The sequence below is a fragment of the Rattus norvegicus genome, chromosome 18, assembly GCF_036323735.1.
Source record: "Rattus norvegicus strain BN/NHsdMcwi chromosome 18, GRCr8, whole genome shotgun sequence".
Taxonomy (NCBI): Eukaryota; Metazoa; Chordata; class Mammalia; order Rodentia; family Muridae; genus Rattus; species Rattus norvegicus.
This window is the reverse complement of record NC_086036.1, coordinates 70,128,628-70,272,331: the sequence shown is the minus strand read 5'-3', so window position 1 is coordinate 70,272,331 and position 143,704 is coordinate 70,128,628. Positions and strand designations below refer to the sequence as shown.

General features: G+C 44.8%; 3 protein-coding genes and 1 non-coding gene across 17 annotated transcripts; 1 reads left to right on the top strand and 3 right to left on the bottom strand.

The window, feature by feature from the left end:
* Positions 1–11,285: 11,285 nt before the first annotated feature.
* LOC120098365 (small nucleolar RNA SNORA22) lies at positions 11,286–11,412 on the bottom strand. Its single transcript, XR_005496554.1, has one exon. It is a non-coding gene; the product is annotated as a small nucleolar RNA SNORA22 (small nucleolar RNA).
* Positions 11,413–44,788: 33,376 nt separating this feature from the next.
* Cfap53 (cilia and flagella associated protein 53) lies at positions 44,789–112,432 on the bottom strand. Of its 2 annotated transcripts, XM_344700.11 has the most exons (8): positions 112,083–112,432; positions 101,970–102,199; positions 101,215–101,388; positions 97,000–97,303; positions 96,299–96,517; positions 95,082–95,298; positions 68,109–68,211; positions 44,789–45,243 (listed from the first exon to the last, which is right to left on the bottom strand). In XM_344700.11, the coding sequence occupies exons 1-8, from the start codon at positions 112,233–112,235 to the stop codon at positions 45,015–45,017; spliced, it is 1,629 nt and encodes a 542-aa protein (XP_344701.3). In that variant the 5' UTR covers positions 112,236–112,432; the 3' UTR covers positions 44,789–45,014. The 2 variants fall into 2 exon arrangements, with proteins under 2 accessions (XP_344701.3, XP_017456621.1); XM_017601132.3 differs by lacking the exon at positions 68,109–68,211.
* Rpl37al4 (ribosomal protein L37A like 4) lies at positions 60,588–61,493 on the top strand. Its single transcript, XM_063277718.1, has 2 exons — positions 60,588–60,612; positions 61,042–61,493. The coding sequence occupies exons 1-2, from the start codon at positions 60,588–60,590 to the stop codon at positions 61,374–61,376; spliced, it is 360 nt and encodes a 119-aa protein (XP_063133788.1). The 3' UTR covers positions 61,377–61,493.
* Positions 112,433–112,587: 155 nt separating the features above from the next.
* On the bottom strand, positions 112,588–127,239 carry Mbd1 (methyl-CpG binding domain protein 1). Of its 13 annotated transcripts, none has more exons than XR_361462.5 (17): positions 126,948–127,215; positions 125,745–125,869; positions 121,985–122,099; positions 121,675–121,895; positions 121,514–121,596; positions 121,291–121,331; positions 120,810–120,956; positions 120,587–120,715; positions 120,106–120,216; positions 119,956–120,024; positions 119,289–119,456; positions 118,658–118,957; positions 118,434–118,571; positions 117,971–118,102; positions 117,822–117,883; positions 114,747–116,591; positions 112,588–113,417 (listed from the first exon to the last, which is right to left on the bottom strand). XR_361462.5 is itself a non-coding variant. In XM_063277172.1 (17 exons), exons 2-17 carry the CDS (start codon positions 125,852–125,854, stop codon positions 116,552–116,554), a joined length of 1,941 nt encoding a protein of 646 aa, XP_063133242.1. In that variant the 5' UTR covers positions 125,855–125,869; positions 126,948–127,213; the 3' UTR covers positions 112,588–116,551. The 13 variants fall into 13 exon arrangements, 12 of the variants coding, with proteins under 12 accessions (XP_063133242.1, XP_006254973.1, XP_038952568.1 ...); XM_063277172.1 differs by adding an exon at positions 120,327–120,401 and having other exon boundaries at positions 112,588–116,591; positions 126,948–127,213; XM_006254911.5 differs by having other exon boundaries at positions 112,588–116,591; positions 126,948–127,239.
* Between the last annotated feature and the right edge of the window lie 16,465 nt (positions 127,240–143,704).

Genomic DNA, 143,704 nt, shown 5'->3' with positions numbered 1-143,704 from the left:
TTTTTTTAGATGTCTACAATGAACCTTCATGCTTAGTCCAGAGGTGTTTTGCCACATCATCTGTAAAGATGATTAGAAGAAACAATATCTGCTATGCCCAGCAGAATCAAAAAGAGATGCTTCAACAAGTTAAAGGGATTGAAGCCTCAAAGTACATTAAAGATCATTTGTGCGATAATAACCGGGGGGACAATCTGATTGTGCTGGCTGATCTTACGTTGAGTTGGCGCAAGAACTAGAGTTGTCTGAATGGATGGTACCTTAATTGGGAAAATACCCTCCTTATCCAGCTATAGGGCATTTTCTCAGTGATTGATGGAAGAGTATCCAGCACAGCCCATTGTGGGTAGGGCCACCCCTGGGCTGGTGGTCCTGAGTTCTATAAGAAAGTGAGCTGAGTAAGCCATGAGGAAGCAAACCAGAAAGCAGCACCCTCCATGGCCTCTGCATCAGCTCATCCCTCCATGTTTCTACCTTGACTTCTTTCAATAATGATCAGCAATATGGAAGTATAAGCCAAATTAAATCATTTCCTCCTCAACTTGCTTTTTGGTCATGATGTTTTGTTGCAGCAACAGAAACCCTAAGTAAGATACTGAACATATGCCTTTTGTAGATCAAGGCTGTGCCACATCCACACTGTCATAATTGTGGGTCCAAACACTCAGGAGGTGGGCCTTAATTCCCAGTTTTATATTTGCTTTCATTATAAAGACTTATTCTCACACATATGTATTGGTAATCCATGTGGCATATTAAATTCTATCTCTGTAGTAAGGCGTAGTAATTCCATCACCCAGGAATTACTTGTAGCTTTAAAGGAATTAAGACACACAACTATTTTTTGTTGAATGTCTATCTGGTCCTTGAGAGCATAGGCAATGCTTTTCTATGACATCACTGAGAGAGGGGAAATTATGTAAGGTAATTGACAGAGGGGACACTATCTATGCTATAGATTAGGGAGATGATAGCTGTGACCACCAATGTAATTACTGCCACCATTACAGCTATAATAAATCTGACTATAGTAATGCCATCTTGTCCTGACTCTTTCTTGTGTATGCCTAGACATTTCTCAGCCTCCCACCCATTAATAGGCACAGCTGGCACTGCAAAACTTTTGAAGCTGTATGTGACCTTGACCTTGACCACAGTCTAGATGTATTAACCAAAATAATTAATGTTTGCACAAGCTAAAACATAAAACTGAAATAATTAGAGGAAGCATAAATCAGAAATAATTGCCATGTTGTATCTTTAAAACATTGTGAAGCTCTGCAAAAAGACAGATGTTGTAAGCTTACTCCCTCCTCTCTAAAACCCATGTAGCTGTAGTTTTTGTCTTTAAAATCTCTATACCTCTGAGCTTCATCACAAAGGGACATTTTGGAGGTGCTAGTCTGCTCTTGATCTGCCATGATTAATGGACTCATACTCTTAATTGGTCTAACCAGTTGGTAACTATCTCACATGGATCAATAAATTCTTATCACTCTTTCAGGTAAGATTAATAAAGCCTTTATTTCTTCCATTTCTTGGAGGTCTTGATCATTGTACCATGACCCAAAGCGAAAGCTGGTTGAGAAAGCATAAGAATATCCTTCCACATGTTAGCAGAAATAATTCAGGCAGTGTGGTTACACTTTGAACAGGTAATAGAGAAGGTTAGGGATTCGGTAATGTTTAGAAACCAGTTGAGATAGCATAGGTATTGATGCAGGCTTATAATCCTCCTTTACAAGCTCTACTGAGGCCAGCAATTAACTAACTGGTAAGATTTAAAAGGTCAGTGGCAGCTACCAATTTCTATAGGTTCTTCATCCAGCTCAAGGCACAATGCATTCTAAAATCCAATGAAATTACTTTTCATGGAGCCATCAGTGGTCCATTGAACAGAGTTAATGCTGATCAAATCATATGTATGACTGGTGTCAAAACTTGTACCATGGATTCACATATTTTTACCTGCCTTAAAGGTACCTAAGGTGACTGTCCTACACCTTGCAAAATGAAAGCATATCTTTATTTCCACAACAGCACAGGGAGTGGGTAAAACCATTTTCCCATCATTACACCTTTCCACAGCACTTGTTACTCCTCTTTGGTGACTAGCACCCTTCTATGGCAGAGATGTCATCTCCCATACAATTAAAAAGTTTTAATGTAAACAAGGCCTTGTTTAGATAATTGGTAGGAGTAGAGCTTCCCCTGTTGGTGTTTCTAACTATTGTTTGAGATATCTGTGGGCTCGTTCTACAATAGCTTGCCCCTGGGAGCTGTAAGGAATGCTTGGATTGTGAGATATTTTATGTTAAGCACAATGCAGAAGAGATAGAAGGAGCACTGTCCATCTTCAGATGCCATGGATACTCCACAAGGCTATTGAGGGAAGGCAGTGAGTAGTGATATGTTTTGCAGACTCCTTGGTTGAGTAGAGGCATAAACAAAATGAGAACTGGTATCAACAGAAATGTTTTAGTTAGGGTTTTATTACTGTGAAGAGATACCATGACCAAGGCAACTCTTATAAAGGCAAACATTCACTTGGAGCTGGCTTACAGCTGCAGGAGTTCTGTCCATTATCATCGTGGTGGGAAACATGGCATCATGCAGGCAGACTTGATGACAAAGGAGCCATGAGTTCTACATCTTGATCCAAAGGCAGCCAGGAGGAGGATCTGGATCACACCAGCTAGACTTGAGCACATATATGAGACCTCAAAGCTCTGCCTTCATAGTGACACACTTCCCCTAATAAGGCTACACCTCCTTGAATAAGGCCACTCCTAATAGTGCCACTTCCTATGGCCAAGCATATTGAAACCACCACAAGAAACGTGAACAAACTCTTACTCTGCCCAAAAGGAAGAGACATGAGGCACAGCCATCTGTCAAAGAACACTGGGACATAACATTGGGGTTACTGCTGTCACTTGAGCAAAGTAGGTGTACTGCTTAGCTGTTCACTGTAAATGAAAATTTCTTTGCATAAAGAAGAAGTGTTTTGATGGTACAGAATGTGATGGTTAAGGAAACTCTATTTTGTACTAGGTGCCCATTTTAGTAGCCATTTGTCTCTGACCTAAATTCCTGAAATACAAGTTCTTGGCAACCTGTCCCCTACACAGAATGGTGTAACTAGTATGATATAATTACCTGCTTACTATGGCTTCTGTAAACTCATTCATCATTGTGTACACGGATTGGAGTTCATGTTATAGCTATAAGATTCCTTAGAAATGTCATAATTGTGGTTTTTGCTTTAAAAACCTTTCTTTCACTTGTTTCTAGTCTGTGTCTCTCTAATTTGGGTTAGAGACTGCAGCCATACCAGCATTTTTAATAAATTTGGGTAATTATAATCTGAATTGGGTCTAATGGTCTTGTCCCAGTGGTCTCAAACTCTGTTATAAGAACATGGCTATTTCATGTATTAATGTGTACAGCATAGGAAGTGGAGCTGGGACCCAAAGACCAGGCATCAGCTGTGCATTATCTTTGTCTAATAGCCCTGGGAAGACCTGATTGTTACTGAATATATGAAGAACTCAGACAATGACACATGAGTTCTGAGATCCTATGGAAAAGATGGCAGAACTCTTGATTCAGGGTCTAAGCAAAGTTAACATCTCCAAGGCTTATGTTAGCCCCACTACATAGAAGCTGTCACTCTAAATACTGATGGTGAAAAGATAAATTTTCTAAAACTGTGCCAGCTACAAAGACTTCTGCTTCTTGGCCTGGGGTGTAGGATGTGCATTGTACTATAGACTTGAGGTAGATTGCTGTGGTAGGCAGCAATGCTGTTGCCAGATACTGCTGTGAAAACAGTTTTGGCTGAAACAAGGGATTGAGAATGTGTAATCTTGGGGAAAACAAACCTATTAGTGGATGCACAATCTTATATCTTGGATACAAAGGTGAAAATCAAACTGCCTATGGTAATTAGCCAAAGAGCAATGCCAGCCAATGGACTATTGTTGATATACTGGATATGGGATGATGACTGTCTCTGATATTTACCAAACATTTATGTAGTGCCTTGTGTCCCTTTGAGATTAACTTTGACTCATCATAGAATGGCTCAAAACTCTGGAGAGGGAATGTCCCAGATGCATCCATGCTCAAATACCCTGCAGTTGCCAGGTTTTCTCAGTAGGGGTCATGGGCAATCTCAGGATTGCTAGCAAAAGTGGAGTGACAGGGTCCCACTTCTGCGCTGTTGGCCATAGATGCTTCCCTGGCCTCCTAGCCTCAGGAAGGATTGCTGATCCTCCTAAAATCTGGGAAATCTGAACAATTTACTCGCTATTAATCTTATGTGAGAGTGTGAGCTGATTAATCTCTCCTGACACTTTTTGAAAATAGAAACTTTTGAGACAATTCTTTTTTTTATGCTATTTTCTTTAATTTAGAGAATACTTTATTAGTTTTTGTAATCAAACCCACGTATATAAGACCTTACATATTTAATACAGTGTGTTACCCCTGTACAAATGGAAAAAACTTAAGTTCAACATTTCTAGACCAATATGGCTGTTAATTTCTGTACAGTGCCAACTCAACACAGTAAACGGGGATACTTTTTTCGAAAGTTGACAGCACAGGTAAAGTTTCAAAAAATTCAAATTATATATCTGTATATATATATTTATATTTATATAAAAAGACCAATAATAGCAGTGTGTTATGCATCAACAGCAGCAACAGCTTTTCCGGGTTCTGCAGTCATCTGAACAAAACTGTAGAGACATCCAGCACACTCCATTAAAAAAAAAAAAAAAGTAAAAAAACAAAACCCGAGAAAACAGCACAGTTCTGTTACTCTTGTGGTACCTGGCACCATTTTTTTTTAAAATTAGCTTCTCAATCATCATCTGGAAAGAAAACATTCTGAGCAACATCATTAAAAACAGCTCTGATAAAGCACGGTCACTACTACGTATCATAAAGCAGGTACAAGCTATTTTACATCCACAGAGGTATGATACAGTACTGTCCTACATCTATAATACTAGAGGATACAATTTAAAAGGCATTATTTGAGACTTGATTCTACTTTTCCAGCAGAGGGCCCAAAGGATGGTGTGACACAGCTTTGTAAAGAAACATACTCTAGACAGGATTTCCTTTCACTAGTGGCACAGTTCTAAGGATTCATTCTCTCCATGAATGTCAGCTAAAACCGTTATTAAAAAAATGAAATATCCCTAGAACAAAACTGTATAACCACCGGATTCACATGAAGATGACCTAGTGGAGACAAGCTGGACCTCACCTTACCAACAAGCTATCAAATCTGTTATGTTTAAACAGTGAGACCTCCAAGGAAGGAGATGCCAAGTAGTGCTTCAAAGCTTCGGACCACAATCAAGCACAGCATCCTTTTCAACAGAAGCAGAAGCTCATCTGAATATGCTCATGGATGCTGACATCAACATTTAATCATCTCCTCACTCATCCAGGAAGAGGGGGAGATCAGTTACTACTGTACTTTATTGTGTTCAACCAAATCACCATGTTACAAAAATAGCAAGCTGCCATAATAAAAAATAAGGCTCCTCTATCCAGCACCAGATAGCATCATTTTACTTTCAAGCCTAGAAATTGCACACTTGTATATAAACCAACCGAAGATGAGGATTGAGAGTTCATCTTGGTGGATTTTTCCTTTGATGAATATGAAGTGTCCTTCCTTATCTTTTTTGATGACTTTTAATTGAAAATTGATTTTATTTGATATTAGAATGGCTACTCCAGCTTGCTTCTTCTGACCATTTGCTTGGAAAGTTGTTTTCCAGCCTTTCACTCTGAGGTAGTGTCTGTCTTTGTCTCTGAGGTGTGTTTCCTGTAGGCAGCAGAATGCAGGGTCCTCATTGCGTATCCAGTTTGTTAATCTATGTCTTTTTATTGGGGAGTTGAGGCCATTGATGTTGAGAGATATTAAGGAATAGTGATTATTGCTTCCTATTATATTCATATTTGGATGTGAGGTTATGTTTGTGTGCTTTCATTCTCTTTGTTTTGTTGCCAAGACGATTAGTTTCTTGCTTCTTCTAGGGTATAGCTTGCCTCCTTATGTTGGGCTTTACCCTTTATTATCCTTTGTAGTGCTGGATTTGTAGAAAGATATTGTGTAAATTTGGTTTTGTCATGGAATATCTTGGTTTCTCCATCTATGTTAATTGAGAGTTTTGCAGGATACAGTAACCTGGGCTGGCATTTGTGTTCTCTTAGGGTCTGTATGACATCTGTCCAGGATCTTCTGGCCTTCATAGTTTCTGGGGAAAAGTCTGGTGTGATTCTGATAGGTCTGCCTTTATATGTTACTTGACCTTTTTCCCTTACTGCTTTTAATATTCTTTCTTTATTTTGTGCGTTTGGTGTTTTGACAATTATGTGACGGGAGGTGTTTCTTTTCTGGTCCAATCTATTTGGAGTTCTGTAGGCTTCTTGTATGCCTATGGGTATCTCTTTTTTTAGGTTAGGGAAGTTTTCTTCTATGATTTTGTTGAAGATATTTACTTTGAGCTGGGAGTCTTCACTCTCTTCTATACCTATTATCCTTAGGTTTGATCTTCTCATTGAGTCCTGGATTTCCTGTATGTTTTGGACCAGTAGCTTTTTCTGCTTTACATTATCTTTGACAGTTGAGTCAATGATTTCTATGGAATCTTCTGCTCCCGAGATTCTCTCTTCCATCTCTTGTATTCTGTTGGTGAAGCTTGTATCTACTGCTCCTTGTCTTTTCTTCTGATTTTCTATGTCCAGGGTTGTTTCCATGTGTTCTTTCTTGATTGCTTCTATTTCCATTTTTAATTCCTTCAACTGTTTGATTGTGTTTTCCTGGAATTCTTTCAGGGATTTTTGCGATTCCTCTCTGTAGGCTTCTACTTGTTCTCTAAGGGAGTTCTTTATGTCTTTCTTGAAGTCCTCCAGCATCATGATCAAATATGATTTTGAAACTAGATCTTGCTTTTCTGGTGTGTTTGGATATTCCGTGTTTGTTTTGGAGGGAGAATTGGGCTCCGATGATGCCATGTAGTCTTGGTTTTTGTTGCTTGGGTTCCTGCGCTTGCCTCTCGCCATCAGATTATCTCTAGTGTTACTTTGTTCTGCTATTTCTGACCGTGGCTAGACTGTCCTATAAGCCTGTGTGTCAGGAGTGCTGTAGACCTGTTTTCCTGTTTTCTTTCAGCCAGTTATGGGGACAGAGTGTTCTGCTTTCGGGCGTGTAGTTTTTCCTCTCTACAGGTCTTCAGCTGTTCCTGTGGGCCTGTGTCTTGAGTTCACCAGGCAGGTTTCTTGCAGGGGAAAAGTTGGTCCTACCTGTGGTTCCAAGGCTCAAGTTTGCTCGTGGGGTACTGCCTAAGTCCTCTCCGCGGCGGCAGCAACCGGGAAGATCTGCGCCACTCTTTCCGGGAGCCTCCGTGCACCAGGGTTCCAGATGGCGTTTGGTGTTTTCCTCTGGCGTCGGGATGTGCACAGAGTGCAGTCTCTTCTGGTTTCCCAGGCGTGTCTGCCTCTCTGAAGGTTTAGCTCTCCCTCCCACGGGATTTGGGTGCAGAGAACTGTTTATCCGGTCTGTTTCCTTCAGGTTCTGGCGGTGTCTCAGGTGCAGGGGTCCTGCCCTGGGCCCTCCCCTACGGGAACCCAGAGGCCTTATACAGTTGCCTCTTGGGCCAGGGATGTGGGCAGGGGTGGGCAGTGTTGGTGGTCTCCTCCGCTCTGCAGCCTCAGGAGTGCCCACCTGATCAGGCGGTGAGGTCTCTCTCCCACGGGGTTTGGGAGCAGAGAGCTGCTGCGGGCCGGGATCCGCGGGTGTGGGACTTCCGGTAAACACAGGAAGTGCCCGGTCCTAGAGGAATTTTGCCTCTGTGTGTCCTGAGTTCACCAGGCAGGTTTCTTGCAGGGGAAAAGTTGGTCCTACCTGCGGTTCCAAGGCTCAAGTTTGCTCGTGGGGTACTGCCTAAGTCCTCTCCGTGGCGGCAGCAACCGGGAAGATCTGCGCCGCTCTTTCCGGGAGCCTCCGTGCACCAGGGTTCCAGATGGCGTTTTCGAGACAATTCTTGTAAATGTCTAGCATTTGAGGGTGTATGGCACACTGTTCTATAGCTTTGCTATTGGAATAGAGATCACTTTTGAACCTTTTCTAGAGAAGTTTGAAGTCTCTATGCCTGAAGGCAGTTTTTGAGGTCAACAGAGAATTGCTGATTAGAATATCATCCATATAGTGAATGGTAAAAGCCTTAAACTTTTTTGCCACAACATGGTCTTGATAGGCTGAGTAACAAATTCTGGACACAGAAATTGGGCTGTTTTTCATACCGTGAGGAGAACTTTCCATTGGAATTATGGGCTATGGATGGGTGAAAGATGGGTAAAAAGGAAATGTTCCAAGATCACTGGGATGTGGTAGAATTGTGAAAAAAACAATTCTTTAAGCCAACTATAATTAAATAAATATGTGATGGTAGAGTGTTGTGTGATGGCAACTATGGCTGCCGAGGCCCATTGCCTTCATGACTTTATTTATAGCTCTTAAATCCTATAACAGCCTTCAGTCACCAGATTTCTCTTTTTACGATGATAATAAAGGTATTCCAAGGATTATACAGTCATTCTAGGGGTCTAGCCTATGGACTGTAACCTCTACCAGTGCAGTGGCGGCAGCCACTACCCACCCCTAACCCCAGCACTCATGGATCCATCTGTGAAACCCGTGAATTAAAGGAGGAAAAAAACAAAACAAAAAAAGTCCATGATTGTCTGATTAATGGAAGCTGTACCTTCTGGTACACCCAGGAGTGGCCAGTCTAGCTGCCACTCTCTAAGTCTGAATTTGAGAGAGTAGCCCTGTCAGCCTCTTGAAGTCCAACTTATACCAGAGATGAAATGTTTACAGGAATCAGAGAGTTGACTGTTACATTGTTAGGAAGATACAATGAAAGGGAAGGAACAAAGCTAAGGATATACATCATATGACTGGGGTAGAAAGGTTAGTGTAGGTTGAAAAACACATTTTGCTCTTTATGTCAGATCTAAGAAACAAGACTTGTCCTTAATTACAAATAGAACATGTAATGGTGGGGGAGCTGGCTTTATGGAGTCAGGTTGGTGTCAGAGAAGCCAACTCTTGCCTTCCTCATTTGAGGTACCATATCCAAAGTTGAACCTCCTTTGACCCTTCCTCCATAGTCCTGGGCCATTATGGTCCCACAGCTCCTCCTCCTCCTCCATAGTTTTATAAAGGAGCAGGATCATTGTAATTAACATCTATGCTGACAATGGTTTGTATTGAAACAGAATCTGGTTGGCAGTGATTTTTCTGAATACTACTTACATGTTGTTTTAGAAATTGAATGAACCAGGATGCCAGGAGGAGGAGGAAGGTCCCAAGAGCCAGTGAGGACTATGGGAGGGGAGGAGCCAAGCCATCAGGGGATTTGAGTATCATGGGAAAGGGATATTGGGCACATAGCATGCCCAGAGATCTCACAGGAGACCTTTGGGCGTTTGTATGTTTTGTTTCACCAGTTCCAACTCATTGACATAGAAGCAACATTCTTCCCCAAACACAATACAAGTACCTCCATGTTCCGCAGTCAGAAAGTTGTGAGCACTCTGATTCTATAGAACAACCCCTACAAGGGAGGTGATCTGTCGTGGAGGGACTCAAGGCTGTCAGTGGCAGAATGGTCTGATTAAACTTACCCAAGGAGTCTCAGCCAGATGGTTTGTGTGGACCAGGGCTGCTATAGTGGCTTCCACAGCACCCAGTAATATGTTGCAACCCAGCCTCATGAGAAAAGGGATGAAGACCTCCATTTCTTTTGGACCCCTACCAGCTGAGAAGTGAGTTATTTGGGCTCATACAGATACACTTGGGGAACAATCCTTATAGGGGTGTAGAAACCTTGAAAAGGAGTTTAATGCAGGAGCTGGTAAAGGGGTGGGGAGGATTAATATATATTGGCTTGGTGACAGTGATGTTACAGACATATGTAGGAGGAGACCTTGAAGAGGACCCGATGAGGCAAAAGGGAAAGTATAGATTAAAAAGAAGAATGTTTTGTAGCTTTTGTATGGGCAAGGGCCCAGTAGATTTATGAAGCAAGATGTTGATGGAACCAGCTGCCATTAATGGCTGGGAGAGGGAAGTGCAGAGGAAGTATTGAAAGGGTAAGGGTGGGTGTTTAGAGGAAGGAGGTTGGCTGTGTATTGGGTATAATCAGGAGAGGATGGGTTGGCCCTCCACTTGAGTTTGATCCTCCCATTGAAGAATGTTAACATGAATAAAGATGGGGCAAGCTGTCAAGATACCTGTAGGTTGGCTACAGGGTGTTTGGCATAGCCATAAGGGTAGCTTACCTACAACTCCCATTTGCCATCGTTTGTCCCAGGGGTCACCAATGGAGAGCTAAAAGTGAGTGTTAAGGTTGGCGAGTGTGGTGCTACCATGACTGGTGAATTCTATCTGGCATCTCCAATATCTGGACCCTCCATCTGTGGAGGCCTCCTGGAGGCAGTCACCTGTGCTGTGGTGAGGAGCACAGAGGAAGGGCAGTGGAGATGGAATCGGATGTAGGAAAATCTCAGTCCTGGCCCAGCATCCTTCAAGTGGGCAGTCCTGGTTCCTCTGCTTTTGTTGTGTCTGTCTCCCTAGCAAACACTCTCCAAAGGTGGGATTAGGAAGAGGCTGGACTGAGGAGAGTTAGAATGAAGAGTAACAGAATCAGTCATAGTGATGGAGGAAAGGGAAGCCTGTGGAGGGCACATGACCTGGATGGCTGTCACTAGATCATGCTTGTCCTTCCAGGGGGACTTTGCTCAGTCTGTGGTGGTGCCTCCTCTACCTCCTCAGCCCTTAGTTCACCAGCAAAAGGCAGCCATTGTAAAAGTAACTCAAGTGTCTGCTTCAGCAAAACATCCTCTCAAGTGTCTGTTTCAGTAAACCACCACAGGTCCTCTCAAAAGACAGCCTGCAGAAAAACATCACATGACACAACTGAGTTTCCATACTTCATATACCCATTTCTGTTTTTTTAAATCTTTTTCTCGAATAACAATCTACACACAATGGAAATAATTAAAAGAACCATAAAACTAGAAATTTACATCACATTTTAAGTAAGCTACTTATGTACAATATATCAAACAATAGTCAAAACAAACAACCTTAAATTTCTATCAGTATACATTGATCCATGCCAAGATAAAATATTTAAAAATAGTAGATTCTACTTTTCATTACTTTTTAAATTTTTTACTTTTTTGTAATATGGTGTGCTGATTTTCTGAATACATTTAAAAGGACACAGTACTTTCAATGCAGAGGAAAAGAAAAGACTTTAGCACAAAGTCAAGGCCAAGGGAACTACAGAGCACACTTGGGTGTTCACTGTGCAGTTATTTATTGTTATATTATTCCCCTTTTGATCTTTCCCCCCTTCATTAGATAAGAGAAAAGGAAAAACAGAGGAAAGAGATCCCTGATTTAAACTTTATTTTGTGTCTCCACTGATCATACCAATAACAACCTCCTACCCTAGATAAAAACCATAACACATCAAACAACCAAAACCATCCACCCCAATTTAAGGCACTAGGACAACCATCTTCTTATAATTTCTTCCTGCTGAATTGGGGTGAAGAATTCCTATTTGGGGCCCAAGAAAAAAAATGGTCAGTCTTTGAAAAGCTAGCTATAGCATTTGTTGTCCAGTCTCTGTGTGACCAATCATTGTTGCTAGCCCTTCTAAAGATGATTTTCATGCATATTTTGGAGAAATCAGTAACTGAGACAGTTTCTGAAGAGTGGATCACCTGGGCCATTTGCTTTGTGAAGATATTCATGTATCAGCTGATAAGAGGGTTTCCCTGGTCAGATCTAATCTTTGTAAGTTTTGATGGTAACCACATTGTTTTTCAGTACCTGTAGATACATAAACATGACCACACCCCCATCTTAAAATTATTGATAGTTTCCACTGTAATATCAACACATCACCTAGAGTATAATGCTTGGCCCAGTTTCTCAGTTTTTTCGATAACCCAGTGTCTCTCAGCTGTTATTGTTCCTTTTTCACCAACATTTAGAAAATTTAGAGTTAACAAAGCATTATTTATTCTGTCCCTGGGGGTTTTTATTCTTCATTTTTGTTCAATAGGCATCTCTTTTAAGGTACAATTGGCTCTTTCTACAATTGCTTGTCCTGTGGGATGATATGGCATATCAGTAATACGTTTTATATTGTAATATGCAAAAATTACTTCATCTTATTGGATACATAAGCGGGAGCATTAACAGTCTTAATTTATGTAGCTAGTCCCATAATTGCTATCATTTCCAATAATTGTGTAATAACACAATCAGATTTTTCAGAACTGAAAGCAGTTGCTCATTGAAACCCTGTAGGCATACATTTTTTGCAACCTACTTTTTTTTTTTTTTTTTTGGTTCTTTTTTTCGGAGCTGGGGACCGAACCCAGGGCCTTGAGCTTCCTAGGCAAGCGCTCTACCACTGAGCTAAATCCTCAACCCCTGCAACCTACTTTTAATCAGGGTTCAACCTCTCCTCTAGCTCACTACCCAGTGTAGGTAGTGAAAGAGAAAAATTATTAGGATGTGGGGGAAATGGACCTGTTCAGCACTAGTTCTTTGGGGGTGAGCTTCATCTTCTTGAGCAGCAGTTTAGTCCCATAGCAAACGCCAAGTATGAGTCAACAGATGTCATCTAGTTCTTTCAGCAAGCAGACACCAGGCAGCTGTAGTTCAATCCAGAAGAAACTGCTAGGCTTATCAACTGGCCTGAGGCTAGGTCGGAGAAGCAGCCAGCTGCCAGAGGAACCTGAGAAGCAGTTCTTGGACAAGTTTCTCTCAATGACAGCTTTATCAACAAAGTTATGTAAAGCAAGCCGATACATGAGTGTCCTTAGTGAAGACTAGCGAGGCGGAGCAAACCAAACCAAAGTTCAGTGCTCGTCCCCCACTGTCTGTGGGGTCATATGTATACTTCTTCATCAAGTATCCTTTCACACGTCTGCTCTATCCAAACATCCTTTCACCTGTGTTCGCTTCAGGAAAGCAGTCTTTCATGTGCTTGCATTAGCAAGACATTCTTTCACCTGCGTACCTCAGCAAAACATCATTTGACATAACTAACTTCCCAAAGAACTTGGTTTCTACTTCAAAACGCCAAGTATATATCAATGGTAACACACACACACACACACACACACACACACACGCACGCGCGCGCACACACACACACACACACACATTTTTTGCATTCTGCAAAATGAAAAACATCCATCTGTTGGATGTAATTTCTTTTTGTACACTTAGGATTACTACCAGCAGGTAATGGAGTTTGGTTGTACGGACAACATGTAGGACACTTTTTAAATTATTTCTTTGGCTCATTGCTAAGTGACAGATTATTTTTCTTTAAGCCTTTCTCATTAATACGAAGTTTCTCATAAAATTTTGAGGCTTCAAACACATTTCCTATTAGTAATTTGTCAATTTCCTTATTTCCTTGAGCTAACAGACCTGGCAAACATGTATGAGGCCTAATATGAGCAATATATAATGGATAGTTTCTACTTCTGATGGCCTGTTGCAATTGTATAAATAACAAAGTGAATTCTGGGTTATCGGGAACATATTCAGCAACCTCTATATGCAAAACAAATTTTTCTGCATATAAAGAATCAGTAATTATGTTAAGGTATTCAGGATAATCTAATAATACCATAAGAATTGCAAATAATTCTGGTTTTCGAACTGAGGAATATGGACTTTTGATCACCTTGCTTTTTTGTCTGATTTATAACCTGCCATCCCTATCTTGTTTGCATCAGTATAGATAGAATGCTCTGGAATTGATATTCTCTTAACAATATGTGGAAGAATCTAATTAGTTTTTTTTTTAAAACTGTATATATTTGCTTTTCAGATATTTGTTATTAATTTCACCCAAGTAGTTAATACAAGTTCTTTCCAATCTTCATTGATCACCAATAATGGCATAATCTCAACATTAGTCAGAGGTACTACAGTTTCAGCGGTATCTGTTCCTGACAATTGACATAATCTTATTCTACCTTTCATAATTAATTCAGAAATCTTTTCTATATATGCCTTCAATTTTTTACTGTGTTTATGAACTAAGAAATTCATTCCATAATACTATCTTCCTGTTGCATAACGAGCCCAGTAGGAGAATGAATTGAAGGCAAAAATGACCAAAATACAATCACATTTAGGATTAAGTCTATCTACACACGCATCCTGTAGTCTTTTTTTCTACAAGAGTTAATTCTTTCTGCTTCAGCCAGTAGAAATTTTCTCTAAAACATCTTTATCAGAATCAGTCAACTAAATGTCATCTATGTAATGATAAATGATCGATTGAGGAAATTGCCTATGAATTACTTCTAATAGTTGTTGCACAAAATATTGACATTATGTTGACTATTTGAGAATACCTGTGGAAGTACCTTCTAATGGTAACTTTTTAATTGGAAAAACTGTTGTTCAGTGTAGATACTGAGAAAGCAAACCTTTTCCTATCCTGCTCAATCAAGGGTATTGTGAAAAAGCAATCTTTCCAGTCAATTATTATTATAGGCCATGATCTCAGTAACAAAGAAGGTACAGTCCAAGCTGTAAAGGACCCATGGGTTGAATTACTATATTAACTGCTCTTAAATCCATTATCATTCTCTGTTTACCTGATTCCTTCTTTACAACAAACACAGGAGAATTCCAGGGGCTGGTAGACTTCTCTATATGTTGAGACTTCAGTTGCTCTTGTACCAGTTGTTCAAGTGCCTGCAATTTTTCCTTTATTATGGACCAGTGTTCTTGCCACACAGGTCTGTTTGATAACAATTTGTGGGCAAGGGCATTGATATGTCAGCAGTGGCCCCTTTTAGAAATTTGGGAACTCAAGCCCTGTAATGTCCTGTGTTTGGACAATGGAACAATTTGTGATTGTTCTTAATCACGCATGTCAATACCTTCCCTGCGAGCATTTACCATATCACCCCTAATTTCCTTATTTGCTGTCCCCAGAATTGCAGGGATACTAATTTGAGTGCCCCATCATTGTAAAAGGTCCCTTCCTCATAAATTTATGGGTATGTCAGGCACATAAGGTCACAACTTCCCTATTTGCCCTCTGGCCTCACACAGGTTATCTGTCACTTTGTCTTATTTCTGATCATTTAACAATTCCTATAAACTGTGTGTAAACTTTGTGAAGTGACCAATCTAGATTCCAAGACGTTTGGGCAATTATACTAATGTCAGCTCTTGTATCCAACATACCTTCTATTTCAACAGCATTCAACTGTATCATCAATTTGGATCTCTGATCATTAACCTCTGTTTGATAGAACACATGTTTTCCAGTACTCTCAAAAGCCGCTGTTCTTTCTACCAAAGTAGCCTTACCCTTGATATAAGGAAACAACAACAGTTAAACAATTCTATCCCCTGCATTAATTTGAATCTCCTGTTTCACATCTGCCATGATTTTAATTTCTTCCTTGCTATCCCCATCTACTATACCTGGAAGCACAATAAGTCCTTGAGAAGTTAATCCACTTTTTCCCTAGATTATTCCTACTGTTTCTGAAGGTAAAGGGCCATTAACACCAGTGTTTAACTTGTGACATTCAACTTTTGAGGTTAGTGTAAGAGGCATATCTGTGGTCACATCCAAAGGTATACTTCTTTCTATAGCATGTATGAGATCAGAAATACTTAGTTTTGATTTTCTTGCTGCTTGGTACATCCTGGTACCAAGGAAGATGGTTCATTTTGTTTGCTGAGGGCCCATGAGCTGACAGGCCCCTCTGTTTGTTGTCTGATGGCAAGAAATTACCTCATATGTCTCTCTTGGACCTAAAATCCTTATACCTTATACCTTATTCCTTATGCTTTCCCTCTCCACAGTGGCTACACTATCCCGTAAGCCTTTGTGTTTCATTGTAGCCAAAACCTGCTTGTTTTCTTCTATGAATACCATAGTCTCCAGAGTCAATGTATCTGCTATTTTGAGTTCTGAATCATCTAGCCTTACATATCTCTGAAAATGACCACATTTCCAACACAATTAAAGAATCACCATTTTGATTCCTAAGACTTCTAGCTATGATTTGCCCTATGACATTGGCATGATGCTCCCAAGAGCCAATGCCAATTGTTTCTCTTATCCATTCTTCTATAGGGGTTCCTTGTACTTTCAAATAGTCTGATTACTCTCTTACATTCAGTGTTTGCATTTTCAAATGCCAAGATCTCTATCAATAACTGTTTGGTTTCAGGCTATGATATGGCTCTATTTGCAAGTGAATACAATCTCTGAAAAAAATCAGTAAAGCTTCTGCAGGACCGTGTATTATCTTAATATATGAGGTGGATCCCCCCTCCCCTACCTCCTTAATCATATCCTAAACTCTTAAAGATGCAACACAACATTGTTTAATAAAACATCATTAGATTGAAATTTGTTTTTGTAGGTTAACATAACATCTTTTACCAAGTAGTTGGTCTTTGGTAACATTTATCCCCCTTGCTATATTACTTTGTTCTATTTTCATGGATTCATGCCTCCATCATGACAACCATTGTAATTGTTGATCAGCTTCTAGCACAGCTGACACCAATTTCTTCTAATCCCGGGGAATAACTCTTTGCCGTGTAGCCTAACAGTTCTTTAACAAATAGAGAACAGCCTGTTTAAAATGCTCTAGAAGTAGCATACCTATTGGACAACCTACCAACTCATTATAAGCATGAGTATCATCATTAGGAGGTATATGCTGTGCCCTTAAAACCCTCCATTATTGATGTTAATATTATAGTTAGAGTTAAGTATGACTGGGTTAATTAAGAGGTCAGAATGGTGGAAAATCCCCAGCCAGCTGCAGAAGGCTAACACAAATCTGGTGATCAGGTTGCCTAATGATATGACAAACTTGTGACCTTTCTGAGAAACCAACATCTGGTGGTCAGGTTGCCTATTGGTATGACAAATTTGTGACCTTTCTGAGAAATACATCTGGTGGCAGTGAAAGTTCATGGATCAGGGTGGGGCAGCAGTTTGCCTTCCTGCCTAGTTTGCCTCCCTGTTTTATCACGTGGTAAATTCCTGATCTCAGACACCAAGACATCAGAACCCTGCTGTTCTCCTCTTACTACTGGTTCTTTTTGCTTTTCAAGCACTTCAACCTCTATTTATAAACTCTCTAAGCATATAGCCAATTCTTCAATCCTTTGTAAGGCAAGAGAATTGAGTAAACCTTCTGAATTTTCAGCTTTCCCCCTAATCTTTTTTCAAAATGGTATACATGAAGACCATGAAGGAAAGCCAAAATATCTCCATCTGGGAGAAAGGCAGGAGATCATTCAATAACAGTAACTGTTATTTTGTCAACCTCCTTAAATAACATTTCTAACCCATCAAAACTTTTCCTCTACTACACTGAAAGTGAAGTGAATGCCTAAGATATATTGGGTCCACCTGTAGGCTGACTTTTCAAAGCCTACTTAATTTGTTTTTTAATTAATTAATTTATTATAGAGTGTACACACTGTAGCTGTCCTCAGACACACCAAAAGGCATCAGATATCATTACAGATGGTTGTGAGCCACCAAGTGGTTGCTGGGATTTGAACTCAGGACCTCTGGAAGAGCAGTCAGTGTTCTTAACCACTGAGCCATCTCTCCAGCCCAATTTGGTTATTTTTTTTCATACTTTCTTTTCATACTTTTTTCATACAATCTCCCTTCTATCCCACTGACCAAAGGCAGGGGAGAAAAATGACTAATAGGTCAAAGAGCATTGTGGTCCTGTTTAGAAATAGTTCCTTGAGGCAATTCCAATCTTCATTATCAGGATATTAGCAGTCTATCCCAATAGCAAACACCAAACATGAATCAGTACCAGCAGCTCTCCCGTGTTGAAGTGCAAGAAGCACATATATTGTCATATAATCTGACAAGAGATATAGCCAGCCAACAGAGCAGCACAAGTACTGTCTGAAAAGAGATTAAATGGTACCTTAACTTTTTAAAAGACTAAATAAATAGTGTACATTTCTTTGTATTGTAGAGAGTGATGAGATAATTCTCTGAAGTATATGGTTGGAGGGTCATCGATGGAACAATAGATGACTGCAACAGGCCCCCTTTCGCCCCCATCAGTGTAATATATGAGTGATCCAGAAATAGGACTTTTGGTGAAGAGTCAAGGGAGAAGCCAAGGAAGCAGGGACAAGGCAGAGATCCATTTTTGTTAGAGTAATGATTCTCAATCTGCCCTAGGAATCCTGTTAGACTGATAGCAGACTGGGAGTGATTTTGCAACAGCCATTGAATGTGAAAGAGAGGAATAGGTTCTGTAAGGGTATCTAGGTCTTTGCCTGAGGTCTGCATTGCCCTAGTCTGTCTATTTTTATCATGGCGACAAGGGCATAGACCTCTGTCAGAATCCCAGGTGTCCCTCCGCCAGGGTATGAAGCCATTCTAGCACCCCCTGGGGCTGATATAGGGCTCCTATGAGTGCAGGGAAGGAATTGAAGATAAGCTATATGGATTGTAGGGTCATATTTATCAAGTGCCATGTCTTTTATGGCCATGTGACAGAATTTAGAGGTTAGATTGCATCAAGGGAGCATGTTCTTGGGGAGGAGGGTTTTTATTTCCTTTTAGGTGGTCAAAGAGAGGCTGGAGAATGCTTGTGGGAAGGGGAGCAGGGGTTGGAGCCAGTTAAGGTTACTCAGAAGGCTATGGAGGGAGGCAAGAGCTAAGAGGTAAGAGAGACTTCGGTCTCTAGGAATGTAATAGGTGGGATAAGTTGTGTCTTATGAGGGACTATTTTAAATCCCCAGGAGGATAAGGGAGGGATTAATTGATCCATAAGAGGAGCAGGTGGAAGAAACTCCCCACACCAGGATGTCATCCAAGTCACGGTCAATATTGAGGTTTTTTTGTCCAAGTAAGGTGTTAATGTAGTGGAAACAGCCTCTGCGCAGGTAGTAGGACTGTTTGCCATTTCCTGAGGAAATGAGTTGTCCATTCATCCCACAAAGCTGGTCCAGAGTTGTTAATGGAGAGATACTGAAAAGGTAAAGTGTTTACTGTTTCCAGGACTGAGAGGGATAGGATAAAAGCAGTCTTTGATATGTATTGCCAAGAGAAGTATATTGGCAGGGATGGCTGAGACATAGGACAGCCCTCTTTTGGGAGAAGCCCCCATTCACATGACTTTATCAATTGCCCTTAAACCATGTAGCAGTCTCAAGTCCCTTGAGCTCCCTTTTTATAGAGAACACAGGGGTGTTCCATATACTGCAGGAGAGGTGGATATGCTGAAGTTGGAACTGTTCTTTTACTAACTGTGTGAGTGCTTCGAGTTTCTCCCCATTAGGGGAAAATAATTCCCCATGATGAGACCTTTAATATCGAATTCTTTCTGCTATTAAGTGAAAAAAAAAAACCATTTAAACAAAAATCAAGCGAAGAAGCAAGAAAATTCTAAATTCCGGGTCAACCCCATTATTTCAAGATGTAGCTGCATTTAGGATTTAGTCCAAGGGGCATGAATGCTGTCCCCCTTGACTGCCTGTCTGAGCTTTTTAAAATCTGCCGCTTGATAGGTGTACCAACAATGCAGTTTTTAGCCCGTGTGGGGTGAACATTGACTGGGAATGTCTGCAATTCCAAACTCTTGGCAGAGCATGAGGTTCGAGGGCAGTAGGGGGAGAGGTGAAGCTAGCCTGAAGCTTAAACAGCATTTTCTCCACCTCTGTAATGGAATCACGGAGATTACGAAGTTGTTGTGATGGAGGAAGCCAGAGGCATATGCTGCACTTCCTCTGTTGTCTTTGCTGGGTTCTGGAGAGTGAGGTATTGTTGAGTAGAGAATAGAGGGGTGGGGTGGGGCTGCTAGCTAGCTCAGCCTTTCATCTGCCTATGTAGTGGAGTCCAGTGTTATGGTGGTAGGTAGGGATATAAACTAGATTGGGCCAGGCAAGAGCATGTTGCCGAGGAGGCAGAGAAGGAAGCTTTATGCACAACTTTAATTTCTTGTTCAAAGGCTGTGAGATTTGGAACAGGGTGGGCTTTAGGACCCTCAATGTCAGACTCACCTGACCAGGAGGATCCAGCATCCAGGGCGGGGTCCATTTTAAGAGGTCTTACTTCTTGATGAATTGGAGCTATGGATAGGCAGAAAATAGGGGGAGGTACTTTCTTGGGTGTCTCAGTACTGGGCTAGGCTGTAAGGGTCTTCTGTGGCCATACATGGCACTATTTCAGACTTCTCCGAGTGAAGAGGCTTGTTTTTCCGGTAAGTCTTATTCCATGGGATTTTGAAAGGCCCTGTGTTGTGGTTTGCCCTGAAGTTACTGTATTTTGATGCTAATTCCACTGCCCCAAGGACAGCTGCCTAGTCAAGGACTCAGAACTCAGGTGACTTCACCAGAACCACCTCTCCATTGAATTTGTAAAGTACTGGTGAGGGGCAGGTACAGGATAGAAGGAGGCCTGTCATTGAAGGAGCAGGAAAGATGGGGAGAGGAGTTTGAAGGAAGAGGAGGAGACTAGGGGAGAGAGGAAGAGACAGGAGGGAGAGAGGGAGAGAAGCGGTAGCAGGACAAGATGGCAGGTGATGTTAAGATTCCGCTCTGTGTATTTACAGGTTGTTATTAATGTTCTCAAGGGATGGATAGTACCGGGCTTTGTATGTTTAAGTGGGCAGTTATATCTTATCAATTGGATCTAAGATTATTGTGTTGTGTGTTCTTTTATATGAGGGTTTGAGTGTAAGAAAGTGTGCGGCTGGGATGTGTTTCCACCCAGATATCTAGGAGATATCTGTGGCACCGCTCTGCGGACCCAGTGGGGGAAAAAGACAACTACTCTTTTTTATTTTTATATTTTTACAACAACAGCCATGTATTTCCCTCTTTTGAGGTTTCATTTGCTCTGATGAGGTATTTCCCATGACAGAAAAGGTTCCGAAACTCTGAGGTCAGAGAGGAATTTTCTGGTGTCCTGTGCAGCTCTCCAGGGGATTTCCCGAAGTCCCAGATGTAAGCCTGGGGCCCAGCCAGACATTACAAACCCCATTTTATATTCAGGCTCCAACTTATGGTGAGCTTGCCCTCAGGCTGAACTCAGAAACTGGAAAAAGCATGATTTGTTTGAAAGACCCCCGGAGTGGGGAGGCCCTCACTCAAGTCTCAGGATGACGTGACCCCCCAAGAACTCACGTAAGACGTTCCTTGCTGTAATTTACATGAGGTTTATTGATAGAAACCAGTGCACTGGGGTCGAGACTCATATCCCACTCAGGGGCAGAGGAGTTCCGCCCCAAGAGGCTGGGAGAAAGGGTATTTAAAGGAAGAAACCACAACTGGAGGGGGCAGGGACGGTGTCATTGGAAAGTGTGGAGAATACCAGTGAAAAATCACAAGGAGAAACTCTCTGTTTCTCACGATTGTTTAATTTTATGGCCCGTCAGTTCCTGGGAGAAGCTTCCTGCTTCTCAAGATTGTTCTCTAAGATTTTAATCTAACTTTATGGTCAGCTAGTTCCTGGGAGAAAGCTGTTGAACCGGCCAATGTAATTGCAGTTCCAGGGCCTGACCAGTTTCTTCTGCTCTAAACTTTTGTCTAGGGGAGCAACCTTAAAATTTCTACCTTTCATGTTCCAGAAACCAAGACATCTCTAGCAACAGCCACAAATTTCCTAATATAACAACTACTACTCCACCCTTAGTGACAGCCAATCAGCTCTTAGGAGGAAAACACCTAATGTTACAGATATCTCAAAATAGATCGCTGCAGTTAGCCACGATTGTACATAACACACTGAAGTCATTGCTAGCCAGTAGGAATGTGCCAAGTTGTAAATTCACAAATATTAGCCAATCATGTAACTGCCAAGTTGGAAAGCTCCCCACCCCACTGAAAACACGATAAATAGGCAAGATTTTACCAGGTCCAGGCCTTCCACATGGATCCACTGCTTTGGAGAGGTTGGAAGGTCTAAGTTCGAGCTTGAATAAAGACTCTGCTTTTACATGCGGTTGGACTCCTGGTTGTCTCTGGTGGTTTGTGGAGAACCATTGGTCTCAGCATAACAAGCCTGCCTGCAAACTTCAGACAAATCAGCGACTACCCTAAATGGCTTTTAACTGGTCATTGTTTGTTTTTGTTAGCCGGCACCCAAACTGGCTGTTGGGGTCCAGGCAGAAGTTTAAGGGCCGTCTACCAATGCCAAGACGTAGCCTTGGCCAGGTATCAGTTGCCACTTCAACATACATGAACCCAATGCAAAAATGAAAATGAAGGAAAAAATAGATTGCCAGCTCCTGGTGTAGGGAGTCTTAGGGCCTTTGGGATAAGCCAGAAGGCTAAGGGTACTCAGTTATCTCTCTCTCTCCTACTGGAGAACTGTTGTGCGGCAAACAACTGGAGTGAGGGAAGCTTAGCCAGGCATGGGTGACTGACTACAGTACAGAATTTCAGTCGGCAGTGAGTGTGCCAGCAATTAACATACTCGGAAGCGGCTTCAGAGGATTGGTTCAATTTATTCAAGGGAAAAGGAGTATTGATGCCAATGGGGAGGTGTCCAGGGTCTCTGGGGACAAAGCTTGTATGGCTGTGTACTATTAGCCAGGGTGGGGGTGTTGGAATATACTTCATCTACATTCTCAGGGGGCTGTAGGGTCCTGGGGAAGGTTTTCATCCCAAGAAGTGAAGCCTGACGACCAAGTTGTACTATAACATATCTATACTTTGGTCTGCCGTGGGCTCTCTGTCTGGTGTGAATAGATTGTGTGTGTGTTTGTGTGTGTGTGTGTGTGTGTGTGTGTGTGTGTGTGTGTGTGTTTGTGTGTGTGTGTGTTTGTGTGTGTGTGGTGTTTGTGTGTGTGTGTTTGTGTGTGTGCGTGTGTATTGCTATCATGAAGATGTCAAGGTTCCTGGGAACCTAAATTTTCCTCTTTGGTTATCAGTCCTGTAGAACTAGAGTTTCATAAAGGTTACTCATTGTCAGAGCCCGAATGTGCAGAACTAGAGTTTCATAAAGGTTGCTCATTGTCAGAGTCCGATGTGCAGGGCGGGACGTGCCTGAGGGAGAGCCAGAGATAGGACTTGCCAAACCAGCTATCAGCCCCAAGGACACTGACCATCCTTCCTTCCCCAAGGACACCCTCCCCTTCCTTCACCCCCCTGAGTGAGATGAGCTACCCTACCTGCCTGCCAAGCTGCTAGATAACACGTACTCCTTGCTGATGTAATTTCGCGCCGAAAGTAACTGTGCACCATTTGAATTGACCAATCATGTGCACCCGTGCGAATGCCCCTAACCTCCCCTATAAAAACCCCCGAGTTTGGAAGCTCAGGGTCGATTCCTCTGTCTCCTGTGTGAGATACGTGTCGACCCGGGATCCCGCTAAGACCCGGGATCCCGTTAATAAAGCTACCTCTTGCTGTTACATCAAGAATGGCTCCTCGTGATTCCTGGGGGCACCCCACCCTGCGATCGGAGCGAGAGACGCGGCTCCCTGTTTTTTGGTACGCTCTTTCATTTGGGGGCTCGTCCGGGATTGGAGCGTGACCCCCCGGAACCCCGAATGCCACTTGGAGGTACATTAGTGTGAGTGCTGGAAAGCGGCCGCTGTGTGTGAGTGTGTGTGAATTAAGTCCTGTAGTCTGTGTTTTTCGGTACCGGTTTAAGGTCTTAGTGCACTGTCTGGGCAGATGAAGGATTCCTGCCCTGTGCACGAGAGTCTTAGTGCACTGTCTGGGCAGAAGAAGGTTTCCTGCCCTGTGCACGGGTGGAAGAAGGATTCCAGCCCTGTAGAAAGCTAGCTTGAGAGTGCACTGTCTGGGCAGAAGAAGGATTTCTGCCCTGTGCACGGGTGGAAGAAGGTTCCCCACCCCGAATAGGCGCCTGTGAGTAGATGAAGGATTCCTACTCTGAATAGTCTTTTTCTTTCTTTTTTTTCCTTTTTAGAAAGCTCACCGGGGGACACCCCAATCGAGCAGGCTCTGGGACGCGTGAGAGACGTTCCACGAGCCGAATTTTGTCGGGAGGACCCGGCAACGGACAGTCAAAAAGATCTGACTGTGACTTGACTTTGGAGGTTGCGTTCGGCTGCCTATTTAAGTATAGGCACGGACAAGTGTGCTTAGATGTGTTAGTGTCTGTTGTCTGTATTCTGTTTCTGTGTTTGGTATCCCAGAAGCAGCTAAGGTTAAGCTGCAGTTTGGGCCAGGTACTGAAGGTACCAGGCATCTGTGGAAATTGGTTATAGGATGCTTTGTCTTGGTCTTGTTTGTCTGGATTGTTTTCTGTGGTATTGTCCAGTGTCTTTTTTACTTTTTTTCGTGTTTGAATTTGGACTGACGACTGTGTTTAAAATCTTGGACCGACGACTGTGTTTGAAATCATGAAACTGTTTGCTTTGTTCGTTGAAGAGTTTTACTTGGTCCCCTTAATGCTTAGTGAGTAAGAAACTTAATCTTATGGACCCCGCTCTAGTGGCGGTGTGTTGGTTGATAGCCAAAGTTAATTTTTAAAATAGTGTTTTATCTGTGCTTGTGCTCGCAGCACACAGTAGAGGGGAGCGAAATTAGCTGCGGAGCTGCTGCAGCGAGCATGGGGACTTCTCAAGTCTCACCCAATTTTTCTGGCTCTTCAGGAGCTGTTTAAAAGGAAAAGGCTTAAGGTAAAAAGAAACACTATAGAGAGATTTCTTAGTGAATTACTACACCTTGGTTCGAGATCTCTGGGAATCTCACGGTGGACAGCTGAGATAAGCTGGAAAAGGATTTAAATTTTGCTTGGGAGCAAAGAATCTTAAAGGCGGAGTTTCAGCCGGTATGACACTTAGTGCGTAGCTGCCTAAAAGATCAGAAATGCTGTTAACAGGCAAAAAAAAAAAAAAAAAAAAAAAAAAGGGCAGGCTGCGGTAGAAATGCTACAGGAAGAATAATCTAAAAAGGCTGAGAGCTAGGTGGGGCTATAAGGAAAACAAGAACAGTAAAGGAATGTCTGACATTTGCTCCCAGTAGGAGAGCACTCATTTAGAGAAGTTCTTTAAGGAAGCCTGCCTTATCTGCTGTCTTTATTCCAAGGGAGGAGTCAGTCTCCAGCACTAAATTACTTGGCGGTGGCCAAGGTCAGGATTAATGTTTTCTTTTCCATGGGCCTTTTAAACCCAGTGAGACAGTTTGGTAAAGGGCTACTACTGAGGTCCTGATAGCCCCAGGTGAACTGGTTACGATTCTTCTGTCAGCCACCTGGCATCTAGCAACCAGGTTCTAACCATCTCTCCATCCTTTTGTTATTAGTTGTTACTAAAAGCCTAGTGTCATTTGAAGGCTGGTTCTCTTGAGAGGCAAAGTCACGGAGCTGACACTGAAGAGAGATAAATGCTGTTTGCCCTCTTCACAAGATTCTCTTGTTTTCTCACCATCCCATTTGTGATGCTTGTTAGTAACTGTTACAGGTCTTCTTTACCACTGATGAAAGACGGAATCCTACTGGAGACCAGAAAAAAAATGTTCCAGACACGGATAGAAGGCCCTCACTTCTGCCTGCTCTCTTCAGATGCCTGAAGGTAGGGAGTGCCAGGTCTGCCGCCAAGCTCCAAGGGTGGGTCTCTGAGGGGCTGGAAAGTGCCCCACCAATCTGGCTAAGATAAGGAAAAGATATGAAGAGAAAGTTACAGAAACTTGAAGGGTTAAGCTAAGTCACTGAGAGAGTTATTGTAAGTTGCAGAGAAAATAAGTTGATGCGTGGTTCAGGGTCTGTGCAGAAAAGTGGACAGCACCTAATAGCTGTAGAAGAAGATGCAGAGAGACTGAAAAGAAAGAAAGAAAGAAAGAAAGAAAGAAAGAAAGAAAGAAAGAAGGTAAAAAGAGCAGGAAGCTAGGGAAGAAAAGAGACTAAAAGAAGAGGAAGCTAGAGAGCTAAAGAGAGATAAAAGACAAGAGAGGAACATATACTGGCCACAGTAGTTAGGGAACCTAGGAAGACAGTACCTGGCAACAGAAGAGAATTCCTGGCTAAAGATCAGTGTGCCTAATGCAAAGAAAAAAAAGACACTGGGTCAGGGACTGCCCCAGAAAGAACAAGAGGGGACACTGGAGAGCCTCTTGGTCCTAGAGTGCTGGCTATGTACAGAGATAGAAGGGAAGTGTGGATACAGGGACCCAATGCTCTGTGCTCCTATGCCCCCCAGTGGGCCAATATCCAAAGACCTTGAGTGCAAGGGGCTACTGGCAACGAACAATACTTATGGACTGCCCGAAGAACAGTGGACCTTGGCGTGGGCCAGGTAACCCACCCACTAGTTCATAGTCATCCCTGACTGCCCCTATCCCTTGCTCATGAGAAAATTGCTCTCCAAAATGGCTTGCGTGGGCTGAAATGGCTGGGTGAGGCCATGTGTATGCATATCTACAGACTGTGTATGTGGAGCTTAAACCTGTCTCAGTGCACCAGTACCTGATGCTGGGAGATGTGTGACTTAGTCCTGATCTGCCTGGAACACATCACTCCTGCCAGCCGGGCACTAACAATTATCACTCAATCCAGGACTTAAACTGTGATAGAGTGGCTGATGTTCTGCCTTTGAATAGAGTGTCCCAAAAGATGGGACCACTGGTCAGCTGCCATGGACTAGATTCTCCACCGGTTGGGGACAATCTGGTCACCTTGCTGCCCAATCCGGACCTGGAGCCACCACAGCACGAGTGTCAAGTACTGGCAGAAGCCCATGGGTGGAGGAAAGACCTCTGCGACTGGCTGATTGACCCCTGCTGAAAGCCGAGGACCTTGTCCACAGACAGGAACAGTTCTCTTCATGAATGAAGGTCAGAGACAAGTGGGTGCTGCCATGGTGGACAACACAATGTCATCTGGGATGGCTGAACATCTACCCCCCCAGCACATCAGCACTTCAGATGCTTTTGCCATCTCTTGGATGCCCTGGTGAAGCCAACAACTGTGAGTACTATTCATTGCTCAGGATATCAGGAGGGAAGAGATTCAGTGGCATGGGGCAATAACGAAGCAGATCAAGTGGCTCGAAAAATGGCTATGCAGGAGCCTATCCTGGTTGCAGGCCTGCAAGAGACAGCCACTGAGAACTAGGATCGGACTAAGGGATGGCCTCACTTAGAAAAGGCCCAAATTGCTTAAAAGATAAAGGACAATGGCACACTTGAGGGGAAAGCTATACTCCCCAGAGAATAAAGGAAAGACTCACTTTGCCAAATACAGAAATGGACTCATTTAGGAGATAAGAAGTTTGTCCAAGTAGTTAAGGTGTGTGTAATAGACTTTAAGATTTTAGCCAGAGAGACAGTAGAAAGTATAAGGTATGTCAATAAGTGAATGCTTAGCAAGCAAACAGGGCAAAGAGACCTAGAGAGTTTAGTGAAAAGTCGAAGTGAACTTCACTGAGATAAAACCAGAAAAATATAATCACAAGTATCTCCTAGTGCATGTAGATACTTTTTCAGGAAGATAGAAGCTTTCCTCACCAAATGAGAGATGGCCTCTGCAGTCATCAAGAAGATACTGGAAGAAATCTTCCCCCGATTTGGAATGCCCAAGGTAATCTGGTCAGACAAAGGCCCTACTTTCGTTGCCAAGGTAAGCCAGGGTGTGGCCAAGTATTTAGAGGTCAATTGGAAATTACATTGTATCTACAGACCTCAAAGTTCAGGACAGGTAGAGTAAATAAATAAAATTTTAAGAGAGACCCTGACCAGATTAAATTAACCATGGAGACTGGCGCAGACTGGGTGACACTCCTTCCCTCTTGCTCTCTTCAGAGCAAGAAATACCCCTTCCAGATTCAGCCTTAACCCCTTTGAGATCTTATATGGGGCCTCAGCTCCCCTGACTGTATTAGATGATGTTACTGAACCAACATGTCATAGTGCCATAGTAATAATGATTTGTGTGCCAGGCTAAAAGACCTACAGGTGATACAGAAAGAAATCTGCTCACAGCTGACAGCAGCCTATGCCCTGGAGACCCCTGAGACATCCCATCAGTTCCAGGTCGGAGATTGCAGCTACACTGAGCCCAGACATTCGAGCCTCGCTGGAAAGGACTGTACCTGGTGCTGCTGACCACCCTGACAGCTGTCAATTCTCAGCCCTCACCAGCCGTGTACTAGCTGTTGGGGCTGAGAGCTGGGACCTAGAGGGAAATTCAGTCATGTTTGTCCTGGGTTCTATCAAGATAGGTGTGGGATAGGCTTGATTTCCATTACAAATGATGTAACATTGCATATGTTAGTACTCTTAACACTTCTTGGGACTGTGCCTCAGGGATCACAGTCTGTATAAGCTTAGAAGTTCTAAAAGCTAGTCATGACCTTGGTGGATAGGCTTGGATAGTGTCCAGGTTAGAATCCTCATGTTAAGACAACAATACCAAGCTGTTGTGCTAGATGAAGCTGAGTTCTCCATGAAGTTCTAGGATTAGAACTATTAACAAAAAAAAAAGAAGTGGGGAATGTAGAACTAGAGTTTCATAAAGGTTACTCATTGTCAGAGCCTGAATGTGCAGAACTAGAGTTTCATAAAGGTTGCTCATTGTCAGAGTCCGGATGTGCAGGGCGGGACGTGCCTGAGGGAGAGCCAGAGATAGGACTTGCCAAACCAGCTATCAGCCCCAAGGACACTGACCATCCTTCCTTCCCCAAGGACACCCTCCCCTTCCTTCACCCCCCTGAGTGAGATGAGCTACCCTACCTGCCTGCCAAGCTGCTAGATAACACGTACTCCTTGCTGATGTAATTTCGCGCCGAAAGTAACTGTGCACCATTTGAATTGACCAATCATGTGCACCCGTGCGAATGCCCCTAACCTCCCCTATAAAAACCCCCGAGTTTGGAAGCTCAGGGTCGATTCCTCTGTCTCCTGTGTGAGATACGTGTCGACCCGGGATCCCGTTAATAAAGCTACCTCTTGCTGTTACATCAAGAATGGCTCCTCGTGATTCCTGGGGGCACCCCACCCTGCGATCAGAGCGAGAGGCGCGGCTCCCTGTTTTGGGGTACGCTCTTTCAGTCCCAAGGCTGCTGTATGCTCTGTCTGTGGTGTACTTGAAATAACCTGTGTTCCCTGATGAGGGATATTCTTGTGCAGTGTGCTTTTGTTATGCCCAGATTGAGAGACCCCCAAAAGACACCAAAGACCACAACTCCAATGCAAGCACACGAAAGTCTTTATTCAATTTCGAACTTGAGTCACAAACTGAAAGATCCTCACTTGACATCAGTGTAGCCATCTCTTAAGAGTAAAAAATTTTAAGTTGGCCTCTGCTTAGCCCCTAGACGTTAGACAATAGACCAGAAAGTACAGAAAGCACATTCCCACCCACTCTCCAGGAAGCTGCCCGACCACAAGAACAGACGGTATAGACTGTATTGTTCTCAGAACTGCAGGGCAATTGCAAGGCAGGAAACATCTCCGGGAAGCTGCCCGACTACTGTAGATTGTGCTGCAGGACGGAAAACATTTGTCAAGTCAGATGTCCTTGGTACTGGAATAGTGGTGCTGACATAGCTGTGGCCTTGTCCTGGAAACTCCAGGACGGTAAACACCTGCCTAATTAGATATCCTTGGTATGGGAATAGCTGTGTGACTATATAACTGTGTATTTCTGCTGTTTGGGGCTCTTCACATCCCTCCTGCGTGAGGACCGTGTCAAGCCCCAGTACACTGGTGTCTCGAATAAACCTCTTGCTTTTGCATCAGGAGACGTGAGCCTCGTGTGTTTGTGGGGTGTCGTCGTCCTCAGGATTGGAGCGATAGCCTCCTCCCTCTGAGGGTCTTTCAAAACCTTCTTGATGCAACAGGTTAGGAAAGTGTCACCTGAGTCGAGGGGCTAAGGGTTTATATAGGGAAAAAAATTGCAAGCAGGGGCTTCCAAGCCTTAGTGTTCCATGATTGGGTATGTGGGTGAAGGAATGTTGACCTTTTACACTGGTGCATAGCATCTGTTCATACCACAAGAAGAGACCACACATCTAAAAGAGCATCTTGACCTGGGAACAACTCATGTTTTCTTAACACATCCTGCTATTGTGACCAACTTTTCCTGTTATTGAGAGCTGGCCACAACTGATCTATTTTCGATGGCTGGGAACACTTTGTGGTCTTTTCCTCAGAGTCCAAGGGTGGGGGCCCTGTCACTCCTAGGACAAGTAACTCAAAATGGAGTTTGAAAGGCAAAATGGTGTTTATCCTGCTACTTTGATCCTTCCCATTCATATGCTGATTTCTGTACCCAGAGATCTGGTTGCAGTCCAGACCTCTGTATGAATCCGTATTTTGTAAAGCATCATACTCTATCAGCTATTGAATAGGCTATAGCTTGGCAGGAGAAGAAAAGGTGAGACTTCTGTGCCCCGAGAAGGAAGGTCTCAGGTGGAAGGACAGGAGTTGCCATCAACCCACAAAGGAAGGAGGCCAGAACAAGTCTAAGATGGCAGGTAATGGGCCACGTGGCTGGAAAGGAGAATGTTGGGTTAGAATAGCTTAGAATCTGTCCAGGTATAGTGCTGGGAGGTATTAATATATATAAGGGTCTCCATTGATTATTCAGAGTTAAGCCTGGCATAAGAATGTCCTAGACTTTTACAGTTCCTACAAAGGTTAGGCCGATTCCACGACAATCTCTGTTTCCAAGAACTGGGCAATTCCAGGCAAGTCCAAGCCTCAGAAGCTGCGCTTCTCAGAGAGCTAGTATTTTTCCACCAGCCTCGGACAGCCCCTCCCATTCAGGAGGGAGTGCACCAATCTTGTCTGGCAGGGTTCCTGGAATGCCCAGACACCAGGGAGTCTGGTCCTCACAGCAGGACTATCTCAACCTTATCTAAAAGAATGCATTTCAAGGACCATCATGCTGCCCTGGTTTGTAGCAACCTAAAAAAAGGTCGATTGAGCTCACCAATGACCCACCCCACCCCGTATGCCCAATCTCCACCGCTGTAACCCACCCACTACGGTATGTAAAGAGAGATGGCGTCTTAAGGCAGATAAGAAAATTAAAAATTCCAGGGCATCTGGTACTGACTCACTCACCCGCCTTCCGAACGTGAGTAAACGAGTAACGGGCCCTACCCCTGTGATGTTTATCCAAGTCCTTATTGTATACTGCTCTAGTCATTGTGTCCTACAGTTAGAGTTCCGGGGAGCCTGAGCAAAGCCTATCCAGATGTTTATCAGGTGCAGGAGCATCATTAACTCTAACAAACACTTACCCCAAAAGGACAAAGAAGAGGCCTGCTTTGGGAACAATGAGGATGACCCGACCTTCCTCCGGTTTTAGTAATAGCTCTGTTCCAGGAACCAGGGGGCCATAAAACCTTTTGGCATCCCCTTATCTCCTAGAGCCATAAAACAATCCTATAACTTGCGGTGCATTCCCCTTTGACATCCCCCCATCCCCTGGTGCTCACAGCTGCCTTTAAATACTCTTTCTCCCAGCCTCTCGGGGTCGAACTCTACTGCCCCTGTGTGGGATATGAGTCTCGACCCCAGTGCACTGGTTCCTATCAATAAACCTCATGTGATTACAGCAAGGATGGTCTTGTGTGAGTTCTTGGGGGGGGGGGGGTCGCGTCATCCCGAGACTTGAGTGAGGGTCTCCCCGCTCGGGGGATCTTTCAGTATAAAACTGTACTTGTAAGACTCTCAGAGAGAATCTTCCCTCAGGAGGGAGATCCTCAAGCCCAATGACCAGTCCGAGTCCACAGGCTGCAATCTGCAAGAGGATTTTTATTGATCAGGAAGCACAGGTATCTGTGGGCGTCCCAGTCAATTCGGCAGAACCAGGGACGGGTTTTTATAGGGTATTGGGGAGCAGAAGCAGGCTTACAGAAGCAGATGCATGGTTACAGGGACGTGATTGGTGGAGTAAATGAGGCATACGTGTATGTTACCTATTTTGGCTATAATCATAACAGTGAGTTAGCAAAAAGTACATGGTGGTCAGGGCTTCCGGGGGGTCAGGGACTTTTTCTTTTTCCTGCCAGGTGGCTCATGGAGCAATGCCCATAATTTAGTCTGGTTTCTACATTTTGTTTTCTTTTCTGGGTTATTTTGTCTAAATGTTGGGTCAGCTTGTCCCACAAGTCTTGGGACACATTTGAACTTCTTGAACTTTCCCACAAGGCTTATTTTAGTTCTAAGCCTGTGTATTTAAAACTTATTTTTCATTTTTATGTTTGAGGGCCTGGGGCTTGTACAATTCCCTTTCTGGGAGGGGGTCTTTCATTCCCCCACTTTCTTTTTTTGTCCTTGAGTGGAATCTTTTGCTCATTTATTTATCTACTTGGTTAAAGTACCTCAGTCGGTTGTTGTTCTACTAGTTGATACTGCTGTCTTAGCACGAAAGTTTGAATGACTGAAAGCCTATCTTTTATGAATTGTACTAATCTATTTAGGATGCAGGGTCCAAATAGGAGAATCAGGAGAAGGATTATTAAGGGTCCCATCAAAGTTGATAACAGAGTAGCAAACCATGGGGATCGATTAAACCACCCTTCAAACCATCCCTGTTGGGACTCAAACAGCTTTTGTCTATGGGCCAAGCGCTCACGGAGCTTGGCCATGTTGTCTTTTACTATTCCAGTATGGTCTGCATAAAAGCAACATTCTACTTTTAGAGCAGCGCATACCCCCCCCCCCCTCTCGGAGAAACATCATATCAAGCCCCCTTCTGTTTTGGAGGACCACCTCTGATAGAGATGTCAAAGACTTTTCTAAAGCACTTATAGATTCTTCGATTGCTTTCAAATCTGCATTCATAGCTGCTTGTAATTGACGGAAGTGGCCTGTTTCCATGAGGGCGGTAGTTCCTGTCCCTATACCTGCAGATACTCCTCCAAAAGTAATTCCCCCTAACAAAGCTAGAGTCAGAGTGAGGGGCTCTCTCTTGATCCGTGGTTGTCCCTCAAAATAGGAATACACATACTCAGGCTCATGATAGATTACTTTGGGCCAAATCTCTGTCAATACACAGTAATCAGATGTTTGGTTTAAGATAATGGCCGAAATGCACGAGGTTAGACCAGTATTGCAGGCCCAATAAGTGCCTGGTGGGGCAGCTAAATAATATTTTCCAGTGGGAGCTTTTCTTGTGACATTGCAGAGTGCCTGACGAGTGGGTGGCACAGTTCCTATACAGAGCCCCTGTCCTGTGACCTCGGGAAGTGTCAATCTATGGTTAAGACTAGCAGAACAGCTCTCCGGGACTGTAGTTTGGTTGGTGTAATTTCCTAAAACCGCTACTCCTTCATAATAAGGCGGGCTGGAGACTAGACATAGCCAGCATTCTTGAGTTCTAAATGGGTCTGAATAATTGAGAGTTAGATATGCACCCTTCACTAGATTGAGTAGCCGATCTCCTGTGCCTGGTGTGTGAGTGGTCGGAGCGGCGGAATCCCTACTTGTGAAGGAATGGGTCACTAGAGAGGTTTGAGTGAATCTAGGCAAATGGGCTGGAGCAGGGAACAAGGGGGTCTTTGATCCTTTAGGACTAGGTTAGGTCCTACTGCCGGGGCAATCCGATCTCGAACCAATTGGAGAGAAAACAACAGGCCCGGATGGGTCTGCCCAGGGGTATTGAGGTGGAGACCCCACCGTACCCCAGATTTCCAATCATGTTTCTTTCCTGCCTCAGTAAACCTCATTTGGATGTTAGATTCCCCAGCTGAGCCAGTAAAAGTCACGAGATCTCCCCCCTTGGCTTTCCAGGGCCCATTAGTATGAGTCTCGAATCCCCATTTAGCACAGTAAAAGGTTTCTGGCCCCCCACATTGGGCGGTTCTCTTTCCTCCCGGACAGACATACCAGCTAGAATGCCGGCAAGGGGGATAGGAATTGTGGGGAGATTTCTCGGTACGCCCCCATGAATCTTTAGCCAGCTGACATAAATCAAAGGTTAGAGTAGGCCACCAGGTGCCTAGGGAGTGAGCACCGTTGGCTAACACCTGTGTCCACCCTGTCTCCAAGTTGCCTATAACCCAGGAGAGGTTGACAACTTGGTGAGAGCTTGGTTGTCCACCAACCCCCTCCTCCCAGCACATACTCAGAGTGATTAGTGTCAGGAGTGTACGCGTGTGTATCACAGCTTTAGGGGGTTCTGGGTGTGTTGGGCCCTCCATGTCTGCGGTGCGGTGGCTTCCTCTGGTTGGGCTGCCTTGATGTGAGAAGAGTGGATCCACGCAGCGATTCCGTCCACCTTCAGGGCGGTTGGTGTCGTCAGGAGGACAGTGTAGGGTCCTTTCCACCGGGGCTCAAGATTCTTAGTCTGGTGTCTGCGTACCCATACGAGGTCCCCCACCTGGAATGGGTGTGGCACAGTCGGCTGGTCGAGCCTGTCCCGGTAGGCAGCAGCCAGGGGTCTCCAGATGTCTCTCTGCACGAGTTGCAAAGCTTGTAGATGGGTTTCTAGGGAAGGGCTATTAGCAAAATTAGCAATATTGGAATTAAAGAAATCAATAAATGGGGGTGGTGCCCCATATACTATCTCAAAGGGAGTCAACCCATGAGGGCCCGGCGTGTTCTGGGCCCTGTAAAGAACCAAGGGGAGGAGGGAAACCCAATCCTTTGAGCCAGTTGCAAGCGTAAGTTTGGATAAAGTCTCCTTAATTGTTCTATTCATACACTCTACCTGTCCTGAACTCTGGGGTCTGTATGCACAATGTAGTTTCCAATCAATCCCCAGTAATTTGGCCACCAACTGATTTACCCGGGAAATGAAAGCGGGCCCGTTGTCCGACCCCAGCACTTGAGGCATACCATACCTGGGAAAAATTTCTTCAAGGAGTTTCTTGGTGACTATCTTTGCAGTTTCATGTTTGGTGGGAAAGGCCTCGACCCATCCTGAAAATGTATCCACAAACACCAGCAGATACCTGTATCCGTACATACCTGGTCTGATTTCAGTAAAATCAATCTCCCAGTGGATGCCAGGACGATGTCCCCTGGGACGAGTCCCGATACCATTTTTCACTTTTCCTGGGTTAACTTGGGCACAAGCTTTACAGTTTTCAGTCACTTCTCGTAGGGCCTGACCCTGTCCCAGAAGGTGGAGACCTATTTCTTCTCGTTCCAGGAGAGTTCTCATCTTTTTGATTCCCAGGTGGGTTAACTTATGTAAGTGAGATATTAATTCAAAAGTCATTTTTGCAGGCATGACAATCGTTTCATTATAGACCCATCGTTTCAGTTGAGGAGAGTATACGGCCCCCATTTTCTTTAGGAGGTCTATGTCCTCTAAATCATACGGCCATGGGGAGACTTGCTCATGGTTATCTGCGCTGACAAAGTCAGGATCTGTACTTTCTCTGTGGCCTTTCAAGTCGAGATATCTGCCAACCGGTTTCCCCGAGCTTCTGGGCTCTGTCCCTTCTGGTGTCCTGGACAATGTATGATACTCAGTCCTTTTGGTAGAAATAGTGCCCTTAAGAGAGCTAAGACCTCAGCCTTATTTTTGATTTCTTTTCCTTCTGATGTAAGTAATCCCCGTCTTCGATAGATTTCACCATGAACATGTGCAGTAGCAAATGCATAACGGCTGTCAGTATATACATTTAGTCTCTTACCTTCTGCCATCTTGAGAGCCTGTGTCAGGGCGATGAGCTCGGCTCGTTGTGCCTGCAGGTAGGGCACTTGCCCAGATTACCTCATCTTTGGTGGTGATCGCAGCTCCGGCCTTCCGCTCCCCATCTGCCACATAACTGCAGCCATCTGTATACCAAGTGTGGTCAGCATTCGGGAGAGGCTGATCTGTTAGGTCTGGTCTGGTTCCATGTGTTTCTGCTAAAATCTGGAGGCAGTCATGTGGTTCGGCTTCTTCTGGTAAGGGGAGTAGGGTGGCCGGATTCAGAGCCACCACTGGGCCAAACTGGACCTTCTCTGTGTTTAGCAACAAGGCTTGGTAATGAGTCATGCAAGAATTAGAGAGCCAGCGGTCAGGAGGTTGTTTTATCAGGGCCTCTACCGCATGAGGCGCCAAGATAGTCAGAGGCTGTCCTAGGGTCAGCTTATTAGCATCCCTAGTCAGGAGAGCAATTGCTGCTACCATTCTCAGGCAAGGTGGCCATCCTGAGGCAACGGGGTCTAACTTCTTTGATAAATAGGCCACTGGTCGTTTCCAGGGCCCCAGTTTTTGTGTAAGAACCCCCTTTGCATAACCTTGCTTTTCATCTACAAATAGCTCAAAGGGCTTGGTAACATCTGGGAGGCCAAGGGCAGGGGAGGACAACAAGGCATGCTTGATGTTGTCAAAGGCCTCTTGTTGTTTCGATCCCCACTGAAAAAGCGTCCCTTGTTTAGTGAGTGGGTATAGGGGAGCAGCCATTTTGGCGTAACCCGGGATCCAGAGGCAACAAAATCCTGCCGTGCCTAAAAACTCTCTCAATTGACGGGGGCTCTTTGGAACCGGAATGCCAGCCACAGTTTGTTTTCGAGCTGAGGTCAACCACCTTTGCCCATCTTTCAGCTGATACCCCAAATAAGTGACTTGAGTTTGACATATTTGGGCCTTTTTCGCTGAGGCCCGATAGCCTAGGCGCCCCAGAGTCTGTAGGAGAGATTCTGTCCCCAAACGGCAGGCCCTTTCAGTGGCACCTGCCAAAAGCAGGTCATCAATGTATTGCAGGAATATAAGAGAGGGGTACTGGACTCGAAAATCAGCCAAATCCCGATGTAAAGCTTCATCAAACAGAGTGGGACTATTCTTAAATCCCTGTGGCAATCTAGTCCAGGTTAATTGACCCGAAAGTCCCAAGTCCGGATCTTTCCATTCAAAAGCGAATAAAGGTTGACTTTCCGGGCTGAGCCGGAGACAGAAGAAAGCATCTTTCAGGTCCAAAACCGTGTACCAAGTATGTGTGGGGGGCAGAGTACTGAGTAAGTTGTAAGGGTTTGGTACAGTCAGATGGATGTCTTCTACCCTTTTATTGACCTCTCTTAAATCTTGTACTGGCCTGTAATCTCCAGTTCCCGGCTTTTTAACAGGTAGCAGGGGCGTATTCCATGGCAACCGGCAAGGGACTAGAATGCCCTGGTCCAGAAGCCTCCTGAAATGTGGTCTTATGCCCTGGTAGGCTTCCTATGACATGGGATACTGCTTTATAGAAACTGAAACTGCAGTGGCCTTTAGTTGAATAATTAGAGGGGGCTGCTGAAGCACTAGTCCCATTCCACCAGTCTCTGCCCAGGCTAGTGGGAACTTCGTGACCCAAAAGTCTATTTCTGTAGTTTGTGGTTTGTCATGCCCCAGTTCATATAGTCTATATTCGTCCTCTAATTGAAGGGTCAGAATTTGGAGAGGGGTCCCATGAGGGCCAGTTATCCGGGCCCCTCCTTCTTCAAAATGAATTTGTGCTTTTAGTTTGGTAAGCAAGTCATGGCCCAGCAGAGGATATGGACAATCCGGAACATGTAGGAAGGAATGAGTCACCTTACCAGTAGCCAACTGAACCCGGCGATCTGTAGTCCATCAGTATGTCTTGCCACCAGTGGCTCCTTGCACCCAGGCCATCCGGTCACTGAGCTGTCCATGAGCCCGGGTGAGGACTGAATGTTGAGCTCCAGTGTCTACCAGAAAGGTAACAGGCTGCCCCCCAACTTCAAGAGTTATCCTGGGCTCGGGGGGGGGGGGGCTCCTGGCCCTGACCTCCCTAGTCTTCATCTAGGGTCAAAAGGGAGGTCTTTAACTTCTTCCGGGGTCCACGGGAGTTTTTAGGGTTCTTAGGGCAATCCCTGGCCCAATGTCCTTTTTCCTTGCAGTAGGCACACTGATCTTTGTCCAGCTTCAGCCCCTTTCGAATTCCCTTTCTATCTCCCTTCCTTTCCTGACTCTGAACTACGGCGGCCAAAATCCGATTCAGCTCCTTGCTCCTTTTCCTCTCCCTCTCATCTTTCTCTCTACGTACTCTTTCCTCCTTCTCTTCCTGTGTCTCTCTCTTATTAAAAATCCTTTCTGCTTCCTTAAGCAAGTCCTTCAGTGTGTAACCCTGTAGGTTCTCCAATCTCTGTAACTTAGCCCTAATATCTGGCGCAGCCTGCCAGATGAAGGACATAGAGACACTCGTCATCTGCCCTGGGTCATCTGGATCATAGGTGTATACATGTGGTAGGCCTCTTTTAGTCTCTCTAAAAAAGCTGAGGGGGTCTCATCGGCCCCCTGTAATACCTGCTTCACCTGAGCCAAATTGGTAGGGCGCCGGGCAGCCCCTCAGAGACCCGCTAAGAGCAACTGGCGTAGGTGTCCCCTACCGTCAACCGTATTGAAGTCCCAGTTCGGCCTTGTAAGTGGGAACGCATCATCAATTGCATCAGGCAGCTGAGTAGGACGCCCATCATCCCCCAGGATGTGCTTCCTGGCTTCCAGAAACACCCTTTGTTTTTCTTCCGAAGTCAAGAGAGCCTGTAAGAGCTGCTGACAATCATCCCAAGTGGGCTGATGTGTGAGTAAAACAGATTCTATTAGTTCAGTAAGGGCCACTGGGTCCTTGGAAAAAGGGGGGTTGTGCTGCTTCCAGTTATAGATGTCGGCCGCGGAGAAGGGCCAATACTGGGTCTGCCCTCCCGCTCCCTGTCTAAGGGGAAAGGCCTGAGAGGTTGAATCCGGTGCTGCTTCCCGCTTATGGCGCAGTCTCCCTGCTATTGGGGAAAATGCTGCCTCAGACTGTGATTCAGCCTCTGGGGGGGCAGGCGGTCTTGCTTCTGCCTCCTGAGCCGAACTTGTAGAAACAGGATATGGAGGAGGTGCCTCAGATAGGAGATCTATAAGGGGAGAGTTAGAATCTTCCGGAAGCACCAGCTTGGGTTTGGATGTAGTTTTGGGAGATTCCTTCTTGGTAAGGAAAGGATAGAGAGAGGAAGGGGTTGAAAGAGGAACAAGTGGGGTCTTTCATACTAACGAATTGTTCGGGGTCTCCTCTCCTTGAGAAGTAGGCAGACTCCAGCTTGCTGGAATAATAATAATCCTCTTGCTATTGTTTCGATCTCAGGTCTCACGTCTCATTTTCGAGATTGTCCTGGTAATTTCAGGTCAACTGTTACTCTGACACCTGGCCTGAGGCAAGGACAATGAGTCAGCAGCAATTTCCAGACATCCTCAGTAACAGTCTCCAGACCTCCCAAGGAAGTTTCCAGCCCCTACCCCAGTATTGGAATGTCTGTAGAGATGGATCCAACAGATTAACATAGAGGTCACCTACCCGGGAATTCCCTAATGGGCTTTAAATCAGGCCTGCAAGCTCACTTGGTTGTCTATCTTGGTAATGGGAGACCCCAGCATGCAGGACTTCTGCAGAATAAAACACCCTTTATGTTTAGATACTATTTGAGTCTGAGGTATCATTCTTTGGTGAACCATGGACTCTTAACATTCCCTTTGTACATTGCTTGAATAGCTTCCTGCGAATTTTGTCCCTGTGTTGCTTAACAAACTTGTGTAATCCATCAGCTCATGCAGACTTCTTGATCCCAACTTCCAGTCTTCTTTTTTTCAGCCTTCCTAGTCTCCAACCTCTGACAGCTTACTGTTTCCCGATCCCTTTTACTGTGGGTTTTAAGGGTCAAAAGAAGTAGATACAGTGGGTGAGTCAGAAAAACTGGGTACGCCACCAACTGAATCAGTGGTTTTGAAAGGTAGAAGTTTTAAGGTTGCCTCCCTCCCCTAGACAAAGGTTCAGAGTAGAAGAAAAAAAAACGGTTAGGCCCTGGGATTGTATGTTCCAGGAAGCTTCTCCTAGGACCATAGAATGGGTAATTACATCGGCTGGTTCGACAACTCCCAGGAACTAGCTGACCATAAAGTTAGATTAAAATCTTAGAGAACAATCTTGAGAAGCAGGAAGCTTCTCCCAGGAACTAGCGGACCATGAAGTTAAACAATCTTGAGAAGCAGGAAGCTTCTCCTTGTGATTCACTGGTATTCTCGACATTTTCCAATGACGCCCTCGCTACCCCCTTGGGTTGTGGTTTCTTCCTTTAAATTCCCCTTCTCTTAGCTACTGGTCGTCGAACTCCACTGCCCCTTCGTGGGATACGAATCTCAACCCCAGTGCATTGGTACCTATCGATAAACCTCATGTGATTATACCAAGGACTGTCTTGTGTGAATTCTTGGGGGGGTCGCGTCATCCCAAGACTTGAGTGAGGGTCTCCCCACACTGGGGGTCTTTCAGTTTAACCTGTTGATCTGTTGTGCTGGGAAAAAAGGAGACTAAGAACATAGAAAACTTATTTAGGTGAATCTAGGCAGATCTTTGTCAAGCCTAGTCTACAAAGCTAGTTCCAGACACCCAGAGAGAGAGAGAGAGAAAACCTGCCTCAAAACAAAAAACAAAGTATCAGACAAAAATTGTTACAAACCCCTTTTATTTTTTACTTTGGTTTTATTTTGAGACAAGGTCTTATTATGTAGCCCTGGCTGGCCCTAAACTCTCAATGTAGACAAGGCTATCCTAGAACTCACAGAAATCTACTTTCTTTTTCCTTCTGAGTGCTGGGATTGCTCATGAAGCATATCAAAAGGGTTTTTCTGGCTGAAGGGCATCTTGGCGGTCGGGAGGCCAGGAATATCTCGAAGTCATAGCATGCAACAAATCTCACCTCACGCAAAAGATTTTTTGGGAGAAAAACAGAATGGTATCTGCCTCTGACTGGAGACAGCAGAGAGCTAGGTTAAGGGGAAGCCTTTTTATAGGGTTTTTGTAGAACATGTACAGAGAGCTAGTGGAAAAGTACAGAAAAGCCTGAGAATTGCTGGCCATGAACTATCTTTGGTCATGAATCCTGAGTCATGGGGGTGGCGATTTCCAAATCTAGAAGATCAAAGTCAGGCCAGGAGCAGGGTATTCTTGGTCTTTTTGCCTACATACACCCTGCCTGCTTTACTTATTACTAGTGTATGTGGAATTGAAATAAACCGACAAAGAACAGCGCAGACAACCATACTGATTAAGCCAATTGAAAGCATGTGAGTCCTTCATTAGCTGGTGATGATGCTTCCATGTCTCTTGGTGCCAAAACTCAGGGGTTCAGCCTACAAGGCAAAAATTACAAAGGTCATACGGTAAGGCCCAGACCCCCTTGATCAGTGGTATTTATTTTGAGATACCCCCGAGTGAGACACCAAGACTCAGACTGATGCAAAAGCAAGAGGTTTATTTTCCATCACGACAAGATCCACCCTCAAGTAGTCCTTCAAGGTGAGTGACTAGAAGGAGATCCCAAATGACTATAACAAGCAGTTTTTATACTTTTTAGGGGTATAGGTTACATCAGCTGGGTTACAGTTTAAACTTATTGGCTAAGCATATTGATCTTTAAGTCTATTGGCTAGCAAGCATGTGTAGATTATGACATGCATTGGAATTCTACCTGGGACCAGAGGGTCAGGCAACTATCAGTCAATACATTCTGTGGTTTTTTTTTTTTAAAGAATGTTCTTGCTCCTCTGGAGAACTGTGGGTGGAGAACGGAACTTGGCCTAGCCTTGACCAGAGGCAGGTGGGTGTAAGGCTGGCGAAAACCCCTAGGGTCCTTCAATACCTCACAGCAAAGTTAGATGAGAGTCAGAATAGCCTTGAAATGTTTGTTTCTGGAAGAACAAAGTAATTGTTTCAGAAATAACGTGACAGTTACGTTTGACTCATACGTTTTCCAGTTATCTTCATTTATGTTGTTTGTGGAAACATTGATTATTCTGATTAGCACATCTGGACCATGGTCAAGGTCAGGAAAACCTCAAGTGTGTTGCAGCACATGTGACTGTTTGGGGAGAGGGTTGATTCTAGAGCACCGAGGCGTCAATGTAAACAAATGGACTCAGGAAATGATGGCATTCCTCAGTCACACCAGCCAGTGCTGGAGTGTGTTTGGATACATGAAGGCTTTTAAGAATCTGTAACCTCCTTCCATCTTGAACTACAGGGGTCAAACAGGTCAGCAGGCTTTCAAAACCATCTTTCTTGATCCTTTAAATCTTTTTCCCAAATAAGCATTCTAACAAATGATAATCATTGTAGGCAAATGTAGAACCATAGTGGCTGACAGCTATAAGTCATTACTCCTCATTTGATGTTATAAGCCCAACTCCTGGCCCTCAGGATCCTACAGCCACTGAGTATGTAGATGAAGTGTCTTCCAACACCCCGCCCTGGCCAATTGTACACAACCACAAGGACCTTTTCCCAGAGACCCTGGCCACCTTCCTATCTAATAAATAAGCCAGTTCTCTGTAGCTACTCCTGGGTGTTTCTTTTTTGTTTACTGCCCATGAACTCACTGCCAAATGAGATCCTACTGTGCCCTCTGCCTGTACCTGGCTTCCACAGACAGAAATACGGTTATCATATTCTGAGAGAGAGGGATCGAGGGAAAGTTGAACCCCTGATGGAGAGTGGAATCTTTTTATAGTGAAGATAGATTACTTTAACTTTTTATTTTGAGACAATGTCTCACAATGTAACCCTGGCTAGCCAGGAACTCCCTATATAGGGTAGGCTAGACTTGTGTCCAAGGCCATTTGGAGTTGTTTGAATAGAAAATAGGTGTGAAGCTCCCTACTTTGTTATGCAGTAAATTTTATAACCCCATTTGCCCTTCCTCAGACGGGGAAATGAGGTGAGGGGCCGGAAGTCATCAAAGAGTTGGCTTTATTTTATCATGAGCCACTGGGTCAGGCTCCAAAAAGTTAGGAGTGCGATTGTTTAAAAGATTGGGGGGCAGAGTTGGAGAGATGGCTCAGTGGTTAAGAGCATTGACTGCTCTTCGAGAGGTCCTGAGTTCAAATCCCAGCAACCACCTTCTGTAATGAGATCTGATGCTCTTGTCTGCTGTGTATGAAGATAACTACAGTGTACTTATATATAATAAGCCAAAAAAAAAAAGATTGGGGGAATTTGCTCTTATTTTTAGGACATTTGCTTTGAGACTTCATCTCTCTAAATTATGTGTTTAATATTTGCATCCACTATTGGGAGGTGGTACAACCACGGAAGGGAACATCTTGTCAGAGGAAGTGACTCATGGCGTTGGGGCAGCATTCCTTTAAAGTGCATGCCTTGTCCCTGGTCCCTTCCTATTACTTGTTTTCTGTCGGAAGCTTCCATTCGCATAACTGTCTTGTCATAGACACAGGGACAGTGCTGGAGACAGTACAACAGAGACCTTAAAGAATCAAGTTGTGATCTAGCCTAGTGGCCAAGACTTTAATTTTGTCTACTCTGGAGGCTGAGGTAAGATCACATGTTCATGGTCAGCCTGGATAACTAAGACAACAGCTCAATATTTATATTTATTTATTTATTTATTCATTTATTTATTTCTATATTTATGTATTTATTTATAAGAGGACTGGGGACCTGGCCAAGTGGTAGAGCCTTTGCCCAGCATTTTCAAGGTCTTTAGGGGTCAAACAACAAGAAATTAAATTTTCCAAGGAAATTTCATCTGTGGGTAAGAGAATCCTGAAGCAAACTGCCAGAGAAGGGCAGAAAAGGATTCTGATAACTTATTTCAAAGCTAAGGCTACATACCTGCACGTCCTGTCTTTTTTGCTTTGTCTTGTCAATCTACTGTAATAATGACATAGGAGAATGAAAGATCTCAGGTGTGGGTTCAAGAAGGACACTGAGATGGACTGTTCACCATAAGATTATTAGAAAAATTATTAATGCTATGGACAAATAGACAACAGCATGGCAGGGGCTCTAAAGAGAGGACTTAGGCACACATGGTAGATTTCTGATATGCGAGTGGTCTTAGCCTGAACTTGTAGCTAGGCTCTCACAGTCTCAGGTAGGAAGACAGGGAAGAAGTGCGGAACAGAACTGTGCTCCACTCCCACCCAACGTTTCCTTTACTGTAAATACACTTTCCAAGATAAGAAATTTGGGCACCTGGTAGTCTGTTAGCTGAAGAGTCACAGACTCCTGTCAGAGCTACTACAGGGGCTCTAGCTGGAATAGAAATCTGGTCTGGATTGTAGCCTTTCATTCCTAAAGATAGAAACTGATGGGATTGGGGATTTAGCTCAGTGGTAGAGCGCTTGCCTAGGAAGCGCAAGGTCCTGGGTTCAGTCCCCAGCTCCGAAAAAAAAGAACCAAAAAAAAAAAAAAAAAGATAGAAACTGACAAAAACAAAACAGAAACAGCAGCAGCAGCAGCAGCAGCAGCAGCAACAACAACAGCAGCATCCAATTCTGGTCTGTCCTGGTTGGCCTCGTTACCTAGAAACAGCTTAGAGAAGAAACCTCTACCCAGAGATTGCCTAGATCAGATTGACCTGTGGCCATGTCTGTGGGGGATTGTCTGGATAACAAGTTGATGCAGGAGTGCCCACTGTGGGCAGCACTTTCCTAGGCTGTATGAGAAGCTAAGGCTAATCATAAGCTTGTGATTGAGCAAGAAAGTGCTCCAGCAAAGTGTTCCTCGAAGGTTTCTTCTTCAAGTTCCTGCTTGTCTTGAGCCTGATTTCCCACAGTGAATGATGTGGTTTGAAAATGTAAGAAAAACACATTCTTCCCCTGGTTACGTTTAGTCAGTGGTTTATCACAGCAGGGGAACCAGAACATGGCCCAAATTATAGACAACCCCCTTTTTCTTTACTAATTCCTGTCTCCAGGGTTTTGGTAAAGCACCAGACAAGTTTCACAGCCTGTAAAACCACACAAACTGCGCAGCAACCCCTCTGTTACTGGAAGCTAAAATAAATCTTTATTCTTTTTAAGCTGACAATGTTGGGTAGTTTGCTATAGCAATATAGAGTTAACTAGTATCCAAAGAACAAATTTATCTGAAGAAAGAAAATTATGTCTAATAAAGTATACAACCTCAGAGAATACGAGTTTATCCATTAGTTAAAAGGTGTAGTTAAAAATAGTGAAAGACCCAGAAAACACGCACTGATTTGCATAAAACTATAGAGCAGGCTTGTCGAGGTAAGCCCTGCGCATGGGATGAACATTCTGGGACAGAACTTGATGCTCAGCGAGGATCTTCTGTATTTTGTCCGCGTAGACTTGGTTCGCGGCCAGCCCTGCTTCAAATTCTTGGCGTTCCTCTTCCTTTTCTGCTTCTCGGGCCTGCTGCTGGTAGGCAATTTGCATCCGAAGTTGATTCCTATACTCCTCAGCCAAAGCGCAGCGCCTAATGTTTCAAAGATAACAAAGTATAACATTAAAGATTAACATTTGGTTTTATTTATACCATTATCATGAAGTATACTGTGTCTACTTAGCGTTTCCATTAATATGGGCATGTAACTATCGCTTTGAGACCGAGAACTGGGATTGTTAGGGCCTGTGACAGTTCTGTCTTTTAATATTTTAAGGAACTTCGGTGCTGGAGAGATGGCTCAGAGGTCAAGAGCACTGACTGCTCTTTTGGAGTCTCCAAGTTCAGTCCCCAGCACCCAAGTTATAGGTTACAGCCATCTGTAGCTCCAGTTCCAAGGGTTCCAATATCCTCTTCTGGCTTGAGGTCACCAGGTGCATGTGTGGTACTGGCAAAAAAATATGCATATAGAATAAAGATAAATACTTTTTATAATAAATAAAAAAGGCAACTCCAGTTAGTTGTTCCATACTGGTACTGATAGAATGATTGTGGCACTATCTTAAACCAAAACCCTGATCCGAAGAGCATGCATAGACAACTCTTTAAGACACTCTTAACGGTCTCATTCACAGCTCTGTAGCAGAACGCCTGCTGTGGTCTCCCCTTGTTCTCTGACCCCCATCTCTAATGGATCATGTAGACTTTCTCCTCCAGTCTCCCTTCCTCCCATTCATCCCATAATCCCAGCCCCACCCACAAGCAGCCACTCCCTAGGAACATGCTGTCAGACCAGCCAGGGAAGCAGGTTGGCTAACCGCAGACTTCTACATCCCCCTCCGCTCCTTCAAATCCAAGCCCCTGGTCTCATCACCAGCTATGTCGCAGAACACCTGCTGCAACCCTACTCCTCAGCCCCCATCTCCATTGGCCCACACAGATCTCAAATTATAATCTTCCCAAACCCAGATGCATAAACACACAAGAGCCAAGAAAATATATCCCCGCCAGAACTCAAGAGCTACTACAGTTGGCCTGGAGAAATGCAGCATGGCTGCAAACCCAAGACAAGGGCCTTAACATCACCCTTTTGAATAAGATAGAGCTCCTTAAAGAAGAAATGAATAAATCCTTTCAAGAAATCCAGGAAAACACAGACAAACAACAAAAGAAAACGAACAAACCAGGTCAAGACCTCAAAGTGGAAGTAGTATTAATAAAGAAATCCAAACTGAAGGAAGTCTGGAAATGAAAACCATAGGAACTTGAATGGGATGAGGAAGCAAGCCTCATTAAAAGAATATGTGGAAGAACAAAAACCCTCAGGTATTGAAAACATGATAGGAGAAATGGATACTTCAGTCAAAGAAATATTATATCTATAAAACTCTCTCCTGGCACAAAACACCCAGGAAATCTGGGACCAAATGTAAGAATAATAGAAATAGAGAAAGGAGGAGAAACTCAGGTCAAAGGCATAAAAAATATTTTCGACAAAATCATAGAAGAATTTTCCTAATCTAAAGAAAGAGCTGCCTATCAAGGTAAAAGAGGCATACAGGGGGTTGGGTATTTAGCTCAGTGGTAGAGCGCTTGCCTAGCAAGCGCAAGGCCCTGGGTTTGGTCCCCAGCTCTGGGGTGGGAGGGGGGGGAAGCATACAGAACACCAACTAGGCTGGATCAGAAAAGAAATTCTTGTGGTGCATAATAAACAAAACTGTAAATACACAGAATACAGAAAGAACATTAAAAGCTGCAACAGAAAAAGACCTAAAAGCAGACCTATTAGAAAAATCCCTGACTTATGAACAGAGTCTCTAGAAACCAGAAGGACCTGGAAAAATTTCCTACAGACTCTAGGAAACCACAGATGACAGTCCAGATTATTATACCCCAAAAATCAATCATAATAGATGGGGCAAAAGACATTTCATGACAAAATAAAATCTAAGCAATATATGCCTTCAAATCCAGCACTACAGAAGGCATTAAAAGGAAAATTCCAACCTAAGAGGTTTACCATACCCAAGAAAACACAGATAGTAAATAATCCCAGACCAGCAAATCAAAACAGTGGAAACATACATACACAACAACAACAACAACAACAACAACAACAACAACAAAATAATGGGAACCAACAAACACTGTTAGTTGATCACTATCAATACCTGGGGTCATGATTCCTCAATAAAAAGACACAGACTAACAGAATAGATGTGAAAACAGGTTCCATTCTACTTCTGTATGCAAGAAACACACTTTAACATCGAAGATAGTACTTTAGGGTAAAAAGATAGAAAAAGATATCCCAAGCAAATGGACCTAAGAAACAAGTTGGTGTAACCACTTTAATATCTAACAAAATACTCATTAAATTAAAACTAATCATAAGAGAAAGAGAAGGATACTATGTACTCCCAAAGGAAAATTCCACCAAGAGGACATTGCAATTCTTAATGTATATGTACCAAACACAAGGCCACCAAAGTTCATTAACAACAAAACAAAACAAAAAAAAACAAAAACAAACAACAACCTACAGCTTGAATCACATATTGACCCTCACCAATTGATAGAGACTTTCATACCCCACTCTTGACAATAGACAGGCTATCCAGACAAAAATGAGGCAGAAATGCTGGAGCTAACTGACATTATAAACCAAATGTACCTAAAAGATTTTTACAGAACATTTCTCCCAATCACAAAGAAACATACATTCTTCTCAGCTCTTCATGGCACTTTTCCCAAAACTGGCCACATATTCAGTCACAAAGCAAGTCTTGAAAACAAAAACAAAAATCAAAACCATTGAAGTAATGCCCTGCATCCTTGTCTGACCATCATGGATTAAAAAGACATGAACAGGGGTTGGGGATTTGGCTCAGTGGTAGAGCGCTTGCCTAGCAAGCTCAAGGCCCTGGGTTCAGTCCCCAGCTCCGAAAAAAAAAAAGACATGAACAACAGAAATACCAACTTACAAACTCATGGAAACTGAACAGGTCTCTACTGAATGAAAAATGGGTCAAGAAAAAAAAATTAAAGACTTTCTAGAATTGAATGAAGGTAAATTCTTTACATGCACAAATGAATGGGACTCAAGGCAGTTCTTTTTTTTTTTTTTTTATCAGTTACTACTGTACTTTATTGTGTTCAACCAAATCACCATGTTACAAAAATAGCAAGCTGCCATAATAAAAAATAAGGCTCCTCTATCCAGCACCAGATAGCATCATTTTACTTTCAAGCCTAGAAATTGCACACTTGTATATAAACCAACCGAAGATGAGGATTGAGAGTTCATCTTGGTGGATTTTTCCTTTGATGAATATGAAGTGTCCTTCCTTATCTTTTTTGATGACTTTTAATTGAAAATTGATTTTATTTGATATTAGAATGGCTACTCCAGCTTGCTTCTTCTGACCATTTGCTTGGAAAGTTGTTTTCCAGCCTTTCACTCTGAGGTAGTGTCTGTCTTTGTCTCTGAGGTGTGTTTCCTGTAGGCAGCAGAATGCAGGGTCCTCATTGCGTATCCAGTTTGTTAATCTATGTCTTTTTATTGGGGAGTTGAGGCCATTGATGTTGAGAGATATTAAGAAATAGTGATTATTGCTTCCTGTTATATTCATATTTGGATGTGAGGTTATGTTTGTGTGCTTTTCTTCTCTTTGTTTTGTTGCCAAGACGATTAGTTTCTTGCTTCTTCTAGGGTATAGCTTGCCTCCTTATGTTGGGCTTTACCCTTTATTATCCTTTGTAGTGCTGGATTTGTAGAAAGATATTGTGTAAATTTGGTTTTGTCATGGAATATCTTGGTTTCTCCATCTATGGTAATTGAGAGTTTTGCAGGATACAGTAACTTGGGCTGGCATTTGTGTTCTCTTAGGGTCTGTATGACATCAGTCCAGGATCTTCTGGCCTTCATAGTTTCTGGCGAGAAGTCTGGTGTGATTCTGATAGGTCTGCCTTTATATGTTACTTGACCTTTTTCCCTTACTGCTTTTAATATTCTTTCTTTATTTTGTGCATCTGGTGTTTTGACAATTATGTGACGGGAGGTGTTTCTTTTCTGGTCCAATCTATTTGGAGTTCTGTAGGCTTCTTGTATGCCTATGTATATCTCTTTTGTTAGGTTAGGGAAGTTTTCTTCTATGATTTTGTTGAAGATATTTACTGGTCCTTTGAGCTGGGAGTCTTCACTCTCTTCTATACCTATTATCCTTAGGTTTGATCTTCTCATTGAGTCCTGGATTTCCTGTATGTTTTGGACCAGTAGCCTTTTCTGCTTTACATTATCTTTGACAGTTGAGTCAATGATTTCTATGGAATCTTCTGCTCCCGAGATTCTCTCTTCCATCTCTTGTATTCTGTTGGTGAAGCTTGTATCTACTGCTCCTTGTCTTTTCTTCTGATTTTCTATGTCCAGGGTTGTTTCCATGTGTTCTTTCTTGATTGCTTCTATTTCCATTTTTAATTCCTTCAACTGTTTGATTGTGTTTTCCTGGAATTCTTTCAGGGATTTTTGCGATTCCTCTCTGTAGGCTTCTACTTGTTCTCTAAGGGAGTTCTTTATGTCTTTCTTGAAGTCCTCCAGCATCATGATCAAATATGATTTTGAAACTAGATCTTGCTTTTCTGGTGTGTTTGGATATTCCGTGTTTGTTTTGGTGGGAGAATTGGGCTCCGATGATGCCATGTAGTCTTGGTTTTTGTTGCTTGGGTTCCTGCGCTTGCCTCTCGCCATCAGATTATCTCTAGTGTTACTTTGTTCTGCTATTTCTGACCGTGGCTAGACTGTCCTATAAGCCTGTGTGTCAGGAGTGCTGTAGACCTGTTTTCCTGTTTTCTTTCAGCCAGTTATGGGGACAGAGTGTTCTGCTTTCGGGCGTGTAGTTTTTCCTCTCTACAGGTCTTCAGCTGTTCCTGTGGGCCTGTGTCTTGAGTTCACCAGGCAGGTTTCCTTCAGGGGAAAAGTTGGTCCCACCTGTGGTTCCAAGGCTCAAGTTTGCTCGTGGGGTACTGCCTAAGTCCTCTCCGCTGTGGCAGCAACCGGGAAGATCTGCGCCGCTCTTTCCGGGAGCCTCCGCACACCAGGGCTCCAGATGACGCCTGGTGTTCTCCTCTGGCGTCTGGACGTGCACAGAGTGCAGCCTCCCCTGGTCTCCCAGGCATGTCTGCCTCTCTGAAGGTTCAGCTCTCCCTCCCACGGGATCTGGGTACAGAAACTGTTTATCCGGTCTGTTTCCTTCAGGTTCCGGCGGTGCCTCAGGCGCAGGGGTCGTGCCGCTCCTGGGCCCTCCCCCACGGGAACCCAGAGGTCCCACACAGTTGCCTCTTGGGCCAGGGATGTGGGCAGGGGTGGGCAGCGCCAGTGGTCTCCTCCGCTCTGCAGCCTCAGGAGTGCCCACCTGATCAGGTGGTGAGGTCTCTCTCCCACGGGGTTTGGGAGCAGAGAGCTGCTGCGGGCCGGGATCCGCGGGTCTCAAGGCAGTTCTAAAAAGAAAGTTAATAGCACTAAGGACCTACATTTAAATAAAAAATGGAGGCCCAAATCCCGTAGGGGAGAGAGCCCTTGGTCTTGCCAAGGTTGGACCCCCAGTGCAGGGAATATGGGGGAGGCAATAAGGGGGATGTATAAGGGGGAATACCGGTATGGGGGAGGGGGAGGGGAGGGAATAGGGGCTTATGGACAGGAAACCAGGAAGGGGAATAACCTTTGAAATGTAAGTAAAGAAATATATAAGAAGCAGGGGAAGAGGGAGGAGGCATGGAAGAGGGGTGAAAGGGGATAGCATTTGAAATGTAAATACATAAAATATCCAAGAAAAATAAAATAAAAAAATAAAACAAAGATGGAGAAATCGCATACTAGTAACTTAACAGCATACCTAAGAGCTCTAGAACAAAAAGAAAAAAAAAATCAACCCAAAAGGAGTAGCAGGCAAGAAATAATGAAACTAAGGGCTGAAGGCAATAATCTAGAAATAAACAATGATAACAAAACAAAACAACAACAACACAATACAAATAATCGAGGAAACAAAAAGTTGGTTCTTTGAAAATAATAGATAAGATTAATAAAGGGTTATCCAAATTGACTAAAAGGCAGAGAAAGGGTATCCAAATTGACAAAATTAAAGATAAAAGGAGGCCCATTAAGAGACACCAAAGAAATGCAGAGAATGGATAATGAAACACCTGTACTTGAGAAAATTGGAAAATCTAAAAGAAATAATTTTTTTGATAAATACCACTTCCCAAAGTTAAATCAAGATTAGATAAACAATTTTAAACAGACCTATAATCCTCAGTGAAATAGAAGCAATAATTAAAAGTTAAAAAAAAAAAAAAAACAAAGCACCCAGGGCCAAATAGTTTCAGCACAGAATTTTACCAGACTTTCAAAGAGTTGATACCACCACCCCTAAAATTATTCCAACAAATAGACATTGAAGCAACACTGCCCAGTTCATTTTACTAAGCGTGGTAACCCTAATACTCAAGTCACATAAAGATCCAACAAAGAAAGAATTACAGACAATTTCCCTCATGAACGTTTGCAATACTTGTAAACAGAATCCAAGAACTCACCCAAGAAATCATCCACTGTGATCAAGTGGGCTTCATCCCAGAGATGCAGGATGGTTAAATATACATAAATCAATAATTGCAGTCCACTATATAAACTAAAAGACGAAAACCACATGATCATCTTCTTAGATGCAGAAAATGCCTTTGAGAAAAATCCAGCACCCCTTCATGATGAAAGTCATAGAGAGATTAGGGATATAAGGGAAATTATCTCAGCATAATAAAGGCAGTTTACAGCAAACCCAGAGCAACAATTTAAATGGAAACTGGAAACAATTCCATTAGTTTCAAGAACAAGACAGGGTTATCTACTCTCTCTATACCTATTCAATATAATACTTGAAGTTTTAGCTAGAACAATGAGATAACTGGAGGAGACTAAAGGGATATGAATTGCAAAGGAAAAAAGTCAAACTACCCCTATTTGCAGATGATACAACAGAATACCAAAGAAACTCCTATGGCTGATAAATACTTTCAGCAAAATATCTTGATACACAATTAACTCACAAAATTAAGTTCCTTTCCTATATACGAATGGCAAATTGAGAAAGAAACCAGGGAAATATCACCTTTTACAATAGCCTTAAAAATATAAACTATCTTGTGGTAACACTAACTAAACAAGCAAAAGATTTGTATGATCAAACTTTAAGACTTTAAAGAAAGAAGTTGAAGATATCACAGAAGATGAAAAAATGCTTATGAATCTGTAGGTTTGGTATAGTAAAAATGATCGTGCTATCAAAATCCATCTATAGATTCAATGCAATTCCCATCAAAATTCTACCGCAACCCTTCATAGACCTTGAAAGGACAATTTCCCCTTCATCTGGAAACACAAAAACCCAGGGAAGACAAAGCAAAACTGTATAATAAAAAAACTCCTAGAGGTATACTATCCCTAGTCTCAAATTGTACCACAGAGCTATAGTACTAACACAAAAACAAATATGGTATTTGCACTGATTAATGGAAATGCCTACACAACCTATGAACACTTGATTTTTTTAAATAAACAAACCAGAAATACACATTGCAATGATGGCCAGTGTAAGTGTGTGGAGGCCAGCTGTGGTTTCCCATCCTCTGGAACAGGCGAGATCTGCAGGATCCTAGTCCTGCCATAAGTGAGTATGGATGGAGGGCTGGGTTGGCAAAGGCCTTCCACGAGGATTTTAGTGTTATAGCTCTTTTAGACAATATCCAATGAAACAGCTCTCTTAGATAATTTTCAATGAAACAGCGTGTGTGCATATACTTCATTCACGGAGAACAAAGGCTATATATGAACCTTGGAGAGAGGAAGCGGTTCTTCTCAGGGTGAAGTTTCATTGGTTGGAGTTTACAGTTCTGTGAATGCCTCATTCATATGGAGAGGCATTCTAGGAATCCCAGGCACCTGCTGGGCAGATTCTTATAGGAAAAGAGGAAGTTGAACTTGTAGGTTTGCCACAGAGTATGTGATATTCCTCAGGTAGAAGATTTGGGGCTGGGCTCCCCAGATCAGGCAGAAAAAAGGAAGCCCTACTAAGAAAAGGGAGTCCCCCATTTTGTGCTGGGCTCAGAGCAGCTATCTGGGCACGGTAAGCTACAACCTTAGTAGTGAAGTAAAACGGGCCAGCATCTTCAACAAATGGTACTGGTGAAACTGGGTGTCTGAATGTAGAATCCAAATAGATCCATACTTACAACTCTGCATAAAACTCAACTCTAAATGGATCAAAGACCTCAATGTAGGGAGTGGTTCTGATGCTAAAGTCTGATTCAATTGATCAGAGGACAGAGTTCACCATGTGTTGGAGAGATGAGAACCTGACAACCATGTGAGATCTCAAAATGGAGTGGCCACACAGGCTGCTTCTACAGGTAGGTGGTCAGAGGGGTTTAGCGACTGAGGTTTAGGGCAGGTGGAGAAATTGGCAAGGGCAAGCTTTTCTAGGCTGGAGACAGTAGTACCCAGCAATTGTGCCAGAAGGCAAATTGAAATTGAAAAACTGTGTGTGTGTGTGTGTGTGTGTGTGTGTGTGTGTGTGTGTGTGTGTGTGTCTTTTATCCGAGGACTTAAGGGAAGCTGGGAGGGGGCTGGTAGGCTGGTAGCTCAGTCATTTCCCAGAGCAAAGGCAGGCAGGTAGAGCATAAAACTACACACAACACCTCAACATAAAACCAAACACACTGAACCAGATATAAGAGAATGTGAAGATTAGCTTTCAACTCATCAGCACAGGAAAAGACTTTCTGAACAGAACACTATTAGCACAAGCACCAAGATCAACAATTAATAAATAGTGCCAAGTTCTGCGTGGCTGTGGAGGGGATGGTGTGACACAGTTCCCACCCCTGGAGTACAGACATCGGGGTGTGGGCCTCCGAGAGTGTTCAGGGTTGCTGGGCATAAGGCTTGTTTATATAATAATGTATATAATTTCATGTTCTTCCTCTAGGAAGGCCCTCCCTGTTAAGGTTAATGATAATTAGAAATAGCATGAACCTGGGAGGGGAAAATGTGTTCCTCAGGAAAATGGTAAATTCTTTGATCTTCATAACAGTTCTTAAGGCTGTGGGAAAGAACTCTGAAAATATGAGTACACGAGTATATAATTTCTCAACTACGTAAAATATAAAAATGCAATATAAATTGTATGAGGGACTTCATTGACTTAAAAGCACAGAGACATCTATACTAATGAGCCAGATGGTCAGAAAGATATTAAGGAAGGAGATGAAGAGATTTGGGGAGTAGTGGTTGTAGGGCAAGGTCCCACCTAGCAAAATTTATTGTTTATACTTACGTAAGCAGGCTGATTTCTGAGTTCAAGATCAGCCTGGGACAGAGCAAGTTCAGGCTCAGGCATGGTAAGAGTGGTGATCTCAGAGCCGGACCCCACCCAGCTAGCTTATTGTCTGTGCTTACAAAGGCAGGCAGATCTCATTTTCTATGTTTCTGTTTTTTGGTTTTTTTTGGGGGGGGGAAGGGGTTGGAGGTTTTATTTGTTTTTGCTGTTGTTTTTTTAAATGTACTCGCTGTCTTTTCTCAATCAGGGAATAAGGACACACCATGTTGATTCATGGGATAATCAAAAAGGAATCTGGGGTAATGACTGAATTGGTATGCAAATAAAAGACTAGCCTTTGGTGTACAAGAGCTGACCTATCCAGATGCCTGTTGGGCGAGCCATCTTGAACAGAAGATATAGCTGTCAGCTTGTACCCATAATTGATTTTTAGTTGTTCTTTTCACTGATCCAAAACACCCTTTCCTCAGGAAAATATTAACCAAAACTGATGGTGCAGCATATCATGACAGGGACTGCCTACAGCAGGCTGGAATAGAAACATCTCAGAAGCCTGCAGCAGCTCCTTATTAAAAAAAAAAAAAAAAAAAAGGATGGTGTCTGGGACCCTGAGAAGCAGGAGACATATCCCTTCCAGGGGACCTGCCCTCAGAAATAAGGGACTTTCTGCAGTAGGCTGGAATGGAGACATTTCATTAGCCCTCGGCAGCTCTTTGTAAAAATAAAAAAAAATAAAAAAATAAAAAGGTTGTCCCCATTTCTCCTAATCTTACCCTTGGACAATGGTACATCAGACTTCATTTTGGCTTTGGTGTGCACAATTACTCTATTATATCTGACTTTCCTACTCTCTTCTTCTGCTCTGGTAAATTCTGTAAAACTAGATGTTCCTTGATGCAATGATTCTTAGACAATTAAAATTGAGGCAGAGGGGTACAGCACAGCACAGTCCTAATGGCCCAGGGGCATGCTTGCCTTCTCATCTTGGAAACAATGTAATAACTGCACAATAGCAGATTAATGTTTGGCTTGCAAAGTAAGTTTGAAGAAATGATGTTTAGAAATAGTAGAAAATGAAACAGAGCCATGTACTGCTAGAGTCATACAGGGTCCATTACCAGAAAGTGAAGGAATTTTCTAGAATTATGAAAAAGCATTTGTACAAGAGATACAATCATGGAATAACGGAACACAAATATGGAATACTTTAATTAGGAAAGGGAAAAACTATGAAAGTTATGAGTTTTGTACAACATTTGAGAGTAGTTCCTGGTTTCCCTTTTATATGTATGGAAAAGAAAGTATAGAACACATAAAATTATATACTAGCAAAACTAAGTCAAAACACTGGGACTCCAAGGAGAGTCATTGTGTGCAATGTGCAGAAGCAGAAAGCTAGCAGAACCACTGAGTTAAGGGTTAACTTGATTCTTTCTGGCCACTGCCATGGCCTTGCCCATGTCATTTATCATTAGAGCTTCACAGGAAAATGCATGTAGCTGACCTTGGGGCTCTGAGCTCTGAAGTATAATAAGTCAAAAATTAAAGTTTAAATAATGATAAGTTTGCAATTATTATTATTTTGGCCACAGGCCTGGGAATAGGAGAAGCTTGAAACTTTGAGGAACAATTGCAATTCTTAATTATGGGATGTGGTTATTCTTTTGAATTTAATTTGGCAGTGGTTATACAATGTCTTCTTCTTCTTCTTTTTTTTTTTTTTTACCTGCTTTTGGAGTAACAATAAAAGACTGGAGCAAGTTAAAGGAGAGGGGGAGTGTATGTGAGGAGAGTGTGTGTGGTGTGTGCATGTGTGGAAAAAGAACACACAGAGTGAGTGTGTGTGTGAGAGAGGAAGTGAACGAGAGAGCACAACCTCCATTGAGGAGGGAGCGAAACTGTGTGCAGCTTCAAGCCGAGAGAGAGAGAGAGAGAGAGAGAGAGAGAGAGAGAGAGAGAGACTTTAAGCCTTGAAAAATTACCTGTCAGCTTGTACCAAATAGCCATCTGTGTTCATATATTATGCACCTTCCAGCTATCCCTGCTTCCAGTTGAGAACCCAGATCCTATGTCGAGGCTGGACCCTGACACAAAACTACTTTGTGATTCCATCTTCTACCCATCAGAATGGCTAGGATCAATAAAACAAGTGACATCTCATCCTGCTAAGGATGTGGAGTAAGGGGAACCACCTTGCCCATCGCTGTTGGAACTGTAAACTTTTACAGTCACTTCTGGAAATCAGTGTGGCATTTCCCCAGGAAACTGGGAATCCATCTACCTCACGATCCAGCTATACCACTCTTGGGCATAGATCCAAGCAAGATACAATCCATAGGACCACGGAGGTTAGGTATAGAGGAAGGGACCCTCTCATCCCTTTCTTGATTGGCACCTCCGCAGTGGTCCCATTTAACCCTCGCATCCCTTTCATTGGACCTCCACAGTGGTTCTGACTCAAAACTGTTCCTTTTTCCCAGTGGCCCTAACTACTACCTCCTTGCTTATCCCAGAAACTCTAAAACTTACTTCTCCTCAAGCTCTCCCGGTAGCTCATGCCAACAGTTACACAACACACTTACCCACCACACCCACCCTACCCTTCGCGTCTGTCTTCAGACTACTCTTCATATCTCCAGTCCCTGCACTCAGCCCCGCGTCTGCCGTCTCTATCTCTGTATCCTTGCCCCTCACCTAAACGGGGATACATTACTGCCAATGAACACCTCTCCCACAGCTCTCCTTCACGCCTATTCCCAAGTTATGGACTACTCTCTCCTAGTATTCTACTACTTTACTAGCGCGTCCCTGTCCCAGAGGCTTTATAGGTGCTTCATTGATGGCAGCGCTTTAAAAAAAAAAATGACTGCCTCGTTGTCATCCAGGAACAGCCCAGTCACTCCCTACTCGCTCTCAGGTCTTGGAGGCTAGACCCCTCCTCCCCAAGCCCACCTTTCGTCAGGCAAAACTCACTGCTCTCCTACGGCACTGATCCTAGCCATCAACGCACATTCTTAGTCCATGTACTAGCGCTGTGCAGAGACGCTATGACCACAGCCAGCTCTTAGAAAGGCAAGAATTTCATTGGGGCTTGCTTACAGCTTCAGAGGCTTGGTGTATTTTACTCAGGGCGTGGAGCACGGATGCACACAGGCAGACAGGGCAACTGAGAGCTCTATATCTGGATCCAAGGGCAGCACGAAGGCATTGTGCAATCCACTGGGCCTGCGCTTAGGCTACTGAAACTACAAAGCCCACCCCCAGTGACACGCCTCCTCCAACAAGGCCACACCCACACCAACCAGGTCATACCCCCTAATCTCGCTCAAGCAGCGCCGCTCCCTAATTGACCAAGCATTCAAATATCTGGGACTACAGAGGCCTTTTCTACTCAAACCACCATAACAAATATCAGTATCAGGCTTGGGGGTATACCTACTGACCCATTCATTTTGGGTACCTTTTATTTCCTTTTATTGAAACAGTTTGTTGTGTATCCTAAACTGATCTTGAACGCACTATGTAGCCAAGGATACATTGAACTCCTAATCTTTGTTTACATCTCCCCAGTGCCGGGACTGAGGGTCTGCACTAGCACTCCTAGCTTGCACAAGTACAGTTTTGTTTTGTTTTGTTTTTCCTGGAGCTGGGGACCGAACCCAGGGCCTTGCGCTCGCTAGGCAAGCGCTCTACCGCTGAGCTAAATCCCCAACCACAAGTACAGTTTTTAAATACGAGCTGTAGAATAATGAGAATTCCTTGCCTTGTCCTCCAGTAGGAAAACAGGGTTACAGCATTCTAAAACCCTTGATGGAATAAGAATGTCTTCTTTCAGTCACTAAATCAAGACTGTTTATGCGAAAGAGGTTGGTCCCTAGGTAATTCCAAGGCAGTTCTCTGGCAGCCCAGGTAGGCACTGAACCCACTATGTAGCTGAGGATGGTCCTGAACTCCTAATCCTTTTGCCTCTATCACCTGAGTGCTGGGATTATGGGTGTATGCTACCCTATCTGGTTTAGATGGTTTCGTTTCGTTTCGTTTTGTTTTTCTTAATCTTGAATTTAGGGTTAGGGGAATGGCTCAGTGGGCACAGTAGCCTGCATCTTGAATCCCAGCATTCCTGTGGTAAAATCCCTATTCTTATTTCCTTAGTTACCAGACAACCAGAAGACCAGAGGAGTTAGAGTTTGACCATGACGGAATGGCTTGTTTAAAAAAAAAAAAAAAAAAAAAAACAGGAAAAACCAGATTCCTATGAGATCACAGCTGCCCTTGGCTGAGACATCCTGTTTCCCAAAATAGTCTGACTTGCTTGAACAAACAGTTCCAGGGAGAAGAGATCCTTGTAACCTCCCAAGGTACTTCCGAGTCCTTACCCCGAAGCGAATCACAGCAGCTGCCCCTATGAACCCAGGCCCCTCCCACCTCTCCTGGGCAGACCCTCCACTCCCGTGGGAGAGAAGCTGTCCCTAGACGACGAGTATGCTAATAAACCCAGTCATTTGTCAGACTCTGGTCTCTTTCCTGCTTTTGTCTCTTTGCTCTGCAGTCTGAAATCTAACAGCTGAGGACTATCCTCCTGGCCGAAGCTCTGGGGACAGTGGATGAGAAATATGTCTCCTGGCGGAAGACACGTCAGGAGGACTTTCGGGAGAGACTTTGCCGCTTTACTAATTTTTTCTTACGTTTCCTCCGTTCCTTTCCTTTCACCTCACACTGGATAGGAGAGAAAAAGGATGTGAGGCAAGTGAGTTGTGTGCGACCAAGGGTACATGCAAGCCTGGTAAGGTCAAGACCTGCCCGAATCGCCAAAGACTTTCATCTTGAGACTGGCTGGAGTAAGAATCGCTCCCTCCCAGTTCTGGACCTGTGTGCCACTGTGAACTTGGCCTTGCAAATCCTACTTTCACCACCGTTGAGGTAGTCACTTAGCCCGGGGACAAAAATGACAGGTTTAACTTCCTCTCTCCCTATAAGGAAGTGCCCAGCAAGCCCCTGGAACTCCTCTTCATGCAAATGAAACATTCCTAGCATCTTGGTAGGAACCAAAAATGTACCTACGCTCACCATGAAAACTCTCCACCCCACTTCCCAAGGTTTATATAGCGTGTATTACCCTGAATAGAGAGAGCAGTTCCACAGAACACATTCCTGGAGAAGGCAACTTCTCCCCAGCTCTCAAGCCTAGAGTTCCCAATGATCAGGCTTCGTTCCTTTCATCCTGGCCCAGTGCGCGACGGTGCTGGACTACTCCAAAGGCGGAAACAAACTGGATGGCAGCTGGCCCCGGTGCAGATTCAACAGAACCTCCAGTTTGAGCAGGGAAGGGTGAATTCTCCAGGCATCAGTCCAAAGAGCCTAGGCCTCTACACACTCTGAGGGCCGGCCATCTAACTGTTCCTACATCATTTTCAGGATAATAAAGGGTATCGCGTGGATTCAGATGTTGACAGGATAACCGACACCTAGCCAGAGCACTCTCTGGTATTGGCAGAAGATCTCGGAACCTCTGTCTGGAACCCACCGGACCATGGAGGTGAGGAGGGTGTTGGAAGGGTTGGGGGATGGCTAAAAATCTATCATTTTTTTTTCTCCTTGAAACAAAAATTAAGAACCAGTTACACAGTGATCAATAAGGGCCGCTTAGGGTAGTTTCTGGAATTCTTAAAACCTGGGGACAGGATGACATTTTCTGCTCTCTGCAAAATTCCCTGATCGCCATTAAGGCCAGGCGGCAGAAACGTTCCCATCGGACCAGGCATTTTCTTTTCTTTTCTATCATGGGAAACAACTCCTTTTTTTTTTTTTTTAATCCTTAGATTAGGGAAATAAGTGCTCTTTTAAAATCTCATGAACTAAGACTCACTAAAATACAAGCCTCCTTGTTTTTGGAAGATGTCCTTTAGATAATACCGTGTATAGTCCTGACTCGACTGACCCCAATTGCTTCTCTCACATGACAGCTGAAAGGAAAACCTTCATCCCCTGATTTTCTGCCTATATTTTATGCAGCAATGCATGGGACCACTTGGAACAAGGCCCACCATGAACGCTCCATTCCCTCAGTCAGGCAAGCCCGAGAATCAGCGCCTTAAAGTCTGCTCTATTCCATATCTCCCAGCCCTTAAATTGGAAATCAAAACCATATACCTACTCCTACCCCCTTTCTACCCCTTGGAGGGACAAGCCCTCAGCCCCAGCCACCCTTCCTCCCCTCTGCCAACCAAGCCTAGAGCCCACAGGACACCATTACAAAGGCAGGCAGGGAAGTCACCCTTGAGACTCTTCCTACTACACCTCCCTCCCCCAAAGCAGAGAGAGCACTCCCTGCTTCTTCTTCCTCAAGCCCACAAAGCTACTCCAAACACAGAGAGAGAGAGAGAGAGAGAGAGAGAGAGAGAGAGAGAGAAAGAGAGAGAGAGAGAGAGAGAAAGAGAGAGAGAGAGAGAGAAGAGGGGAGGGGAGGGGAGGGGAGGGGAGGGGAGGAGAGGAGAGGAGAGGAGAGGAGAGGAGAGGAGAGGAGAGGAGAGGAGAGGAGAGGAGAGGAGAGGAGAGAGAACTTCAAGCACCAAGAAGGTCATGATCATCGGGAAATATGGGACCCACTATGGTGCCTCCCTCTGGAAAATGGTGAAGAAAACTGTAATCAGCCAGCCCATCAAGTACACTTGCTCCTTCTGTAGCAAGACCAAGATGAAGAGACGAGCTGTTGGCATCTGGCACTGTGGTTCCTGCATGAAAACAGTGGCTGGCAGGGCCTGGATCTACAACACCACTACTGCAGTCACAGTGAAGTTTGCCGTCAGAAGATGGAAAGGACTGAAAGACCAGTAGAAGCCCTACCATCTGAGACTCGCCTGGCCTCCAATGAACGGGTTAATTTACAGGAAAAACAAACAAACAAACAAACAAACAAACAAACTTAAAACGGGCAACCCTCAGCCCTGACAGTAAGAGGGAAAATAGCTTCCATTGAGGACTTACGGCTATCCAGCATCTCAGAGGGCCGCTACCCAAAAATAACCATAAAATAGATAACAAGCAGTTTAAATGCCTTATTGATACTTGGGAATACGAGACAGTTTTGAGACAAGAGATCCCTCAGGATTGGTAGCTAATCCCTGGACCTCAACTTCTAGGCATAGGGGGCTGCTCTCAAGCAGTCATCACCAAACACATCTACAGATGGGAAAACCCTGATGGAGTTTCCGGTCTGATACGCCCTCTAACAGTTGATATAGCCACCAGTCTTCTAGGGAGAGATATTTTAGAAGCCCTAGAAGTGGTGATTGGCACGGAATCAGAAAGGAATTGCATCAGGATCAATGATCGTGCCTTTAATGAAAATGATACCCTAAAAAGTCTTACCCTCCACGTCACCACCAATTCTAAGGGCAACTATTAATTTTAATATTCCCAGATGAAGTCATCTGGGTTGAATGGTACCCTCTCTCAAGGGAGAAACTTGAAGCCCTCATACAAGCAGTAAAAGAGCAGCTTTTACTACTACAACACATCCGCCCCTTCTGCAGTCTATGGAACACCCCAGTGTTTGTTATAACAAAAGCCTCAGGGAGATGGAGACTATTACAAGACTTAAGGGCTTCTCCCTGAAGGTTCTCCCTGAAGGTTCTGGGGTTCTACCCGAAGGAGGCTGCCCCTTGTCCCAGCATCCCTGTCAATGTCCTTCTATTGGTACTAGATATCAAAGACTGCTTTTCCTCCTGTCCCTCTCCACCCTTGAGACTATGAACACCTTGGGTTTTCAATAACCCCCATTAATAACTCTGAGATGGCTTCAAGATATGAATGAACAGTTCTTTCTCAGGGGATGGCCAACAGCCCCACTGTCTGACAGGAGGCTGTGGTCACTGCATCAAAACCTTATTTAAACAAAGTACTCAATATCGACCATTACATGGGTGACATCCTGGTGTGGGGATATTCTTCCACTTATCCCTCCCTTCCTTCCCTGTCCTCCCGGGGATTTAAAATAGCCCCTCATAAGATACCTTAGATACAGCTTATTCTGATCATCACATTCTTAGGAATAGAAATCTCCCTGACCTCAACATGCCCTCTTAGCCCCTCTCCTTCTTCCCCAAGAACATAATTCTCTCCTCTCTTCCCTCAGGAGCCTTTTGGGTAACCTTAACTGGCTTTACCCTGGTTCCTCCTTCCCACAAGCATTCTCTAGCCCCTCTTTGACCTCTTAAAAGGAAATAAAAGCCCCTCCCCGCCACAAACACTTTTTCCTGAGGCAATCCAAACTCCGAATGTGGCCCTAAATGACATAGTGCTTGCTAGATAAAACCCAACAATGCCTGTACAGCTTCTTATCTTTCACTCCTCCCCTACACTTGTGGGAGACCAATCGGCCCCTGAGGAAGGCTCCACACATCTGTGGGTGGTACACCCAGAAGTTATGATTAAAAGTGGCAGAGATAGAGCCCTACAAACCTCAGGGAAAGAACCTGATATTCTTGTCACCCCTTTTTTTCATCTCTCTGTAAGGAGCCATATTGGATTTAGGCCTGGCCGCTTTGTGACTGTATAGCTCGAAGTGGCTACGTGACTCTGGGCTGTATGGCCACCGTTACTCAGCCCTAAGATGACTGCCATAAAGTCTTGAGATTGTTGGATAAAAGCCTCTCCCATGAATTTACAGCACAGGAAGATAGCAATCCCGGAATGCTTCGACCAGAGCAAATACCAGATGTCTCCTGAGCAAACACCCGGTGTCTCCACCATGACCTCTTCACCTCCTACTATCAGAGTACCCTCGTCCCTCCTTCCTTTGTGTTTCACAAAGGTCACTCCCCCTACCTGAAAGCCTTATAAGCTGTAACGCTCACCCCAATAATCGAGACCTTGACAACAGAACCTTGCTTGGTCTCCTTCCTTTCTCCCCGCCTTGACACTCAGGTAGAGCCCCTTCGGGACCCTGAATAACTGGACCTGCTGGACGGGTCATCTCTCTGATATTCAATGGCTACCCCCGCTTTGGTATTAGCTTAAGAGAATCCTCGAGACAAACTGATAACCACTACCCTACCCCCCCAAAAAGGGCTTCTGTTTTCCCTCTGTTGTGGCTGCCCTCCCCCAGTTCTTTACAAAGAAGCTCATCCCTGGGGTCCCCTGATAGGTACTAATAGAGAAAAGAGAGGAGCCACAGAAATACTATGTCTACTACTCCCCTGAGGATGAGCCCTGTTATCTGATTCAAAGAATTGCCCCACCACTCCCCCAGTATAAGGAACTATATATACTATCTATTTAGCCCTAAAAGAGATCAATAAACCCTTCCATCTTTTTTCAGGCAGTGTATATAATATATGCTGTAATTTGCTCTCCCGGTTATTAAGGCCCTTTGTTAAATTAGAGCCAATCCACTCTCCCCTCTACTCACACAGATCTTCACCCTCTTACTGAGGAGAGCCAGCCCCCTCTCCATCCTGCACGTTGGGTCTGATATATGAGAGGAATGCCCTCACGGATGGGACCACCTCTACAGGAGCGTTCCATCCAGCAAGCAGGTCAATTCCACTCACACACAGATATAAAGCGGCTTCCCGCCCACTTCCTCCGCATCCCCCTTGCTCAGCTTCAGAAGATATAAAAACGTGCTCCTTTTGCGCATCCCTCATTACTACCCCAGCTTTACAAACCATGGGCACCGACCCCCGAGGTCTCAAACCCAATGCCCTCTGGAAAACTGTCACCTACGTGCCCTAATTTAGCCATCAAACATATATCTGTTACTCACGGTTTCTATGGGCTACAGGGCATGGGAGAGAAAACTCAGAAAGGTTAATTCACCACAACGCTCTCCACCTTTGCCTCCAAGGGCACTCCCAACAGATAAAAACCGACCATGGTCCTGCCTTTACCAGTCTGTATTATCTATGAGTAATGTCATGATTTAAATGAACTGTTGGACAGTCATTAGTGGCAGTTAAAATAGCTACCAACTTTTACAAGAAAGAGTGGTTTAGATATCCCTCTGTGGGAGATTCTGGACCATTTTCTTTCTTTTTCTTTCTTTTTTTTTTTTTTTTTTTTTGGTTCTTTTTTTCGGAGCTGGGGACCGAACCCAGGGCCTTGTGCTTCCTAGGTAAGTGCTCTACCACTGAGCTAAATCCCCAACCCCAAGACCATTTTCTTAGACAGGCCCGAACCCTACCTCCCCTTCTGAAATGCCTTTCAGCCTTGAGAGCCATTGACCCTCTAACCAGAAGTGGAACTTCTTTCTCCATCACTTTGAATCTGCACAAATTCTATACATGCCAGTGTGACCCATGGAATGCGGCAAAGGTGGTCCTCTGCTGACCCTATCCTTAGCCTAGGCCTGGCAGTTTCTCTTAGACTACTTGCTATGAGAATATTCTCCCTCAGAACAAGTTACCTGACCCCACATCTCAAGCCAGAGAGATGCTCCAGCTGTTAACACAGGTGAGATCCCCCACCACAGTGAGACACACTGCCAGTGATATAAGTGGGTGTTTTTTAGTGTTTACCCAGCCAAGCCTCCAGTTGGATTCAGCCTCATTCATATCTGACTTCAAGCACATGTGCTAGCTTAAGCAAGGACCACTGAGTGGAGCCTTGCCAACTGGCAGAATAAGAGGAAGTAAGCTGTTTTAAACCATGAATTTCGAATGTTTCCAGGTAGCAATAGGGATCTATGGCGATTCCAGTTGACAGCTGTCGGCTGCTCCCGGGCTCCCTCAGTGTTTGCCCCCCTGCTGAGCCTTGCTGACTAATGTGGGAACTTTTGTTTTTAAGAGAAGAACATCTTGGCCTTTGCTGTTTGGCCAATGGGCAGTAACACCATTGAGTCAGTTCTGTTTTTATCCTGAGAACGTAAACTTGTTTTTCCACTGTGCTTCCGAGGTTTTTTCCCACCAAGGGCTAAGACTGTATATATTGTGTGAACCTCAGTAAAGCTTTGGCATTTTCGTAGCACGAATGACCTGAGTCTGTGTCTTCGGTTAAATCCTCCAGGCCTACGCCCGGTTCTTGGCTCTGTGGCAGCGCAGGAGACAGTCTTTTCTCACATCCCAGTTGAGTGTATATTGGGTGGGAAGAGGTAGTACTTACAAAGACCCTTTCAAATCTCCAGCAATGAGCTTTTCAAAGCCGGGGAGGAGGGGCTCTCAAGATGGCTCAGCAGTTAAAGGAGCTTGCCACCTAACCTGATGATTTGAGTTTGTCCCCTAGGAGCCATATGGTAGAAGGTGAAAACTGACTCCTACAGTTTCTCCTCTGATTTCCGATGTGTGCCATGACAAACTCACACACATATACATACATGAGTTATGTGTCTCTCTCTCTCTCTCTCTCTCTCTCTCTCTCTGTGTGTGTGTGTGTGTGTGTTAATAAGGCAGGCCTCTGGAGCAGAAACAGTCAGGAGGGTAGGCTACATACTATTTTTTATCAGACCACCAAAAGGCTAAAATACAAAATCAAACTCTTCTAGGAAAAAAAAAATAACTTATTTCTATGCACCAAGTATCGTGGAATGAGCAGAAAGGCCCCCTCCCCAGGGCAGAGAGGATGACTGGATTAGAGGAGTCGGGCCCTCTACCTCTGCTGCATCCTGGGAAGGTAGTGAGGAAAGGCTGCAGGAGTTGGTGGTCTGCTTTTTCACCTGAGCCTGACTGGGTAATCCTAAGGAAACTCGTAGATCCCAGAGAAGGTAGTCACGGGAGGACAGCGGTGTTTCCAAAAGCAATAAAACATGTTAGCGTTTTAGTCTTGAGGACAGGCAGAGTCCTGTGCGTGTAAGCCATTCCTGCTAATCTAGATATCTGGCTGGCTACTCAGACGAATGCTGGGTGTCTCTGACCTACACCAAGTGTCTTCCTCAATTACTCTCCATCTCCCCATGTTATGTATTGAGGCAGGATCACTTGTTGAACTCAGGACTCACCAATCTCTCGAATGTAGCTAGTTAGCTGGCCTTAGAGATCATCTATCTTTTGGGTCCGTGCTGTCAGCTTTTATGTGGATCCTTATGGTTTGGTCCAGGCCTCAGGCTTCTACAGAAAGCACCTTATCATCCACTGAGCCACCCACCCTGCACCCCAGCCCAGTAGTAGACACTTTTAAATAGAACCTTCTTGGAAGCCCTGTGATCACTGGACCCTGGCGGCAATATTGGATTTCAGTCCCTCCCTCTTCCCGTCTCCTGCATTCCAGCCATGAGGCGATTAGCTGTGTACACTACCTCACTGACAGTCTGAAGCTGCGAGGGGAAAGAACCTCTTTAAAAAGAAAAAAGGGGGGCTGGGGATTTAGCTCAGTGGTAGAGCGCTTGCCTAGGAAGCGCAAGGCCCTGGGTTCGGTCCCCAGCTCCGAAAAAAAGAACCAAAAAAAAAAAAAAAAAAAAAAAAAAGAAAAGAAAAAGAAAAAGGGGCTTCACGATAGAGGATAGAACTGTGAAGACGGGATAAGGTCAGCTGTCTGCAAACCCTGCCATAACTTCCAAAATGGAAGAAAATCAGCATCTCTCTGCGTGTAGGAAACATGGAGGTCCTTGTGCTCAGAGATAAGTACTAGAAGAACCAGGAATGCTAAATACACAGGGTTGGTTCTTCAAAGGGAGAGATGTATGACTTCTTTTCTGCCCAGAAAAGGGGGAGCAGATATGGTTAACAGCCTTTGTGCTATCTGTGTGGCTGAGACTTCTGGATCCTCCTCCAGACTCTTATTATGAGCTTGGTCTTTTTCCCAGTCAATCTATAGAACCCATGTCTATGAACTATGTCACATGTGCTTTACGAAGAGTTTTGATGTAGCCGTGTCTTAAGCTTTGTTGTGTACGTGGAATAGAGTTAACTCTCACCGGGAAATTTTTCACCAAATTGTGCTGTGCTTGAGTGTGTACCTAAAATAATCAGAGTCTCAAAGTGTGATCCTGCCTTCTTACCTCCCCTGGATCATTACCCTGCAAGCCATTGGCGAGCGCAGACCCCCCTGCCCCTGAATCCTTGTAAGTTCTTTACTTCAAGTATTTGTTTAGAAATAATAGAAAATGTTACTTATTTTTTTCTTAACATTTTTTGCTAAGTCTTTCTTTTTTTAAAGAACTATTTATTTCTTTAATGTATATGAATACACTGCAGCGATCTTCAGACACACCAGAAGAGGGCACCAGATCCCATTATAGATGGTTGCGAGCCACCAAGTGGTTGCTGGAAATTGAACTCAGGACCTCTGGAAGAGCAGTCAGTGCTCTTAACCTCTGAGCCATCTCTCCAGCCCCCTACTTAACTTTTTTTTTTTTAATTCTTGCAAATTTTATGTTGTTATTTAAGATGCTCATCTGGCTTAAAAACCAATGTGTATGTTCAGACCCACTATGATAGTGAAATTTAATTTTACCAATACAGTTTGTGCCTATTTCTGTGTGAAATCTTATGATTGCTCTGAAGCTCTAGAAGGACCAGCGTGGCACTGACACAAAATAGCATTGGTAATGTGTAGATTAATGGTGCTTCGCCCTCTATGCTACCGATACGTTCTTCTCCATAACAAAGGATGATAGAGAGAACGCCCTCGTACCTGGCAAAATCTTTCATGTCTTCCTCGTGAAGCACCTTCAGGCTTTCGTTTATGCGCTGTTCATGCAGAGCAAGTTCTTCTTGTTCTTTGAGTTTTCGCTGCACTGAGAAAAGCGAGAAACGTTACTTGACAGATGATTTTTCTCCTTCCTAACAAGACTTGCTGCTGATCGCTTTCTGGGCGCTGAAGCCACGTTCTCTTTAGAATTGCTGGGGGAGGATCTTGGATCAAGAATGGAGAAGAAGTAGGACCAGTGAGATGGCTTAGGGGAGAGAGGCTGCTAGTTCGATCCCTGGGGTGGAAACATGGCGGAAGAACAAAACCGACTCCAGCAAGTTGTCCTCTGACCTCCACGTGTGCCATGGTGTGTGTGTGCTTGCACACCCCCCCATTGCCAACCCCCAACATGCATACACTCCCAGACAAAGAAATAAATTAATATAATGAAATATTTTTTTAATGAAGAAGAGAGAAATACAAACCAGGCATAAAGCTGTTAGAAGAGTATTTGAGCCTAGGGAACTGGGGCAAGCCTAAGTAACATAGTAAAATCCTATCTCAAAAATAAATAAATAAATAAATAAATAAATAAATAAATAAATAAATAAGGAGACATACTTCTCTCCAGGAAAAAAAGTTCCTTATACACTGTGATCCACACAGATTCATTTTCATTCCCATTGTTTTCTGAAAATCTGTGAGTGGCCTTTTCATACCAGATTGAAATGTATCTTAGCTACACCTGCTCGTCAGGGACCAGGGATGCTCCCTTCATCCCCAATGCCTATGGTCCCTCCCTGCCCTTGGAACCGTGCTCTGACCTACTAGCCACAAGGAGTCCAGCATAAGGAGGACTTGAGAAAAACAGCCACTCTTCCCCATCCACTCCTCCCCTCCACTCTCCTCCCAAGGTTTGGTAAACTTTGACACTATTAATGATACTCTGTTATGCTTACAGACAGGAGACTAGTATGGCTGTCCTCTGAGAGGCTCTGACTCAGACAGATGCAGAGACCTACAGCCAAACACTGGATGGAGCTTGGGCCCTCTTATCAAAGAGCTGGGAGAAGGATTGAGGGATCTGAAATGGATAGGAATGCCACAGGAAGACCAACTAAGTCAACTAACATCCTTGGGGGCTCTCAGCGACTAAACCACCAACCAAAGAGCATACACGGCTGGACTTAGACCCCACACACATGTGTAGCAGATGTGCAGCTAGGTCTTCATGTGGGTCCCAAACAAGTGGAGTGGGGGTTATCCCTAAAACTATTTCCTGTCTGTAGAATCTGTTGCCCTTACTCAGCTGTCTTGTCTGGCCTCACTGGGAGAAGGTCCTAGCCTGGCAGAAACTTGATGTGGCAGGATTAGGGGAAACCTGGGGATGGGGATGGGGGTTCTACTTTCAGAGGAGAAGGGGAGAGGGGATGAGAGAAGGGACTGTGGGAAGGAGGAAGGGAGGAGGTAACCAAGAGGGGAAGAGCAATCAGGGTGCAAAGTAAAAAAATATATAGCAAAAGTCACAACTAACCAGATACCTAGGACTTGTTGGGACAATATACTTAATACAAAAAATAAAAAATATAACACACCCCACCCACGTACCAGTAATGGTTCCAAAGGTGAACTAATTAGATGAGATAGGAAACACCAGATTAAAAAGAACAATTATAAACAAATTCAAAGAGCTCCACTCATTTAAAGAGGACACAAAACCCTAGGCGACCTGAGAGGACAGAAATAAACTGATTGAAATCTGAGAAAATGAAAACAACTGATAGACATAAGGAATCCAACTCAGGGCATGAAGATAGAATTCATCAAAGGGAGACATTCTGAAGAAAACTCCAAGGGGAATGAAACTGGCAATGGAAAATTCAGTTCCCAAGAAGCTCTGTGGCAAGCCTTCCGGCAGAAGAAGAAGCACACCATTGAGTCTCGGAGACAAAGTGGAAGAACAGGATCACACACACAGAAAATGAACTGAACACTCAGGATCTCAGACACCACAGAGAGATCAAACCTATGAACTGTGCGCCCAGAATAAGGAGAATAGTAGGTCAATGGCACAGAAATAATTTTCAATAAAATTATGAAAGAAAAAGTTCCAACCTGAGATGCCCTTACAGGTGCTAGAGGTCAACAGAATACCAAATAGATGGGACCAGAAAAGGAACTCCCCGTTACATATTAGAGCAAAATGATTAAAAGTTCAGAATCAAAAAAGGGTATTGAAAACTTCGAGGGAGAAATGCCAAGCCATAAATAATGACAGCCCATTAGAATAGCAGCTAATCACGTTACAAAAACTTTTAAAATGACATGAATGTGTGTACGTGCGCGCGCGTGTGTGTGTGTGTGTGTGTGTGTGTGTGTGTGTGTGCGCGCGCGTGCATGTGTTAACAATCCGTAGGTTTCTGTTCTATCCTTCTACTATTTGGGTTCTGAGGATCAAACACTAAGAGCCCTACTTAGAGCTTCCCACCAGGCCTTAGGGAAGGTCCCTGAGTCTCCCCATCCCTGCCCAGCCAATTAATGTAAAGGTCACCAGGACCACCAATCACTATGTGCTGAGTTGCTGTTGCTATAATCTGGCCTCAAAAATTGTATAGAAAGCTTATGAAAGAGAGAGAAGGAGTCACCTCTCCTCTGGGTGCAGGATGGCCTCAGAGCACTGGAACAATAAACCTCTTGCTTTTGTAATGAACTTGGGTCTCCCAGTAGCTAAGGCTCGATTTGAGTCTTACAACACAGGTCATCAGACTTGGAAGCAAGCCTCTTCAGCCCATAAGCCATTTTAATTGCTCTCAATAGACACATTTAAAGTTAGGAAAGCTTGGAAAGAGATGCTCAAAGATCTGGAAAACAAAATGGCCAGCCCAGATTATTATACCCAGCAACACTATCTGTTAGGAGCAAAGGGGAAGGAAAACCTTTCCACGATAAAAACAAACTAGAGAGATTTGTGACCCTTAAGCCAGCTACACAAATGATACTTGAAGGAATATTTTAGACCAAAAAGAAGGACTGACACACAGAAGAGGCCACAGGGAAAAATAAACAAAGTCAGAGCAGTCAGTCGAAGCATATATTAAAAAAAATCACAAAAATCATAAAATTGACAGCGATTTAAAACACACCTTTCAGTATTAACTGAGGGTTGAACTCCCCAATAAAAAGGCACAGACTAACAAACTGGATTGGTAAATAGGATACAGGGGTCGGAGATGTGACTCGGCAGTTAAGAGCATTTGCGACTTTTCTGGAGGACCACTGTTAGGCGCCCAGCACCTGTTTAGGCAGCTTACAACACCTATAACTCCAGCTCCAGGGGGCACTCAATGCCTCTAAGGGTACCCATGCTCACACCATAAAGCCCCAGAGGGTCTTTACCTACCATGAGACCCCGAGTGAGACAATGAGACTCAGATCAATGCAAAAGCAAGGGGTTTATTTTTCCGGTGCATCAGAATGGACCTTCAGCAGTCTCTAAATAAGAGACTGGTGGTGACCCCGATTCTGACTTACAAGCACCTTTTATACATTTTTTAGAGGGAAGATTACAGTAACAGCAACTAGACACTTGGTAACAGGGTAGTTAAGTTGACCTTTTGGCTGTTTGGCTGGGCCGATATCGGATCATCCTGGGAGAGTACCTCCATTCCCCAGAGGGCCCAGTACATTTTGTGGTTTTTTTGAGAAATGTTTTGTTAGAATTGTCCCGGGGCCAGGAACATGAAACTAGTCCCTTGGGACCTCAAGTCCTTTCCTGGAGTCATCAGCTGCTGAATCTTACCAACACGCACATGTCCACATCCAAACACACAAGCCTGCACACGATTTTTTTTTTCTTTTAAAGATTTATTTATTTATTATACGCTGTAGCTATCTTCAGACACACCAGAATAGGGCATCTGATTACAGATGTCTGTGAGACACCATGTGGTTGCTGAGATTTGAACTCAGGACCTCTGGAAGAGCAGTCAGTGCTCTTCACCACTGAGCCATCGCTCCAGCCCCTACACACGATTTTTAAACAGTTTTTTTTTAAATTAAAAAAATAAAGTTCAAAGGATCCGCCTTTTCGTTGCCTCTAAGGAACAAGCCTTATCATTAAGGATAAATACTACCTTAGAATTTACAGATAAAGATATTCCAAGCAAATGGGCATATCTATGCTAATACCTGACAACTTAGACTTCAAACCAAAACTTCTCAGAAGAGATAAAGAGGACCTCTTCATACCCACTAAGGTAACCATCCTCCAAGAGGATATCACAATATTAAACAAACATATCCATGCCAAGCACAGGTACCCCCAAGTGCATAAAACAAACTCTACAAGATATAAAGTCACAGGCTGAATCCAACAGCATAGTCCTGCGTGGTTTCGATGCCCCGTATTCGTCGGTAAGGTCATTCCGCACATGAATAGGTACATGACCTCATAAATCAATAGACCTAATAGATATCTACAGAATATTACACCGAGACATCAAAAAATGCACATTTGTCTCAGCCACATAGAATGCTCTCCAAGTGGGCGACAGTTCAGGACATGAAACAAGCCATAGCAAACACAGGGAGTTGGAATGATAGTCTGTACTTTGTCTGACCGTCATAGAGTCAAGTGAGATAGCAGTCGTAGTAAGGGCATCACAAACCACGCACACACATGGATATTCGATGACATTTTAGTGAACAATGATTGGATCACCGAAGACACCAAGAAGGAGATTTAAAGCATTCTAGAAATGAGAGAAAACAAAACCACAATGTTCTAAAGTCCACGGGACGCAATGAAGACACCTCTAAGAGGGAAAGAATCATGTAGTCTACAAAAATAGGTTATGTTGACTTCTCTGTTTATATCCCTTTATTTCTTCCTCTTATCTTACTGCCCTAGCTAAAACTTCACTCCAAACCTCCCTTAGAACTGATAAACACCTATAAAGCAGATGGCAGAATACAAAATGAATATGCAGAAATTAGTCGGCATCCAATAGAACAATGGCCAATATGCTGAGAAGGAAACCAATGAGATCATTCCATCCGCTACGCCCACCCAAAAATAAAAGACCCAAGAGTAAACCTAACAAAGAAAATTAAAGACCCTGACAATGGAAAATTTAAGACTCTGAAAGAAATTAAGGAAGTCACGAGAAGACATAAAAAGCTCCCATGTTCATGGATCAGAGGAACCCAGAGGAACCAATATGGTAAAAATGTTGGTCCCATAGAATACTAACAGGTTGAAATTATAGATCCAGAGCAATTGGATCAAGATACCAAAGAGATTCTTCAGAGATATAGGAAAAATACAATCTTAAAATGTCTATGGAAGCTCAAATGACTCGGGATAGCCAAAGCTTCCCAGAGCAAAAGGAACACTGTGGGAGACACCCCCATACCTGATTTCAAGCTGTACTGCAGAGCCATAATATTGACACAAAAATAGAGATGTAGATCAGTGGGATTGGCAACCCAGATACAAGGCCATGCAACTGCAGCTACCTGGCTGCTGACAAACAAGTAGAAAGGATACACCAGAGAAGAAACAACATTTTCAATAAATGGTGTGAGACAAGCTAGGCAAAGAAAAATAAAATAAAACAAAACTATATCCTTACATTTTACCCTGCACAAAATTCAACTCCAAATGGGTCGAAGACCTCAACATAAGGCTTGGTGCCTTAAAACAGCCAAAGGAATGATAAATAGGGGGCATGCTCTCACATATAGGTATGGGTGAAGGCTTTCTGAACAGGACCCTGTTAGTGTATGAAATAACACTGACAAATAACTTCATATATAATGCCAAATGATGACTGACAACTTCAAACAATGCACAGTGGCAGAATGTAAAATTAACACACAAAAGCAACCTTCCTCTTACCAGTGGCAGATATACTGAGACCGATGGCACATGTGGATATCTCGTGAAACTTAAAAGCTCCTGTATAGCAACCACCAACTACCAGGCACTTCTTGGCTTCTGTAGTTCTGCTTCTGGCCAACTGTTCTTGTTAAGTGGAAGTATGTCAACCATGAGACTTGCTTCCCTGGCGTGGCTGCAGTCATTTTGTTTCGTACCTGCCAGCCATTTCATATTGTTGCGGAAATACTGTCACAGGAAATTCTTTCTGCAGAGCCAAGTTGACCACATATTCTGTTATGTCCTGAGCTTTGTTATTCTTGGAAATATCATAACCACAGGCTCTATTTAGGGTCAGTCAGAGTAAAGGTCAGTTAGAACCGCTTTGTCTAGCCAGCCAAAATAGCTTGAGTCAGAGCCAGCCATCCCTCCAGACTTCCTGTACATGTGCATGAGCTGACTCTGGTTTTTGCCTTTATAAGCTGGCCCTGGGAAACATTTGATGCTGCAGTCTTAGCTCCCGAGTCTAGGCTGCACCCCTGATCAATCGGTCTTGGGGTGCGTGCTCAAGAACCTTTCTTATTTAACTGAGACCAGAGTCTTCGTGGGTAGGGTGGTGATTCCTGGACCTCTACACAGGATATGTTTTTTATGTGTGTGTGTTTAAAGGCTCACCCTGTGAAAGGTTCGGGGCTACACTGGGATCCTAAACACTAGTGTAGTCGCCGACTTTCTATTGGTTTAAACGCCACAACATTTCTGGAGGTCCCACCAAAATCCCAGAGACAAGACTTTGAGACACTGGGGAAGGGCATGTCTCAGAATCCCTGAGGGCGGGAAAAGTTTGGTGGTCAAGGGGACTCCTAGGGCTCACAACCTTAGTTGTTTCAAGTCCCCGGGACTCTCTTTGATCAACCCCTGCCTAAAGTTTTGGAAGAGTTTGACACTTCCACCCCACAAAGAAACAGAGTAGAAAGTCACCTGCTCCATCTCCCCTGGAGGTAATGTGAGAGCTAAAGTTATATCTTAAGTCTAAATTACTATGCTTAAGAGACATACAAACTAAAAGTGCCTCAAGCCTGTAAGACCTACCTGTCCCCAAAACAGAGGACTCCCTGGAATGCTGGGGATGTTGCTCATTTAAGTTAATAAACCACATGCTCTCACGTCTATAAACAAGCTTGGTTGCCCCAACTGCATGGGTTATGTCTAATGACATGCGGCCAGGAAGTATGTCAGGATCCATTCCTGCCTCCTACTGGACAAGGGCCAGAAGTGCTTAACCTATGGAGTTCGCCTTCATAAATCTCTGATGAATACAATGTGGTGCCTGCAATTCTTTGAGAGCCCTGATTAAGGAACTGGCCAGTGTCCATCATCCTGGCTAGTATTCGATAAGGCTTGCTTCAAATCTGGCTCAAAAATTGTGGCAGCGGTCTTCTTCTCCCCTGGCGGGATTTTAACAGTAAGTCTGGTTATGGTACCTTTGTTTGGATACAGGGGACGTCAGACACAAGCACTGATCCAGTGTCTAGAATGGGTGTGGCACATCACCAGATTCTCCTGTTTTAAATGTGTGGTGGTCACCCCTGGTTGTTCTCCCTCTCCTCTCCCCTCCCCTCCCCTCCCCTCCCCCCCCTTCTGTGGACTTGGGTGGACTTGGTGCATATATTGTGTGAACCTCAGCTCTTCTGGGACTTGGTTGACATTCTTACACTCCAAAACTGAGCCCCAATGTCAGCAGGAAGTAGTCATGATGTTTATAGCATCCCTTATTCACTTAAAATCTACAAAAGGCTGGGATGTTTGGTTCTTGGACCTGGGACAATGGACTGAGGGGCAGATTTTACATAGCAAAAAGGGAGACCTGGCCTTCAGGTTCTCCCAACATTTCTCAAGTTCTTACTTGACATACCCTGCCCCCAACCCTGAATTCTCCAGCCTTCCCCCAGAGGCTCCTCCCCATATAATCCAGATATTTTGCATTTTGATCTCTCTCTCCCTCTGTTCCTCTGTCCCTCTGTCCTTCTCCCCTCTCCCTCTCTGTCTGAGTGCAAGTCCCTTTCTTTCTTTCTCACCCCTTTTTTCTCTCTCTGTGTATGTCCCCTTCTCTCTTCCTCTCTCCCTACCCTACCCCCATTTTCCTCATGGTGGCTTTACAGGCCCCAGAGGCCAGTGAAGTCGCCCACTTGAGTGTAGCTTGCCAATAAACCTGCCTTTGATATAATCTAATCTGGCTTGAATTGCCTCATTTCACCAATGGTAGAGAAATAACCTATCACTGGCCAAGAAGACTTTAAACAAATTTTGCTAGATCCTTTTTAGAAAGATTGAAGACAGCCGCTGCAAGACTTCCTTTGTCACCTAGTTGGCCCCAGATATTAGCAAAAAGTTATAAAAGTTAAAAAAAAAAGATAAAGATATAAATAGGTCCCGGTTGTTGGAGGTATCTCAAATGGTGTTAACAGACAAGAACTGATGGAGGCTGCCATTCTTTGGAGGACAATTCCAAAGAGATGAGTTTGAAAGTTGAAAGTGTGGCTAGGTATCCCTGCCTCCAGATTCTAGAGTTTGCAGAAATAGCAAGGCCTTTATACACCAGCACAAAGAGGGGCACTGAGTTCCAAATCTGGAGTGAGTAAAAAAAAAAAAATTCGAGGCTTTAAAAACAGGTCTATGTTGCCAGATATTTGAACACACTGTGAAACACCCCCACCCCCACCCCACTGCTACCGAAACTGTGCTGTTTACTGGAAAAGAAAAAAAAAAAAGTGTTCCTATATGTGGTGTGGCTGAGCCCTAGCACATACTTTTAATCCAAGGGCTTTCTGTTTATTATAAACAGGATTAAATAAAGTCAACCATAAGTCAAGAGGCAGAGCAAGGAACCAGTTGACAGAGAATGAACATAGAAAGCCATAGAGAGTAAGAGGAAGTGGGGGTGATGGACAGAGAGATGCACAGGAAGCAGAAGGGATGGACACTGAGTTTGAAACAGCACAGAAAAGGAGAACTTCCTTTTGGAACATGGGCTGAAGAGGAGGGTCAGCTAGGTGCTTTCTCTGCCTTTTTGGGCAGGCGGGCTTTCATCCCAGCATCTACCTCCTGAGTCTTTATTGGCAAAATTGAACAATTGGGATTTTGTTAAAAACAACAGCTCTGACTTTAGTTCCAGCCCTAGCGCATCCAGATGTCTCAAAACCTTGTCATCTGTTTGTCCATGAAACAAAAGACATTACAAAAGAGGTTTCAACCCAAACTTTGGGGCCATGGAAACTCCTTTTGACATACCTGTCAGAACGACTGGACCCTATCCAATAGCCGCAGGATGACCTACTTGTCTATCCAAGCTACCACTGGTCTGAAAAAAGTAGTTAATTCTGGTCAGGGTCTTATACTCATAGCACCTCACACCTCCTCTAAGGGACACCAGAATACTGGCTAATGCCGACGTTCCCCAGTGCTGGGCCCTACTCCTAGACTGCCCTTAAATTCACACTGAGAAACCTGCTGCCTTCAATCCTGCTAACCTCTCATCACGTGAAAACCTGCAACTGCTCATCCTATCATGACCGTCAAGAGATGAAAGGTGAAACGAGGTATGTGGGAGCTGTGTAGTTATCTTCACTGAAATGATTTGGATCCAAGGCAGGTACTGTAAAAGGAACTTTTATTCATGTGAAATAATTGCTATCTCCAAGGACTACTGTCTCCCCCTGCTAACCTAGGCCTAGTCCTGGAAGCTTCTAGCCTCCGTACAATCTTATCTAGGCCTGGAGTGTTTTCAGCCTCTGAGACTTGCTGCTGAACAAGCTCGCCATTTCTAGCTCTTTCTGAACTCTGCTTGGCTGGTCAGCTCAGCAATTCTGGCTCAAATTTCCTCTCCATAATGATTGATTCAAACTGGGTTCTCTCTTGGCTTCTGACTGAATTGCTCTGCTTGGCCTCATACTAACTTTGGCAACCTGTTCTAACCTTCTGGTTCTTTCTCCTTCTCTGGCTCACTCCATCTTTACCTGTGTCTAGCTTGTTCTCTCTCCAACCAGTCTCTGTAAAACTTTCCCAGTAAAATTGCTTCCTCCTCCCCCTCTCACTGGACTGCTCACTCTTAAGTAGCTTCCCTCTCCTCTTTCTTTTTGTGAGAGTTGGGCATCCAGAGTGATGAAAGGTGTGTGCTAAGGGCCGAGCCACCCCACAACTAGAAAGAGGTTCTTTTAGTAAACAACACAATCTCAGGGTTCATGGTGTGATCAAATATCCTGCAATAAGGTACCTCAGCCCGCAGAACAGAAGTAATAAATCTGATCAGGCTCTTAGATGAAGAAAAGAAAGGTCCACCACCATATTTATGGACCATCAATATACCTTTACCACTGTGGGTGTCCATGGTATGATCAATAACGAAGGAGAGCTTCTCACCACTGGGAGAAAGGACATTAGATCTTGGCCCTCTCAGAACCTATTTGGCAGACCCTAAAAACTGTTATCCTCTGCTGCTCCACTCCAAGGATATCAAAAAGAAGACTCCCCTGAGGCAAGAGATAGCCAGGTTGCTTACCTAGCTACTTGATAAATGGCCCTGAGACCCATGGAGCCTATTGTTAATCTGAGGATATACCCTGACTGGATGTTCCTTGAGACTCCACAGTATAACCAAGAAGAAATAGAAGATGCAAAAAGAACAGATAGTCAGCTCAAGCCTACAGGTTGGTGGAAGACACCAGAGGGAAAGATCACTCTCCAAGAAACAACTGGCAGGACTCAGGTAGCTAACTTTCATGAAGCTATTCATCTGGGGTTCACAAAATTTTCTGAGTTGCTCAAATCATGATATGTATACTTAGACTGGACAGCCTAGTGTAAGATGTTTCAGTAGATGCATCTGTAAATGCACAGGCAAATTCAAAACAGAAATCCCTTAACCGGGAAGGAATCTAAATGACCAAAGACCAACAGCCCAGTGAACTGGGGGAAACTGACATCACAGAGATCTGGCCTGGCATGGGAGGATAGTTTTTATGGATACGTTTTCTGAACAGGTAGCAAATAGTAGCTTAAAAACTCCTCCAAAAACCAGTCCCCTGATTTGGCCTTCCCCTAGCGATGGGGCCTGACAATGGCCCAGCTTTCATAGCCAAAACCTCTCAGTTAACAGTAAAATCTTTAAGGATAGATAGGACACTTCATTGTGAATATAGAACTCATTGTTCCGGGCAGGTAAAAAGAATACACAGGACATTAAAAGAAACGCTAACAGAACTCCCATTAGAGTCCAGTAAAGAAAGGATGGATAGATAGGTCTCCTTTTGCTTTGCTTTGGGCCCACTCAACCCCACTTAATTAGGGATTTACTCCCTATGAGATTTTGTTTAAATGACCTGCCCTCGCTGCTTTCCAGGTTCAGAGACCAGCAGTTAGCAGACTGCTCTAACCATTTCTTTCTCAAGTTACTACAGGACCTCCAGTCCTCCATAAAGTCTACTAATCAAACTATCTGAGAAACGGAACCAACCTCCAATGTCCCACCACCATGTTCTCTTGGCAGCTTCTCTCCTGTCTCTCTCCAGTCTCCTAATCTTCCCTCAAACTTTTCTCCCGCCTATCCTTCCTTCTCGTTCAATGACAGGCCTCATTCTATCTTGTCCCTGCCTACACCCTCTTGATGACATCATTCCACAGAATAGTTTGGGCACAACAAAGAGGGGAACTGGAAGCATGATAGTATTAAAAATAACCTGATGTGAATAGACTGTCTGCATTACTACCTGAGGCTACGGTGATGCTCTAGTCCATGCAGCTGCCGAGGGCCAAGGCAGCTTGAGAGATGGGCAGTGCTGGTGAAAGATCCCCGCTTGACATCAATACAGCCATTTCTTAAGAGTAAAAATTTTCTAGGTCAGCCTCTGCTTCGCTAGTCATTAGACAATAGACCAAGAAGCACAGAAAACACATTCCCATTTGCTCTCCAGGAAGTTATGGCCTTGTCCTGGGAACTCAGACTCCAAGAGGGAAAACATCTGCCAAGTTAGATATCCTTAGTCCGGGACAAGAAAACATTTGTCAAGTCAGACGTCCTTGGTACTGAAATGGCTGCGCTGATAGGGTTGCGACCTTGTCCCAGGAACTTCAGGATGAGAAACATCTGCCTAGTCAGATATCCGTGGCACTGAAATAGCTGAGCTAATGAAACTGTGTGGCCTTGAAATGACTATATAAACGATACATTTCTACTGTCCGAGGCTCTTCACATCCCTCCTGCGTGAGGACCGTGTTGAGCCCCAGTGCACTGGTATCCCGAGTAAACCTCTTGTTTTTACATCAAGACTGAGTCCCGTGTGTTCGTGGGGTGGTGGGTGTCCTCAGGATTGGAGCGAGAGTCTCCTCTGTCTGAGGGTCTTTCACTGGAGACTTAGCCCTGATAACAAGGACAGAGGAGAGCTGCCAGGCTGAACAACTCAGCCCCAGATCCAGGGCATTGAGCTGGCCCACCCTGGAGCACATGAAAGGGCCAGTCCTACAGAACCAAAGCTGCGAGATCGCCATGACACAGGGAAACAACAGGATACCCAAAAGGGGTCCCAATGAGGATCCAGTACTGATGGAGCAGAAGCCAGGGGCATAATCTAACCAATGACTCCTTACAACGAATATTTGCAAGTAAAGCTAGTGGGGCAAAAGAGTGTGATACACTGTGACACTCTGCAGTTTCTACAGCAATAGTTGTCTTTGTTTTATATATTTTTTTGTTTTCTTTGACGGCGTTGCAAGGGCAGATATAGAGGGATGGGGGATAAGTGGTGTTGGGGTACATGTTGTAAAATTCACAATGAATCGATAAAAAGCTAAAAATTAATTAATTAATTAATTAATTAATTAATTCTGGCCTGTGTGAAACATGGAGAACTTGGGGAATCAACTTGACACCTACCAAGGCCCTGATCAACTCTTCCCTCTAAAGTTCTTCATACACACACACACACACACACACACACACACACACACACACACACAGGACAGGAGTTCTCCGATACCCTTGTCCAGGAATCTGGGGGATCCCCATCCCTGCTCTTGACGAGGTTCATCACCTTGTTCATTGTTCCCATCTAGAAATCAGTCAGGATTTCTGGCTATGCTTAGACCCCAGCCCCTATACCACACAGAGGTAGGAACTCACCAGACCATCAATCCATTGCCTGGAAAACTCACTCTGACTATGGGCAGCACAAATTAATTTTAGAGAGTTTACAAAAGGCTGAAACTTGTCTAATATCCAAACTCTTTAATCTAGGCACTTCCCCCTTCTTCTGATGCCTACTATTCTGCCTTACATCTTAATTCATCTGGGCAAGGGCTGTATTACTGAGCCTGGGAGACTACTTGGTGGGTTATACTAATGGTTTGAATAAATATGCCTCTAGTAGTGTTTTCCAAACTAAGAAATCCCTTTAATGTATATGGTACACATTCTGGTCCAGGTACACCTATATAATGGGGAAGAAGAAAAAATACATTTTAATATGGACCCTGAACTATAGATAGATAGATAGATAGACAGACAGACAGACAGACAGACAGACAGATGGATAGACAGACTGATGATAGATAGATAGACAGACAGATAGATGGATAGACAGATGATAGATAGATAGACAGACAGATAGATGGATAGATGGATAGACAGATGATAGATAAATACATACATACATACATACATACAGACAGACACACAGTTAGATAGGGTTATTCATGTGCTCATCCCATTCCTGATCCTATTGTGGTCTGCTCCTTTTAACATAACTGGTCAGTCTCCATTTTCTTCATAAGGTGAAATTGAGTTCAGGTTCTCAGAATTCACTTCCCAGAAGTAATTACCCATGGCTGACACTGAAGAATTCCCTTAAAGTTCTTAACGGTGCGGTTGTATTACTCGTGCTCTGTTATCTCAATGCTCTGAAACTCACCCGCTCACTGCTTGCCCACCATCCCTCTTACCTTTGGACAAATCGGCTTACAGGTTAGTTGATAATGAAAGGAAAATTATACAGATTTAAGGTTTAATAGAGTAAGTTTCAAAATTCACAGACTCAGGGCTAAACACTGTAAAAAACAAGCCCAGGCAAGTCCAGGCAGGACGGGGCCCGCCCTGCCGCCAGGACGGGGCCCGCCCTGCCGCCAGGACTAGCAGGCCATAAAGATAAAGAAAAGGAATGCAGGAACCAGCGCAGGCTATCAGGACTGACTCATAAACCATCTGGCAAGAGGGCGTCTCCCCCAGCTTACTCAGAGTCACACTTTAACCAGATGTCCTCCAGACCCTGATACGCCCCTGACTTCTAGCATGTACTCTTCTGCTGTGTTCTCACTGCTATGTTTGAATGAGCCAATTGTGTGTAACCACGCCAAAACCCCCTAGCTTTCCCTATATAAACCCCTGACTTTTGAGTTTCGGGGTCGACTCCTCTGTCTCCTGCGTGAGACACGTGTCGGACCGGAGCTCCGTTATTATTAAACTGCCTCTTGCTTTTACATCAAGACCGGTCTCTTGTGTTTCCTGGGGCGCGCCATCCTGAGACTTGAGCTAGGTTCTTTCAATAACACTTTGTCTAGTTAACCAAAAGGCAATACTGCCTCCACCCTGGCCTTCTGAACTTCCAAACTTGGTTTTTCCTATACCAAGCCTGCCCTAAGAGCAGACTGGTACTATAATTAGGCTCCCGAGTTCCTGTCTGTGATCCTGATCCATCAGTGTATTCAATAAATGATTCTTGCTTAACTAAAGTCAGAGTTCATATGGTTTGTGTGGCGATTCCTGAACCTCCACAAACCAAGCAGAGATAGCTGGCTTGACAGCCACAGCACATAAACCTTTATAATGGGAGATAAATAGTTTAAGAAACTAAGTAGACAGGTCAAGCAGGACCTAGAGGTATTAAACGTGTCTATTTCTAAATTAAAACAACTTAGATTCCCTCACAGAATTGGTCCTTGAAAATTGGAGAGGTTTAGACTTACTGATCAAGACATAAGGAGACTATGTATTGCTTTGGGAAAAATCCATTGTTTCTATGCCAATTGATCAGGAGCAACTAGAAAAAGTCTTGCCATTGTTGGAGAAAAACTCATAAAGAAAGAGAGACAAAGATATCTGTTGTGGGATATTCGATCACACTGTGAACCCTGAGATTGTGTTATTTACTGGAATAAAAACCTTTTTTCTAGCTGTGTGGCTCAGTTTTATCACACACCTGTAATCTCTCTGCCTGGAATAAAGACTTACCCTTAACTACTCACCTTAAAAACAAACAACAAAGCTAATGTTAGTTTGTAGAAGGTAGCACCCATGTTTGAATGTGATGTCTAATTGAGGGGCAGACAAAGTGAAAAGGCAGAGAAAGATTTGACAGAATAGGATATGCCTAACTCTCACAAGAAGACAGAAAGGAAAGGGAAGCTACTTAAGAGAGCAGAGCAGGGGAGAAAAAAAGGAGACCGTTTTACCAGGACAGTTGTACAGAGACAGGTTAAATTGAGAACAAGCTAGACACGGGTGAAGACAGAACAAGTGAGTGAATGAGAAGGAAACAGTGTTGGTATTTTGTCTAAGCTCCACCCCCACAGCTCCGACCCACAGTTGCCTAGCAACATCCAGCAGTGCCTGACTATGTAAAGGACTGCTTGCTTGCTTCTCCTTCTTCTCTGTTCTTGCTCCCTTCTCCGTGGAGAGGTTTAATGAGAGAAGAAGAGGAGAGGAGAGGAAAGGAGGCCAGCCATAGGCACGTGGTGGGAAGGGGGAAGGGGGGCAAGAACAGAGAAGAACAAAGAGCAAGAGGGAGAGGAGGCGGCAAGCAGCCACTGATATGGTGTCAGGCACAGCTGGCTGTTGCTAGGCAATTGTGGGGCGGAGCATACCTGGCTATTCCCAGTAGCTGTCGGGGTGGAGCTTAGACAGAATACCAACAAACAGAAGAACAGAACATACCACTAAAGTTAGTATGAGGCCAAGCGGAGCAATTCAGGAGACGCCTAGAGTAGCTAGATTGAAACAGTCAGCTTGGAGAGGAGTTTGAGTCAGAACAGCTGAGTTGATTAGCCAGCCAGAGGGGTCAGAAAGAACAAGAAAGGGTGAGCTTTTTTCAATAGTAAGTCTCAGAGGCTGAAAACATTTTAGGCCTAAATAAGATTGTACGGAGTCTAGAAGCTTCCAGGGCTAGGCCTGGGTTAACAGAAGGAGGCCATGAGCCTCTGAGACAACACTTTCTACCGGAGAATAAAAGATACTTTTACAGACAAGAATCGGGCAATTGGTCCCCTTAACGAATTACTCTGCTATCGGCACTGGCTGGTCCTTTAATTCTCATTCTGATTTGATTAATGGCGGAGCCCTTTATCTTAAACTATATAGCCAATTATGTATTGATTCAGTAAAATTAATGGTCCTTGGGACCAAATACACCTCTTTGGAGCAGGGTGGGTCCACAGTTTGACTCAGTCACTAGGCAGTGGGGAATGTAACAGGTCCCCACACCTTACCCCAGACATAGCACAACTGATTCCATGAAGGAGGTACCATTCAGGTCATAAAACTCGGTGCATAGACAGCACCTCCAGTCAACATGAAAACAAAGACCTAATGGCTCAAAGTCCATAGTTTTGGAAAAGTCTCTAAATGAATTAACCTCACATTTTGGCTTCTGTGGCTCTGCTTCTGGCTTAACTGTTCTTGTTAATCAAGGTAGGACAAACCAGGATATTGTTTTTGTCTCTAAAAGCTCACCCTGAGAAAAGAACTGTGGCCACACTGGGATCCCAAACACAATATAGTCGCCAGCTGGCTAATGAAGACGTTCTATTGGCTTAAACCCATGTCTGAGCAGTCTCCTCTGGCGTACACCCCACAACACTATACATCTGGCAGAAGCTTAGTAACTGAAGCACACAGAGAGCATGATACAGAAATAGCATGATTAAAAAGATGAACTGTGGGCTGGGGAGATGGCTCAGCGGTTAAGAGCACTGGCTGCTCTTCCAGAGGTCCTGAGTTCAATTCCCAGCAACCACATGGTGGTTCACCACCATCTGTAACGAGACCCGATGCCCTCTTCTGGTGTGTCTGAAGACAGCTACAGTGTACTTATATATAATAGATAAATAAATCTTAAAAGGAAAAGAGGAGCTGTGGAACTAAGAATTCTCAGAAGAAAAATATACAGATTATTAGGAAATGCTTGGAAAATGTTCAACACCGTTAGCCATTAGGCAATTCAGCTTGAAATTACATTGATAATTCCATCTCACCCTAGTTTGAATAGCCCTGATTAAGGATACAAACAATAGCAAATGATGGCAGGGAGGTTGCTGGTAGAAGTGTAAACTACTCTAGCGAGAGGTAGAGACCGTATGACTTTTCCATATTAAAACTGGGCACAAGAACCTGCAGAGGTATTTGCACACCCATGTTCACTGTAGTTCAATTCATACTGGCTTAGGAACTGGAATCAGCCTTAATGGATAAATAGATGATGCAAATTTGACACATATACTCGGTGGAATATTATTCAGTGATAAGGAAACATGAGATTTACAGGTAAATGGATGGAACTGAAAAAAAATCAGGCCAAGTGAGATGTCTCAGTGGGGGTTTCTATTCCCACACACATATCATGACCAAGAAGCAAGTTGGGGAGGAAAGGGTTTATTCAGCTTACACTTCCACATGGCTGTTCATCACCAAAGGAAGTCAGGATGGGAACTCACACGTGATAAGAACTTGGAGGCAAGAGCTGGAGGAGAGGCCATGGAGCAAGCAGCTTACTGGCTTGCTTACCATGGTTTGTTCAGCTTTCTCTCTTGTAGAACACAGGACCCAGGGATGGCACCTCCCACAATGGGCTGGGCCCTCCCTCCTTGATCACTGATTGAGAAAATGCCTTACAGCTGGGTCTCATGGAGGCATTTCCTCAAGGGAGGCTCCTTTCTCTGATAACTTCAGCTTGTGTCAAGTTGACACACAAATCCCTTGTCAACTTGACATATAACCATATCACTATTAAGCCACAACAATACCTTTCTTATTTATCCCCAAGATCTAAATAACTTTAAAAGTCCCACAGTCTTTATAAACTCTTATGTATTAAATTTTCAATACCATTAAAATATCCAATCTCTTGAAATTCGAAGTCTTTTTACAGTTCAAAATCTCTTAACTGTGGGCTCTGCTAAAATACTTTCTTCCTTCAAGAGGGAAAAATATCAGGGCACAATCACAATCAAAAGCGAAATCACACCCTAACCATCCAGTGTCTGGGATCCACTCATGATCTTCTGGGCTCCTCCAAGGGCTTGAGTCACTTCTCCAGCTCTGTCCTTTGTAGCACACACCTTGTCTTCTAGGCTCCAGCTGCCTGTTCTCCATCGCTACTGTTGTTCATCTCATGGTACTGGCATCTCCAAAACACTGTCTTCTGCTGCAACTGGACTGCACTTTCACAAATATCCTCTCACAGGCTCTTTTCATGATGCTAAGCCTCAACTTCTCTGCATGACCCCTTCAGTCCTGGGCCTTCAACTTCCACTGAGGCTGCACCAATGGCCTCTCCTGGCCTCTCACAGTGCCCAGCCTCAGCTGTTACCCCCTTCATGTTTCAAAACCAGTACCACCTGGGTGACTCACATTACCAAGTCTGGCTGCCCACATGAGATACAACCGTAGCTGTCTCTGGAATACAGCTTCTCTGTGCTCTCAGGAAATATTTCCTAGAAGATTTCACCTTAGTGATGCTGGTCTCATCTTAATCACTGTTAATTGCTTAGCTCCAGCTCACCAGCATCAATAGTCCCACAGTGCAAAGGTTTCACTTTAGCAGTTCTGGCATCTTGTTAATCACAGCAGCCCCAGCTAACCAAAACCACAGAATCTTCACAATCAAAATAACAAAGGCCATGATAAGAGTCTTTAATGTTCTCAATATTATCTCCCAAGCTCCTACAAAACATCCCATAGAACTCTTTACATCCCAATGGCTCTTCTAGCTCAAAGTTCCAAAGTCCTTCCACAGTCCTCCCCAAAACATGGTCAGGCTGTCACAGGAATACCCCACTCCCAGTACCAATTTGCATCTTATAGGATTCTTGAAGGGCATATCTTCTAGGCCTTCCCATTGTGGAGGATTAGGTTTTACACAACATATTCACTCTAGCATTGCAATTTCCCTGAGCCTTAAAATTCCTTCATCAACACTAAGCCAAGGGATATCAGGCATCTCCAACTCCTTTTCAGTAGGTCATCTTTTGATAAACGATTCAGCCAACCATTCAAACAAACTTCTCACACCTTTTTGAACTGTGCGAGCTTCCATATTAAACTAGAATCTCCACTCAGAGGGCCCATGCCAATAAACTCAATCTGATCTAGTTTTAAGTTCTTTCCACCATTATCCCATACCCTTAAAATCATATTCCCCAGACTTCTGCTTGAATTCATTAGCAAACTCATTAAGCTCTTTAGTAATGTAGCACATTTCCTCATGGACTACACTTCCTACCTCCCCTCTAGGGCCCTGCTTTGCCTTGAGTCTGGTTATAGGTCTAGAAGAAACTATTGTTGGACCTTGAGGAACATCAGTATTGTCTTGCCCGGCATTTTCTTCAGAGAAAGTCACTGGTGGTTTATCAGACTCTGAGAGATTAATTTCCTCACATGAGTCATTATTTTAAGGGGTGGGGCTGAAGGTAATACTTCCTCAGATGAGGTAAGCCCTTGAGAATCTGAAGATTCAAAGTTCTCAGCTTCAACAAGATCTTCCCATACAAGTGAGATAACCCAGGCAAGTGAGATAACCTAGATCCAGAAAGATAAATATTGCACACTCCCTCTTATGTAGATCTCGGCTTCGAATCTTTCAATCTGTATATACAGCCTGAAGTAACTTTAGAAGATAGGCAACTAGTAAGGAACTTTTGGTCAAAGGTGGAAGACACTAAGAAAAGTGGGACAATAGGACACAGATTTTAGGAAGGAGGAAAGAATAATGGGGGGGAGAGGCTCTATTGAAATTGGGGGATGGGGAAACAAGACAAAGAAAAGAGTGGTTAGGAGAAATAACTAGCCCCAGGGAGATACTGAAAGATCCCTGAAGAGAGACCCTTACTCAAGTCTTGGGAAATCGAGGATCCCAGACACAGAGAGACCATTTTGGATGTAATAAGCAAAGGCGAGGTTTATTACGGAGACCTATTATGGAGATCTCCAGGCTGACACGTATCCCACGCAGGAGATAGAGGTGTGAACCCCAACTCTTAGAAGCAAGGGGTTTTTATAGGGTGAGGAACAGGGGGATGGGGAGAGTTGGCACGGCTATAAGTGATTGGCTCATTCAAACATAGCAGTGAGATTACAACAAAGCAGAAGAGTACGTGCTGACTGGGGCGTTCGGGATTTTAGAAGCCAGGGGCTTATCAGGGTTTGGAGGACATCTGGTTAAGGTGTGACTCTGAGTAAGCTGGGGGAGAAGCCCTCCTGCCAGATGGTTTATGAGTCAGTACTGATAACTCGGGCTGGTTCCTGCATTCCTTTTCTTTATCTTTATGGTCTGTTAATCTTAGCGGCAGGGCCCCATCAGGCCTGGACTTGCCTGGACTTGTTTTTCACAGTGTTTAGCCCTGAGTCTGTGAATTTTGAAACTTAAACCTTAAATCTGTATAATTTTCCTTTCAATACATAATGAAACAATCATCTGGAAACCTACTATAGGTACATTGCTTTTGTTTGTTTGAGACTGGGTCCACTGTGTAGCTCTGACTTGCCAGGAGCTTGCCTTGTACACCTGACAAGTCTCGAATTTAAAGGTCTGCCAGTCTCTGTCTTCTGAGTACTGGAATTAAAGGCCTGTACTAGCAATCCTGGCAGAAACCTGTTATTTTGTTATGTATCAGTTGAATTGGGGGAGGGGGGGCCTGAAATTGAGGTTGAGATTAAATGGAGTTAGTTTTCTGCTACAGAGGAGTTCATGCAAACACAAGCCATATATTGTCAAACAAAAGATCCCATGGGTAGTTATGGAATAACTCCTTTTGAAGTGTTGGTCAGGAGGCTTTCAAAGACACCCTCCCAACAAGATGGGTCCATGTAACTGTTCTTAAAACCAGTTGCTAGATACGGCAAATACTTTGGTTACAAGACAGGGAAAAACAATCTGGTACCAACCTAGAAACTTCTTCCCTGATAGTTAGCTTTCATAGTACCAGAAGGTGCCATGTAGGCTGCAGGGGAAGAAATGTCATCAAAAGCCTTATTCGGATTCTTAGTCAGTGAGCTAACATAGCAATAGCCAGATAAGGCATGTCCATTGGTGCAACAGTGGTAGAAACATTATGAGATAAACCAACTGCTTTCTGATTGGATTTAAAGCCTGCTCCAGAGGGAGCCTGGGACTGCAAATCTGATCAAGAACCCATGGTCAGGGAGCTCATAGGTACTGGGGAAATTTTCATTTGCTAAATTTACATAGTATGGAACTGCCTTATAAACACTTCTCTCTACAGTCATAGATTAGACCAGCTTTCAGTCCCCATCAGAGAAGCTTCTCTTTGCAGTAGATGATTAACAGAGACTTGCCATTTGTCAAAGATCAGTGAACAAATGTCTGTGGCGTGCTCAGCTACAAATAGGATAACTATCTCACTTCCTCTCTCAAGACAGGAAAGATCATGAAGGGGCGGGGAAAGGGGTAAGATTGTAAGAGCTAGAGGTCAGGGAGGACTTCTGCAAAGGTAGGACCATTGGATGAATTAATAGTAGCTGTGGTTGCTGACAGAAGACCTGCACAAGATCAAGTCAGTCGATAGTCCAGCATGGAGAGGAGGGGAGTCATTTGAAGTCACTCCTGGATGAAAAGCTACTGGTAGATATTGGTGGCTTCTGGGAAAGGAAGAGTCAGTTTTCTCCAGGGCTATGACCCTAGGTAGACTATTTCCCAATGATGGATTTATATACACGGTCTTTTAAGTAGCACTAACTTTTAACTCATGGGCCTTTTTTTTTTTAAAAGAATTTGAAGTTGAGAAGAGGATATTGAGGGGGATCCTGGAAGAATTAGAGGATAGACATTGGATGGCTAGGACCAAAATACATTGTATATGAAAGTCTCAAAGAAGATTTTTTTAAAAGATTTATTTATTAAGTGTAAGTACCCTGTAGCTGTCTTCAGACACACCAAAAAAGGGCATCAGATCTCATTACAGATGGTTGTGAGCCACCATGTGGTTGCTGGGATTTGAACTCAGGACCTCTGGAAGAGCAGTCAGTGCTCTTAACCATTGAGCCATCTCTCCAGCCCTAAAAGAAGTTTCTTAAAAAGCATATCTCAAATGAATCAGGCAAGGCTATACATGAATTTAATCTCAGCATGCAAGAGAGAGAGGCAGGAGATTCAAAATGTGAAGTTAGCCTGGACTACATAGCAAGACTGGTATCAGACAAAACAAAACAAAACAAAACAAAACAAAACAAAAGACTAGTAATCTAGCTCAGGGTTAGAGCCTGGCTTTGTTCGTTTTAAATTCTTGTGATAAGATACAATAAGGTCAACTAACAGGGACCCTGGCTATGGGGAATTGGCATTTGGTCAGTGTAGGGAGCCGTATTGGATTTGGGCCTGGCCGCTTTGTGACTATGGCTCAAAGTGGCTATGTGACTCTTGGCTGCATGGCCACAGAGATTCAACCTTGAAATGACTGCCACAAAGTCTTGAGATTGTTGGACAAAAGCCTCTCCCCTGAATTTAGGGCACAGAAAGATAGCATTCACAGGGTGTTTCAGCCTGAGCAAACACCAGACTCCCGCGTCTCCATCGCATGACCTCTTCACCTCTCCTATCGCTGCTGGAATGCCCTCCTCCCTTCATCATTTGTGTTTCACTAAGGACACTCCCCCTACCTGAAAGCCTTAAAACCTGTAACGCTTGCCCCATTAAATGAGACCTTGACAACAGAACTTTTGCTTGGTCTCCTTCTTCTCTTCACCCCCACTGATACACAGGCAGAAGGCCTCTTCGGGACCCTGAATAACTGGGTCCCCGCTGGCGGGGGCAGGTCAGATGAGGGAATGCTCTTAGGACAAGCTTGAAAATTAAGGAGGAGCTCATTTCTGTGTAGTGGGTGTCAATTATGGGACAGCAGAATCGAGAGACAGGCAGTTAGTTATATGTTCAGATTTTGAAGGAGGTTTGGAGGAACCATGGAAATAGAAGTGTTGGGGTTCCATCGGTTCTTAGACTATGTTCAGGAGACATGCCCTTGGCTTCCAGAAAGAACACACAATTTGCCATCTTGAAACAAATAGGAGGAAGGGGTAGAGGTAGACACAGAGCGGAAGGACCCCAGTGCATTCCCATTTGCACTTTTGGTTTCTGGAATCTTATATGGGATTCTATAGATCACCAGCCGTTCCCTCGCAAAATGGCAGGCTCTGTCATATAGGATCCCAGACAGTGTCTGGCCACATGGGCTTTGCCCCTCTGGTTCCCCAGAGACAGTCTTAGATGTTACAGGGCAGACCACGACTGCAGCTCCAACAGAGCCCTGGACCCTGGGGAAACAGAGAGGCAAATTCAATTCACATGCCATGCTGGCCCTGACCCATCTGACGCCTTGGTCTCTGATGCTGAGGACATGACCGTGGACGCAGTCGCCCAACCCATGGCAAAATGGCACCTTGGGTCTAGGCTGCCAAATTCGTGAGGAAATAAACTCACTCCTTTAGTGCAAAACCTCATGTGGGGAGAGAGATTTGGGTGAAAACATGAATGGTTTTAAATACTTTCCTATGTTTGAATGACCTGATCCACAGAATCCAGCCTTTAAAGATCAAATAAGCTTTTCCAGACAATGGCACCATATAATTTGGAGTATCCTCAGGCAAAAGGCCTGCCTCCTTCTGATTGGGCACCCATGGGAAAATCTGGCCTCAACCCAGGGTATTACCTGTTATTCTAAAACAGGTTGATAGAATTATGCCAGGGTCAGGTGCTGCTATAACCACAGATATGCTCCACGGTATGGAGCCTTAACAAGGGGCTGGCGGCCAACCATACTACCGTTTTCGGGCTGACTAAGAAATTAATGTTGCTGCCGTAAGGGCACTGAGAGAATTGTCGTCCAGAGGGGAAAAACACCTGGTCACTCACTGAGATTTGTCAAGGCCAGCGGAACTGTACCCAGACTTTGTGACCTGGCTCCTGTGTGAAGTGTGCTGCAGTGGACAGGAAGTCCTTACTGGCTTTCCAGTTTTTCCAGTCTTTGAGCAGAATGACTGGGATAACCAGGGCTGGGGGCCAAGGTGTTTTGTTTTTCTTCTCAGTCAACTTCCAGAGGCTTTGTATGCAGGACCTAGAAGTCAGGCCACAGCGGTGCCATTTAAGAGAGAATCGGATTGTCCTGAGTTGAGTGTGAATTGTCAGCATAAGCATGGCCAAGTCATAGATCCCAGTGCCTCAATGCCTCGGACTTGGACTCAGGGGAACTGCCAGGCCCAAGTGATGTTGAGAAATGTTTGACCTCTAGCTAAAACCGGGGTGTGCATAAATTATCAACTGCACCCTAGAATGCTTCCCTCCAGAGTCCCTCTACTCGGCTTAGCTAACACAACTAATTAACGTGCTGAAGTTGTTTGCAGGATGCTATTAATGCATCTCCATGAGAGTGCAGGACTCGGTGTATGTGTCTATCACCTCTTCCTCCCCCATTGCCTCAGTGACGATTAGTCCCTAAACTGTACAGGTCATAGCAAGAAACGAAGGCTTTAGTGTTTTCTTACTAACACTCCTCAGTATGTATCTGATTTTGAATGGTGTTGTGTTAGAAGGTTTGATTATTGGTTAATGTATTGTTGTTGTTGATGTTTGAATTGCTGACTTGAGTTTCATTTAAAAATATCAGTAAACAGATTTTTCACTTGTGATTAGGGCACAATCTCCAACACTTTCTGAAATGGTCTTCCACATAATTCTGCCATTTTGAACTAACTGTGTATCTATGTGAAGTGGTGTTCGCACATAATCTCGATGGTTATGAAATAAAAGCATCAGTCAACTCTGAAAACACTGAAACTTCTATCAGTCCTTCATTATCAAATATTCACCCAAGATTTCATTCTTCATGTAAAATAACCAGATTTACTTTGATATGTTACCAGTTCATGTTGGATCTGTGTACCTATTTTATATAATCATATATGTGGGGTCATTTAACAATTTCCTGAGAGAAAGGAAACTGTCGTGAGTGGGAAACTTTAAGAAGCTACAGTCTTGGGGCTGGAGCGATGGCTCAGTGGTTAAGAGCACTGACTGCTCTTCCAGAGGTCCTGAGTTCAATTCCCAGCAACCACATGGTGACTCACAACCATCTGTAATGGGATCTGATGCCCTCTTCTGGTGTGTGTGATGAGAGCAACAGTGTATTCACATACACTTTTATTAAAAAAATGCTTTAATCTTGATAAACTTTAAGATTGATGGTCTTTTCTTTTTTTTTTTTTTTTTTTTTTTTTTTGGTTCTTTTTTTCGGAGCTGGGGACCAAACCCAGGGCCTTGCGCTTCCTAGGTAAGCGCTCTACCACTGAGCTAAATCCCCAGCCCCTTGATGGTCTTTTCTTGAGACCCTTTGAACATCTAACTGAAAGGCTCTGCATTCAGAGAACAAGAGAGGCGTTAAGGTGGATTATCCTTTTGGGTAAGAGATTTTTCAGATGAAATATTAATTTTCATAAGGACAGGAAGAGAACAGCATGGCAGGAACTCTGAGGGAAAGCTCAGAGCCATGTAGAGGTCCCCTATGGGCTTCAGTAATCCACAGTGTACTCGTTTAGTCAGACTCTCTGATTCCCAGGTGATGGGGGAGGAATATATTGAGGGTATGGCATGAGTAAAGAGGAGAGACCCTCTAGTTTATGAGTGTCTGTCATACAGTTCGGAGTGTGTCAATCTAGGGTCAGTACACAGAAGCAGCTAGAGGAAGGGGAAGGCACTACAGATAGGCATGGTCTGAGCAGTGTCTGATCTGGGTTCTAACAGAGAGACAGTATAATAAAATCCACCAGTTCATAGTATGGGGCAGCCTGGTCCAGCAAGATCCATGAGATGGAGGAGGGGTAACTCAGTTCACCTGTACTTGCACAAGTCTTAAACTAAAGCTCAGCTTCATAAGAATAACTGGACCTTCTTGATGAAATTCCTGGGAACCGATATAGTCTGAGTGCAGATAGAAAAGTGGGGAAGACCTCCTCACAGTCTGAAAATGGTCTCTGAATGGAGACTCTTCTGGTCCCTCGGTCATTTGAAAGGTCATAAGTCATAGTGAGAACCTTGTAGGGAGGAGACACTTTGAATGGGGAAACACAAAGAGCCTCAAGGGAATGAGACGTTTAAGTGACTGCAATAGATACCTAGGATCGCTCAAGGTTCAGCATATCACAGGCTGTTAAAAAAGGACCTCGGCGGGGTTGGAGATTTAGCTCAGTGGTAGAGCGCTTGCCTAGCAAGCACAAGGCCCTGGGTTCGGTCCCCAGCTCCAAAAAAAAAAAAAAAAGGACCTCGGCAAAGTTACCGAATGCCTTCAAAAAGAAAAGAATGAGAGATGAGAAGGAGGAGAGAGAGGTTCAGATCTCTGTACCCCACCATTTTGTATCTTTTATAATTATCAAGGTAAATGGTACTCAAAGCACACACTGCTCTTAGACCTTGAGGATACCTCCCCCCAGAACTGTGCAGTGTCCGCTAGGATATGATGCTTCTCACTCATTTATGTCCTGTGTTCTAGTTAGATAAGACTTGCAAAAGCAGGAGTCTCGATATGTCAACACTTCATGGAATTTCACAGATACACTCTTAAATAGTTTGGTTGTTAAAGGAAGAGCATGGGGGTGGGGGGGTGGGGGGAGACAGGAGGACTGTGGCGAGGAGGGGGTAAATGAAAGCACAGAGTAATAATATAGATTATTAAAATGTCCCAGTGAAACCCGCCATTTCGAACTGAATGCCAACGGAACACTTGGGTTTTAAGAAGTAAAAACAGAAGGGTAAGAAAGAGAGAATCTGGTTCCTTACATTTTTCTTGAACTTGGAGTTTTCTTGTGCACATGACTTCATTCAGGAGTTGCCTCCTTGCCTCCTTTTCGAGTGCCAGCTCCTGATCCTTCTCAGCCTGCTTCTTTGCCTTTATGTCCTCTAGTAGTCTGTCCAGTTCTTGCTCCTGGGCTTTTTCTTCCTTTCGTCGCTGCACTAGATAGTCATTGTAGATCTTCTGTTCTCTTCCCATGTCTTCCTACAGAGCACAGAATTTAAGTCATGTTATCAGAACACATCAGGGAGTAAGAACAAGTATATTTTTTAAATGACATGGTAATTCATTTATTTGGTGTGTGAGTGTTGTGATGTGTGTGGGTGGACACGCGTGCACCATGGTGTATGTGTGTGTATCAAAGGAAAACTTTCAAGAATAGGCTCTTTCTTTCTCCCTGGGGATAGAACTCAAATCAACAGACTTGATGGTGGTCTCTATCTGCTGACCCCATGGTGGTCTCTATCTTGTCAACCCCATGGCCAGCCTTAAAAGCGGTCGTCCTAAGAGGTACAATCCTAATCTGGTGGTGCTATTCACTGATATACTACTGTGTCTCCAATTTATTTCAAAGGACTCAGAGTGGTTGTCGGTATAGACAAAAAAAAAAAAAAAATGGACTTTAGTTGAAGGTTACAAAAGCTTGTTAAGGACATAAGGCTTAACCGCTGGAGCCATCTCTCCAGCCCCTCAAAGAGTTTCTTAAAGCAGATGCTAGCACGCTCTCAATGGAAAACTACTACCCTGCAATCCGAGCATCGACGAGACATTTCACCTAAGAGACTCTACAGAGGACAAATAAGAACATGGAGAACATCGTTCTGCATCACTAACTGCAAATTAAAATGATATGAGATATTAGTCAACATGCGCCATAATAAAGCTAAAGAGAACGTGGAGAAAGTAGAGAGCTCATGAATTGTCGGAGGGGCTAAAGCTATCTTTTAACATCTTCCCTTCCTCCCTCCCTCATTCCCTCCCTCCCTCCCTCCTTCCTTCCCTCCCTCCCTCCCTCATTCCCTCCCTTCCTCCTTCCCTCCCTCCCTCCCTCCCTCTCTCTCTTCCTCTGGCCTCTTCCTTCCTATTATTAGAGACTGAGCTCAGGGCCTTACACAATAAAACACACTGAAAGTAAAAGCCCACAATAAGACAGACAACAGACAGTCCCGCCTGCATTTAGTAAGCGCTAAATAAGCCGTCTTACTCTCTTCTGCTTCTTCTTATCTGCCTCATCTTGTAAGTCTTGAAGAGCCCTTCCCACGAGCTTCATGTTCAAGTCCAGGTCTTCTCTGTACTCCTGCTGCATAGACTCCATCTTCTCCTGCACAGCCTTTTTCAAGCTGTTCCTCGTTTCCTGTCTTGTCTTCTGTTTCTGAAGCTTCTCTTGTTCATCCTCTCGTTTAACCTGTGCTTTGTACTGCTCCTAAGAGGAGTAATGAAGACGAATCAGCGTGGTTAAGCAACTCGAGTAAGACCACGCTTTTTTGCAGGAAGGGATGAGCCTAAGAGATTTCTTGGAAATACACACACGCACACAACTCCATTCAGAGGGGCTACAGCGGGGCTTGCTTTTTAATACAGCTGAGTCAGCAATAAGGCTTCGTAGAAATTGCTGTACGTGTGGTTGTAAAGTGAGGGTTGAGTAGGTGTGTAGTCCAAAAACGACCCCTCAGAAACGTGTAAAAGGAAACGATCTTTGATCCCAGTGCTTAACATTCGTCGCCATGCTGAACGAGCTTGCCCTTCTATGCACTTCTGTGTGTCTATTACCAAGCAGCAGTGAGACTTCAAACGTGAAAATGAGCTTAATAGACCAGCCCCACACTCCAAGCAAACTCTTTTAACAAGCGGGAAAACTACTGCACCCGTGAACCCGGTCACTACAGGGCGTTTGAAAGGGCTCACCAGGACGCGGGCCTCCTCTTCCTTCATCCTTCGCGCAGCCTCCCTTTGCGCCTGGATGCTGGTAACCTGAGCATCCAGCCCCAAGCGTGTATTTTCTACCAGTTCTCTCTGTCTCTTCTCATCTTGGGCTTCTCGCCTTTCCTTCGCTAATCTGTCTTCCTCCCAAAGCTTGGCGAACAACTGCTCTTCCACCAGCTTTTGCCTCTTCAGCTCCTTGTTGAATTCTACCTGCACGTTCCGTTCCTCAATCACCTTTTTCTCGTGGATGCTAACCAGTTGAGTACGGAGCTCCTCACAGCGTTCCCTGAAAGGGAAAATTTAAAAGAGCAAACCCCGGCATTTTGAGAGGATCTGCTGTATGTAGGCACGTGTCTTCGCAGGACCAAAATAACCCGAATGTGGGCCATCCAGCAAAAAAAAAAAAAAAAAAAAAAAAAAAAAGTGAGTAAACAGCAGGGAGGGAAGCAGGTCGACCGGGACATCACGAGATGCAAGCAGTGCCCTCAGGCAAAACAAGCTTTGAATGCTTATGACTTTGGATCAAAAATTTAACTTAGCTAGCTAGGTGTGGTGGTGCATACCTTTAGTTCCGGCACTGGGCGGGCAGAGGCAGGCAGAGTACTTTTGAGTTTGAGGCCAGCCTAGTCTAAATAGTGAATTCTGGGACAGCCAGAGCTACATCATGAGAGCCTGTCTCAAAAGGAAAATAAAATAAACAAACAAAACAGAATGAACTTGCCCCGGCCAGCTGTCTCATCTTTAAAACACCTAACCAGAAATCTGTTCCCTCTGGGTTCCTAGTTCTGAATGCACTCTTACCAGCGGTGCCCCAACCTGTGCTAGTGCTCATAGCAGTGGAGTCCAGCCCCGAGCCTCTCTAGGCAGGAGCTTATATAGGGAAAGCCAGGGGTTTCGCGCGGATACACTTAATTGGCTAATACAAAGGGTGCACAGTTACTTTTGGCGCGGAATTGCATTAACAAAGCATTCGTGCAATCTAGCATCTCAGCAATATGGGCAAGGTGGCTTATCTCGCTCAGCAGAGGGATGACTCATATTAGGGAGTGAAGGAACGGAAAGGAAGGGAAGGGGGTAGCTCCAGATGGCCGGTGTCCTTGGGGCCCTATCTCAAATTCTTTCAGGCATGGCCAGACTTTGTTCATGACTAACTTTTAGAAATTTTAACCCTTCAGCAGCACCTTTCTTTCCTACTTAGCCTCTGCTAGGAGAGATCAGGGCAGTGTGTATTGTTAGTGGGAACTCTACAGACCCGTTTTGAGTGGTAGACATTTCATGGTTCTCTGACCACATCTCACACCTGCTAGCCTTTGAATTTCTGACCTCCTTGAATTGTAAATGTCATGAAAACAAACTCTTGTATTCCCTTTCTGTTCTGCCATTTAAGTGAGAACTTTCATGGCCATATGTTCCTAAATGCAGCTCAAGAAGGCATACCCTTTGTCCACTCCGACTCAGTGACGTGGGAACCTAATTCATCTCTCTTGAGTCAAGGGAACTACTATTCTATCAGAGAGTTTGACATAAATCTCAACATTTGTTGAAGCCAGGAATGGTGGCACTCCCAGTACTTTGGAGGCTAAAATAAGAATGTCTTTAATTCAGGGCCAGCCTGGGCTACGTACACCGTGAGTTTCAAGCTAGCCTAGATTACAATGTTAGACCTTATCTCAAAAATTATCCATTTGGGCTGGAGAGATGGCTCATCAGTTAAAAGCTGCTCTCACAGAGAACCCTAGTTTGACTCTTTTTTTTTTTTTTTTTTTTTTTTTTTTTTTTTAAAGATTTATTTATTCATTTATTATATATAAGTACACTGTAGCTGTCTTCAGATACACCAGAAGAGGGCATCGGATCTCTTTACAGATGGTTGTGAGCCACCATGTGGTTGCTGGGAATTGAACTCAGGACCTCTGGAAGAGCAGACAGTGCTCTTAACCGCTGAGCCATCTCTCCAGCCCTAGTTTGACTCTTAACACCCACATAGCAGCTCACAGATGTCTGTGACTCCAGTTCCAAGGCCTTCCTGGGCACCAGGCACACATGTGGTGCCCTTATATCCATATGGGCAAAAATGCTCAAAAATATAGAAATATAAAATCATAAATGAACAAATGTATTTATTAAATGAATTTTAAAAAGACAATGACTATGTTTTAAACACTTCCAGGAAATACTGAACTTTTCAAATCCTTTCTGAGGATTAAAAATCTTAAAATTAAGAGACATATGAAACTGATATTCATATCAAGTAACAATCACTATATCGAAGGAGTTGAATACAAAAAGAAAGCAAAATGAAGAAACCAACCTGAGACTATAATAACAATTTTAAAGTTTGTTTTTATTGTTTTCTTTAAATCAATCTCTCTCTCTCTCTCTCTCTCTCTCTCTCTCTCTCTCTCTCTCTGTGTGTGTGTGTGTGTGTGTGTTTCTGACTACATGTGGGTATGTGCACATGAGCACAGGTACCAATGGAATCTAGAAGATCCTCTGGAACTGGTCTTATAGATGGCTGTATTGTGAGCTGCTGGATCTGTGTGCTGCAAACAGAACTTGAGGCTTCTGTTAAGAGCAGTATACAGGGGGCTGGAGAGATGGCTCAGCAGTTAAGAGCACCCGACTGCTCTTCCAGAGGTCATGAGTTCAATTCCCAGCAACCACATGATGGCTCACAACCATCTGTAAAGAGATCCGATGCCCCCTTCTGGTGTATCTGAAGACAGCTACAGTGTACTTATATATATAATAGATAAATAAATCTTAAAAAAAAAAAAAAAAAGAGCAGTATACAGCTTTTAACCCTATGACATCAACTCCTAATGTCCATCTCCGTAAGAGTCCAAGGATCTGAGATGATGGGTCTTTGTAGTTTGTGTCAGGAAGTGGATCAGAAAGATCCTGGGACCAGCAATAACCAGACAATAATAAACAGGGACCCACCACATACTTGGCAGATGGGGACATGGCGGCAACAGGGGGACAGACCAATTTTACTAAACACTTCCTGGGACAGGGTTTCGAAGAACTTGTCTCCAACAGCAATGCCACAGTTGATAAGTAATGTCTTATTCGGCACTTGGCATTTCCATGCTTGGGAGGCAAGCACACAGTGGGACAGCAGGATTTTAAGACAAACAGAGCCCTTGTATTTTAAGTGACTTAAGATATGATCATGTTGGGAGCTATGCCCTTAAAACCCTCCATTATTGATGTTAATATTATAGTTAGAGTTAAGTAAGATAAAATGGAGAAATGATAAAATGAGAATATGATGACTGGGTTCATTAAGAGGTCAGGACGATGAAAAATCCCCAGCCAGCTGCAGAATGCTAATACAAATCTGACGTCAGGTTGCCTAATGATATGACAAACTTGTGACCTTTCTGAGAAACCAACATCCTGTTGACATCAGCTGATTTCCTGACCACAAGAGCACTGTGTCCTTGGCTTGTGTAGATGTTTCCTGCTTCCCCCTTCCTCTGTTACCCCTGCTATGGTATAAATTCAGCCTTTGGAAAAAAAATAAAATTTGTCGCCTTGATCAGACTCCTGTCTTGGTGTCCTTCTTCAAGTCTCTTGTCCTCCATTCTCTCCTAGGTGGTTTCCAACCTCTGCTGACTGCCCTGAAGGTTGGGGCATGATCACAAGATTTAATGCACGGTTCCTGAGAACACCTTTGAAGGATATAATTTACTGTAAGTTCGCATTCCTATGTCATTTTTAATATGCCAGTTGGAATGCAGTGGTCACTCTTGAAGAGGACAGATCCCACAGCCTGAAGAGACCAAGCTGTGCTCCCCACAGCTGCCTCCTGTGCAAAGAGAATTCAAAAGCCATCTGTGTGCCTGACAGCTCTTAATTTATCCCGACTCTTCTGTGCCCTTTGTTGAACTAAATCACTGATGAAAAGCGTCCACCAGCCTCCCAAAAGTTAGGGAAGTCTCATGTTTCCTATGCTCATGAGGTTGCACTGGGGACTTCCTCTGAAGAGTTTCCTCTGTGCTCAACTCCCACCTGTCCCAGGCGCTCCAAGGTCATGGGGCTCTCTCCCTTTAGTTCCTATCCCCCTCCTCTCTCTCTCTCCTCTCCTCCTCCCTTCCTCTCACCCCTGCCCTTTAAGGCCCTATTTGTACTAATAGTCTACAGAAAAAGCCCAGGTTCGCCTACTGCTTATATACTCTTCCAAATGATTACCTGAACTGCTGGTCTAACTTTTCAGCTACAAAATCCTGCCTCTCTTTTTCCTTCTTCTCTCTTAATAACTTGGTTCTCTCTCTCATTTTGTCTTTTTTCTCTTCAATGGTTTCTCCTTTCGATTGCATTTCAGAAAAATACTCATTTTCTTCTGATGCCAAAAGTTCACGTAGCCTAAAACAAACAAACAAATGAAAAAAACCAATTAAATAATTATTAATTAATCAAAATTATCATTCCAACTGAATTTTGTTCTATTGAATTTCTGAGTTAGTGTCTAATCATGTTTTAAGAAATGAAAGGCCACTATGAGACTGAGGAAACAAGTCACTAAAAGGGTCCCTTGCAGACACTGATTTCATCCCCCAGAACCCGCTCTGAAAGAATAGAAAAATAGTCTGGTAGCCTAGGTTTGATCCTGGGAACCACATAGTAGAAGGGGAGAAGCAACTCCCAAAAGTTGTCCTCTGACCTCCACACACACAATGATCCTCCCTCCCTCCACTAAATAGTGTTTTAAAATAATCACTGTGGTTCTCCATAAAATAAAAATATGAAAAACTAAGACATGACCTTTGTTTGACTTGGCCTTTTTATACACGATATTAACCACTGTGGTTTTGTGAGTTCAGAACATAGCAAAACATTAGAGAACTCGTCTAACATAGGAAAAGCCCTGAGGCTGATGCCCGGTAGTCAAGGGGAATACAAAGTTAGTGCTTCAACTCCTGGACTACCAGGTTTGTGAGCCTTACTTATTTCGTCTCTCTTCGGTATTGATGACAAAACCTTGCATGGCATCCTTGACTCTTGCTTTCACGAGAGTGTCAAAGGACTTGCGGTTACTGTGCTGAATCCAGTCACGGTTCAGGCGGTCCTGCTCATTTGATTTGATGGAAGCCAAAGTAGTGTGATACTTGTGGTAGCTGCGCTGGATTCTTTTCAGATGTTGCTCAGCCCTCTGAGCTTTGGGAGGCTTGGCTCTCTGAAAATAAAGAACAGTCATCATTTACAATATGTAAAAAGTAAGAGCCTGACCATCTACAGAAAAAATTATATGTGCGTGTATACATATATATGCATATATATATATAGATACACACACATACACATACACACACACACACACACACACACACACACACACACACGTGTATGCACACACATATCCACTCTGCAGTTACAGCCAAAACCAACTTAAGTATATGACGACTAACTTGTTCGAGTCTCTGAGTTTGATATTCATCAAATCAGACTCAAGTACAGAAAGTGTTTGGGTTTTTTGATGGGATTAACCTAACATTAACAAGAGATAGTGTTAGTAAAGATGTATTTAGTATACATAATCTACCAAACATAAGAGATACTATAGATCATCTATTTAAAAAAAAAAGTCCTTTGACTAAAAGTAGATAAAATTATTAAAGCACCTTTTTGCATCCCTTCTGCATATTTCTACCAGGTCAATATATCACTGAAACCTCATCAGAAGCTTCTATTTGCAGTGAATGGAGATTAACATTGATACCCACAACAAATGGCCAGAGCTGTTGTGCCTACAGCCTGTATCTGGGCAGAAGTGTAGAGGGCAGGGTTTCAGTTCCTGTACTTGGAGTCTGTTTTAGTTAGGGTTTTACTGCTGTGAACAGACACCATGACCAAGGCAAGTCTTATAAAGGACAACATTTAATTGGGGCTGGCTTACAGGTTCAGAGGTTCAGTCCATTATCATCAAGGCAGGAGCATGGCAGCATCCAGGCAGGCATGGTGCAGGAGGAGCTGAGAGTTCTACATCTTCATCTGAAGGCTGCACGTGGAAGAGTGACTTCCAGGCAGCTAGGGTGAAGGTCTTATAGCCCACACCCACAATGACACACCTACTCCAACAAGGCACATCTGTTCTAACCAGGCCTCCAAAGAGTGCTACTCCCTGGGCCAAACATATACAATCCTTCACAAAGTCTGAGGCATAGACCATGAGGGGAGAAGAAGGAAGAGGAAAACAAAAGACGAAGACACCACAAGATAGGTGGACTGTGAGGACATGGTCAGTTGGAGTAGAAGTGGCCCGGGTTGAACATGGCAAGTTATATCTCAGGAAGAACAAGAGACTACAGAATGCTCTACCCAAAAGGAAGGCCAAACATTTTGTTAAAGTGGACACTGGATGTCAGACCTTCCTGGGCTACCTCAGTATTTGCCCTTCTGCTGAGCCTTGTTGATGCATGTGGAAGCTTTTGTTCTTAAGAAAAGAACATCCTGGGGTTGGGGATTTAGCTCAGTGGTAGAGCGCTTGCCTAGGAAGCGCAAGGCCCTGGGTTCGGTCCCCAGCTCCGAAAAAAAGAACCAAAAAAAAAAAAAAAAAAAAAAAAAAAAAAAAAAAAAAAAAAGAACATCCTGGCCTTGCTGTTTGGCCGATGGGTGATGGGTGGTAACAATGTTGGGTCAGTTCTTGTTTTCAGTTCCTGTTTTCCTCCTGAGTATGTAAACTTGTTTTTCCACTGTGCTTCCTGGGTTTTTCCACCTGGTGGACTTGGGTTATATATACTGTGAACCTCAATAAAGCTTTGGCATTCTTGTAGCACGAATGACCTGAGTTTGTCTTCTGTTAAATCCCCCAGGCCTACGCCCGGTTCTCGGTGCCATGGCAGCGCGGGCGCCATCAACGGGTAAGAGGCTAAGGCAGACTCATGAAGGGATGTTTCATTGAAGTAGACATTGGGGAGAGGATGTTTTGCCTAAGCAAACACATGAAAGGACATGTGATAAAAGTTTCTTTGCTAAAGTCATACATGTATTAGTCTGCCTTACATTGTAATTGAGCTGTATTTATCAGGACTCCGTAGAGAGAAATAAATCACACAAAAATCTTCTAGTGGAGTACTGCAGTTTGTTGCCGCTTCCAAGGACTCAGGCTGATGGATGCACGTGCTGAGGCAAGACCAGTGCTGAGGTAAGACTCATGCTGAGGCAAGGCATACGGAGGACACGTGATTTTAGAGGGTATAACTAGGACTTGACAGAGTGATGGAGTGATGGAGGCAGAGCTTGGCTTGCTGGTACAGTTAGCTGTACAACGCTTGTGGGTCTTGCAACTTCACTGATCTTTACTTCCCTGAGAGCAGCACAACTGAGAAGTTCTCCTGGTGTTTTTGCTGATCCCTCCTGCTGACCTCATCCAAGGCTGAAGCCTGGCTGTCTCTGCTAGGTCGTGTCACTGCTGCTGCTAACTCAGCTCTACTGAACTATACTGTTGGTGTATTGGTGAGGTGTTTGCAAGTGAATTGAGCTGCCGCTGCCTGCTAATCTGTGAACTGAACTGCTGATTTTCAGACAAAACAGACGGGAGCTGCTCCAAAGAACCTTTCTAAACAGGTCCACTTCCCCTATATCCTTTCTTTTCCACAACCTCTGGTGGGTGGTGGGCTAAAAGGAAGGTTAAAGCATTTCAGAACCATCATTAAAAATAAGGTTTGAAAAAATTAAAGTTACACTCACCCTTTCTTGTTCTTTCTGAACTCTGGCTGGCTGGTTCAACTTAGCTGTTCGGGCTCAAACTGCTCTTCAGACTGACTGATTCAATCTGACTTCTCTCCCAACCTCTGACTGAATTGCTCTGCTCAGCCCCATACTAAATTTGGCCATCTGTGCTAATATTTTGGCCCTCATTCTCTGGTTCATTCTGTCTTTACCTGTGTCTAGCTTGTTCTCTCCCTGCGACCTGTATCTATTAACTGTCTCAGTGAAACTGCCTCCCTTTATCTGCATTGCTCTCTCTTACCTAGCTTTCCTTTCCTCTCTCTTCTTATGAGAGCTGGACAGATCCTATTCTGTCAGATCTTTCTCTGATTCACCACTTTGTCTTCTACTTCATTAGAAGTCACTTTCAAACATGAGTGCTTTTTTTAAAAAAAATTTTTTTACAACCTAACTTTACCTTTGTTGTTTAAAACTGAGCCAAACCACAGCTAGAAACATTTTTTTTCCTGGTAAATAACACATATGGGGAGCCAACTTGCCTGAGACCCCAACATTGAGCTAGTTAGGACAGACAAAGAACATATCAAAGTTCATCTAAAGGAGAAGCTCAGTGGGAAAAAAAAACCCAGTGTTCTAGCTAAGCTTACAGAAGTGCTGATACAAATCTGGTGGCCATCGTTGCTTAGTAACAGGCTTGCCAAATGGAGGCTCGTGACCTTTGCAAAGAGCTAGCTTCTACAGACCTAGGGCTCGTGACCTTTGCTGGGAGTCCGCTTCCTACAAGACCTAGGCCAACATCCTCCAGGTGTGAGCCAACTTCCTTATAGGATAGTACATCAATGTCTCCCAGCCTCCTGAAGATTTCCTCCTCCCTCAGCCTTGCTATAGTATATAACCAGAGCTTGCAAAAATAAAATTGTCGCCTTGATCAGACTCTTGTTTTGGCGTCCTTCTTCACACCTCTTGTCCCCCATTCTCTTTCAGGTATCCTCTGGACCCTCGTTAGCTGTCCTGCAGGACAGGACAAACACCAAGCGGTGTGATCAAACATCCAATAACAGTGAATACAAGCAAAACAGGAAAGAAACTGGAAACACTCAAAGAACTAATATAAATAAACAAATAAACTTGAAAGGCAGGGTTCTAGAAATGATTTAATTAGAGATGTGAGTGCTATGATCAAAATGTTTCAAAAGGACAGATTGTTATGCCCAGATCTCAAGGTTCCCACAGACCACCAGAGACCACTGGGAGTTCAACTTGTATGCAAAAGCAAAGAGTCTTTATTCAAGCTCGAACTTGGACCTTCCAACCTCTCTAGAACAGTGGAAGGTGTGGAAGGTACTGAGCTGGTACAAGCTTTGCCCGTTTATGATGGTTGCTGCAGCAGGGTGAGGGACTTTCCAACTTGGCAGTCACATGATTGGCTGACATTTGCTTGGCACACTTCTTTTTTTTTTCTTTTCTTTTTTTTCAGAGCTGGGGACCGAACCCAGGGCCTTGCGGTTGCTAGGCAAGCGCTCTACCACTGAGCTAAATCCCCAACCCCTGCTTGGCACACTTCTATTGGCTAGTAATGATTTCAGCTTGGTATGAACAATGGTTACTAGATTAATCAATCTACTTTAAGACATTAGGTACTTTCCCCTTAAGAACTGATTGGTTGTTGCTAGAAGTGGAGTGGCCATTTGCCCAGGAGAATTATGATTGTTGCCAGGGTGACATGGTTCTTGGAACAAGTTGGGGTTTTCCAGTAGCTGAGTAGACTGTAATGTTAAGCTGGGCCCTTCACAGTCCTGGTGAAGCCTGCTCCCCAAGTATAGCTATAGCCATTTTGTTCCATGTTTGCGAGTCATTTTGTACTGCCAGGGAAATGTTAGTGCTCCCCCAAAAACACAGACAGGATCCAATCTGATGTAACACATAGCAGGGTCTTTATTCTATTTGAGCTAGCTTGGCATCCCGCAATACACACCTGTCACACAGGATGGGTTTGGTAGTGGAGCCCCAAATGTCTATGGGGCAAGACTTTCTAGTAAGCGGCAAGCAGAGAGTCCATGTGCAAGCATCTAATTGGAAAGCTACTTTGGCCTTTAACATAATTGGCTGCTGCTGGGAGTCAATCATAAACTTAATTTCTGCTCCCCTCTGCATTGGTGGTCGTTAAGCAAGGGGTGGCTTGTAACCTGGGGGTGCAGGCTTGTCGGGGGAATAACCTGGAGATGCTGGTCTTGTTGAGGGTGTAATCTGGAGATGCTGGTCTTGTTGGAGATTAGCCTAGAGACCAGAACTAGGCTTGGGGTATTTTGGGGGGGTGGGGGAGGTAACTTGAAAACTAATGCTAGACACCAGTCTGTTAGTTTACCTGAATTCAAACTTAGGTCAGGTTCTCTACAATGAAGTCTGAATTTAAAAGATTTAGCCCCTTAGTTTTATATTGTTATTGATTCAGAGCAGGGCCATGCTGACCACATACTTCATTATGTTCTGTATGTTCTGAGGTTTACTAATCTTAAGAAATTCCACAACCATAAGCTCCACTTAGGACCAATCAGAATAGAGGTCAGTTAGAACTATCCCATCTAGCTAGCCAACACAGCTTGAGTCAGAGTTGACTTCTGGGCAGTGTGCTTCCTGTACCTACCCGTGAGCTCACTGTGGGTTTTGCCTTTATAAAGTGGCCCTGAGAAACATTCGGGAATGAGGTCTAGTTCCTGAGTCTATGCTGTCTCCCGGATTGACCAGTCTCGGCATGTGCATTCGATAAACCAGCACCGTTTGACTGAGCCTGGTCTCCCAGTGGTTTGTGCAGTGATACCAGGACCACAACAGTCTCGGTTTCTTTAAATGTATTGTTGGCACAATGGTCACTCAAAAAATAAAAGTTTCGAAGAGCCCAGCCTAACGTGCGAACTCCATTTTACATTCAGACTCCATCTTATGTTAAGCTAGACTTAGTGTGGACTCAGTTATAAGAGCTTGTTCCAGGAAACAAGACACCCCTAGCGACCACCGCAACTCTTTTGGCAAACAGCCCCTCCACTACTAGGAACAGCCAATCAGCTCTTTGGAGGAAAGTACCTAATATTCCAGGTGTCTCAAAATAGATTGCCTAAGCAAGCCACTATTGTTCATGCCAAGTTGAAATCATTACTAGCCAATAGAAATGCACCACGCTGTAACTTTGAAATGTCAACCAATCGTGTAACTGCCAAGCTGGGAAGCCCCTCGCCCTGCTGAAACTGTGATAAATAGGCAGGGCTTTACTAGCTCTGGGATTTCCATGCCCATCCACTGCACTGGGGAGGTTAAGGGAGGTTTGAGCTCCAGTTTGAATAAAGACTTGTTGCTTTTGTATACGAGTTGAACTCCTGGTGGTCTCTGGTGATCTGAGGGGCCTGGGCATAACAGTTGGGACAGTATGCATGGAGATTTTGAAAATATATCAACACACTAAATGAAGGGTAATTGACTATCTTTACCATTTCTGTATTCCTATCATTGAGCCTCCTCCTCCCACAGTTAGCCTCTCACTATGAAGGAGTGGACAAGTATTTCTGGGTAGTCTTGACGACTTACTGTGCCTCCTGATGCCGCCACAAAACCAGTAGTCTTGAGCTTCTGGTTTTCACCAGTGGGTTTTATCCAGTCATCCTTGGTTAAGTTGTGGCATGTTGGTGCTAATTCATAGAAACAAGTCCTTAAGGCACAAGGCCGATTCATTCTGATGGATTACATTTGCAACGTTGGTGTCAGAATTACCAGATACAGGGGTGTCTGGTAGCCACTGGCTATCTCTAGTAATCATTAAGGGGGGAAGGAGGGGGAGACAGCGTGCAAAGATAAACGGATGGAGGGTTTCAGGGCTTGGTGTACATAAAGAGGCACCTAGCCAACAGGATGAAATGGAAGGCAGACCCAAGATGAGAGCGGGATGTGTATCATGAGACACAAATCCACATCAAAATCATTTTGAGTCTAGAGTCATTTAATTAAACTACCATCGTCTGACATTCCTGGGATTTAATGAGTGCAGATTCTGTGACAGTGAAGCAGAGTAGGGGTCCCTCGGGCAGGGGACACAGCGACAACTTGGGGTTCTGGTAGACATAAGGGCTGGGAACAGGAAGTACACAGGCCAGCTAGACACAACTGTCACCAGTTGTGAGGACAGGAATTAGGATCCGAGGATACTCTGCCTAAAAAGAGGAAGGAACAAGGGCGAATGTCGGTGACAAACAGCACCAGTGGTAGCTAGACCTGGGAGCCCTATAAGGCTTGTGGTACTGAGATATGATGTCATGTAGCTCAGGCTGGCTTCAAACTCTGACTGAGCGTTCGCCTCTGTCTCCCTGTGAGAGGATCTACGGTCACACTGTGAACGCTGAGATTGTGTTGTCCACTGGAAAAGCCCGTTTCTAGCTGTGGTGTGGCTCAGACCTTAGCACGCACCTCCAATCCCTCTGGCTGGAACACAGACACACCCTCAGTACGACGAAGACAAAGTCTGTTTGTAGAAGGAGCATCTCAGTTTGAAAGTGATGTCTATTGGAGTGGTGGCAAAGTGACAACTCAGAGAAAGAAGAGGACAGAGACAAAATAGGATATGCCCAACTCGCCTGAGGAGAGGAAAGGAAACCTACTTAAGAGCGAGCCGTTCAGTGAGAGAGGAGGAGGAGGTAGTTTTACTGGAAGAGTTTCCCAGAGACGGGTTGCAGGGAGAGAACGAGCTGGACGCAGGTGAAGACAGATTGAGGAGAAGAGAGAATGAGAAGGAACCAGAAAATTAGAACATTTTGCCAAAGCTAGTATGAAGTCAAGCAGAACAGTTCAGGAGAAGCCTAGAGAAGCCAGACTGATTCAGTCAGCTTGGAGGGGAGTTTGAGCTGGAGAGATGATCAGCCAGCAAGAGTAGAGTTAGAGCTAGAAAGGGTGAGCTTATTCAGCAGCAAATCACAGTAAAAAGAGAACCAGGCTTGTCGTTCACCAAAATTCACACTGTTCAATAGACATATAATACAAAAGAGATACATTACTAAAGTTTTTCTAGTAACTGCGTTAGTTAAGTGAAAATAAGAAATTAGTTTTGATAATACACATTTTATCCAATATATCCAGAATATTCTTTTTAATATGTGACTCCAAGCAATTTCAACACATATCCAGAGGTCAAAGGCAGGTATGGCAGGCAACTAGAAAAATGGACACAGATGCTGGGATTTGCGAAGATCAGGAAAGGACTCTGCTATTGCAACATATCAGGCTTCTATTTTAAAGAACAATGACTTCATCCAGGTCTGACTCTGGCCTATACTCCTTTATCACCGTATTGAACAAGTTACCTAATCTCCAAGTCTAGGGTTTCTCATCTGCCAAATGAGAAAAGGAAACGTGCTGGTGGCCGCTCACATCGCTGTTTGTATTGCTTTCTCCTAGGGGAGTTCTGCTCTCTGACACTTAGACACCTAAGGAGAACCACGTATAGCTTCTTTCACCTCCTGCTTTTGCTGTGAGCACAGTGTTCAGTAGGCCTGCTTCAGCTGTAGCATTGTGTCTTTTTTCCTGTTTGTTACTGGTTATGAACATAAATAATAAATCACCAACAAGTGGCCTGGATCCTGAGCACTGCATGAACATACATGACCCTAAAGTGTTGTTTCTGTTCCTCATGAAGCCATCCTGTGACCTCACAGCCCATAGCAGCTTCTAGACTACCTTTTTCCAGGTCCAGATTCTATAGTTCTTAGACCTAAAGAGGGAGGTCTGTAAGTGAAAAGTTCTCAGGGAGAACTTTCCCTCGGGATGGAGACCCTCCAACTCAATGACCAGACCGAGACCACAGGATGCAATCAGCAAGAGGATTTGGTTTATTGTCGGGATACACAGGCACCTGTGGGCGCTTCAGTCACTCGGGGGACTGGCGCGCCCCACGGAACCAAGGATGGGCTTTTTATAGGATTCTGGGGAGCAGAAGCAAGCATACAGAAGCAGATGCATGGTTACAGGGATATAATTGGTGGATTCTAATGTGGCAAGGGTTCAGCCCGGGGGCAAGTTTCCTAGCCACCTTCCTGGAACATAACGACTGACTTGGCCCCCCACCAGGGTGTGGGACCTCTCCCGGGGCTTTTCTCATTGTCAGGTGCTCAACCGCAGTCATCCTGTTGCCAGGCCTTCAACCATACACATCCTGCTTGGCAGCCGCTGTGTACTCAGTGTTCTAACCTTTCCCTGAACCAGTCATCTTAAGTACAGCCTTGCAAAATGGCGTTACTGCTGCTAAGCTGGGGTCTTTCATAAGCAGACTGAAATGTGGTATGTGTACTACGAACTGCAATACAAGTGTGTTCTGAATGAGCCCAAATCTCTCTTCCTCCAGTTGCCAACACACTATTATCTCCCTTTAACAGTTTACTTAGGAGGAAATGAGCAGCACGCGGATGGCATTTTGAGTGAAGGGGGAAACTCCTAGGACCCTTGCATTTACTCCCGTATACTCTTTAGGGCTATACGTCCAGTAGTGTTCCTGCTGTAACTCTGATTACACATGGTAGAGTTTCTGGCGTGTAGAAACCAGGTTCTGCAGAAATAAAGGAACCCATATGCATGGAGAAGTGGTGCCTGGATTGTTGGCAAAATGCATCAAATTACTTTCTTTTTTTTTTTTTAAAGATTTATTCATTTATTATATATAAGTCCACTGTAATTGTCTTCAGATACACACGAGGTACAGACAAGGGCATCAGATCTCTTTACAGATGGTTATGAGCCACCATGTGGTTGCTGGGAATTGAACTCAGGACCTCTGGAAGAGCAGACAGTGCTCTTAACCACTGAGCCATCTCTCCAGCCCATCAAATTACTTTCTTATGGGCTAATTATCAGGCCGTCCTAGGAGGCAACTACCTGGCTTATTTCCGGTCTGAAGGGGGACTGCTGTTCAACGCCAGTTACTCATTTAGCCAGCAAAGGAGCGTAATTATCACACACAGCATTCAAAGCCCAACTCTGTTTCCACAGACTATTTTCCTGGGGTTACACGACCAATTCAATGTCATACTGTTGAACCATAAGCAGTACAGATACGGAAACTGCCTCCTGGCCTAGTGTCCTTCCAAAATACTTCCACACCCACAGCACGGAGTCAGATCTCATTTGAGGAATGTTGAAGAAAAAACAAAAACACCAAGGTCCCAAGTGGTGATTGTAGCTGGGGGTTGGGGGAAAGGGTTTGGATATAATGATAGATAGGTGAGCAACAACCTTATCTTCCTCAAAACTCGCTGCATCCCAGATGTGTCCCAGGTGAAGGAACCCAGCCAGGTCGGGCTCCATCAGGAGATTGAAAAAGTCCTAAGTTTCCCTGCGCAAAGATCCCCTGTACTTACTATGATCACCGCTTTGGGAGTAGGGCCCTTAAATTCCCTTGGAACAGTGCCAAACCGCTGGCTGTACATCTTCAGATCTCTTTGGGATGGTGGCGAGAGGAAACTAGAAAGCCCGGTGGAGTTTACTTCCCTGACGCAGAGGCCGGTTGCCATGGTGCGGCAACCCCGCCCCCGCGTGCCGCTGGAGTGAAGGTGGGCGGGCCAAGTGGAAGCAGTCTCACTGGCCCATAAGAGCAATCTGCTGCCCTCAACCCACCCATCCACTGCCCAGCAGGGGAACACCTCCTTCCTCTCTTTCTCCAGGGCTCACCAGAAAGACAGATGGGATGGGGAGGGGACCTAAAAAACCTTTTAACTCTAAGGGTCAAAACATAACTCAGTGTATTTCACTAGTATTGCATGTACCAGACCTAAACGCATGGGAAAAGTTAGCGGAGCTTTGAGGTTAAATTTTTACTACCTTGAAATTAATCTTGATGGCAATAATAATCACATGGCAACCTTATATTGTTTCTCTCTCTTTTTTTTTTTTTTTTTTTTTTTTTTACAATTTGCAAAGTATTTCCAGAAACAACCTTTGAGGTTGACAAAATTCTTACAGGGTTGAAGGAACTGAGGGTATTGGCTTTAGTTTGCAGTGAAGTCAACTAAGGCTCAGGAAGCCAAAGTGCCTTGTCGAGCTACACAACCAGTAAGATCTGTGAACAAAATCTTCCTACTGCACTGAACAGAAAATGGGGCCCACACTTTGGGCTAACACAGGAAGAGGGCAGATCAGAAATACTAGCAGGGCAGTTGTCTGACTGGAGGAATGAGCTTCGGATCAGAAGTTCAGATACTCAATTCTTGAGAATCGGGATCCCAGGCAAAACTGGCAATGCAGTCCAGGAAACTAGACGGTCTTCAGCATACATGGAAACCAGAGTTGTAGCTCCTAGTAACCATAAAACGGAGTTACACTGCTTAAGAGCAAACTGACTGCTACTGTGGTGCCCCTGTTAAGAGGGATGGGGGAACAAGAAGAGGAAGGGGGAGGACAGTAATAAGGCCAGTCACTGACAGATACTAAGTGCAATCCATGTGTACACATGTTTAAGGATGGTTTTCTTCAAATTAGTGTGCTTAATTATTTGTAACCCACCCACTTCAGATTTTCTACATGGTACATCTCTAGATTTAGATTCCATTTCCTGAATTCCAGGTTCAGCTTTTCAGCCACAAAAGAATGTCTTTCTTCTCTTAATAATAATTGCTTTTCTCTCCTACAATATTTCTTCTTTCAACTGCAGCTCAGTAAAATACTCATTTTCATTTACTGCTAACAGTTTATGTAGCCTGAAACAAAAAAAGAAAAAAAATTAAGAGGCTGTCTGGGTTTCCAGACCATGTCCAGAGGCAGCTCCCTCAACTGAGTGCTCAGTGGTGGCCTTCAGGTGGGTGTCCCCCTCACCCCCAGCACACCCTCTACAGAGGGAACAGATCCCTTCAGCAGGGTTTGTGAACCCCAGAGACCAGGGTTTGGGTCGCCACAGAGGTCTTGTTGGTGAGTCTGGGAAGGCCCAGGGAAGCTGACCCTTAGAGGCAGCCAGTGCTTGCAGACATCATAGGACCATCTTGAGCTCACACAGAAGAGCAGTTAGCCCATGAGCCTGGCCACACTAGCTCTCGTTTAGACCGTTTCACCACTCTCTCAAGAGTAAAACCAGCTTTTCCAAACATCAAGGGGCTTTGCAGGCAGAGGCTCTGCCCCACGGCAGCTGGCACCAGCTTTAAAAGCTACCCAATGGCATTCTCAAGCAGCCTAGGCCCGGAGGAGCCTGACTGGCTGCATGGTGGGATGAGCAACAAGTGCAGTCAGGCCTCAGCCTGCAGCCACCCCACGGAAGCCAGGGGAAATAACACAACTGACCATAATCCTGACACCCACTATCCCAATTTCCCACAGCAGTCAACACTGTTACCACCACCAAACATCCCCACAAAGAAACACTAACAGAAAAAACAAGTAATAGAACAGGAGAATTTGTTTTAAAATAACTTTACAATAGAACACCTTAGAAATAGAAATGATTAAGTTGTTTCCAACTACTATACTACTTTGAAAAAAAAACTCAAAAAAGGACTGGCTTCTCCACAGTATACTCAATTCTATATTTCAGCATCGAAGTCCATAGTAAACCGGAGCTATTTTATCACTTGTAATATATATTGATGCATTTTATAAAACTGCACTTCTGAATCTCAGTATTATGTACAGTGAGCTAAGCTTTCAAGACTTGGATGAATAACACAAATACAGCTGAGATCAGCAAGACTGTTCTGGATCAGCGGGACATGATTTCTTTACTTGCTGGGACCATCACGAAATCCATGGTCTCCAGCTTTACCTTTTCAGCAATGTAGTTTTGTTACGTTATCCTCAGGTGAGTGGTGAGACCTCATGGAGCTGAGTCATGGTAAGGTGGCTTTCTAACATGTCACCTTGACTAGACTATGCTTCCTGGGATCCTTCCCCATACATTCCAGTTAAGAACATCCACAGAAAGGCTGTGGCTAGTAGAAGTGAAGCAGCAGCAGCAGGCTGTTCTTAACACTTGGAAGGTTGGTGCAGGGACAGCAAGCATGTTGCAGTTCATACAAGCTGTCATTAGTCTGCTGTCTCACCTTGGTACGGGGAAACAGCAAGTCCTACAGCCAGGCCTTCAGCGGCTACAATTTCCCTGGGTCTTCCTTTAGCTTCTCTAGTCCTAGGCCAGATGCTCCTAAGGACACTAGCTTCTTCTGCAGGATACAAACATCATTGAAGCTGGAGGCGGTGAGACACTGCACGGGTTCCAGGCCATCTTCTTGAATTCCAACTCTTGTTCAAGGTTTCCATGTCCTTCCACCTTCCCTTCCTGACTCCCCGTCCTGAATACTTTAAGTCCTAGTATTATATACAAATGACAGCCCTAGAGGCTAAGCCATCTCCGCAAATTACATAACATAAAACATCCTTAACATGCACACATCAGCCTTTGTTGTAGTGGTTCTGATCTTTTGATTGTCCCCTAGTCAAACACATATAGTAATCAGAATCTTCATTCACAAGTCAAATGCCAACCAAAGACAAGTTAATACACCACTGTCCGAACTACCAGGATACTAGGGACAAGTGGTGAGCTCTAGGGTTGAAGAGCAGAATGATCCAGTACACAACTAGCAAAGCAGGGCAAAGGCAGAAAACAAGGTGGCAGACCTCTGTCTTGTGGACTGGAAACAGAGTGACCCATATCTGCATTACTAAAGCAGCAGAGCTGGGACAAAGCTAACACACGGGGTGCACAGAACACACATATGACGAGGTGCCCAGTCCTCGCCCGTAAAGCTGGCTAAGTAACAAACTTCACACTTTTTGGCATTTAAGGATGGAAAATGAGGTACGGCTGAGTCGAGACTGGTCTCTGGGCAGGACTCAGTGCATAAATCCACTCAGTCTTCTAACAAACGTTTGGGCTGGGGGCAGGAAACAAGCACAGAGGTCATCAGAGAGAAGCTGTCAGGAAAAGAGGGGTCAGGCTGACAGCTTTAGTGCCATGCACTGCTCTGCCTGAAGTGAGAGCGTCTGGGCATAGCAAACTGTGGGCCAGCGGTGGGGAGCACACTCAGAACAAAGGGAACGGATGCAGCATCCAGGGCCTAACGAGAAGGTGACCCGTTCACCCACAGCCTGGGCATCTCCTAGACCACAGAGGCCAAGTGGAACGGGTATCTTACAGTGCTCAGAGTGCCCCACTGCTGTTTCAAAGTCACTGAAACTGTTATTGTAACGTACATTATTGCACAGAAGACTGCAGTTAACAATTTAGTGGCTTAAAGAACAAAGCTTTTATAGCCTAGGCATGTTTCTAGAATGTAGCAACACTAGCTGTGTAACACCGGGAAAGTTCGTCTCTTCTGAATCTATTTCCTGCCTGCAAAAGTGCGTAACGTCAGTGTGTTCCTAAGGACTACTGTGAGGGCTAGAGTCGCTTGGCTCCACAGGAGCTCAGCAAACAACAACTCCTTTCTCCCTTTATTCACATAGCATTGCAACTGCTGTTTCCCTGAGAAAATGTTCAGACACACTGCCAGGTCATCCAGAAGCCACCAACGGACGCTATGCAGGTGGCTTGTGTGAGCTGTCTGCAGTGGCTTCAGCTACCCTTCCCTACCCTACCATCCAACTTCTCACTGCATCGAGATCCACGGAGGAGCAGACATTCCACCAGCCTTCTACTCTTTCTCTTCCTCTCCAGCTTGCTTCCTCTAAGGTCCAAGGACTGAGCAGGCCTGCTCCTTGGTTGTGCTTGTAGGTTTTCCTCCTAGAGTTGGTTCCCACACAAGCTCTGCAGCCGGGCCAGGGCCCAGCCCCTTTAGGATCAGGGTTGTTTCCACAAAGCCGGTCTGCAAATACCACCTTCAGCCTACAGTCAGCAGAGGCCTCCAGTCTACTGCATTTTAGCTCCGGGTTTTTTAAGGTCCTTGGACCTAGAGAAGAGGGAGCAGGTCTCTGTGTTGAATGAGGTTTGCTATGTACAAACCACAGCATCACAAACCATTCCTTACTCTTCTGTGTCCTCCATGTCTCCCTTTTCGTCTTACAGCCACTTCTCTGTCTGTGACAGACTAGCAGTGTAAACAGTACAGCACCTGTCCATTAAGGGGAACTAATTCCATCTTCCAGAGAATCATAAGCTCCCTGAGGGCAGGGGTCCCATATCTCCTCCTCAGTGTAGTTACCAGTGAGAGCCCCCAACTGCTCTACACCAGGCAGGACCTTCCATCTCCAGCTGCTATTTACAAGGTACACTACTACCAAGGTTTCCAGCTGTTAAAACTCACAGTGGGAGCAAAGGAGCCAGGTGCTTGGTCCAATCCCTTCTTTAACCTTGGGGGTCATGTGGGATGTCCTCTTCCCACCACCACAATGGCAGCTGTCCTCACTTCTGTCACTAGACTTACAAGGACAGTTCTACACAATAGCTGAACTCAACAGCAGAGGTGTGAGAGGCACAGCCCAGTCTGCCCACAGGCTGCTCTGGGAAGTGGGAATCCACTTGAGATCACATAGCTAACTATAGACTCAGCTTGCACAGCCACATCAAACCCAGTCCCTAACCAACTCCACTGCTTGGCCAAGTCAGTGTCATGCAAGTGATACCCACTCTTCCCATCACCAGGGCAGAGAGAGCTCCTAATAGTGGGCTCCTAGGGACTCCGAAGGCCTTCTAGACCACAAAAAGTGACTGCAGTAGGAATGTATGTCAACTCTAACCCTTCCAGGATTTTCTTAGGGAGGCTGAAACCTGCCTCACTTTATCTGTTTTCTTTCAAATCTTATCATGGAGCACCATCAATCCTGCTCCTTCCCCGAAAGCCGTGAAACCAACAGGCTGGGTCTCAGGAACAATCTTACTAGTGCTGAGTATACACACACACACACACACACACACACACACACACACACACACGTACACACACATGCATGCGCACGCACACTCTCGCACACGCACACACACATGCCCACACTCTTTGTCTGTGTGTCTCTATCTCTCTGTCTCTTTCCTGTCTGTCTCTCTGTCTCTGTCTCTCTTCCTTACTGGCTGTACACCTTTCTGTCCCTCTGTACCAAATCAAATTGCTAACCCTAGACTCAAAACTCAGGGCATATCCAGGAAGCACCCACCCTATCCCTACACCTAACTGTACGGGGCACACCTTGGCAACCAGGCTTCTGCATCCCGGAGGCGGGTTCCACCCAGGCTGAAAATCTCCGTGATCTGAGGAAGAATTAACATCATAGGTCAGTATAGTGGGAGGAGATAAGGCAAGGTCAGGTAGGGTTGGCGCATCCCCCCAGCACTAACCACTGGGGTGCCAATCCCTCCTATCTCTTCTGCTGGAGCTGATTCAGAGACATCATCTTCTTTGTTCTCTTCTCCATCCTCCTCAGGGCCAGGGGGCTCTCGTTTCACAGGTGGAGGGTCCAGGCCTGACGCCTGGAAAGAGGAGGGGCAGCAATCAGGACAGGGCCGCCTGAGGCAAGTTTCTGTAGCAGCTAGTCCACTATGCAGACAGACCTTGCTTCTATCAGTAAGAGATGCCGCTTCCCTGCCTGTGAACCTTTCCCACTCTCAACCATCGCCAGTCGCCTGTGAGCTGAGCAACATCGCTTGCCTTTGAAGAGCAAGGCTAGAGATGCTGGGTAATTCACCAGGATGCTCAGAAACCGCACACCCATCGCTCTATCGCAGCACCACGATCACATTACTATCCTCTTGTTTACCAAACACCAGTGTGGCACCAACGGACACCCATGACGGCCCTAACCTTGCTAAGGAAGCCAGGCTGCACCGTGGAAGAAGTCAGGAAGGTTGTGACTGCTGTCCACTCCTCTGGGGCATCCGCCTTCTCTTGCTTCACCTGGGGCAAGGCCACAACCCAACCTGGGGCAGAGCCCTGGGTCTCCTGCATGAGGGAAGATGACAGCAGACTTGGTCTCAGCTCCACGGCACAGGGTAATGGAGCTGGAAAGAGCAAGACCAGAGTCTTACCTGTGCTGGGTTTTCTGTGGAAGCTGCAGCAGGGCCAGGCACCTGCATGAGACTGCTGGTACCCTCTTGTAAATACACAAGGTCTGTGTCAGGTTGGGGCAGTACAAAGCCACTACCTGCTTGCCGCTTCCCTGAATCTTGGACAGGGCCCGGTGGGGTTGTGACCACAGCCAAAGGAGCCTTTAAGGGAGAGCTCAGTTGCAGCTGTCGAGTAGAAGCAGACCTCTTTTGGTGGGTATGATGTGGAAGCAATCTTGCTTCCTCCTCAGACCCTGGCCCAATACTGGGCAGCAGCCGCTTCTGTGAGAATAAGATTGGGTGCTGTGGTCAGCTGGTGCCATCGGACCGCCCATGCCCACCTGCCCTACTCAGTGAGCCTGCTAAGTTCCCATCAGACCAGCACAGTCTGCTGCTTCATGACTTCTCACCCAAGCCTGCCGCTCAGTCTCCTGTTACCAACGGCAGTACCAGATGGACTCATTTACCCCAGCACAATGTCTGTTCATCCTCAACTAGAGTTACTAGACCACCCACCCATCTACTAGGCTTGGCCACCACTCCCAAGTACTGGGGGATGAGGTGGGCCAGGTCCTGCCTAGTCCATGCACCTAACCCCTCCTGCCCCACCCACCATGGCAAACTGCAGGCACTGGCGCCAACGACACTTCTGGCGCTTCTGGTTGCTGCCCCCGAATTTGGGCTTGTCACAGCAGAAGTCGCAGTGGCCACAGTCCATCCGCCGTAGGCAGGCTGCACAGGCCCCACACTTGCGGTTCTGCCGCTGGTTCGTATAGGGCTGCTGGGTGGAGGGAACGATGGTGCCATCACTAAGGGCCATCCTCAACACCCTCGTGGAGGGGCTAGCTACACACCAGGCTCAGTCTAACTCTCCTCAGTGTCTGTGACTCGGGAACGGTCCACTCACTATGCCAGCATTACAGCATCTGCTATGGAGACAGCAAGTACCTCTGGACCTCACTTCCACCAGGACTCTGCTGACTTCCCATCCGTTCTCACTCCTACGCCAGCTGTATTGACTTAAGCTATATGAGTGTTTCTCTGTACCCTTGTGATGGTCACTATTCAGCCTGCTTGTGCTGCACCAGCCATCAATGCCGGCTCATTTGAGAATAAGCACTGTCACTGTGCTGCTAACTCCTAATTCCTTCCCCGATAATTGCTTATCCCACCCTGGTACTCACTATTACCCACTACTAGTTCTAGTACAGCATCTGCTTCCTTGGGGTTAAAGAAGCAGCAGGAGAGCCCAGGCTTATCCAGGGAGCGGGGCCACTCACTAGCTCGTCCTCCTCTACACAGTCATAGACGAACTCAGCAGGTGCTGTGGGCGTTTGGTCGCTGATGTGCTGCAGAGGCAAACAGGCTGGGGTCAGGCAGGTTCTGAGGAGTGCGGGATTGTGCCTTCCCCCTGCCCACCAGGGCATTACCAGTTCTGTGGGCTCTGGATGCTGTGACGCAGCGTGTGGAGGAAGTGGCGGGGCTCGGGAGTGACGTCGAGAAGCTACCCTCGGGCCTCTCTTACTATGATCATATTTACCCTAGAAGCCAAAAGATCAGTTAAGGCCTGGTGGCACCGGTAGACACTGGACCCCAGGGAGCACAGAAAGCACGCACTGAATGGTCACGCAGTGTGCAGTAAGGCACTGACAGTGGGAGGAACCACAACGTGGGGAGGGCGCTGCTGGCATCCTTGAGGGTGGCCTCGGAAGCGATGAGCAAGGTGCTGGCAGAGAAAGGCAGGTGGGCAGAACCAAGGAGACGAACATGGGGCAGAAAAGAAAATAAGACATGAGGCAGGAAAGCCAGACTGGCAGGAAGCAACAGCAGTGCTGGTGAAGAATTTAAAAGCAGAATGAGCTCTGGTCTAGCCTTGGCTCCACCATCACCAGTCCCTTCAGCCTGACTCACCCAAAAACAGCGCCGTTGCAAACACCTCCACTGGCGCTTGAGACCAGGGCGGGGAAAGCGAAGGCAGATGCGGCAATGGCCACAGTCCTCTTGGGTCTGACAACCCCGACACACACCACACCCTCGGTTCTGTGGGGAGGCCGGAGGTATGATGTCTGGAGTAAGGGCTACGAAGGCCAGGGACTGAGGTGAGCCTGCACCCACTCCATGTGACTGGACTCACCTTCTCCACAATCCGCAGGCAGCGTCTCTGCTCACACTTGCAGAAGAGCCCTGAGGCCACATCGTTGGGCAGCTGCAGGCAGCAGATGGAGCACACCCCGCAGTCTTCTTTCACCAGGCAAGCTGTGCACTCCCCACAGCCAACTCGCTGCCGGAGACAGATGGGTAAGCTCAGAAGCCCTGGCTCCAGGACCGCTGCTCTCCAGATGCTCACACCCCTACTATGCCAGTCTCCCACTAGCCTCCTTGCCATAGCTGACCAGCTTGCCAACACCAAGGCCACTACGATGCCTCCTCCACGTGCTCTGTTAAGTGCATCCATGTCTACTGATAGCACATTAATTCCCATTACTGGATCTATGAACAAACCAACAGCCAAATCCCTATCTAAAAAAACAAAAACCAATGCATGGATCCTAAACTCTCTCTTAGCCCTACCACACACTGCTTCCCTGTAGACTACACAGACATAGTGTTCTTACCTTAAACATTCGCTGTTCTCGGTTGAAGGCAATTCTCTGTGCTGGTGGAAGAAGAAGGGAGAGAAACGGAAACCAGGCCATTAGATATGTGGCTTCAGCTACTACCTTCACCCCAACTTTTACCATTTTACCTATAGCAAGAGTGGGGCTCACAGGCTGACTCCAGATATACTGTAAGCCTCTACCATATAGCCTCCAGCGTGGCCTGTCTAATTCCCTTTACCTCGGCAGTCTTTGCACAATGTCCTGCGTCTCTCCCTTTTGATACCATCCCATGACAGGTGGATTCCACAATTCTCACAGCACCTAAAGTGAAAGAGCAGGGATCAGCACCTCCCATCCCACCTTGGCCTTGCCCACCTGGCCACTGTAGCCAACACTCACAAAGGTGCAGGTGCAGGCGCAGGTGCAGACACAGGCACAGGCACAGGTGCAGGCGCAGACGCAGTCACAGGTAATAAAGCTGTGGCAGGAGCGACCTTATTTCCTTCCCGTGGAGTCTCTTTCCTGACCTCACTTCTCTGTGGCCCAACCTGCTGTTTCTTAGCCTTGGCTGGTTTAGAAGTCTTCTTTTTCTTCTTGCTGGGGACAGCCAAGGGATGGGTCTGAAGATGAAGGCAAGAAGCATGCAGATTAATGCCAGGGTGTCATGTGACACAACTGCCCTGGTATGGGCACCAACCTTGTCAAGTACCTTGGGAACTGGGTGGCATAAGATGCCTTGTCTGAAGTCAAACAGGGTAAGATCGCATGCAGGGCCCAGGTATCGAGTCAGCTCAATTTTGCTTCGGATCTTTTCTCCTGTGGGGCTGAGAATGAACCAGAATGACTTGGCACCAAGATGGGGCCAATGACAATGACAAGCCACTCACACATCCTCACCCATCCGGTGAGGTGCAGGAAGCAGCCTGCAGTCTGACTGTGTGCCCCACACAAGGCCTACCCCACTGTAAGTAACAGGAACTCAAAATGTGAATGTAAATACCAGCATGCATACAAATGTTAATAAATAATATAACTGTGAACCCCCTTTTGATCTATAACATCACATATTCACGGTAATTCCATAAAATCATAATACAGTGGAAAGTTCTATTTTCTGGCAATACTTTAAGCATTTTCATGTCATAACAACAAGCATTATTTAGGCATCTGCAATGGTGTTGCTGTAAACAAGTCTAATTAATGCAGTGCCTACAGCAAAATGACATACAGGACGTCAGGTAGGAGTCAACACAGGAACAGTACGCCACAGCCTACACATACAGCTATATGGTTCTCAATGTTGCTTCCATCACTAACTACATATGGTCTTGCAAGATTATGTTGTCTGATGATACTACCATGTCCTAGTTTTCTTCACATGACAGCCCATTAAATAACATGTTTCTCAGAATGTATCAGTAGTAGTAAGCAATGTACAACTACATGAATATAGCTTAGATGTATAGTATAGCAGTGAATGGTATCACCTGGGTTTGTGTAACTGTAGTCACTGTATACTTCTCAGATTGTACTACTACTGCTAACTGTATATAGACACAATACATAGGCTAGACACAGTGTTGCATGCCTTCAATTCCAGCACTTGGGAGGCAGAGGCAGGGGGATGGATTTCTCTGAGTTCAAGACCAGCCTGGTCTACCTAGTGAACTCCAGGGCTCTGTAGCGATCCTGTCTCAGAAATAAATACTAAAAACAAAGAAACATAAATATACTTACAACATGTAACACTAGTGTTAAAAAATTATACAAGTAAAAATCAATACAAGATACAGAAATATTAAGTAACATGTAGAGGTTGGAGAGATGGCTCAGAGGTTAAGAGCACTGACTGTTTTCCCAGAGGTCCTGAGTTTAATTCCCAGCAACCACATGGTGGCTCACAACCATCTGTAATGAGATCCTATGCCCTCTTCTGACCTGCAGGCATACATGTAAGTAATAAATAAATCTTTAAAAAAAAAAAGAAAAGTAACACATAAATATGTATTGTTTTGCTTTAAGGTGGAGGTCTCATAAAGAAACATGACCCAGAACTTCTAATCCTCCCGTCTCTACCCACCCCTACCCCCTAGTGCTAGGATTTCATTAGTATACCAACCGCCATGCTTAGTTTATGGAGTGGTGACAAACTCGAGGCTCTATGAACATTACTAACACTCTCAGGACTTAAATATGTTGTAATGCATGCAAAAATGAGTAATCAAAAAAGTTTGTAACAGAAATATCTTTAAAACACGAAAATGAAACTATATGCAAAACACGGTGTAAGCATCATTAATGCTGAAAGACGGTGCTCCAGGTCTTTTCACCTCTGAGCTGTGAGAGGCAGTCACTGTCTCTCGAAACAAACTATCTACTCCTTGTTTGTAAAAACAAGTCACTTTAGAAAAGGCACTTACTGAACTGATACTTGGTTATACAAGTTCAAACAGACAGGGGGCCTTTCCTAGGCATAGTACAGCACAGAGACTACTGAGCCCTCTTCATATCATCCTATGGGAATTGGGATTCAGAGAAATGTCAAAAGCATGGCATTATGGATTCTGATCCTACTGTGAGAAACTTTGTTATTGCTGGCCCAGAAGTAACACATTTCCTACCTGCGTCCACAAAAGTAACAAACTCATTTACTAACCTGATGCATGTACATATGTACATGCACAATTACTTAGAAGGTTTTTAATTTTTATACAAGCTCATGTGAAAAAAAATAAGAAATTTTATTACATTCTTCTAGGGAATGGCAACTTAAATATACAGGAAGAGTGTAAAACTTTTAATAGTTGCATCAGTAATACCATGCTTATAAACTATAATGTTGACATGTTTAGAGTCAATTCTCATCATATATGATAATTATATATTATTTAGTTGCTACAAATCCTGAATTCTTACAACAAGGAACACTCTGCCTACGGGAGAAACGGGGTTGGTTCCAGCAAGCCTGACACATTTTCAAGCAACTGACCAATAGTCCTGTTTTATGTGTCTTTGCTTAAAAACACTGTAACATTTGTTTCTTACGAATGACTCCAGGACTGTTAAAGAGTAAGAGCCACTGGCTTTAGAGGATGTTTTATCTAGGTTTGCCTGCTGATATTTTGTTTTTCTAAAGATACCTGCCGTACAGAACCTGTACTATAAGTACCATGTTTTTACATCATATCACCTTCTGAAACATGCAAGCCAGCCAGCATCAGCTGAGATGTTTATGTTTCTCTGGTTTTTTTTTTTTTTTTTTTTTTTTTTTTTGGTTCTTTTTTTCGGAGCTGGGGACCGAACCCAGGGCCTTGCGCTTCCTAGGCAAGCGCTCTACCACTGAGCTAAATCCCCAACCCCCGATGTTTATGTTTCTCTAGTGCCCACTGACAAGTCTTTGGCTTTCCTTAGAACAATGCAGGTCACCAGGCTTTACTGCCCATTGGTTCACCGTTTCACAAATTTTGCTGTTTACTGTTGTTCCTAATTTTGTGGTGTTTAAACAAAATCTCAGGCATTCGATTTTACCACAGAAGACTTGGGAGCCAGATGCTGGGGTGAGAGCATGACAGCTCAGAGAGGCAGAGAGAGCACCCAGCAGACCTTCCTCCTCAGCTGACAGCCCAAGCAGTCCCTACTCATGCAAAATCCCTTCCTCAAACTGAATGTCCTCCCTTCTACTGTGGATCCCTCTGTCCACCCTTCTGACTACCTCTTACTCTCCATAATTCTTTAATAATCTTATGCTCACTTCCTGTCAACTGGCTGCTTGTTCTGCCTCTTGACCTAAGGTTCAGCCACACCACAGCTAACCCCAGGTTTCCCCCCCCCCCCCAGTAAATACAACTAATCCCAGGGTTCACAGTGTGATTAAATACCCTACAACAGTATCTGCTCTTTCCAGAACAGCCTCACACACATCTGAACATGCTTCCTCTTCTCTTTCCGGATGGACCATTTCTGATTTTGAACGCTGTAACTCAACCGGATAGCATTGCAATTCATGCGTGTAAGAAGCCTATCTGGCAAGGAGAAAAGGCAGTATCCTTGCTCTCGGAGCACTAGAAAATACTTCAGCAATTGATTTGGGAATCATTTTAAACAACAAATTTGCCAACAACAAAAATATGGCTCTAAATAGACGGTGGACCAGTTTATAGAACCAGAAAGAATGAGAGAGAGAGAGAATATATAAGAGTTCTTATTCAACTTTGATTCCAAATACATGCACTAGGCAATTCAAATTCTTTAGCTATCCCATGTGTGTCTGTGAATAATCACAAATGTACTGTGAGTATCGACTTTGATCAAATAAACTTTATTAAGAATAGGTGATTAAGAAAACACAAAACTTTTAACAAGGACTATGTGCACAACTTTAACCACATCCATAGATTTAAACACACCACCCCCTTTAATTACTAACGATGTCCAACTCCACTGAACGCTGTCCACAGCCCACCCGTTACCTCCGATAATAGATGTCTGAGCGTCCACACGAGGCCCCTGACTTTCGAAAGGCCTCTCGGCGTTTCCAGCCAGGGCCCAGGGCTGGGCAGTCCTGCCAGGCCTCAGCCATAGATGCTTCAGAAGCCTGCAAGATTGGAAGAAGGTAAAGTATGGGGAAAAGTGGCCAATTATTTCCAGGCCACAAAAGCCATACGTTTCCTTTAATACTTAACCCCAGATTAGCACAAGTATGTCCTTGGTGCAGGAAATACTCCCAGTCTTTGACTTAACAGTCCCATCCCTCCTTTTTGTTCTCCTCCAAACATGCATATTACCCCTCCTCAGTCTGAGAAGACTTGTTCCTCCTACTCTGGGTAAGAGGCCCCCAATTCTTTCCTTCTCAGGATACTACACCAGTGTTCTAACCACACATTTAAACTTTCCTTCACCTGAATTTCCAATGTCTTGCAGTGCTCTAGCTGCATCTCTGTGTCTGAGTCCTGGATTCCTCCATACACTGGATCAAACATTCTTGCCATTTCTCAGGCTGGAAGCCTCTCATGTGTTCTGTTCCCCTTACGTTCAAGAGCTCTCCCCAAAGTTTATTTTTCCCTCACTTATTCCGATCCATAACTCCTCTCCAGTCTCAGTCTCAAATGACTCTATTGCTCACCCCTATGGCCAGTGTTAGCTACTCTTTCTCTTAACTGTACGTATCATTCTCCATTTCTCTTATCATCTTGTGAAACTTCCTTGTTCCTCCACAGTGACCTGCCTCTCTTATTTCTTAGCCTGTGTTCCAGGACAACGCCATAGCCTCCCAACCATCAGACATTCTACTTCCTTTTTGTTCGCCACGAGTCTCCAGTCCGTCCCTCATTATTCTAACCCTACTATTTCTACTGTCTCGAGGCCCTATCCTTGCATTATCAGCTTTGGGACCCCATTTCTATCCTGTTAACACGAAGGCCCAATGACTCTCTGAACGTTCTCTCTCTTCTTCTCCTGGCCATCCTGGTCCTATAATCTCAACATCACTGTCAATGTCCTGAGCCACATCTTTTCCTTTTCTGTCTTCTTATCCAGTCCCCCCAGTCCTCTCTTTCAATATCCGGAAGTAGCCATTCCTTCCCCTGACGTGAGGGCCCTTCGCGTCTCCCCGCTAGCGTTCGGCGCCTCCACAGACTCCTCCTGAGCTCTCGCCACTCCCACCGCTATCTCACCAGCTTGACACCAGGCTCGCAGCTTCCTCGGCTCTAGGCCGGTGGACCCATGGGAAGGATCCCGCTTGCGCGACCCGCCGGTTCTACTCTTCTTCTTCCTCCTCTTCCACCGCAGCCTCTTCCAAAACAGTAGTTGTCGCCTCTGCGGCGGTTGGTTAGTCCCGGAACCGGAAACCCAATGCTTGCCTTTGGGGCTCCGACTAGGACCAGCACCTGTGTGTGCAGCCTTGTCACGCGTGCCCTCAATGGGGAGGCTCCGCGCCTGCGTATTGCGGTTTCAGGGGCGCGCGGTTTGTCGGGAACCTGCAGCGCCTGCGCACTGACAACACCCGCAGCCCGCCGGGTCTCTCTTGACTGTGCGCCTGCGCACCGAGGATGGTGCCCAGTCAATGCAATCTTCCCTGCTGCTGGTCTCCAAAGTGGCTCCAGACACAAGGGGGCGTGAATTGCCTCGCTGGCTCGGCCCACTCTTAATTTACGTCTCCACAAAAACCACCAGCAACGAAGTTAAGCCTGTCCACTTCCTTTTCCCGGAGACACAGCTCCTTTGTTCCTGTGATTACCTTCTTCAGGACTGGTACCCACTTCGTGAATAGGATCACAGCACCCTGGCCAGGGTCCCTTCTTGGGAAACAAGGAGGAGGCGTGGTATGCAAGCAAATATAATGAGGGCGCCAAGGGAGAGATTGCCATTCCTCAGAGGCCCAATAGGAGAGAATGGTGAACTGACCAAGGTAATTTATTTTGCTTTAAGACGACTCCGTTTTGCGTGCTTCACACACCTGCTCCTCGGCACTGCTGTGTTATGTGTGTTACAGAGTTGGAGAGTTCCAGACGACTGGGAAAGATCACTCGATGAAATCCAATTAGCTGAATTTTATTAAGCTGGCCAGCTAACTGCACCCACCAGATCTAGATAAGAGACTGAAACCCAGGCTAAAAGGGAAGGGGGAGTTTTAAAGGCAAAACCACAATTGGTTCATTTATGAGGAATTTGTAGCTATGTGAGAAAATGCTTTTCTTCCACCTTGCATACAACCATAAGCATGTTTAAAGAAGTCAGAGCTAGCAGTTAATCACTGCACAGTAATTACACATTTTGGGGACATGGATAAAGAGACTTTGAGGATTCCCTGGAGTTGTTTCCAGGTTCTGCTGATAGACTGAAGCCCTGAGGTAAAGTAAAGCACACCTGAGGAAAGTGTCTTGATTTGGGCCACACTACATTCTCCACTGGTTCTGAATCATGTGGATCAAATCACTGATTCATATTCATGTTGGGCTAAATGGTACTATTTTGCCCGTAGGAACTCAGAAGTCACAAGTTTTGGTTCCTTAGGGCTAACATAAAGCTCCTAAGTCTGTTGATCCAGCCATTCCTGTCCTTGTAAGGAGAAGAATGAGAATAGCGGAGCCCACCCTCTTGTTTCTACTGACAACTCTGGCAGTCAAAAGGTGTTTTCTACCTTCAGCCCCATTGTGTGTAACACACACACACACACACACACACACACACACACAACTTTTGTTTACTATTGATAAACAATCAGGGGCCCAGAAAGGGCAATGTTATCATTTGACTACCTGCTGAATGGGGGCATCAAAATCCTTGGGGAGAAGAACTTAACCTTCACCATCAGGGTATATAATTGAGAGTCTCCTGGCCCCATAGGTAAGGTAAATCCTGTAATAGACACTGTTTACAGAGTCTGGTTAGAAATCTTTTGGATTTATTGTTGAAGAAACCTAGACAAGAAGTTTATAAAGGAAGGTGCAACTAGAAGGCCTTAGGAGGAGGAGGGTTAAGAAGGGTAGTATGCAGTTCCATACTAGACAGTCGATGATCCACTGGCCAGAGACACTGAGTCATTTCTTACTTTTTTTTTTTTTTTTTTTGGAGATCTTTCTGGAGTTGTCAGATCTTGTCTTTTTACCGTAACCAACTGGTTGACGTAGAAGCATCATTCTTCTCTGAGAAAGACCCAAAGATACCTTTCTCTGCTGGTAGTAAATCCTACCCTCACCGATTTTGTAGCAATATGGTGGCCAGTGAGTCTCTTTGGCCCTACAGGGTAAGGGTGGTCTGAGTTACCTGTTAAGAACTCTGGATGCACTTAGATGAAAACTGGTGATAAATATCTAGGAAAGTAGTGAAAGACCCCCGAAGGGATCCTCCCACTCAAGTCTCGGGAAAGACGCGCACCCAGTAGGACACAGACACCGACTTGCTGTAACCACACGAGGAAGCTTTATTGTAAGCGAGATGAAACGAGAGCTCAGGCCAGCATGCTGGGGTCGAGACTCATACACCACACAGGGAGTAGAGGAGTTCGACCCCGACCTGAATTTTCACAGAGCTTATAAAGGAAAAAACCACAAACCAGGGGGATCAAGAGGGAGGGAGGAGGGGAATTCCAAAACCCTAAACTGCCCATACAATTAGGTCATATACTAGTCATGTGTAACACTAGGCAACACACCCAGGACTTTGTGACATTGTGATTAGGGGTAGTGACATTTTACAGGGCCATTGGAACATTGTGGCCGGAGGCTATGGGTCATTGTGGCTGTTCCAGGAAACTTTTCATGCAAGAATGTTCCGGGAACCATTGTACAGCAAGGGAGGGGTGAAAAGTTCATGTTCTCACAGACCCTACTTCTTCTTTCTGGGTAGCTAGGCCCCTACTTCTTCTTTTTGGGTAGCTAGGCGGCTTATTATTAATTTTTAATCCTTCAGTAGTCCCTCCACTCCAGTGGAAATGCCAGTGATTATACCTAGGACTTTGAGAAAGGGTAGGACCTGACCTCTCATTTGTCGTACCATGTTGCTATAAACCCTCTGATTGGGATCGTCAAGGGTTCTCTACTAGGTACCATTCCTAATTTCGGGGGAAAACCACCAAGGCACAAGTCCCAGACCACAGGGTAGGCAGTGGTAAACCCAAGTGCTAGGTGGTAAACATCAAGCGAGGTGTTGGGAATGTTCGGACATAAGGGAGGGGTGATAGTGCACAGAGTCAAAGTATTAACGTGGTCTGAGGGAATCCACTGTGCCCTGAGGAGTTAAAAAGCAATCTTCAATACCTTAAAGATATGAGAGAGATAGGGGTGGTGGCAGTATTTGGCTCAGAGCAATTAATGAGAAGTGAGGTGAGAGAGTGTAGTAGTCCAATGGTGGTTGTGAGTTTGACCTGTAAGGGACAGACACGACCAGCACTCTCCAGAGTGCCCAGGCAGAGTATGATTCCTTAGCAGATATACAATTAGTATGGCCCAGATTTGTCCCGTGGTATTTGCAGGATCAATATGGGTAACCATTTTAAGTTTCTGACCACTTTTTGCAGTCATCTTCTTTTGGGTCATAGAGAGAATAGGCATAAGCGGTGAAGCCCTGAGGAAGAAGAAATAGAGAAGGGAGTTATAGGGGACTGATCTGGCCTTTGAATTTCCAAACCCTATTAGGATGGGCTGTTGGTTAGAGGTAGAGGTCATTTGATGTTCAAGTAAGTAAGAGCTACACCAGACAGGTGGGTCTCCCAAACGTCATCAGGACTGAAAACATGGCCCCACTGTCCAGAAGAAAAGAGATGGATTGCCCTGATACTAAGATAACTACCCAAGCCTACCTGTTGGAGACAGCAGTGGTTGGACCAATAGAGCATAGGCCCCATCAGTTGCCCATGACCAGACCTAGTAGGCTGGAGGGTGATCTTGGCTTGATGCCTTCATCCCTTGAAGGACATCAGAACAGTCAGGGCCTATTGTCCTTCTTGCTGGCACCATGGGCACGATAGGAATGGTTTGTGAGGGTTTGGACAGACCCAAACCCGATTACCCTCCTGACCGTCCTGGAAGTTCTTGGGCTCTGCCAGCTTAGGCAGCTGCTATGGCCACCTGAAAGGCTTCAGGCATTTTTGTTGGGGGCTTTTTCATCTCTCCTATGATACATGTTGAAGGCCACAGCTCAGACTACTTCCTGTGAAGTCAGAAGTTCTTTCTCTAGAGATTTAAGTTTGGCTCTAAGGTCAGGGAAACTCTGGGAGAAGTGGGTCACAAGGAGTTGTTTTCTTTCTGAGACTAGAGATCCAGGAAGGTATAGTTTAAGAGGGCGTTGGCCCTGGGATTCAGATGTCCCTCTCACCACCCCTGTGTTTTTCTTTGAGGTATTATAATGCTAAATTCTGTACATAAAGGTCTAGGCCTATGAGTGAATTCTGACATTTACAACCCTTTGTTGTGCAGACTATTGGTTAAATAAAAATGGCTACAGCTAACTAATGGAAGGATTAGAGGGAAGCAGGTTTTTGAGTTGCGTGGTTGTGATGGTTTGAATATGGTTGGCCCAGAAAATAGCACTATTTGGAGATGTGGCCTTGTTCGAGTAGGTGTAGCCTTGTTGGAGTAAGTGTGGCCTTATTGGAGGAGTGTGTCATTTTGGACGTAAGCTTTAAGACCCTCATCCTTGTTGCCTGGAAGTGAGTCTCCTCAAAGCAGCCTTGATGATAATGAACCAAACCTCTGACCCTGTAAGCAAACCCCAATTAAATGTTGTCCTTATAAGAGTTGTCTTGGTCATGGTGTCTGTTCACAGCAGTAAAACCCCAGCTAAGACACTGGTTGAGCAGGGTGGAAGGAGCCAGGTCCAGCATGGCCACGAAAGTGACAGTGTTGAAAGACCCCCAAAGGGATCCTCCCACTCAAGTCTCGGGAAAGACGCGCACCCAGTAGGACACAGACACCGACTTGCTGTAACCACACGAGGAAGCTTTATTGTAAGCGAGATGAAACGAGAGCTCAGGCCAGCATGCTGGGGTCGAGACTCATACACCACACAGGGAGTAGAGGAGTTCGACCCCGACCTGAATTTTCACAGAGCTTATAAAGGAAAAAACCACAAACCAGGGGGATCAAGAGGGAGGGAGGAGGGGAATTCCAAAACCCTAAACTGCCCATACAATTAGGTCATATACTAGTCATGTGTAACACTAGGCAACACACCCAGGACTTTGTGACATTGTGATTAGGGGTAGTGACATTTTACAGGGCCATTGGAACATTGTGGCCGGAGGCTATGGGTCATTGTGGCTGTTCCAGGAAACTTTTCATGCAAGAATGTTCCGGGAACCATTGTACAGCAAGGGAGGGGTGAAAAGTTCATGTTCTCACAGACCCTACTTCTTCTTTCTGGGTAGCTAGGCCCCTACTTCTTCTTTTTGGGTAGCTAGGCGGCTTATTATTAATTTTTAATCCTTCATTCCCCACTTCTTCTTTTTCATCAGCTCTAATCTTAGAGCCATTGTTCATCCCATTGTAACTCTTGGTACTGTTGTCGCAGGACTAGTACCTGAACAGCACTCACTCTTTCTTTTATAAATGCCACCAGCCTATTGAGTATACATGGCCCGAAAGTAAGTAGAAGCATGAGAATTATAATGGGCCCAACTAAAGTAGAGAGGAGAGTGGTTAACCATGGGGACTTATTAAACCAACTCTCAAACCATCCCTGTCTGTCTTCTCTTTCTTTTTTCCGTATATCTAAGCGCTCTCTAAGTTTAGCCATCGAATCCTTGATCACTCCAGAATGATCAACATAAAAACAACATTCTTCTTTTAGAGCAGCACAGAGTCCTCCTTCCTTGAGGAATAATAAATCTAGTCCCCTTCTATTCTGTAGTACCACTTCAGACAGGGAGGTTAAAGACTCTTCTAGTTTAGTTATAGATTGTTCTATGGATCTAAGGTCAGTATCCATAGCTGCTCGTAATTCCTCATAATATTGGGGGGTCTGAATTAATGCAGCGGCACCCGAACCAACTCCAGCCGCTATCCCCAGTCCCATGAGTACTGCAAAGGTCAAGGTGATAGGCTCTCTCTTCCAGCGACCTCGGTGATCAAACTCATCTACAAAAGAGCTATCATCATGATATAGGAGTCTAGGAACGAGTTGAACCAAAATACAGTAATCTTTGGAAGTATTGAAAACAGAAGTTGATACACAAGGAGTGAGACCAGTGTTGCAGGCCCATGCTGTGTCTAGGGGGGGTACTAGATACTGATTACCTCCCGTAGGCTGGACGGTTTGTGTTTGATTACAAAGGTGCTGTTTATCATGAGGTACCTGGCCTAAACAAAGTCCACTTCCTGAGACTGCTGTTAGAGTTAATTTTCTGTTTTCCCCCCAAGGGCATTGAGAGGGGTCTGTTGTTTTGTTGTAACCCCTGGTCTGAGCAATACCTTCATAATATGGGGGGCTAGAGGCATAGCACAACCAACAAGACTGAGTAACGTTAGGATTGGTATGATTCAGGACCAGGAATGCCCCTTGTGTTAAGCTAAACAGACGATTTTCAGTGTCCGGGGGTATGGGAGTATTTGAAGTGGAGGGAGGTTCTTTAGCTAGGACATTAGGACCTACAGGTTGGGCTGGGGGGCTACTGAGGCTTAAGCGAACCATGACTGATGATCCAGGCTTGTTATTATAGTCATTAAAAACTACCCCCCATCTCATGCCCCTTATCCATGTTTGGGTATCATAATTTTTACCAGTGTCTGTAAATTTGATCCGAATTCTATCTAAATCAGCAGGGCGACAGTCAAACCTTTTATATGGTTCTATTATGACATACCTCCCTGGCCCAGAGTTTTCAAAAGAAAAGGTAGCCCTGTCATGAGTATATTCGCTGTCCCATTTCCAATCACCGTCATTGGAAGAAACACAACTCCATTTAGCACAATAATGTGAGGCTGGTCCCCCTCATATAGTCTGCTTACTATGCTCTGGGCAGCAGTAAAACCCATAGCTTCTTACTTGATTAGGGGGAATGGAAGTGGGGATAATCTGTTTGAGGCAGAAAGCTAGGTCAGGCCACCATGTCCCTGGCGGTGCTATTTTGGAAGTGGTGAATAAAACCTGATCCAGAGCAGGACCAAGAACCTGCCAGGTTAGAATTAAAGGCTGATGTGGGTTGTAATTTGGTAGGTAAACCTGACCTGAGTGAGGAGCAGTCTTAACTGAATCATCTGGTGGGTGCTCACGGTCAGGTCTGGTGGTTTTGGCGTTGGGAACACGAGTAGTAGCGGGGCCTCGGTTTGCATCAGCAGCAGCAGTGACGGCAGCAGTAGCGGCGGCTTTGGCGGCATTGGCGGCGGCAGCGGTCTGGATGATTTCCGGTTTCGATGGCGTGGGTTTCGGAGGCGTGGGTTTTTTAGCTGGCAGCGGAGGATTCGCAGCTCCTATGTGTCCTGGCCATATTCCTGCATCTTGGCTCTTTACCTCTGCGGCACAGGCGAAGCTTAAGAGGATTATTAGTAGTTGCCACCATCCAGTTGTTGTCTTCATTTTGGCTGGGTGTCTTCTTGACGTGGGAGGCGTGTATCCAAGCAGCGATCCCATCCACCTTTACTGCCATGGGGGTGGTCAGCAACACCAGATATGGTCCTTTCCACCGAGGCTCCAAGGTGCCAGCTCGATGTCGTCTGACTAAGACCGAATCTCCAACCTGGAACCTGTGGGGCACCTCTGAAGTTCCCGGTGCGTAGGCTTCTTTTATCTGGTCCCAGATCTGTGTTCTGATGACTTCCAGAGCCTTTAGATGAGTAAACAAAGCAGAGGATGAGGAGGAGTCGGCACTGGGATCCAATATCCCACTGGACTCAGTCAAGGGGGGCGGTCCCCCATGGAGAATCTCATAAGGAGTGAGGCCGAAACGTCCGGGTGTGTTTCGGACCCTAAGAAGCGCAAAGGGAAGGAGAGTCACCCAGTCTTTACCACCGGTCTCAATGGCTAATTTAGTTAGGGTCTCTTTTAGAGTTCTATTCATCCTTTCTACCTGTCCTGAACTCTGGGGTCTATATGCACAATGTAATTTCCAATCTGTCCCCAGTTGCAAGGCCAATCCCTGACTTACCTGGGCAACAAAAGCTGGCCCATTATCCGAGCCGATTACCTTGGGTACCCCAAACCGGGGTAAGATTTCTTCAAGAATCTTCTTGGCCACCACCTGAGCAGTTTCGGATTTTGTGGGGAAAGCCTCCACCCATCCTGAAAAGGTATCAACAAAGACTAATAGATATTTATTACCATATTTTCCTGGCTTTATTTCAGTAAAATCCACTTCCCAGTGGACTCCTGGTCGGTCTCCTCGTCTTCTCTTTCCAGGTTCTTGATAGGGCTTAGCGGCGTTAGTAAGTGTACAGGCCTTGCAAGAGTCAACCACCTGCCTAATTGTTGAATTTAAATTTAACACATGGTATTTAGAAGCTTTGACAAGTTGTTTTAGTTTATCTGCCCCTAAATGAGTCAACTGGTGCAGTCTCTGAACATAACTTATTCCTTCTTTTGTTGGCAGGATCACTCGCCCATCCATAGTCCGCGCTACCCCATCAAAGCTGAATTCTTGAGCTTGTTTTCTGCAAACCATATCTTCTAATATTTTAAAATCATTGGCTGAATAAATGTGGTTAGAGTCATCAGTAACTGGAGTTTTTACTGGAGTCTGACTCTTTTCTGCTAATATTGTTACCTGTTGGGCCACCTGTTTTGCCACGAGGTCCGCCATTTGGTTCCCTTTTGTTATAGGATCTTCTCCTTTTTGGTGACCTGGACAGTGAATAATGGCCACCTTCTTTGGCAAATGCACTGCCTCTAAAAGGGCTAAAATCTCTTCTTTGTTTTTGATGTCTCTTCCCGCCAAAGTGAGTAGCCCCCTTTGCTTGTAGATGGCTCCATGTATATGGGCTGTAGCAAAGGCATACCGGCTGTCGGTATAAATGTTAATGGCCTTACCTTCTGCCAATCGCAAGGCCTGAGTCAAAGCCACGAGTTCGGCTTTTTGAGCTGAAGTTCCTTCTGGAAGACTACTTGCCCAGATTACCTGTTTTCCATCTACCACTGCCGCTCCCGCTCTCCTTTTTCCTTCCACCACAAAACTGCTACCATCTGTATACCAAGCAGGCACACCTGGCCATGGTCGATCAGTCAGGTCCTTTCTTGTTCCGGTTTCTTCCGCCAAGATATCGACACATTGATGTATTGGGGTGGAGTTATGTATCTCAGGGAGAAGAGTAGCAGGATTAAGAATGGCAGGTGGGGCGAAAGTCACTCGTTCATTCAGTAACAGGCTCTGATAGTGAGTCATCCGGGCGTTAGTCATCCACCGGTCCGGGGGCTGCCGCACGATACTCTCCAGAGCATGGGGAGCAATGACAGTCACATGCTGACCTAGGGTAAGCTTGTCAGCATCTTTAACAAGTAAGGCCACGGCAGCAATGGCTTTTAGGCAGGAGGGCCATCCGCTGGCGACCGGGTCTAACTTTTTTGACAAGTAGGCTACCGGGCGTTTCCAGGGCCCCAGAGCCTGAGTTAAGACCCCGCGGGCTACTCCAGCCCGTTCATCAACATATAAGGTGAAAGGCTTAGTCAAATCTGGCAAGGCCAGAGCAGGGGCTGCCAGTAGTGCAGCTTTTATGTCCTCAAAGGCTCTTTGGTGCTCCTCGGTCCAGGTGAATGGGACCTTTTCTTTTGTAAGAGGGTACAAAGGGGCTGCCAGTGTTGCGAACCCCGGTATCCAGAGTCTACAAAAGCCCGCCGTCCCCAGAAACTCACGTACTTGTCGCGGAGTGGTGGGGGTCGGGATCTGCATCACAGTTTTCTTTCGAGCTTCGGTGAGCCACCGCTTTCCTTCTTGGAGAGTGTATCCTAGGTAGGTCACCTCAGTGCGACACAGCTGAGCTTTTTTAGCAGACACCCGGTACCCCAACTCACCCAATTCATTTAGGAGCCTTTTGGTCCCATCACGACACAGTTCCTGGGTTGAAGCAGCAAGCAGTAGGTCGTCTACGTACTGCAAGAGAGAAATCTGGGGATTTTGTGCCCTAAAAGGCGCAAGGTCTCGATGGAGCGCCTTATCAAAGAGAGTAGGGGAATTTTTGAACCCTTGGGGCAGCCGTGTCCAGGTCAGCTGGCCAGTGTGTCCTCCTTCTGGATCTCTCCACTCAAAAGCAAATAGTGGCTGGCTGTTGGGATGCAACCAAAGGCAGAAAAAGGCATCCTTTAAGTCCAAGACAGTGTACCAAGTCCGCTCTGGTGGTAGGGAACTTAGTAAATTGTAAGGATTTGGAACCGTAGGGTGGATGTCCTGCACCCTTTTGTTAACTTCTCTTAAATCCTGTACTGGTCGATAATCATTAGTCCCAGGCTTGCGCACAGGCAGGAGAGGAGTGTTCCAAGGGGATTGGCAAGGCACTAGAATCCCTAGTTGTAACAGTCTCTGAATATGTGGCCGGATGCCTTCTTTAGCTTCCCTACTCATAGGGTATTGTTTGACTGAGACTGGGGAGGCATCGGCTTTTAATTCTACTACTACTGGCGGTACTTGCTTGGCTAACCCCATCCCTGTCTGCTCCGCCCAGACTTCAGAAAAAGCAGACAGCCACTCGGGGGCTAGTAACTGTTTGGGATTCTGCTCATGGAGGCGGTATTCTTCTTCTAAACTTAAAACCAAACATGCAACAGGGACCTCTTCCCAGGTTACTTTCGGCCCTTTTGAGGTGAACTGTACTTGAGCCTTAAGTTTGGTTAATAAGTCTCTTCCCAGTAGGGGCGTGGGGCATTCAGGAATCACAAGAAAAGAATGAGTCACTTGGCTTTTCCCTATATCTAAAACTCGTTTAGTGGTCCAGGGGTAAAGTTTACTACCAGTGGCTCCCATCACCATAGTCTTCTTTTGCCCCAATTGTCCCAGTGGCTTAGTCAAAACTGAATGTTCTGCTCCTGTGTCTACCAAGAAATCAACAGGAGTCCCCTCCACAGAAAGAGTTACCCTAGGCTTGGGGAGGGGAGTCGAGCCCCGACTTCCCTAGTTCTCTTCAAAGGCCAGTACCTTGGGTCCTCTTTGTTTCTTTTTAGGACAGTTTCTGGCCCAATGTCCTTTTTCTTTGCAGTATGCACATTGATCATTTTCGAGCTGCAGTCTTTTTCCTCCCGGAGGTCTTCTTGCTCCGTTGCCCAGGTACCCTGACTGTCCCTTCTCTATCCTTTTGTCACCTACTACTGCGGCCAAAATCTTAGTTAAGTTCCTCTCCTGCCGGCGATCACGCCGGTTCTCTCTCTCCTCTGCCTCTTTCTTTTCTCTCTCTTGTTTCTCTTCCTCTGTTTCCCTCTTATGATACACCTTCTCTGCTTCTTTTACTAGATCTCGCAAAGTGTAGTCCTGGAGCCCCTCTAACCTCTGCAGCTTTCTTTTAATGTCCGAGGCAGACTGCCCAATGAAAGCCATGGCTACAGCCGCTTGCTGTCCCTCCGAGGAGGGGTCAAACGGTGTATATCTCCTATAGGCCTCCATCAGTCGCTCTAAGAAAACAGAGGGTGGCTCTGCTGGTCCCTGAAGAACTTCTCTTACCTTAGCCAAATTAGTGGGTCGCCGAGCGGCCCCTTTGAGCCCCGCCACTAGAGTCCGGCGGTATACTGTGAGACGCTCCCTACCTTCCGCAGTGTTGAAGTCCCAGGCTGGGCGGGTCAAGGGGAAGGTTTCATCTATAAGATTGGGGAGATTAGTGGGGGTCCCATCTGGTCCGGGGACATTCTTTCTGGCTTCCAACAGGATCCTCTCTTTCTCCTCTGTGGTGAAGAGGGCCTGCAGGAGTTGCTGGCAATCATCCCAAGTGGGCTGATGGGAAAACATAAGGGACTCAAGAAGCCCAGTCAAGCCCGAGGGATTTTCTGAAAAAGAAGGGTGATTAGTTTTCCAGTTGTATAGATCAGCTGAAGAGAAAGGCCAGTACTGCAAAGGGACAAGTTCATCGGGGCCTGGCGGGGGGCCACCAACATAGGCACGGAGGGGCAGGGCAACAGTGAAATCCCCTTCTGGGCTGCGGCCTCTCTGGCTCCGTGTCCCCGCCGCAGGCCCCCCCTCCCCGTCCCTCTCGACAGGTGCCGGGACCGGGGGTGCAGATGGTCGCGGCAGAGGATAAGGGGGAGGCTGTGGCTCTGTCCACAAAGGGTCCTCGATCTCGGGGTAGATCTTCGGAGGTGCCGAAGGGCCTGCCGACGGTTGGGTCTGCTTAGGTTTAGCTGCCGCAACCGCCACCGTCACTCCGGACCCCATGGTCCAGGGCTTAACCCAAGGTGGGGGATTCTGGACCAGGTCCTGCCAGACGATGATATAGGGGATCTGGTCGGGATGTCCTCCTATTTCCTGAAAGATAATGCGCTTAACAGCGAGAACAAGAGACAGGTTAAAGGTTCCCTCTGGTGGCCATCCTACCTTAAAGTCTGGCCATTCGGATGAACAAAAAGTCTGCCAGGGTCCCTTCTTAACGTCTACCGAAAAATTGTGAGCTCTAGTCCTTACTTCAGTCCAGTGATCCAGAGTCAAAGTCAAAGGAGTCGTTACTTTCTGTCCCATGTCGAGCTCGACAACACACACCACACACACGAGCACAAACAAAAGAGAAAAAAGAAAACAAAACCGACGTCGACTTCGTGTCGACCAGAGGCACTGAAACTGATCGGCAGGTCGCAGACCTTGCCTAACAAACCGGTCGTCAAGGAGTAAAGTCTCCTCTGGACCTATCAGATGGGGTTCACCAGGCGTCCCTGGTCCCCCCTTGTGTCCTCCTGGGACGTCTCCCAGGGCGAACGGACGGTGGATACCTGGACACGTCTATCCTATCCACCCCGCTCTCCTTCCTGGAGCGCGGTCTCACTGAGCGTCCGCAAAACCGAAACAGCGATCGCACCAGATTCCCAGACAGAACATAGACACAGACCCAGACACAGCGCTGAGATAAAACAGAGAATCTTACCTCCAAGTGGGTCTAGGACCCCTGGGTGGTCGCGCAGATCCCGGACGAGCCCCCAAATGAAAGACCCCCGAAGGGATCCTCCCACTCAAGTCTCGGGAAAGACGCGCACCCAGTAGGACACAGACACCGACTTGCTGTAACCACACGAGGAAGCTTTATTGTAAGCGAGATGAAACGAGAGCTCAGGCCAGCATGCTGGGGTCGAGACTCATATACCACACAGGGAGTAGAGGAGTTCGACCCCGACCTGAATTTTCACAGAGCTTATAAAGGAAAAAACCACAAACCAGGGGGATCAAGAGGGAGGGAGGAGGGGAATTCCAAAACCCTAAACTGCCCATACAATTAGGTCATATACTAGTCATGTGTAACACTAGGCAACACACCCAGGACTTTGTGACATTGTGATTAGGGGTAGTGACATTTTACAGGGCCATTGGAACATTGTGGCCGGAGGCTATGGGTCATTGTGGCTGTTCCAGGAAACTTTTCATGCAAGAATGTTCCGGGAACCATTGTACAGCAAGGGAGGGGTGAAAAGTTCATGTTCTCACAGACCCTACTTCTTCTTTCTGGGTAGCTAGGCCCCTACTTCTTCTTTTTGGGTAGCTAGGCGGCTTATTATTAATTTTTAATCCTTCAGTGTGATACAGTTCCCACCCTTGGAGCCGAGACAGCAGGGTCTTCTCCAGTACAGACGATTACTATAGGCATAAGGCTTGTTTATATAATAATGTATATATTTTACTTTATGTTGCTCCTCAGAGAGTGTTCTCCCTGCTAAGGTTCATGTCTCCATGATAGTCAGGAACAACACAGTTCCCTGAAGTGAGAATGTGTCTAGTGTATCTCAGCAATCTGGTAATGCTTTGAAATTCAGGACAGCCCTTAAGGCTGTGGGAAAGAAATATGAAAACATGAGGTTAAGAATACATAAACCACGGTTACAACTGTTCTTTATAGGATTTCTCAAATATGCAAAATATAAGGGATATATATTGAATATATATGAGGGGTTTCATGGAACTGAAAGAACAGAGGCAGCTTCACTGAGCCACCTTTGCCAGAAATATATTAAGGAAGGAGATACAGAGATTTAGGGAGTGGTGATCTCAGAGCAAGAACTCATCCAGCTAAGCATACTGTTTGTGTTTGCAGTTGAAAAAGAAATAGTTTGGACTTTTAATCTGGAATGAACTACAGTCCAGAAATGGAGGGGGGCACACTTGCAATCCAGATCTTGAAGCTGAAGACACAGGCTTTTGATCTGGATCCTGAGGAATAGCGTTCATGAAAAGCTTAGGCCCAGGTATGGTGGTACATTACCTTTAATCCCAAGAGACAAAGGCAAGCAGATTTCTAAATCCAAGGCCAGCCTGGGATAGAGTAAGTTCTAAGTGAAGAAAAGCTTAGGTCCAGGCCTGGTGGTACATGCCCTTTATCTCAGCATTCAGGAGACAACCATGCAGATCTCTGAGTTCATGGTCTGTCTACAGATCAAGTTCTAGGACAGGAAAGCTTAGGAAGTGAAGGAGTTGGAAAACAGAAAGCTGGTAATAGAACTAGGGGGTCATGTTCCAACTCCAGCAAGCAGCAGAATGGCCATGTGGCTCTCTTTATAGAGTTAAGGATCTAAGGTCATAAAATGCTAATTTGTGGAATAATCAAAAGGGAACCTGGGGTAAATGATCGAACTGATATGCAATCCCAAAGGAAGTAGCTTATAAAAGACTGACTGAACTTTGGTCTTCAAGAACAAACTATAGGCATAATTTTTTTTCACAACGTGCTTTAATAAGTGTACAACCCTTCCTCTACTTTACTACCCACTAGAAATAGTGGAAAAGAAAGGTTATTAGGAGATGGGGAAGTGGACCTGTTTAGAAATAGTTCTTTGGGAGGCAATTCCAATCTTTGTTGTTCTCAGTCCAGTCCAATAGGAAACACTGAAATGCTGTTCAAAAACTCATCCCTGTCGCCCACCCACTCAAGGCCTGAACCTGGCTTTCAGCCTGTACAAATTAAGTCTGACATGACTCATGTACCGGTAAGTTTGTGTTCCAGGAACTCAGAGGCGTCATGAGATTAGATAGCTGTACTCCAAGGGTGAAAACGACCTCCTCCACCCTGTACCCAGAGTCCCGAGAAAAGCCACAAAGAACATCTGTGGGACCCCAGATATCCCTTTTGCCCGCTCAAAACTTGCTTAAGTTTGAATAAGCGCGAGGACCAATCATGTATCGCCCCACCATCCTCCCCGTACCCCCAGCTCCTTCTCCAAAACCCTATATAAACTCTGTGCTTTTGTGGTTCGGGGCCGATCCCTCTGCCTCCTGAGGGAGGTACGTATTGCTCCAGAGCTCTGCCCGAATACAGCTTGTTGCTTTTGCATCGAACTCGGTCTCTTGTCGTTCTTGGGCGCCGCTCCTTCCCAAATCAAGCAAGTCTGAGGAAGTCGACCTTAACAACACCAAACACAAATCAGCAGCTGCAGTCCAGTCCACAGCAGGTAAGACACATGAACTAGCAGTTTCAGTCCAGTCCACTCGGCAGACACCACACACAAATCAGCAAGGGCAGCTCAATCCAGAAGAAACAGCAAGGCTCGCCAACCCACTCAAGTTGAAGGAAGCAGCAAGAAGCTACAGGAATCTAACAAAAAGTTCTTCCATGAGTTTCTCTCTATGAAGTCATCATAAGCAAAGCTCAGCAACACAATGTAAGGCAAACCAATACATACATGTCATCAGCGAAGAATAGCAAGGTAAGCAAAGTGAGCCAGTGCTCTAGCTCCTACTGCCTGTGGGGGTCATATTTACATTCTTTCTAAACATCACAAATCCTTTCTTGTGTCTACTATAGTAAATTGTCCTTCACTCACGTCTGCTTCAGCAAAACATTCTTTTACTTGTGTGCCCCAGGAAAACATCATTTGACATAACTTACTTTCCAAATGTCTTAGTTCGGGTTTTACTGCTGTGAATAGACACCATGACCAAGTCAACTCTTATAAGGACAACATTTCATCGGGGCTGGCTTACAGGTTCAGAGGTTCGGTCCATTATCATCAAGGCGGTAACATGGCAGCATCCAGGCAGGCATGGTGCGGGCAGAGCTGAGAGTTCCACTTCTTTGTCTGAAGGCTGCTAGCAGAATACTTGCTCCCAAGCAGCTACAGTAAGGGTATTAAAGCTCACACCAACAAGGCCACACCTACTCCAACAAGACCACACCCTCTAGTTGTGCCACTCCCTGGGCTGAGCATACACAAACCATCTCACCAAAGAAACCAGAAGTTTCCACTTCAAATCCCCCTGTTTAGGAATTGTCCTTTTCTCTAACATAAATGACCTACATACACACCATTTATAATTATACACATACACATTATTTATAATTATAAATAATGATAAGAACCATCACGTTTTAAATAAATAGCTTATGTACAATATAGTCATACAATATTTTAACAAAACCTTGAATTTTCATCAATATACAATAAACAAAAAACCTTAAATTTCTATTAATATACAATAATTCAACAGAAACCTTACATTTCTGTTAATATACAATAATTCAAACCATACAACTTTAAAGTTTTATTAATTCCTGATCATAACCAGTAACAGCCTTTCACCCTAGATGATAATAACCTTAACCCATCAAATGACCAAAACCATCCACCCTAACTTAAGGCACAGGTATAGGCATAAATTTTTTGCAACCTACTCTATTAAATTTAACCTCTCTTCTTACCGATTAGGGCTAGCCCTTTTGAAGTTGATTTGCGTGCATATTTTGGAGAAATCAGTGAGACAATCCGGGAATCACCTGGGCTATTTGCTTTGTGAAGACATTCAAGTCTCAGCTGATAAGAGGTTTCCCCTGGTCAGATCTAATCTTTATAATTCTTTTTAGTAACCATCTTAAAACTAGTGCTAGTTTCCATTCTA

Bases quoted from the DNA above. Each gene is read 5' to 3' on its own strand.
- Mbd1 (XM_063277172.1), bottom strand. From the start codon at position 125,854: ATGGCTGAGGCCTGGCAGGACTGCCCAGCCCTGGGCCCTGGCTGGAAA. The intron at 118,572-118,657 runs GTAAGACTCTGG...TCCCTCATGCAG, and splicing joins CCACAGAAAACCCAGCACAG to GAGACCCAGGGCTCTGCCCC. The intron at 116,592-117,821 runs GTGTGCCCCGTA...CCTCTTCTCTAG, and splicing joins GCAGAAGCCTGGTTGCCAAG to GTCCAAGGACCTTAAAAAAC.
- Cfap53 (XM_344700.11), bottom strand. From the start codon at position 112,235: ATGGCAACCGGCCTCTGCGTCAGGGAAGTAAACTCCACCGGGCTTTCT. The intron at 102,200-112,082 runs GTAAGTACAGGG...CTTTATTTTCAG, and splicing joins CTCCCAAAGCGGTGATCATA to AGAGCCAAGCCTCCCAAAGC. The intron at 95,299-96,298 runs GTAAGACGGCTT...TGTGCTCTGTAG, and splicing joins ATAAGAAGAAGCAGAAGAGA to GAAGACATGGGAAGAGAACA.
- Rpl37al4 (XM_063277718.1), top strand. From the start codon at position 60,588: ATGAACGCTCCATTCCCTCAGTCAG. The intron at 60,613-61,041 runs GCAAGCCCGAGA...GAGGAGAGGAGA, and splicing joins CGCTCCATTCCCTCAGTCAG to GGAGAGGAGAGGAGAGGAGA.